Source organism: Colias philodice, chromosome 23, assembly GCF_061535455.1.
Source record: "Colias philodice isolate Cphi_HAF_F1 chromosome 23, ilColPhil1 Martin Lab GWU primary, whole genome shotgun sequence".
Classification (NCBI taxonomy): Eukaryota; Metazoa; Arthropoda; class Insecta; order Lepidoptera; family Pieridae; genus Colias; species Colias philodice.
The window spans coordinates 2,029,610-2,173,788 of NC_143108.1; the positions used below are offsets into that span (position 1 = coordinate 2,029,610).

The 144,179-nt window shown below is 33.7% G+C and overlaps 9 protein-coding genes and 1 long non-coding RNA gene across 12 annotated transcripts in view; 2 read left to right on the top strand and 8 right to left on the bottom strand.

Moving 5' to 3' along the window:
• Window positions 1-257: 257 nt before the first annotated feature.
• On the bottom strand, window positions 258-9,429 carry LOC149477879 (facilitated trehalose transporter Tret1-like). The gene is made up of 7 exons (XM_089709809.1): window positions 9,345-9,429; window positions 6,706-6,861; window positions 5,296-5,378; window positions 4,124-4,162; window positions 3,185-3,345; window positions 2,608-2,783; window positions 258-1,466 (listed from the first exon to the last, which is right to left on the bottom strand). Coding segments are annotated over exons 1-7 (1,551 nt in total). The 5' UTR covers window positions 9,346-9,429; the 3' UTR covers window positions 258-531.
• A 15,474-nt stretch (window positions 9,430-24,903) lies between these two features.
• Window positions 24,904-36,732, bottom strand: LOC149477880 (uncharacterized). The gene is made up of 5 exons (XM_089709710.1): window positions 36,521-36,732; window positions 34,708-35,490; window positions 32,503-32,638; window positions 26,462-26,670; window positions 24,904-25,477 (listed from the first exon to the last, which is right to left on the bottom strand). Exons 1-5 carry the CDS (start codon window positions 36,632-36,634, stop codon window positions 25,205-25,207), a joined length of 1,515 nt encoding a protein of 504 aa, XP_089565836.1. The 5' UTR covers window positions 36,635-36,732; the 3' UTR covers window positions 24,904-25,204.
• Window positions 36,733-40,426: 3,694 nt separating this feature from the next.
• LOC149477881 (pfs47 receptor-like) lies at window positions 40,427-41,505 on the bottom strand. The gene has a single exon (XM_089709744.1). It carries the CDS (start codon window positions 41,341-41,343, stop codon window positions 40,591-40,593), a length of 753 nt encoding a protein of 250 aa, XP_089565870.1. The 5' UTR covers window positions 41,344-41,505; the 3' UTR covers window positions 40,427-40,590.
• A 200-nt stretch (window positions 41,506-41,705) lies between these two features.
• LOC149477882 (uncharacterized) lies at window positions 41,706-72,098 on the bottom strand. 2 transcript variants are annotated; one of them, XM_089709771.1, is made up of 10 exons: window positions 71,877-72,098; window positions 63,442-63,736; window positions 58,222-58,424; window positions 56,470-56,597; window positions 55,997-56,247; window positions 48,901-49,062; window positions 48,539-48,671; window positions 45,766-45,951; window positions 44,797-44,935; window positions 41,706-42,403 (listed from the first exon to the last, which is right to left on the bottom strand). In XM_089709771.1, the coding sequence occupies exons 2-10, from the start codon at window positions 63,699-63,701 to the stop codon at window positions 42,273-42,275; spliced, it is 1,593 nt and encodes a 530-aa protein (XP_089565897.1). In that variant the 5' UTR covers window positions 63,702-63,736; window positions 71,877-72,098; the 3' UTR covers window positions 41,706-42,272. The 2 variants fall into 2 exon arrangements, with proteins under 2 accessions (XP_089565897.1, XP_089565896.1); XM_089709770.1 differs by lacking the exon at window positions 41,706-42,403 and having other exon boundaries at window positions 44,157-44,935.
• A 25,559-nt stretch (window positions 72,099-97,657) lies between these two features.
• VhaAC45RP (VhaAC45-related protein) lies at window positions 97,658-101,500 on the bottom strand. Its single transcript, XM_089709786.1, has 7 exons — window positions 101,158-101,500; window positions 100,836-100,941; window positions 99,590-99,745; window positions 99,029-99,201; window positions 98,379-98,588; window positions 98,018-98,094; window positions 97,658-97,804 (listed from the first exon to the last, which is right to left on the bottom strand). The coding sequence occupies exons 1-7, from the start codon at window positions 101,470-101,472 to the stop codon at window positions 97,672-97,674; spliced, it is 1,170 nt and encodes a 389-aa protein (XP_089565912.1). The 5' UTR covers window positions 101,473-101,500; the 3' UTR covers window positions 97,658-97,671.
• LOC149477884 (uncharacterized) overlaps window positions 100,397-144,179 on the bottom strand; it is a 48,106-nt gene continuing 4,323 nt past the window's right edge. Inside the window, exons 7-15 of one of the 2 annotated variants that reach the window (XR_016317476.1) lie at window positions 143,790-144,179; window positions 141,432-141,640; window positions 138,752-141,231; window positions 137,381-138,524; window positions 136,970-137,036; window positions 136,618-136,698; window positions 136,248-136,323; window positions 135,070-135,448; window positions 100,397-100,524 (exon numbers count right to left, since the gene is read on the bottom strand). The exon at window positions 143,790-144,179 is cut by the window's right edge and continues 245 nt beyond it. Coding sequence is in view for 1 of the 2 variants with exons in the window: in XM_089709753.1 (XP_089565879.1) it covers window positions 136,277-136,323; window positions 136,618-136,698; window positions 136,970-137,036; window positions 137,381-138,524; window positions 138,752-141,231; window positions 141,432-141,640; window positions 143,790-144,179 (4,418 nt within the window). In the remaining variant the exon portion in view is untranslated. Of the gene's footprint in view, window positions 100,525-134,077; window positions 135,449-136,247; window positions 136,324-136,617; window positions 136,699-136,969; window positions 137,037-137,380; window positions 138,525-138,751; window positions 141,232-141,431; window positions 141,641-143,789 lie in introns of those variants that run through there. The other variant, XM_089709753.1, reaches the window with a different exon arrangement.
• Window positions 102,131-116,683, bottom strand: Rsod (superoxide dismutase family protein Rsod). Its single transcript, XM_089709997.1, has 17 exons — window positions 116,524-116,683; window positions 114,511-115,402; window positions 114,031-114,296; window positions 110,435-110,621; window positions 109,567-109,744; window positions 108,931-109,148; window positions 108,258-108,431; window positions 107,522-107,696; window positions 106,896-107,001; window positions 106,557-106,717; window positions 105,928-106,140; window positions 105,414-105,548; window positions 104,520-104,604; window positions 103,897-104,086; window positions 103,393-103,554; window positions 102,757-102,884; window positions 102,131-102,264 (listed from the first exon to the last, which is right to left on the bottom strand). The coding sequence occupies exons 1-17, from the start codon at window positions 116,585-116,587 to the stop codon at window positions 102,170-102,172; spliced, it is 3,429 nt and encodes a 1,142-aa protein (XP_089566123.1). The 5' UTR covers window positions 116,588-116,683; the 3' UTR covers window positions 102,131-102,169.
• Window positions 119,416-122,660, top strand: Mlc2 (myosin regulatory light chain 2). The gene is made up of 3 exons (XM_089709716.1): window positions 119,416-119,571; window positions 120,649-120,828; window positions 121,912-122,660. Exons 1-3 carry the CDS (start codon window positions 119,431-119,433, stop codon window positions 122,329-122,331), a joined length of 741 nt encoding a protein of 246 aa, XP_089565842.1. The 5' UTR covers window positions 119,416-119,430; the 3' UTR covers window positions 122,332-122,660.
• Window positions 123,647-131,425, top strand: LOC149477887 (FERRY endosomal RAB5 effector complex subunit 3). Its single transcript, XM_089709776.1, has 8 exons — window positions 123,647-123,937; window positions 125,506-125,833; window positions 126,268-126,489; window positions 126,911-127,084; window positions 128,721-128,907; window positions 129,376-129,538; window positions 129,832-129,950; window positions 130,269-131,425. The coding sequence occupies exons 1-8, from the start codon at window positions 123,757-123,759 to the stop codon at window positions 130,479-130,481; spliced, it is 1,587 nt and encodes a 528-aa protein (XP_089565902.1). The 5' UTR covers window positions 123,647-123,756; the 3' UTR covers window positions 130,482-131,425.
• The window catches only part of LOC149477888 (uncharacterized), a 19,628-nt gene continuing 9,526 nt past the window's right edge, over window positions 134,078-144,179 (bottom strand). The window contains exon 2 of the long non-coding RNA XR_016317483.1: window positions 134,078-135,083. This is a non-coding gene — a long non-coding RNA (uncharacterized LOC149477888). The remainder of the gene's footprint in view (window positions 135,084-144,179) is intronic.

Here is a 144,179-nt window from a genome sequence, read left to right on the forward strand (position 1 = left end):
TAGCCCATTTATGAAGGCTATACATATATATTTATCATGACCAACAGGAGCGGAGCCAAGCGGGTGAAACCGCGAAGCGCAGCTAGTGTTTAATATAGTCCGTTAGGAGTCTAGAAACCATATATAAATACTACATACTATAACTACTAAGAGACTATTTGAATAGGGTCGAAATAAAAACACTATAATTTTTAAAAGTGTATTTATAAAATAATAAATAAATAAGTCACATTCTATAAAATTACGTATAAGTTATTCTATTAATATATTCTATAAGATATCATTTAAAATAAAATTTGAAATAGCTCCATACTCTTGCGTATGTAATTTTTGATATAATTCTTAAATAATAAATAAATTATTTATTTGTACGAAATCATGACACACCTTAAAATATATCCCCTATAATAATTCATATATATTCTAAGCGTATATACTATTTCTTAATATCAAAGCATTGAACATAAACCTCTACTAGTTCGAATTTTCACTCAAATACTGATACTACTTTTACCACGATTAACTTAAAATTCATTGTTCTACAACAGTTTCTACTTCTATAACATGTCTATGCCGTTTCCTCTTGTGTATTCCATCAAATTCATTTTGTATCTCCTCCAACGTTCTTCCTTGAGTTTCTGGGACGAAAAAATATACAAAAATAGTCCCTATTAGGCTAGTAACAGCGAAATGCCATAGCGCCCAACCGGGGCTGACTAATTGCACCAAATTTTGATACAATTTCGTCACACCAAACGCTAAGAACCAATGAAAACCAGCCGTGATGGCCGTGGCTCGCCGCCTCACATTTGGAGCAAAAATTTCTCGTAACATCAACCAGGGAATCGGTCCAACACCAACCGCATACACAGATACAAACATACATAATGCGAATAACGGCACCCAAGTGTTATTGGCTGAGAGATTCGATGCTTTCAAATGATAATACATCGCTAACGTACCTAAACTTAATGCCATTGCCGTAAACGAAATCAGTAATAAAACCCGCCGTCTAACCTTCTTTAGGAACATCGTCGAGAAATAAGTAGACGATACAAGACAGAAACCCAAAATTATAGCTGCACTAGGTGGGTTCAACGAAATTGCGAACGTTTTAAAGATCTTCTCGGCGTAAAATAATATAGGATATATCCCGCTCATCTGTTGAAATATCATCAGACCAAATGACACGACCAATGCTTTGATTGTAGTTCTGGTACTGAACAACTTCCTAAAGGTCACTTTATTCTTGCCGTAATTCCTTATATATTCCTTGAGCGACTTTATCTCTGCGTCGATATCATTATCAATGCCCCTGAAGTACCGTAAGGCGGTCTTGGCCTCGCCGAATTTGCCTTGCGACATGAGATACGCGGGTGACTCCGGGAGGAAGAGGAACGCGACGAAAAATCCCACAGGAATACTGGCGCAGAGGAATGATAGCCACGATGTGCTCTGGACCATACCTGAAAAGAAATTGGGTTTAGTTGTGTTTGGAATATTAATGTTTATATACTATACACATTATAATATTTACGTTGTTCGCCTTTTTATACAATCGGCTGAATTTGATTTGGCAAGGTTAGCTCATAGCTTTTGCTTTTGAGTTTTAGGTAAGTACTAAATATAAACTGTGTAATATTTATAAACTGTGAAATCTACTTAACGATTTATAAGAAAGGCATTGAATAGGACGATTTTATAGTTAAACTAGGTTTCCGCCCGCGGCTTCGCCCGCGCAGTCAAAGAAAAACCCGCATAGTTGCCGTTCCCGTGGGATTTCCAGGATTGCGTCATTTTCCCGGGATAAAAAGTAGCCTATGTCCTTTCTCGGGTATCAAAATATCTCCATACCAAATTTCATGAAAATTGGTTCAGTAGTTTAGGCGTGATTGAGTAACAGACAGACAGACAGAGTTACTTTCGCATTTATAATATTAGTATGGATAATTAACTAAAAGTGTATAAAAAGCAACCCAATGATTAAAATTAAATAATTTTCTCAAGCAATACATATGAATGTGATTATGTGACCCCAACCTTAAATCCAACAAAATGTCAATCTAAGAGAGGCAAACGGTACCATTAGGAAAATAATTAAACATGCAAATTACGTAACACATTTATGATTTAAACGAGAGGGTCCTCGTAAAGATGTCACGAACATTCGCACGCAAAATTTTATACAATTGTGTTTGAAATTTATGTGTGAATCGAGTCTTATTAGCGGTTTGACCACGTACAATTTGTTTATGACATCACAAATACGAGAATATTATATGAAGCCTGTGGCTTCATATAATCTATCTTTGTACTAAGTATAATACTGAAACGATTACTTTTCTTGTGAAGAAATGGCAAGTTTCGAGATTCAGTTGTTAATGTTGTGTTGTTGTTAAATAAGTGTTTTCGTTATACCTAAAGTTTATCTGAACCACTTAGAAATTTTTAATATTATTCGATAGATTTTATACTGTGTTAAACTTGCAGTAGAAATAACTCGATTATTCAATAAACTAATAATTTTTACTTCCTTCTAACGACTTTCTACACAAACTATTAAATATTGTAGAAAAAAAAATAACAGTATTATTCGTTTTTACTTACCAATAATATACCCAAACAGGATACCGCACGCAAAATGTACATGAAAGAAGTTAGCAAGCGCCGGTAGTATGTGCTTCTCAGATATATCCTCTACGTAGGGCGGTATTGCTACGCTGAACGCGCCGACCGCTACGCCGCTTACGAAACGGCCTACGTAGAGCCCGTAGACGTTTGGACTGTTAACAATAATAGAATATTTTAATAGGCATATATGTATTAGATATGACCTCTACGTAGGGCGGTATAGCTACGCTGAACGCGCCGACCGCTACGCCGCTTACGAAACGGCCTACGTAGAGCCCGTAGACGTTTGGACTGTTGACAATAATTATAATTAACGTGTCACAAAATAAATAATATTTTTTAATGATATTCAATAACATATACTATGGCCATCATATACGTATTAAACATAAGCATAATGATCATATTTGAACCCTAAGTAAACTTTTTATAATTACGGCAACGGCTTATACATATTAATAATTTCATATATTCGTATTTAGAATCAGCATTTCTATTCATTTTGTTTGTCTTTTGATGGTTTCAGAATGTTTTGAATAATAAATAATATTACCTGGAAGCTACAAGAATCCACGAAACAACCAAGGGCAAAGCAAGATATAACAACGTCTTCTTCCTCCCAAAATATTCTGATATGAGACCAGACGGAACTGCTCCGAATAATGCGCCCAAGCAGAGAAGAGAGGCTACCCAAGAGGCTTCTGATTCTGTTAACTGCAATAAAATAATTATATGCTAAATTACGTAATACATGTATTCTTACTCAATTTTCTTTGTCACATGTTTTTTTATAATAATTCTATTAATGGAATTTCTTTTCATTGACGTATTGTTCAATTATTATGTAATTATTGTAAGAATAGCTGTAAGGAATCAGAAATAAATAAATAAAGTAACCGAAAAAAGTATCTTATAATACTAGCATAAACTAATATTAGAACAGGCATTTAATTCGTTAATCATTTCTAAATGTACAACAATGGAGTTTCTAAAAACAACCTTATTTTTAAAGCAGTTTATATTTAGGTACCAAAATTAACATCCAGATTACTTGATAGAGAAGATATAAAAACATTATATTTTAAAGTTGTTAAATTAACAATAGTAAAATCAAATTTCATTATAACTTATAACCACATGTTTTAACTAAGCTAACACCTTTGGTATTTATTACAAAATTAGGTATGTGGTTTCGCCACGCTTCATTAAAATGTCGATGACACCAAATTCAAAGTTTCGACCCTACTTGATATCACTCAATATTAATATGTGAGGCTTTCCAGGATCCTAAAGATAGGATAATTAACATTAAGTATTAAATACTAATTTAATTATTGAAACGTCTCCTGGCTAATTGCTAAAGCTAATATAATAATTATGTATATTTAGACAATCATTTAGGGTATTAAAGTATTCAGAGCAACTAGTTAACACTAACAAATGATATTTAGACTACAATTATGGATATTAAACTATATTTAACTGTACTAACCGAAATTTTTGTATGGGTTCCATTGTTCGCTGGTTGAGTCTGAAAAGGAAAAGATGAGAGTATATTTATTAATCAGTAACAGTTATAAATTACAACATATTATAATGATACTTTCATTAACATACAAATATATTCAACATACATAACATACATAATACACTACTATAAATGTAATATATCAGTTAGTGTTTGTAATTGAAATCCTCCGAAAGGGATTAACTGATACTAATGAAAGTGTATCAATCGGGTAGGTCTGTGAATCGGTAAACGTCTGTTTTTCATAATTATTATATGATAAGACTAATGTTTGCCGGGACAGCTAGTAACTGTATATTACACTCTACTATAATTTTATTATACTCTCTAATTACATATAAAAATTCCCCATATAAAACTACATGTAACCTTAAAACAATATACATCACCATAAACTTATAACCAATCTAACACCCACAGAACGTACCATAGTTATTAACCACAAATCCAAGAGATTTCGTACCCCAAATAGTTGTTGCATAGTTTAATTAATACCAAAACACATTTCAACGGTTATACCAAGTTGGCAACCGTGGTTTTGACTGGATTATGAAGGATCTAAACTTTCCGACTTTAAGATGCTCGGGTTTCTATTAGATGTCTAGGTTTTGGTTAGATGGTTGATATATCTTGTAAAGGGGAAATAATAAGTACTTTTGCTATGTTACTGTTTTAAAGCAGAGACGCCTATATAGTCGTATGTTACTTATCTTCTATACAGCAAACAAGAAATATAATCAACTAGCGGTCCGCCCCGGCTTCGCCCGTGGTAGGTACCTACATGTTAAAACTATCCTATCTCTCAAGTTGGATCGAACTGCACATGGTGTGCGAATTTTATTATAATCGGTTAAGTGGTTTAGGAGTCCATTGAGGACAAACATTGTGACACGAGATTTATATATATTAAGATTTGAGACTTGTGTTCAATCATTAATAATAATAGAGTCATTTTGTACCCATAGGAAACTATTTTTAGTTTCCTATGGGTACTGCAAAATTCCATTATTACGTAAAATTTCATTGAAGAAACCCTTCAGTAAGAGTTCATGCTTCCAGTTTCAACTCAACCATAAACTTTCCTACTGATTTTATATGTGTAGAATTTTATTTTAGTAATAATTTATTTTCCTTACCTCAAACTGTCCAGATATCATCAAAGGCAAGGCAGATGAAGACCAGGCGACACACACTCCAGATGCGAAGGCACCAAGATTTACTGCAAATATTTTTTTCATTGTATTATTTTCGACATAGATTGTTTTTTTATTAAATGGTATGACGTTAAAACTGGCTGTTTTATTTTTTAACCAACTCTTTTACAATAAAAAATTTACACTGGTGAAGAAGGTTATTTATAAATAACACTATGAAAAGCAAAGTATAGATATATCTGTATCGATCGATATCTATAACGTAGATAGATTTAATACTAAAAATAGTTTTACAAATTTTGTCAGTGTAAAGTAGGTACTTTAATGAATCACCTAATGAAGAATTCTTATCCGTAAAATTAATAAATAAATAAAAATCTTTATTGATTTAAGAACATGGAACATACATATTAAAGGTTTAAAATTTAACATAGTACATATCACAGGTTCTTAATAGAATATAATTGTAAAATTCATTGGTTCACGCACTAGGCGAAGCTTATCCTGCGGGACCAAAAGGCGATTAACAATATAGAGCGACATAGGACCTTCCTAATGTATCTAATCAAGTTGTAGTTTCATTGTATCCACTAATCACTACATAGTATAAAACAAAGTCGCTTTCTCTGTCCCAATGTCCCTTTGTATGCTTAAATCTTTAAAACTACGGAACGGATTTTGATGCGGTTTTTTTTAATAGATAGAGTGATTCAAGAGGAAGGTTTTAGTATTTAATTTATTAGGTTTTAAACTAAGTGGGCGAAGCCGCGGGCGGTAAGCTAGTCTAGATAATATAATATTATGTTGATACATTAACCACGAGGCCCACTCAAAGGGTTGCGTGAAGAAACTTTCCGTTAGTTACACACAACACCACATCACTGCAATGTTGTTTGTCTTGTCTGTTTGTTAAACAACACTATTATAAAATTGTTTCTGTGAGACAAGACGAACCATTTAACTTTGTCTGCTGTTTAAGAGCTAAGAGGTTTATGCAATAATCTTCATTGCTACTCCTTTTATTCGTAGTGCGATGTTATGAAGCCTATAATCTGCCTCGATAAAATGAATATGAAATACAAAATATTCCAACTAAATTAGCGTGTTCAAACTACCTTTTAAGATCAATGGCAGCAGAGCATCAATGAAAAGCGTTACGCAGGAAAACCGCTCTTTTACAAAAGACAATTTAATTAACAATTATAATTTAGAAATTAAGATTATAAATTAAAATTTAAAAACACAATTTAAAAAACATTTTTTTATTCAACTAGGCTTCAATTTAATATTTCCCACCGACTAGGAAAGCAGTTTCGACATAAAAAGCCGCCATGAAACTGTAGTTGCTTGTTTAAAATCATGTCATACTACATCAATAAATATGGTACACACCTATCCCAGTAGCAATATATTGAGTAGTGATACCCGAAGTATCTCGCTTAATATCAGGAACTGTCTCCAGCCTCCGCAGTACTTTGGAGTGACCATTCTTATTGTCTTCTGTATGAGATACACCAGCTTCTGCGTCCAGGTTTGATGGTTCGTCCACTAGAAGAAGAAATAAGGTAAAGAAGCCAGTATTGCTAAAGCCTATGTTATCTGTATGTAATGGTGACAAAATTAATAAATTACAGAGGTCTATGCGACATAAAGTAGATCAAAAGAAACTTAGGTGGTAGTTAAAAACAGGAGCCTATGTAATTTCTGCAAGAAAAAAAAACAAGTTTATCTCGTTTCAAAAATATTCAGAATTAAGTCTAATTAGTTTCGATAAGTTAAAAAAAGCATCTATCATTTCTGCAATTTTTTAACACATTTATCTTTTACTCGTATCTATATAGTATTGAGTTTCTATTCCAACTTTAGCTGAGAGCGAAGTAATGCTCGACAAACAAGATTCTCAAAAAAACACAACCGCAGCCAATTCAGATGAGCCATTTAGAACTAATTGAAATAATGATTGCCTCAATTTCCATCATAAATTATTATAAACTTCAATGAAAGTGTACTAAGCCGTACTTTTCCTTATCTTTTAATAAATACATATTATATATTGTTTATACTTATTACTTTATAACCCATGACCTACCTTACATAATCAAATCGCATTAATAAACAAGTCTTAAACAAGTTATCTTTTGTTTATTTTGAAATAATTAAATAAAAATGTACCCAATTCAATTGCAACTGCAAGGGCAAGATAATTTTTATCATGTAGGTGTATAAAAAGTGAATTTGTTTATTAATTAGATATTGGGCGAATCTACTTTTTTTCTATATATTATTTTTTTTTTAAACCCTACTCATAGTTTTTGAAGTAAAACTTATTTAGGCGCGTTGAGAGTAAAATTTCAAGGTCGTGTCATGGCAATACCGTCACGTCATGGAGTAAGGCGAATTTTGGTTTCTTCCAATCTTAGCAAAAGTAGTTTCAATTCTGACACGTGTGCTCGGCACACTCGCTCTTTTTTATTAAACAAGATAGCAATTATTAATACATAGTAGGTAGGGCATTATATTGTATGCATGCAATGAAATTCAACATTGTTATGTTGGCTTTTCAGGGGCATATTAGATGAACCATACCAAAGGTTCGTCTGTCAAGCGAAATCTATGAAACAGATTTGTATGAAATTTTGTATTTTTAATATCGAATATTTGTATTTTGTATCGAATATTTGAAATTTTGTATTTTTAATATTCAATATTTGTAGGTATATTATTTTTTAGTGTTACATAATAACCAAAAATATAATAAACGTGTACAATGACCCTCAAATATCTATTTTATCTTCAAAACAAAGTCATGCGACATTATGTTCAATAAAAATAATTATATTATGTTTTCTAATCTTGATCTTTGAACTCTATGACGAAAGACAAGGTCTATCAATAAAAAATTGTCGACTTTCTTAATCATGAAACAATGTAATAGATACTTATTAAATTATAGAAAAATATGTTATTTTTGTTAAATATAAAAAATTGTGGTGTTGACTCGGTATCATATTATAGTTTAATTTACATGTAATGTCTGTAATAAAATAAATAAAACAAATTATTTTACAAAAAATGCAATTATCGCTAGATGTTTTATTCCGTTAAATTGTGTGTTCAGTGTTTGTACTCGTATATCACAAAAACTTATTCACGTACTAACACGTAATATAACAGTTATGTAACTTATAGTATAACTTAGATTTAGTCCAAGTTTCATGTTGATATGTCGCCTAGAAGTCTAGTTTTTGGGAGATAAAATCTTCTCGCGCGACGAAAACAAGAAACTGGTAATATTTATTTATTTATTTATTATTATTATTTATATTCACTGAACTATGTGTTTTGACGATAACATTTAATAATAAAAAATATTATCATATGTACGTACATTATATTCATATGTACGTACATCATATATCTTATGTAGTAGAAAAGCCAAAAACAAATTAAATAAAAATAACTATGTAGGTATATTGAAATAAAATGCCGAAATTATGAAGATTGGGTTGAATATTGTGAATAAGTTTTGTAACATCATAAAATACTTATTAACGACAAATATATAATAAGAAATCATCATAATTTTCAGCATGATAAATACTTGATAAACATTCAAAGACAACGTTCCGATTAAATAAATCTTCAAAAACACTAAGTTACTAGTTTTAAAATTATACAGTGAAATGATGTAATTTTATCCAATCGTCTCGGCTCTATTTCAAATTACAATCCCTAAGGATATCTGTAAAAAACAATTTATAGAAGAAATCGTTTTATTTAAATATAATTTTGTACCTCATTATAATTGTTTTACCTAATTTAATTTTTATTAGATCAATAATTAATGTACGTCCGATTTTAAAATATTTAAACAACACACGTTTTATATAATTTATTTTTATATAAATCTTATTATTTTATAATAGCGCGTAAGCTCTTTATATCACATAAGGTAAAAAGTAATTTCTACCAAAGATTGTTCCCAAAAAAACATCTGAACCACGTGTAAAAAAAACAAAATTGTTACATACTTTTCTCCTCACTGGCACAAAAAATAACCTATATGTTTGCCACTTAAAGAACTGTGATTAACTACACCATGTAATCATTTTATCTGCCTCTCAAGCAGTCAGGGGTTCTCAAATACGGTCCAAAGACTTAAATCTCTAATATATAATTCTCGTGTCACAATGTTAGTTACTCCGAAACAGCTTGTCTAATTCTCATGAAGTTTTGTGGGCCTATTGGGTAGGTCTGAGAATTGGTCAACATCTATTTTTCATATCCCTAAGTGTAAGGCAGAACAACTATTGCCGGGGCAGCTAGTATTAGGGTGGTTTTCCACCAGAGAAGTGAGAGCATACGTTGCAAGGAATGTTTTTTTAAAGAACCAATCATTTCGCTTTATTCACATCGCCCCTTTCAGCACAGCTCTGGTGGCGATACTATTGGTTCTTTACAAACACATCTCTCATCCTCGGATATCTCTGGTGGAAAGCCACCCTTAAGGTGAAATTTATGAGAGATAATGTGTTTGGGTGAGCTGAATTATAATAAGAAGGGATTTATTATTATGCATATCTTTACGCCTTATGAAACGTCGGATCTCGTGTGAATTGATGATTCGCTTTAGGGGTAAATTGCTTGTAACATGTTGAGATTTTGTTTTAGTTTCATTGTTCAGCTCTACGCTAATATTTGCACACTTTTTTGTATAAATCTTAGTCGATTGTTATTAATTATAAAGACTTAAATCCAATCATACTATCGGATTTTAAAAAAAGTGTCGTAAGTATACACTAAAAAGTAGGATACTTCAGTTTGATACCTTCATAATTCAAATTTAATTCAGCATTTTTTTGGGAGAGTCAAATAAAATATGAACATTAATCACAACATAGTATAAAACAAAGTCGCTTTCTCTGTCCCTATGTCCCTATGTGTGCTTAAATCTTTAAAACTACGCAACGGATTTTGATGCGGTTTTTTTTAATAGATAGAGTGATTCAAGAGGAAGGTTTTAGTATATAATTTATTATGTTTAGACATAGAATCCGCGGGTGGAAAGCTACTAAGAGATAAAACAAGCTTAAAAACATTTCATTGACCTGCGACAAATAAAAAACTTTAATTTTAAACTTCTTTTTCCATCAATATTCCATCAACAATACAAACACGTATCAAAATTTCGATTTAAAAATACTACAATAGAAATAGATAACGTTAGATGGAATAGTTAATCGAATTACAATCACAATCAACAAGTGATGGCTCTTGTTTGCTATTGGCTGACCTAAGGCAGAGTGTACATTTGATTTTAATAATAGGAGGGTAGAAATAAGAAACGTATTTGTTTGTGAAACTTTTAATTATTCCTCTTATATTAAAAAAGAGCAAGTGCCGAGCACACGTGTCAGAAGTTATTTTTTTGGCAAGATTCAAAGATACCATAATCGTCGCATTACTTGGACCGTTGACCTTGGAGTTTACAAAATGACGCGTCTAAAGAAGTTTTACTTGAAAAACTGTATTCTGTATCAGACAATTAACTTTTAGAATATAAATTTCTGAACCAAACGTCGTTCACTTAAAATAGAACTTAGTACTAGTAGTGGTAGTAAGTTAAAAAATGTATGACATAATTTTTCGACTCTTCGAGTTAAGGTTCTGTGTTACTATTTCATTCTATAATTAGTTTTTAAAAATTTGAGTAAAACTTACTGTTAAAACATTTTCATTTCATTTCCTTTTGACGCAAATGCTGTTATAGGTTACATTTTACTGCTTACAGCTGCTTGTTTTTCAACAACAAAATCTGGAATTTAAAATTATAATACGTCTTATACCAGTAATAACTGTTTTAATGAGTAGTTTTATATTTCTACTATCCTTCTGCCCGCGAATTCGCCCTGCTCAAAGCTAATAAATTATATATACCTTCCTCTTGAACTCTATTTAAAAAAATTCCATCAAAATCTGTTGCGTAATTTAAAAGATCTAAGCATACAGACACACAGGTGGCTGAAAGAGAATATTATTCGTTTTATAAAGAATAACGAATTTACGACACATAAGTTGAATAATACTATTTTTATTGATATAAGTACCGTGTTAGAATTACGGTTTTCATATGCAATTTTTATCACATGTTTAAAAGAGTTTAAAATATCCAGTCCGATGTACAACTAGCTTAAACTAACATCAAATACTTCGAACATAATCAATACAAGTATGCATGTTCTAGATTGTTTTGATATACATACATACATTTGTATTGTATTCTATATATATAGTAGGATTTGCTTTGAGCAATACTGCGTGGGCGTTACAATTAAGTGGTTGATAGAAAACTTATTTAAGTTGACGTAGTAATTATTTAATAAAGTGAGAGTGCCTATGCTTAGTATTTAATTATTATCGATGTCTATGGATAGAGTTTATTAAATATGCTGTTTTTTTCTCAAATCACAGGTAGAAAGGCTCGGAATTTTTTATTTTAATAGACTGTGTTTATATTCATCTATTTAAGAATTTAAAGATTTTTATTAGTTTCTTGATTTATATTCAATTTTCATAAATTAAATTATTGTAATACTAAAATAAGAACCCAGCTTGACAAACCCTGCATCAGATAACCTTTCAACCATGTCACAACCCTATTTGGCGCTAAGCTGACAAAAACAACCCACCATGCACACCCAGACGATAATTAATACACGCCATAATCACCACTATCTCTAACTAACATAGACTATAATCCCGTGAAGCAATAAATCTGTAATCAGCGGTATGTACAGACGTGATTGCTTGTATTTTTTATGTGACTGATAAGACTGTTTGTCTACTAGAGATTCATAGAATCTTCACTGCATTTAGATAAATAAATTACATGTTTAATATTTATCAATGACTACACCCTAATTTGATTGATTGATGCTTCCGCTTTGCGGCGTATTTAATAGACGGCGTAAATAAACAAAGTTTATTTTTTATAATTAGTTATTTTTTATTATTTTTTTTTGAGCTCCCATCTACTTTACCTACGCTTTTTCGTCTAGAATAAAAAAATGTATAACTTTTATGATAGAGGTTGACTCATAATATAATAGTATATGTCTGTCTGTCTGTAATGATATAACAAGTAAACTAGTGAATCAATTTGGATGATATTTAGTAATCCGAAAAAAAGCTGCTTCATGCTCTACACTAGCGCAGATCTAAGCTAAATCTAATGTTAATTAATAAATAAATAAACAATATACTTTACCCCACACTTCAAATTGTAACAAGCAACTTATAAGATCTTGTAGTAAGATTATTTCTATAAGAACCCACGAAGGAAACATTTTTTCGTCAGATATAGAACAAGGGTAGCACGATAAGGTAATGATGGATTATGAAGGCGGTATAGCTGATAAGAATTCGCTGATTTTACCAATATTTTTCAACATTGTTTGGCTTGTGGGAACATTTTTTGTTCCTGAAATATGTAGTATGAAAATTGAAACCAGACTTATCGATGAATTAATATTTGTCAGCTTGTACATGTTATAGGTGTGCATACACACACACACCTATAAACGTTTTAATGTTCATTTTAAATATATCATAATTTATAAGAATTATATTCTTGTCGTTTTACTCGAAAACGGTTGCATGAAAAAGGATTGAACTTTCACGTGGTGATCGTCACGTACACCATTGTAATTACGAGAAAGACACACGCCCACATATACACACACATCCACATACAATGGGTTGGTGATAAAAATTTGACTTTAAGTACTGTTAATTAAAGAAAATATGTAAACGTTAAAAAGTAGGTACGTTATTTAATTTACGTAAAGCTTTCTCTATTTACTGTTTCTATAAGTAACTTTTTTATGTACTGTGCATAGATTATTATTATTGTAATATTTTAAATATTCTACCAAGATCCCCTTGTTTTATTACCTATAATATAAGGTGTATGTATAGATCATCAGCCGTTGCATGAGTATTGCATACCATACAGGAACGGATTAATTTTTACCCGACTACGGCAAAGTAAAAGGAGGGAGGAGATAAATTTTCATGTTTGGAAAGGCGTAGTCACACGTTACATACATATATACCTATCTACCGTAGAACTTGGCAACGTGTGTCTGCGGTTTTCCAAACATGAAAATGTATCTCTACATAGTGGAATATTGCATACTTCAGAATCATACATCAGTATGACATTATTGTCAATTTACAACGAAGGCATCTTGGTAGAGTCTACTGGGTCCATTTACTTGCAACTACATTAGCAACTTTGTTCAAAAATTGTATTCTGAAAATCTTGTTTTATACTTTTTAAGCGGGTTTTGGGTTTTAGTTTTTTACTTTTTATTATACGTATTGAAGGAGATAGTAATTATGATTGTAATTCTTACAATAGAAATCATTAATTTACAATTTGCTTTTTCACAAAATAATATAACAGTAATAACAAAAAATTCATAAGGATAAAGGAAAATTTTAATAAAACGTTTTAATATCGATTATCCCGGAATTAGGGACGCTTGAGAAAATGATTGAAGAATGATTGTCGATAATTCTAATGATGTTTTAATATAAACTGAGATGAAAAGCTTTTTTATATTAGAAGGCTCTAGAGAAATGTACCTATTTTGGTGATATAAAAACTAAGAGATAAAGCTTGGTGTTTTCAAACAAAAATCTGTAAAAAAAGTTAAAAAGAAATAGTAGGTAATCAAATTAAATGGTTTCACGAAAATGGAAATTAAAATGAAACTTAAAATGTCTTCAAAAGGCGGAGATGCACCAGATTATAGTTTCAAGCTGCGTTGAATACTGTGTCAAAATATGAGCTTAATTTATGCAAAGCTTTTAGACTTTTTATAACGTTACGTAACATAAAGCTTAGCTTTTGTTCTAAAAAAGAAAATATATTTATTATTAGATATCCTGTTCATCTGCATATAATGCCTTCACGATTAAATGACGTGACCGATTTGGATGGATTTCGGAATGAATATAGTTGAAAATACACCCGGGATATTTAACTGCTTTCCATGTGATAAAACGGGCAACTAGAATATAAATCTACAAGTTAGATTTTTTAACAAAAACCCAATCCACCATTGCCAGAACTAGGCAAAATTTAAATGGAACCAACCGGAAGGCACTAGCTTACAAATAAAAATAGAATCATCAAAATCGGTTCACCCAGTCGAATGTTTTGACGAAACAAACCCAAAATGAAGTCGACTTAATTTTACACCACTTTTTTTAAGCCACTTGAAAATTAATCCCATCTTTCTTAAAGCATATAATATAAAGATTGTTCCATACCTCGCTTGTCACAAGTCCTTGGCCACCAACAAATCAGCACTTTCATGTTGACAGCACTACAGAACGACTAACAGTGGTTCGCTATCAACAATCAACATCCTTCCATGTGATAAATTATCGCCATTTTTTGTTTGGCTGTTTATTTTTGAGGAATAGATGAGTTGGGTATCGAAAGCAGACTATAGTATCTATACTAATATTATAAATGCGAAAGTAACACTGTCTGTCTGTTACTCAATCACGCCTAAACTACTCAACCAATTTTCATGAAATTTGGTATAGAGATATTTTGATACCCGAGAAAGGACATAGGCTACTTTTTATTCCGGGAAAATGACGCAATCCCGGAAATCCCATGGGAACGGGAACTATGTGGGTTTTTCTTTGACTGCGCGGGCGAAGCCGCGTGCGGAAACCTAGTTTGCTATAATTTTAAAATGATCAGTTTGTAACTTATTAATGTTTTAAGGAGAATCGATAACAGGATTAAATGTTTATTCTAAGTATTAGGTATATGGACAATTTTAAACTTCTCGGGCAAAATCGTAACGACTAAAGTTGTTCAATTTATCAATATTTACGCTAGGCCTATTTCTTTTTTCTATCTATACATTATTGAAACAAGAAAACACATTTATACCATATATCCTATAAACCCAGGAGTACTTGTGTATGATCTACTATCTACATGCGTTTGTGTGCGTGACGTTTAAGTTTTTATGTGTGTGCAGTTTGTTCGACGCATCACGCAACTATGTTAGAATTTGTAAATGCACATGTCTGTATGTACTTGCATTGTGTTATTTTTATACTTATTTAACAATTTGATCTTAAAATCACCTTCCACAATGAATGGCAGATACGATGTTAATCAAATGTTTAGTCTAATATCTGAGCCTTGGCCCCGAAGAGATAACGGCGCATTTCCGTTCTCAATAAACATACTAGAGATTATTATATAACAAACAGATTTAAAATCTAATATAATATACATTAAAATTATCAAAAAGTGTGTATTTATTACTGGTGAACAGTTCCTAAGTTATTTTGGTAAATAATAATGTCGAGGACAAATTAAAATATATAAAAATTGTGATTGTTACGTCAGGTATATTCTGTAATTTGTATTTTAATAAACACAAAAAATCATCGTACTTTAACTTATCATAACATTTATTTTATTTATCAATCATTTTATTGAAATGCATAATAATGTTTATATAAACTTAATATTTTATTAAATAAATAATGCCACTAAATATACATACCCCTGGTTTACAAAGTTTTTAACCAAAGAACTAATCAGATTTTTTCAGTGTCAGTTTTCAGCAGAGTCAGGAGATTTCTTAATAAAATGAATAAAAACAAATTCGCTTAATGATTCAGAGGGAATTGCAGCCGGTGCACTTTGGGAGGGCAATTAGGAGGAATATTTAATTTTCTTTTACAAATCTTTAGAATACTGAATAAGTAGACAGGAAATGATTCAATTATTATTTTTTTATCCGCAGTGCTCCGTTCCTGTTCAGTATCGTTCAGTTCGTATTTTCCGAACTTTCTTTTAAATATAGAACTAAACCTTTGGCCATAATAGAACAACATAATGTTACTACTTCCATCTTTTCTTGACTCTTTTTTAAAGACCGTAAGATCCTGTCATGTTCGATTTTCACCATTGACTCATGAAAGCCGAACAAAAAGATCAATTGGAAATTCGATCCGAAAAGCTAACAATAATGTAATCTCGGTCTGATAGGAAAGGTTGTTCTTTCATATGGATAATCGGATTATTCGCGTCTCATTCAAGACCAGTAAGAAGCTTACAATATTGACGAATATGTATATTCTTTTCGTTGATACAGGTATTTTGGATTATTGATATGCATAATTAAATAGATTACAGATTTGATTACTTTTCTTATTAAAGGTTAAATTTTGGTTGAGATATTTGATATGTGATTGAATTTATACCATAGATACTCAAACTCAAACTCAAACATTTATTTATTCAATTAGACTTCTTCTAGAAGCACTTTTGAAACGTCATTACATATTTTTAACAGTTACCACTGATTCGGAAAGCAGTATCTACATAAATTTCTGGATATTTTTGTTATTAATTCTGAAAAATCGTTTTTTGTATCCTATAGATATGTATTAAATATTGTAGAATATTGTATATTTATCTCTACATTTCAACAGTTTGAGTGATCTTAGTTCTGTAAAACAAAAGAAAACACTTGAAGCCATCCTGTAACGCATTATATTGCTAATATTCAATCAAAAATAGACACTACAGCTTTCTTGTTAAGGTTTCTTTTCTTACGTTCAGTGGCGAGCAATAAAAAACCCTTATCACCGATATCTCCAATACATTTAACTACTGAAAGTTAACGAGAGTCCTAAGCAATGTTTTTATGAGTTGAATACTCCCGGGAATCGAGGAAATGACGTAATAATGGTCGTGATAAGGCGATTCCGTTAAACCTATGTTAAGTGGAGATATTTATGGGTGTAGATAGGAGGGAATACACGGTTTATCAATGATATTGTTAATTGCGGTGCTGCTGCGGGAATAAATGTTGCAAGGTATATTTTAGTAGCTTTAGCATAGTAAATATAATACTTACTATGCTTTAGTAAAGGTTACTTAAAAGCATTAGTTAAATAGTCACAATATGGGGTTACATAAACAGTACGATAAACAGCGTATTGTATTAAAGAATCACAAAATATACAGGTGCATAAATCGGTTCAGTAGCTCCTGAGATTAGAGAGCTTTCAAACTTATAAACTACATTATTAGTTTAAATGTAGAGCACGTAATTGTGCATTCATTCATATTGGACCTTACATCCGATTGGGCGATAAGTGATAAAGTATAAAGTGTATATCTTCTCTTATATATAAAAATGAATCGCAAAATGTGTTGGTAAGCGCATAACTCGAGAACGGCTGAACCGATTTCGATAATTCTTTTTTTATTATATTCCTTGAAGTACGAGGATGGTTTTTATGTAGAGAAAACGTAAATATGTACCACGGGCGAAGCCGGGGCGGACCGCTAGTTTTTGATAGAATGAACTTTAGTTAATAATTCATCATCAGCCTATTGCACGCCTCATAAGCGAAGCGTTGAGGTGGGTACTACTGTCACTTCGCGCAAAACATTTTTGTACCTACTGCAGGGCACAGGGTTTCTATGAGCCATCTCCATGCTAGCCAAGTGTGGTTTGTTAGATATCATAATATGTCTGTCGAATTTTATTTTAGTAGTAACTAGCTTTCCTCGCGCGGCTTCGCCCGCTTTGTCCAAAACCTAATAAATTTTACACTAAAACCTTCCCCTTGATCTCTATCTATTCATCGCTATCTAAAAAAATCCACATCAAAATTTGTTGCGTAATTTTAAAGATATAAGCATACATAGGGTTAGGGACATAGGGACAGAGAAAGCGACTTTGTTATTATAGGTACTATGTAGTGATTTAATAGTTGTACCTGGCTTCCTGACGATGTTTTCTTTCATTGATTGAAGCAGTGGTGACATAGATTTAAGATTATATTAATAAAAAACATCGTATTTTTGTAAGCTTAAAAAAATAACATAATAAAATAAAAATACCTCTAAAACAATATTCAAACAAATCAAATGAATACCTTAGTATTTTATATGGTCCATAAAGTACAATTGAAACCCTATTCTCAGACAATAGCCATAAATCCACGCAACGACAAAATGGAAGTTGAGAAATATTTAGTTTTTGTACATAGAGTTAGATTTACTAGAGGGAATGTTATTTTGAGTATTATTGTTAAATTAAAATATTAAAAAAATATGTTTAAAACGTAGGTACGTTGTTTTCAGTAGGTACGTTCTATCCTGCCTCAAATTACTTTAATATTGTATTTTCAAAACACTTGATCAGAAATTACAAAAAGGTTACAATGTTTCTAATCAAATACACATACCTACATCTGCTTACTTCTTAATTAAGTGTATTTTTTTTTCTACCTTTAGTTAATTTTTCCCGGAAACATGACCACAAACATGAAGAGAAAAAACAGAATGCCAATTCTACATTTCGAAATCTTTATATTATATGTAGGTAATAAATAAATTGGTTCATCCTGCTCTTTATATCTTTGTTAAGCAAGGGAGTATTGCGTGTAAAAGAAGCTGAATAAAACAACTTCGCACCAGATAGCAATCAAACTTTATTGAAATTGGTTCGCTCAAAGAATATGACAGGGTATATACCAATAATATGAGTTTACCTTGGATCATAGTGATAGGAAAATATTCCTGAATTTTGTCTTCTATTTTGCGGATGAGTGAAAAATATTTTGTTTCAGAGAACATCTATATTTTCATTTATATAATATTTGTATAATATGTTATCTATAACATTTTTGATTGTGTGAGTGAGTTAGGATATTTCCGCACAAAATGTGAGAGGAAGGGCTTAAAGTACTCGGGAGAGCTACAGATAGTCTAAAGCCATAAGTGTCACCTATATATTATTATATGTATTTGTAGCGACGACAAGCCAATTTACGAGTTACCGAAATATTTCAAGTGTAGTACCTACTAAGAAAGTTCCCACCATAGGTTCACACGGTAACTCGTATATAAACAGTTCGTGCGCTATGCATGAACAGTGAAGGGCTTGTCGGGACGCGGGTTGGTCGCAATATTAATTACATACCGAATAAATATATGTAGTTAACGAAATATAACCTTTGCGTAGTTATTCATCTTTTATTACACCCGCACATGACAAGCCCCAACATTGGTGACCCCCGACGTTTAGTGAACATATTATAGTGAATTGCATAGATATCGTTTGTTTAAAATTTAATTCAAAATGAATCCGGCAGTTCCAGTTAGAGCAGTTTCGTCGGTACCGTTAAACCTCGAGCAGTTAGCACAACTAAAGCAGCGGATAAACCAGCTGGAATGTGCAGGCTCGAGAGGCAAATCGTTTAGCGGTCGAAAGTACGGAAATCGCACGCATCGCTCCGCATCCCGAAGTCGCGATCGTGCAGGAATATCAAAACAGAAAAACCCCAATTGGCTATGTTTTTTCATTACTGCTTTAAGCATATCGCCAGATTGTACTATCGTCAACCTTGTGCGTGGCAGAAGCAGCAGGAGAGCCGACTTTTAATAATTTTACCAGTGTCGAAAAATAACCAATCCGCGAGTGAGTGTACTGTGTAGTGATTATAAAGTGTAGTTTAGTGTAATTAAGACATTTGGTACTAAGTTAATGACTTTAGATCTTAGTTTACGGCGACCGTATAAATGGTCATTATTTTTTATCGCCGAGGTATTTCAAACTATGTTTTTGTTTATAAGGTGCAGATTTTTTTAGCACCCTAGGGCCGATGCATCGCTCGCACTTATGACGGACGCATCGGATACTCATGTAGGTTATTTTTCTAAGAATCTATCTAAGATTGAACGCAAGTATAGTACGTATATAGGGAGTTATTAGCAATTTACTTGGCTATTCGTCATTTTCGGAATATGGTCGAAGGACGACAGTTAGCGGTGTATACGGATCACAAACCGTTAATTTATGCATTTTCTAAAGTAAATAGCGAGAAAGAGTTACCCAGACGTACACGACACTTGATATTCATTAGTGAGTTCACAACGGATTTGAAACACGTTAGTGGGCAAGATAATGTCGTTGCAGATTTGTTATCACGAGTCGCAACAATAAGTTGACCCACTGTAATAGATTACGCAGAACTTGCTTAGAATCAACAACAAGATTCTTATACATATGTTACAATTATCTAATTCGAAAGACGCTAATAATAGGTCAAAGAAAATAATGTTACTTGAAAGCGGTACATTTATTTATTGTAATTTAGATAATGTTAAAATTAGACCCTATTTGACTGATAAATTTCGACGTATTGCCTTTGATAGTGTACATAATTTATGTCATCCCGGAATAAGGACTACACGCAAATTGATTCAAAATCGTTTTTATTGGCCAAATATGATTCGTCACGTTGGCCAATGGGTTAAAAGTTAAAACATGCATTGAGTGTCAACGATCGAAGGTTAATCGACATACAGTGTAAGGTTTAGGATCGTTTCTGCAGTGCGATAGGTTTGAACATATTCATGTTGATTTAATTGGACCTTTACCCACTTCACCCGAAGGTTTTAGGACGTATTGCCTAACCATAGTGACAGGGGGACGCGATGGCCAGAATGTTTTCCTACGAGATATATAACTGCCGAAACGATTTCGCGTGTAATATATGAAGGATGGATCTCTCGTTTTGGTTGTCCGAAAAAGCTAACAAGCGATCAAGGACGCCAATTCGAAAGCCAATTATTTGCTACACTAATGAAGTTATTAGGTATTAATAAATTACGTACAGAACAACTTTACGATTACCAGGTGATTATTACGATAAAAAATCGAGTTTAGAAATAAATAGCAGTCTTGAGTATGCAAGTAAATTACGAGACTCTATTAGGAAATATCAGTCAGTAGCTATTAGGCAAAATGGAAGACGGAACATATTTATTCACCCCGATTTAGAAAAGTGCGATTATGTTTTTGTAAGAAACGACGCAGTACGTAAGCCTTTATAACCAACATACGACGGTCCTTATCGTGTGTTGAGTCGAGAGGAAAAGGTATTTTACATTCAAATGACTGGCCGGAAAGTTAGAATATCTGTAGACCGTCTAAAACCTGCATATTATTTGAATGATGATAGTGATACGATATCTGGGGCAGATACTAAGGTTCCGTTACAAATTCCAAGCGAATTGCCTAATACACATACCACGCGTAGTGGAAGAGCTATACGATTACCGGTACGATTTAGGTAATAGTATTGTATTTGTAATTGTTTCAACTATTTTATATTTATTAGAATTACGATGATTATAAGTATTCATAAGACTTCATAGAAATGTATAATAAATACTTAGTAATCAACACATCGTATTTAATAAATAATAGAACTTAAGTAATTTTGAAACGAGTTCATTGTTTAACGTTTTAAGTATGGTATTTCAAATTTATGTTTGTGTTGAGATTTGATTGTAATGTTTACTACTTAGAAATTTAAGTACTTTTGATTTATGGCTTTTGAGTGTATAGTAATAGCCTTTGTAATATTAAACGATACAAGTGTAAAGAACGTATTGAGATTTGAAATGTTGATGTTACTAAGTGTTAATTGACGTGCAACAAAATATCGCACGCCACTTAGAAGAATCAACGCAAGTTTTTGTAATAACATAAATAGTTTAACGAAATTAGGTGTTAACTGTTAACCACTTGTATACGTTATGATTGATTTATATTGTGAACATTTTTTTATACTTTTTATTGTAAACATTTTGTACCTAACCTTATAGCGACATTTTATATACGGGGCATTTCACGCCAAGCGGACACAGATTTCAGGATCAGGTTTCAGATTTCGGTTATATTTTGGTATGTTGCACCTGTATATATCCTCGGTATGTATACCCTTTTTATTTTAAGGGGGGAATGATGTAGCGACGACAAGCCAATTTACGAGTTACCGAAATATTTCAAGTGTAGTACCTACTAAGAAAGTTCCCACCATAGGTTCACACGGTAACTCGTATATAAACAGTTCGTGCGCTATGCATGAACGGTTAAGGGCTTGTCGGGACGCGGGTTGGTCGCATTAGGTCGAATATTAATTACATACCGAATAAATATATGTAGTTAACGAAATATAACCTTTGCGTAGTTATTTCATCTTTTATTACACCCGCACATAGAAGCCCCAACATATTTGTTAAACAGATAATCAAAATTCATTCAGAATACGGTCGCCTTTAATTACAAATTCTTATTTATTTATGTTACCTACATCTTTTACATTAGGTAGTTACTAAATTTCTTCACATATAATATTTTGACATAGTTTATATTATGTGTACATATACTTTATAATCTCAATTAAACTAAAGAACAATTAAATTGCCGCAATCTTATAAACATAGTTCTCGAGGAAAGTATTAACAATCAAAATTCTTATTTCATTGAAATACAGTATTATGTTACAGATAAAATAAAAGTACATAAAATTCTAATTTTACCCTCCTTATTGGAAATCGGTTAAACTAGAGATACGTGTGATGCATCTTTTTTATAAATAATCTTTGAACTGATCCCATATTTATATCCCAAAGGTTTCTCAGCACTGCTGAGAAAAGATTGATTCCTATTGACATAGATTCTTTGTTCCATTTGTGTCTAATCCTAGGTTAAAAGTAGAGTATCTATTATTTTGCAAAAATCAAACTAATATCTTGCTAAAAATAAACATCTTTTTGCATAGTATTAGTGGGTGTAAACTTTTAATTATACTTTTCTGCTAACTCATGACGCAACCATCAGTCAAAAAATGGCGCGAAAGGCTTTTGTACTTTATAATTTGTATCAGATAGTCTGATTGATGCATTTTGTTAATGTTCCCTTTTATAATGTGCAAAATACATAGTAAAAATGTTGTTTTTATACTATGTATTTATATTATTAACTACAAACTATATAGAACGTATTAAAAAGGTCTTTGGCTCGCTATTTATAGATCATAATAGTAATAAACTGTAAACTATAATATGTATAGACAATACGTCGAATGTGAACTTTACTCGACATATTCTAGTAGGCGCTTCTAATAATCTATATATAGATACCTACATAAAAAAGAAACCCGTTTTCCTTGGTCAAGGCATGGGACGGGCGGACCGATTTCGACAAATCCTTTTTAAGCTATTGCATAGCTTCTATCGCGGGCCTTGAGCGCGGGGACCGAATCGTGCAATTCCGTAACGAAAAAACCTCACGCTCACCACTCCGACGACAGCAGATAAGTAATCAAACAATTACTTCAATGTCATACATATAAATACGATTAAAAGACCACATGTTACATACAATCACACGAAAATAAAGCTTCATACTGAACACAATGACAGAATCATTATCCACAGGCATCCACGCTAAATTAGTAATTAAAGTTAGGTCTTCAAACTTAGTTGAAAGGAACGAGGCTAATTGCCTTGTTGGGAGCATGGATTGTCGGCTTATTATCGCTAATTGCTCTTAATTCAGATGTGTAAGGGTAAGGATTGTGGTTGATTGTTATTTATGTTATACTAGAGGTCCGCCCCGGCTTCGCCCGTGGTACATATTTCGCAATAAAAGGTAGCCTATGTCCTTTCTCGGGTATCAAAATATCTCCATACCAAATTTCATGCAAATTGGTTCAGTAGTTTAGGCGTGATTGAGTAACAGATTACAGACAGACAGAGTTACTTTCGCATTTATAATATTAGTATGGATGTGATACCCTACTAATGATATACCAGAAAGTTTGATAGGGTTTCATGCCTTACTGAGTTTTGGTGAAATGTGAAACAGATATAGATTCAACATGAGATTCAACTTTAGAATTGGGTGAATATGTGTCATTCAATTTGTCAATGGACTCATAAGTACTATCAAAGATAAAAGATTTCATTATATTTTCTTTGTTTTCCTATTTAGCTTAAAAACTGCACGACTCATATAAAAATGTATGTTACATAAGCATTTTTATATCAAATAATAGAAACAAGCGTTTGTTTCAGATTTTTATTAACATCACAATTGAAGTTAATTATTATTTTACAATATTATTGCAACGATACATCTTATACAATATCTTAAAGCCAATTTAATTTACAAAGAAAGAACCTACAATTCATAGTATAGGAAATCGCAACAAAATTAAAAAAAATCTGTATCGAAATTTACGAGTCCAGTCTACTAGGTAGGTATTACGAGTATTTGAGTCTGGATCTATACAGACTTTTTCATTTTTTTTTCCTCATTATCTTGATACAATTTACAATTACGATATATAATATTTTTTTATTTATACAAGATTATGATCTCACATACGATTGATATCATATACTACATCACGATTACGATACATCTTGAATATTATTTGTATTACATATTCTAGCAAAATTGACATTATAATTTTACAATGGACCGATTAATCTTCTTTATATATAAAAATGAATCGCAAAATGTGTTGGTAAGCGCATAACTCGAGAACGGCTGAACCGATTTCGATAATTCTTTTTTTATTATATTCCTTGAAGTACGAGGATGGTTTTTATGTAGAGAAAACGTAAATATGTACCACGGGCGAAGCCGGGGCGGACCGCTAGTACAAAATAACAATAACACAACATAATAACGTGCCTCAAGGAACATCAACTTCACAAAAATTCAGCCTTGCAAAAAATATCTTAATGCATTTATACCTAGTAAAATATAAAAAGTTATGTTTCGATAAGAAGAATTTGATACATTAAATTTTTTACAAGTTTTGCCGAATGTTCATGAAAAAATATCTTAAATTGATTGATAAAAAATATCTTCGATTGTAGCGCCTAGTCTAGATTTTCTTTTTTTTTATTCTTTAATTAGATTTTCATATTTATTGCTTGTTCTGGACACGATAATACAAATCAAACACTTCTACACCCGACTATCGGTATATTCTTAGGCGTTGCGTAATACTGCGGACTCTCATTGAGCGTGGTTGCACCAATCAAATCGCCAGAAGCAACGAGCAACAAGCGGCGCTTCTTGTGATGTTGCAGCAACGAGGTGACTGTTGCGAAGCTCCTTTCGCCGCGACGAGCAAAACCTAGTGCTAGTCGACCATCTGGACGACGACGTACTCCAACGTTGTGTACTGCGTTGGTGCAAGCTACGCTGAGCGTGTAGGCATGGTTTGGCTGCAAAAATTAATTTATTTTTGTCAGATTAATCGCATTTACCTTGTGCAAACTATATTAAACAAATTTAATACAATAACATAGAAAGTAATAAGTAGTAATCAATGCAAATTAGCAATGAAAAGTGTGATAACTGTTCAATATTAAAAACAAATGACTAGCGAACAATAAAATAGTAATATATTTGGTGGTTGTGTTAACGTTTAGAAGATTATTAATTTAATATTAATTTATTTGATACCTGTACTTGCGAATAAAAATAAGTTCTGAAATTACTAACGGGTCGTTTGAAACACACTAAACTAAAATATTATTGCGTGTGTTACTATTTTTATTTTATTCCTAAATACGTTATTTGATAGCATATCTTTTTAGTTCCCCTTTACAGACTTGTTAAAAAGTTTATTCATGTGGAAAAAATAGCAGCTTAGTTATATATTAGTTTCTAATAAAAAGCTTACGTGATATAAATATAACCTATTTCGTAATTATTTCGGTATCTGATCGTGAAAGGAAATGTATTTGGAAACGAAAATAAGAATCATATCAAGATTTCTCACGAAATAGCGTAGCCTATTAGCTATTTTGGTTCAGAAATATATTAACACATAACAACACATTAATACTTGTATTATATACTTGTAATATGAAGTAATAAGACGAATAGAATAAGAAGAATATTATTTCAGTTAGGTACTTTATATTATAATATATGTAGGTACCTATAACAGTTAACAAATGCGAGTGTAATTTTGTATATGTAGGTACCTATCTGTGAAACCAAATAGATTCAGACAGGAATAAAAATGGACAAATGACATTTTTACGCGACTTTAAAGTTTAAAAGATACAACTTATAAAAGTATAGTATAAAAACACAAACAGAAGACAATCTCTTAACATTTATCAAGACGGCCAAATCTATGAGCACTCCAATACATTAGCTACATTAGAAACCACACACATTACCCCTATCACACTCACCTGACTAGACGGCCGTAAAATAAACGTCCCATCCGGTTGGCCCAGCAATAAATTCTCAGCCTCCTGTCTATCAATATTCATGTAAAACGGCTCGTTTTCCACAGGCACCGGAAGCGGCCGCGCGGCCATGTTGGGTTTTCGCTCCCATTTCGAGTCGTCACAAGATGGCTCCACTTCCGACTCGTCTGACTGCGCGATGTCACTTGTCTCTGGAATTAAATGTATGTTAATTAAGGCGTGAAAGTTAATTATTTGTTAAAATTTTCGTAAGTTTTGAAGTGAGTTACATTTTTATTGTTACTATAATTAAACCAATCTTTTACACGATTTTATTAGTTTCTCCTGTAGGTATGTTTTTATGTAGCTTTAGACATAATTTTGAGCCACTAAAAACGTGCATATATATTTTTAAGCTTGTAAACTAATCAAGAATCGGTGATAATACAATAATTCATGACTCTTAATAAAGCGTGATATTTGTTTTTTTACTATGTACTATACTAATATTATAAAGAGGAAAGGTTTGTAATTTATGTATGTATGTATGGTTTTCACGCATAAACTACTGTACCGATTTTGATGAAATTTGGCACAGACAATATTTAGACCCTGAGAAAGAACATAGGCTACCTACCTTTTATTGCGAAATATGTACCACGGGCGAAGTCGGGGCGGACCGCTATTTTTTAAATAAATAGAAACTCAAACTCAAATATACTTTCAACTTGTTATATGCTGAATTAATGAAATCTTAACGCTTTTATCAATTCAATAATACATTGATATCTAAACCTCTAAGTCATTACAGTTTCCCGGTTCAATGATCATTCAATTGAACTATAATTAAGGCCAATACATTCGAAATGACTTAATTATGTATTGGCTAATATTATGTACCTATAATATATGTCGCAGTCAAAATGTATCTGCATTCGATGTTATCAGTTTACAAACTGATGATTTATATAGCCTATGCCTTCCTCGATAAATGGGCTATCTGACACCGAAAGAATTTTTAAATTGAACCAGTAGCTGTGCCAGTACTTCCGTAGATTAGCACATTCAAACAAACAAACAAACTCTTCGAATCTTTATAATATTAGTATGGATTCTTACCTGCAATAACATCAGTAGTACAGTGTAGAGCTTTATAAAATACATCCAAAACTGCATTACCACCTCGTGCGGCAAGATTGTACACTAGTGGTACACTTAATTTTAGCCACCAACACATTTTTGTTTTGAACACTACATTTTTTTTGTTATTTTTCACTGAGAGAGTTTTTATACACATAAATAATGTCTTATTATGTGGTCCATATTATCCTTGTTATATAGTATAAACAGTAAATTTAAATATGTAACATAATTCACTATTAATCCTACTAGTATTTGTAAACTTGAAAGTTAGTACATCCTTCCTGGATATATGTTGTTACTCTTGAACTCAGAAGTCATAGTATTGGTATGAAATTCGACCCAGCTATACATTATAATATGTACAACACTTTATTGAACACACAAAGAGAAAGAAACATTGACCATGTTATAAATGCTTATAATATGTTTCGCTTATAAGCGATCTCTACCACGCAACTTTTCGATAGGATTATTTTACAAATTTGCCTTTTTTTCGACTATTAGGCTAGTGCAGTATCAAGCTGATTATTGAATATATTAAACTTTCTTCATCATAGTGAGAGAAACCGCGGGAATAAGCTAGTTATTCTTTATAGGTGTGAACTATCAGGGCCCATCAATTAGCAAGAGTCAGGACTGACTCACAATGACGCATCATATAATTAATATTAATTTAGTTACATTCGACACGCTCCAGTCGTTAAAAGAATGCCTTGTTGTACGTGATATTTCAGAGTTTTTAAAAAAGTCATATTTCTGATGGAATTTATAGCTTTTGCACAAGTCCACCACACAAGGAATTCTAGTGTGGAGATATTGAATCTTATTATAACATGTTTTGGTAACAATAAAGATTTTGGTATTTTTATTGGAATTTAATCGACTTATATATGTACTCTCAAACCGAATTTGTTTTAGCTTTACAACGTAGATGCTAATTATTTACTGATAAGTGTAGACGCGGGGCGAACATAGTATTTTATAAAACATAGCTCTATATTACAGCAAAAAAACAATTTCACAAGTTTATATACTTTTCACTATAATACTATTTTTATTACAGAACAAGTTCACTTTCACATAAAATGCACTGTATTTGTACTGTTTCAAGAATATTTGTATATAGTTAAAAAAATGTTTATTATTCACAAAACTAGTGTAAGAAAAACATTGTTTTCCTCACGTGTATAATATAAAGACTGAAAGTTATCATGTTACAGCTTCCCACTATTATTTTTTAATACAATAAAAATAAAACATTGATATTATAAACAGGGATGTCCTCATTTTATCGACATTTTATATGAAGTAAATTATCCATATGGAATTACATAAGTTTGAAATTATTGAACAAAATTATATTCTTATAGATGTATTAATTATTTAAGAAATTCTAAATATTAGACCGACATTTTATTTCATTATTTCATTTAAGCATATACGAATCACTTTTCATTTAAAATTTACAAATGTAAATCTACTTTTGAACAATCGTTGTGTATTAATTGATTTTGTAAATTGTTATTTTTCTGTACATTGTGCAATAAAATATTTTCATGTTGTTTCAGTGTTTCATTTCATATTACCTATTATTAAATGTCATAAAATAAAAAATTATAAATCTATCGATATCCGTATTCTGGCATCCCTATACACATGTTGCCCATGTGACACACGTTGGGCAAAAAAACAAAGAATCCTGAGAAAGTTATAACTGCATGTAACCAATCTATCACTTTTTTATTATTGGTTTGAAATGGTTCCTCTATTTTATTTGTTCAACATTTCCTTCCGAATGAGTTTTTTTTATTTATAATATAGAAATTAATTATTTATTATTACGTATTTTTAGTTAAATTTCTGTAGGTAAATGATCTGTGATTGCAGTACCTACTATTGAAGTGATCATAAGTACATACATATATAAATTATTATTCAATCGTTATCTTACTTACTTCAGTGTACCTACATTTTAATAATTAACATGTAAAAAATATAAAATTCAATATAAAATGAGTGCTTTTACATATCTACATCTACATTTTAACTAGAGATTTCCTTATTTATTTATAAAATATATATATATATATATATATAGGGTCAACCGGGGCAAATGCAACTATGGGGCTATGGCAACTAGTTATCATAACTAATTTATTAGAGTTGTTGTAATATATCGCCACCTATGATTCAATAACTCAACGACTAATAAATCTTACAAGTAATAGATGGTGCCACTACGATGAAAACTATTTGATTGATAGGCCATTGTGTCAAACCGCTATTTTGAAGTTGGTGTCCGTAAAAACAGGTGTCGAGTTTTACAGACAAAAAAATTGTTTAGGAGTGATTTTTTGCAGGTGTTTTTGATTGGACACGATTATCACAAGCCGTTAAGCATATTTCATTTATATTTTTAATGCGTTAGTTGACTCTATTTTGTGTTATTGATGCAGTTACAATTGCCTCATGAAAATTTCACTGTGGGGTTATTGCAACTGTGAGGTTAGTTACAATAGCCCCTTATATTTTTGTATGAAACTAAAAACACTAGTGATGTGACAGTGTCGATATTTTTATTATGTATCCTTCTTGGTAGTCAAAATATACTTTCTTTATGATTAATTAAAGAAGAACCATCGATTATTTCTTCGATATTATACCCAGAGACGGGTTCATAAGTAAAATTAAAATTAGATAAAGCGTGGTTAAAGACTATAAGTAACTAAAAACGATAGGTAGGATAGTTCTGTGATTGTTCAAGTAATTTTTAGTTAACGGTTGATTAACTAATAAACGTATTTTGTTTGGTTTACGTTTTTAACAATATTTAACACAAAGAATAAAGAATATTATTTGTTCTGACCAAAAACTAAAATTGACTTAGTAGGTAGTACACTGTAATTTTTTTTTTGTTGCGATTTAAAGTGGTAAATCAAAGTAGGTACATGAGATTTTCCTCTAAATAATGCGGCGCCATCTACGATCGCAACGTTATTGTATATATATATAGAATAATAAAAATATATCGATGAATAAGTTTTTTGCATTCCCCACACTAATTCTCTAACAAATAGTTGCATTTGCCCCACATTTAGAAAAATAAGATTTTTCCTGAAAACTCGTCCTTGCTACACGGTAATCCAGTTCAAAATCCTATGAATAACATGAAATCTCATAAATATATTCTATATTCGTTGTTTTATATGAAATAGAAGAAGAGCTATGGCAGTTAGTTGCATTTACCCCCGACTAGGGGTTAATGTAACTTTTTCTACCAATTTTAGGAAATATTCTCACTACCAGTTATTTATAAGACTACTGTATTGCTTGATTGGTTTAAAATAATCTTGAATAAATACAAAAAACAATAAATGGGTCAAATAAATGACCAAATATAAAAGGAGATAACTGCAACCGATCAAACTTGAGACTTGTTATTTTTTAGTTGCATTTGCCCCGGTTGACCCTATCTTATATATAAAATTCTCGTGTCACAATGTTAGTCTGCATACTCCTCCGAAACGGGTGGACCGATTCTCATGAAATTTTCTGTGCATATCGGGTAAGTCTGAGAATCGGCCAACATCTATTTTTCATATGTACCACGGGCGAAGCCGGGGCGGACCGCTAGTATAATATAATAATTATAATTCCTTTTACATTAGAATAGAATAAAGTCGTTAATAATTCAATATTAATTACTGAAAAGTAATTCCGAAGTTTAAAACAATGTAAAGTAATTACCGCGTGTATGTCAATCCCAATTTGCCTTGAAACTTATTGGGTTTGCTAATTTCGTTGAGCATTGAATGTATCTCACACCGAAGTTTACTGAGATTTAAATTTCAGGCCGCTAGATTTTTTTAATAAAACGTGCTGCTATTGCAAGCTGTCTATTGCCTGTATAATATATTACAAACAAAATGCGAAATTCTAAAACCGTGCTTAAAATATGTGACGGTATGTGAACTCTGAAGAAAATAGAGAAAATATTGAATAAAATAAAGTATTTTTTCCACCAGATGTTTTAAAACTAGAATCTAACAGTCTGCCAATAATTTCTAATAGTCTAGTCTACTGGAGGATATCAATTATTTTACTCAACGGTGTATAGGGCGGTAAATCCGCGGCCAAAATCTCGCTGAATCGGATTACCCGATATTATCGATGTTCGTTCTTTATCTGTTGCATGATAATTAGCTTATTGGTTATAGCTTCAATTTCGACTGTAATTGAAACACGTTGGCAATTCGCTTCCGAAAGTTGAATGTTTTATTGTGTTCTGGATATGATAGTTTGTATTTAGGTCAGTAGCTTCTGTTTTAGATTTGAGGGCTTAATGATTCTTAATTATATTCTGTTGATATTTATTTTAGCTTATAGTAGTATTTTATGTAATGAAATCATACACAAGATATTTTTTATGAAATTATTCGTAACAGGAATCTTTGAATTCTTTATATGAACCTATTATTTTAGGCTATTCGTATTCAATATACCATAAACTCAAACAAACTCAAACTCAAACATTTATTTATTCAATTAGACTTCTTCGAGAAGCACTTTTGAAACGTCAAGATACATATTTTTAAAATTTACCACCGATTCGGAAAGCAGTATCTATGGAGGGGAATCGGCAAGAAACTATAGTTATTATAGTTGCTCTTTTAAATCATTTCAGTATTACAATTTTAATTTTACAAAATATGTAAGTAACTGTACGTATATATTATCATAATATGACAAAGATATTTTAGTACACTATAGTTTTGAAATACATTTAACTTACCTACGATTCCTACGAAACCGTTTTCAAAGCATGTTACCTCTTGCTCTATATCTACATGAAAAACCATTCGTCATCGCCATTTCCATACAAATATAAAAATTATACACACCTCGTCTACCAAATCTTGTCTCCAAATAGTTCATAATAAAGCCCAATAGAGATTCTTCTCTCTGCTTCAAGCAAACATCACAATAATCTTTTTCTACACTCACTGGTACTAAATAATCTTCAACTGCAACTGTCGACTGGAAGCAAAAATTACATTAAAATTTAACTTCATCCATATTATTTTATTTATTTATCCACTACTAGTAGTCCGCCCCGGCTTCGCCCGTGGTACATATTTCGCAATAAAAGGTAGCCTATGTCCGTTCTCGGGTATCAAAATATCTCCATACCAATTTTCATGCAAATTGGTTCAGTGGTTTAGGCGTGACTGAGTAACAGACAGACAGAGTTACTTTCGCATTTACAATATTAGTATGGATTATAGAAAATCAAAGAAGGTAGGTACGTAATTAACGATTCATCCTATACCCTATTCGTATTAAATACTCTTTATCACGCTTTTATTAACTTCACCTGTATATTTGTATGTAACCGAATACTTTAGATCGGATTTTAACCCACTTTAAACGGATAGATTTAATTCAAACTTTGTACACTTTTCAAGGATCGGTGACAATACAATTTCATGAGTTTAGTTAGCCTTATATATTTATTTAAGTAATATTCTTTTTATATTTATTAAAGCAATATCTTTAACATTTTCATAAAAAATCACATCTACATGTATAATGCATCTGTAGACTTCATCTTCAGAAAGTTTTTAAGTAAAACGGCTGAATAATAACGCCATTTATCATAAAACTCAAGAGTTAATATTGAGGTGAATAAATGTTTACGAAAAATAGTCTAAAGTACCTATGTAATGTTTAAAATATTGCCGTATTCTAATAAGTCCAAATATTATATCTTGAACCTCCAAAAAACACAATCTAAAAATTATTTATACTATTTATACTACAGGAAAATATTGTTAAAGGTATCGTCTGTATAAAGCGCGTCACACACGGTGAAGATACTATAATATTTTATCTTAAGATACGGTAATATTTTATATTATAGTATCTTAAGGTATCCGGTATCAGCGTTCTGACCATCATTTTTCTTTTTGTCATTGCGTAATAAGACCCCTGTAGAACCGCCATCCTGTTACAAATGACCCACAAAATTTCGGATCAGTTGTAACAGGACCGCTAGTTTCATATAAAACAAAAACTTCCAATTCAAAAACATTCCGTATAAAAATGTATGATGCCTCACTACATCAAAAGATGACACCAGATAATACGTTATCTACATGAGCAATGCAAAAGACGAAATTAATTAAACGTGTAATTAGGGAGATCAAAGCGAGTCACAGGCCTCAGCCAGGTTAAGGGGAATTAATAAGTTTAATTGGCAACACTGAGAGGTTACATCTTGTTATTAATTTTGGATAAACGTGCTTCTTTTGATTTCCAAGAAGTGTTGATAACCTCGTGGATCGTTTACCCGAACTTTGGGGAATTTCTAAATCTGGCTAAACTTACAACGTTTTGGTAAGTAATAATTTGAAATAGCGGTGGCTCTTGCTAATTTGAGCATTATAATTTCGTTAGCTTTTAATAGACGTCTTTGTTTTAAATCAGAATTTAGTCTACTATTAGATTCGTCAATTTAAATTCTTTTGTTTGGCATAAAAGGCTTATCAACTACCTAACCGAAAAAGTCATGTCTTGATAAATGTATACCATAGGAAGACCATAGGGATATATTATGATATGTAAACATCATAATGTAAACAAGCTCATATGTCATGCATCGAAGAAGATTATTTGTGCAACCACTTTATATTATAGTCTGTGATTATAGTATATTCAAATGCCTGTATTACTTTTGATAAAACATTGCTAGTTGCATAGTACCTAAGTCACATACGAAAGTTTTTGCATTATAAGTAATATTCAGTAATTCTATTAAATAGAAATTCTTTATAAAGTTTCAGTTTATTTAATACTCAGGATTAGTATTAAAAAAAATGTTTTTTTTTTTAAATTCTATCTGTTAATAATTAATTACTTTGTAACACGTACCTTCAGATATTGTATATACTGTGACCTTTGTTGAATTATCCTTAAATAATTACTTTTTAAGGTTATCGTAAATCGTTTTCCTCTGCTATACGAATAATAAATAGATACGAATAGCCTAATCGTATACACTATACAAGTATTCTTTTTAAATATTGCGATCAAGGAAATAAACATACCTGATTTTTGGTAAAAGCTTCCTTTTGTACATGAACAGAATCATACATGTCGTTCATACTATCATTATTCTCATAAATGTTACAATCGTTTTCGATCTTTTTCTCCTTTTCAATATTTTCAACTTCGTCAGCCTTTTTGAAAAAGGGAAATTTGAACGATTGGAATAATTCTTGAATCTTCACCATACAAGGTTTTACAGTTTGAGATGATCTTGTTTTTTCTGGCTCCACCTCATTGTAACATAAATCTTCGTATAAATGATCGTCTGAAAATTTTTCGTTCATTTCTTCTGGAGTAGGCAACGACTTGTATTTGGATCTCGAATCTAGCTTTTTATTTTTCTGTCCGGGGTTATCCGTTTTAACCGAATAGTAACCTCGGTCGCAATTCTCGACCTTCGTGAACCGTGATTTAAGATCGAAAATCGGATAATCGTATGAACTGAGTCTGAAGAATTTCTTTGTCTTCTTCGTGCCGTCCATCGGTACATAGGAGGTCGTTTTATCCCTTTTGTTTCTGTACAAGAAACTCTTTGGTGCTACAATCCTTTTTAGAATATCCTCAACACTAGTGAAATTATTCGTTTCTTGTTGACTTATCTTTCTAACACTAACTGTTTGGTACTGGCTGTCGGTTCGTAAATTAGTCTCTTTAATTATTATATCGTCAGTTAAACATTTTAGATATTTATTAGGATCTTTTTTCATATTATCAATGAATGTTATAAAATCTTTGGCATTGGCTTTTGGACGCCATAGCTTCACCATCCCCTCCGTGATTTCCTGAAATGGATAAAATTACGACCATAACTGTCAAACTTCAGACGATATTTAAGCTTGCGACAAAATTTATAGTTGTGGAAGATATAAAATTAACCTTAATTACGTATATCTGATAAGCCTAATGGATTTACTTATAAATTATAGGAATACTAATTAGTAAATATAGTGGTTTCTGTCAGATTTATAGCTTTATTTAATTATTATAGGTATACAAAGTAAATGTAGAGCTGATAAAAATAGCATCTCTACCATCATCTATTAGGTATAAGAAATTCCAAATACCTAAAGTTTTAAGTTGAAATATTAAATAACAATTTTTTAAGTGAATTATCACACTTACAACACGCAGTAAGTATCTAATAAAAATAAACAAATAAATAATTGTTAACAAAATATGTATTACCTAAGTAGCTCTGTGTTTGATCATTTTGAGTAAATTGAGAAAATTACATAATATTTCTAAATAATTTGGAAAATCCAAAAGTGCACGCCTCATAATTTTTTTTTAATAAATATTTATTAATTATTATTTTTGTTTATTTAATAACAATTAAACCACATCGAATCAGACCCTGAAAAATGAAAGGGTTCTATTCCTGAGCATACTCAAGCGTAAGAGAAAAAAAAAGACTCGATTAGTAAAGTATTTCGGTCGCTATCGTGTTAACAAGAAAAAGGATCCGCACATACAGACACACGGACGTCCAAGACAGAACTTTTTTAAACTGTTTTTTAACTAGTTTAAATAACAAAAATGACATCAAAAATATCATGAACGTTAAAAATAGTGTTTTTTCTTAATATGTGTGTGTATGTATTATCTTACAAGTGCAATGTATGATACATAAAGACATTTTAAGTTTGAAAAATCAGATGTTTTGCGCGAAGTGACAGTAGTACCCACCTCAACGCTTCGCTTATGAGGCGTGCAATATTGAAAGTAGTTTTATGTATAAAATCGGAATCTATGTTTCCAAGCATTTTATATATTTTAAATAACCACACTTCTTCCTTGTATACCAATACTCACCATCAATTTTCTTCCATCCACATTTTTTTCCTTGACAAAATCAACGAATTCATTTTTATCCCAATTCTGCAATATTTTGACCACATCACTCACACTTAACTTTTCCACGCTCATTTAAACGACTTTTTAAACTAAATTATTAATTTATTTTAAATATAAAGAAGAAACTGCATTTGTTTTATTTTGTAATAATAGTATGAAGGATGCAAGCAAACGACCACTTTGTGACTAATACAAACATACTATAACGTACGTGTCTTGTTTAGTTAATTTGAATGTCTGGTGACTCGTACTATGGTTCTGTTTCTGTAGACCTTTAAATATTATGCCTTAAGTGTTATATTGTTGTATGAAAATTGCACAAAAAATAAAGATCTTCATTAGTTTGGTATTGAAAAATGTATAGGAATAGATGAATTTAGATAGGTTGCCGTTTAAAAAGATTATGAGAAATCGTTAAAACTAATAAGATACTTAAGTATAGTTTTAACTTTTAATGTGCAATGATAAAAAATATTATGTACCTATTGTTGCTTTTAGAGAACCTATTCTTCTGTACATAATAATATGTATGTAGTTTAGTATTTATATTTCTTATATTATTTTATTATTCTTATAAAAACTATTAGAAATACAGTTCAAATATTTAACTGAATGCAAATTTTCGTCTTCAGATTCACGCTTATGAACCCTATATAAAAACAATTGTCAATGTTATAAAACCTCACTTTTTATGTGCGGCGTGAATCGCTTAGCATTATTAGGTGATAATACAAACTCTCCGCTTTATATGATCGTAAATTTAAAACCTTCCCTTAATTAATAGTCTAAGTGATAAGTTGAAAATGGCGAAAAATAGAGATAAGTCTCTTAAAAATACGTGCTCATTTGATTCGGAATGACGTCTAGAAAAATATATCGGAAATGTGTATTAGCACACAAAAAATTGCAAAAGTTATAAACAAATTAAGTTGCAAAAAAAAAGGTATTTCGTTTATTAGACTATTAAGGCGATATAAAGCTAAAAAACATCATATTAATAATTATAGATATAAAACGATTTTTGGTATTTTGTGTAAAGAAGGAAAAAACACTAAAGGTACATAATATTATTCTCAACGTTATCATCTATTCTCAAAAGTTGAAAATAAATCGATTTACAATTTGAGGTATTGAATTAGCAAATCTATTAGGTACGGTTGGTGACGTCAAAGGTGTTTATTATATTATGTTTATTAAATTACGAGTGTGATTTTCAACTAAATATTTGTATTTAGTTATTGAGAATTGTTGGACAAACATTATGAACACGTTATTACACAATAATAAATATGTATTGCATTTAAATTTAAATTGTAATATCAAAATAAAAAAAAACTGTTTTACCATAAAAAGGCACCGAATTTTCCGACGTGACCTATAATGTGAATAATTGCAGAATAATGTATAAAACATAAATATTATGTTTTCCTCATCATGTTGAACGTTTTTGTCGATATCGAAGCTCATTTAAAAATTAGCCTGTAGATGTTTGAACTATAGGTACCAACCACACTTTAATTATTAATTAAACTCAAAAAAAAACTATCAGTTATATTGCAACATCCAATAACATAATATTATTAATTTTCAGTGAAATTAATACCAATTCATATTCCAAATGAATTAATAGGAACCGAGTCGAATGCTTTTCAAAGACAAACAACCAAAAGACGCTCGATTAATTAACTTGATTGCTTTGTGCTCTTTCATAATTATTTTTAGACTGATAATAAATAATAAATATAGTATTTATAAGATCAAAGGAACGGTATGTTTAATTTAACATAGAATGGCGATTGGTTTTAAATAGATTAAAAAACATCGACGTAGGTATGTATCTATACTTAATATTATAAAGCTGAAGAGTGTGTTTGTTTGTTTGAACGCGCTAATCTCGGCAACTACTGGTCCGATTTGAAAAATTATTTCGGAGTTAGATAACCTATTTATCGAGGAAGGCTATAGGCTATTATATCATCATGCTAAGGCCAACAGGAGCGGAGCAATGCGGGTGAAACCGCGGGGAACAGCTAGTCTGTTATATGAATAGAATTATTGTCCGCCAATTCGTAGCTATTGCACGCCTCATAAGCGAAGCGTTGAGGTGGGTACTACTGTCACTTCGCGCAAAACATCTGATTTTTCAAACTTAAAATGTCTTTATGTATCATACATTGCACTTGTAAGATAATACATACACACACATATTAAGAAAAAACACTATTTTTAACGTTCATGATATTTTTGATGTCATTTTTGTTATTTAAACTAGTTAAAAAACAGTTTAAAAAAGTTCTGTCTTGGACGTCCGTGTGTCTGTATGTGCGGATCCTTTTTCTTGTTAACACGATAGCGACCGAAATACTTTACTAATCGAGTCTTTTTTTTTCTCTTACGTTTGAGTATGCTCAGGAATAGAACCCTTTCATTTTTCAGGGTCTGATTCGATGTGGTTTAATTGTTATTAAATAAACAAAAATAATAATTAATAAATAATTATTAAAAAAAAATTATGAGGCGTGCACTTTTTGATTTTCCAAATTATTTCATAATCCAAACATAATCGAGACGAGTTGAGTTCTGTTTAATATTCAGTATTTAACTCGCAACTTTCCCGCCAATTATATTTAAATGAACGATGGAAATTCATTTGCATGAATTTGGGTTGTTTTCAGTGGAGATGAGAATCTGTGATAAATCTGTATTGACTCAACGTAATTGGCTGCAATTTGGTAATTATGTTAGATCGGAATTTTGATTTTGTTTTGTATGTGATAGTGTTTATGATGATAATAGATATCTATTTTAATAATTTAAAAATCGGCTATAAGAATCAAGATGCGTCGATGAGGTGTTTAATTATAGAATAATATTGTTTATTTATTAACTGTGCCGCGCCTTCACCCGATAGGCGAACCCGCAAGCAAAATAAGTATGTCCAAGTACCATCAAAAAGCGTTCAGTGCTTTCTGCGTGAAAGAGTATCAAGCATAGATACATACCTATATTTTTCACTTGTAATAGAGATTCACCTCATCCACAGACATAATATATGTCTGTGACCTCATCGTATAATTAATTGTACGGAACAATACTTTTAATCTCAGTTCAATATGCGAGAGAAGAAACTTTCTGGCTAAAAAAGAATAATGTTAAAGTTAATGATTAAAGTTCTCCTTATTTACATTTTGCACGAGTATTATACATTAAGAAATGAAAAATTTATCTACTAAAAGGTCTTTAAATTCTGTTAAAAGATCGATTCAGCTTATATTTATTAATACAAATTGAAATGAAAATCAACTAAGTGTTCCATGAATTAATACAGGAAAATCGTATTTAGTACCCAATATCTTAGGTATATAATAACCGCAAATATCTCTTTTGAAGCTCGCTTGTAAGTGACTCAATTGAAAGTGATGTCATTCATTGAAACCAAGACGTTAATTTGTCGTAGTGTTGACTAATTCAAAGAATCGCGAGTTATTAAGTTACATGTATATACATATACATATATACATATATATACATATATGTATATTTTATTCCTCTATTGTACCAAAGGTTGTCTGGAAGAAATCGCTCTAAAGCGATAAGATAGAGCGATAAGACCACCAAGTTCTTAGTTTAAGCTATCTGTTAGTTGTTTGTATTTTATTTTCTCTCTTGTATAAGTGCAAAAAGTGTGAGACAATATTTTATAATATTCACATTAACTACAAAAGTTTGCGCCTGATAAAAAGTTCTACTCATTTTTCCGCTGTAAATGTAAGTATTACAACAATATTAGGGGCACAGAGTTTACCGATTTAAATTGGACTTTCTTAAGATAAAAGGAAAATAAACTCTGTTATGTGTTTATATTTATTTTATTTTCTTACACAAATAAAAACTGTTTATATTTTTGAGTATATTTGAGCTAATCAGTTTCACATTGTTCCCTTATCGTTAATCGTTATCAATTCAAGATAAGTAATAAAAATATTTCTCAACATTTTCTAGAACAAATAGATCTAAATATCACAATTTCAGCTTATTCGGCACAATACGTCGTACATTTTATGCGATAATTCGGCACCAGCAAATCCAATATAACAGCAATTGTGACTTGGATGTACTTTGCCAGGAGTGACTGATAGTTGATGTCTTGCTCTACCAACATAAAGCACTTCTCCTGTGTTTGTTTTGCCTCCAGGAATCGCTCCTGGTGGAACACTACCATTAGACGCTGGGACCCATCTTAAACTATCAGGCTTAGCACACAAAACTTCAATATTCTGCACTGGTACTTCTTTCCCATTATACATAACAGACGCTGCCTGGTGTCGAACAGAAAGTTTTCCTGGCAACAATTCCCCGTTATGCCGAGCTCTAATCACCCATAGAGCACTTCCATCCCAACCTTCATGACCTCCTAGTACCGCTTTTCCAGATAAATGGCCGGCTGTAGTAGCAGTTGTAGGTATCCAATTAAAATCTCCACTTAATTCTGCTACCTGCACTTTGTCAGTTTGATTATTTTGTTGGTTCGAGGATTCTCCGTGATAAATATAGTTGGTTATATATGTGGGTTGGCCGGATTCTGGAGGCGGTGGTCCAGGCATCATTGGCACAGGGACCATTACTGTTCCTGGCACGTAGTATGGGTAGCCTGGTTGATGGCCTTGGTATGGTGGTGGTTGGTGGCCATGGTCTGGGGGTGGGTATGGCCAAGGGGCTCCAGGGGGTGGTCCCCAACCTGGTGGACCATAGGAAGGTGGGCCGTGGGGTGGATAACTCATTTTACATAAAGATTTAACTGTATTATTTTGAAACTTTTTCAATAAAACTTTTTCTATTTCTATTTCTATTAAGGACTTTTGAATGTCTGATGCAATTGGAGATAGTAAACACTGGGAAGACACTATTTTTATTTTTTATATTAATACTCTTTGACTTAGCTCTCTTTTTCGAATACTACGGAATAGAAATGGGGCTGGGTATATATTGATGTGAGTTATCTAATCATGTTGATAACATTATATCGGTTATAGAAAGTGAATCATGTATTGAAAATGATTCAATCGTCGAAACTTGTATTAATCATGTTGTTTTGCGAATAGTTAAGAAACAGGATGTAAAGAAAACAAAATCAATATTTTGCATAATTTATTGTATTGAATATGTATAAATAATGATTAAAACTAACTTAAATTTAACTTAACTAAGGATCATAGCAAAAACTAGCTTTGTACAATATTACTGGATAAATAATTAAATAAAATTATACATAATTATATTTTAAAACGTAAATAGAGATAAATACGTAATTCTAACGTAACATAATATATAACATAAATATTTTAAATTAATATTTATTTTGTTAACATTGTCATTTTCCACTAGTATTACTGGATTACTATTAGCATTTTATTAAGTACATATAGTTACATACTTATATTATTTTTCAACTGAACATTGATCCAAATATTACAATATTTACAATCTCATATCCAATTATTACTATTCACTTATTTTATCTTTTCTATTGTTTATTGTATGTATACGTAATATTTTCTCGTATAAGTTCAACCATTTTGGTTCACATCAACCGTTGACCGTTTGGCCGTAGGCTATTTTGTATCAAGTTTTTTTTTGGGATGTTTTTCTTCTTCTTATTCTCTTTTTCCTGTTCTCTATGTCTTATATAATATATGTCGTATAGGTATATTTAAGTGAGCACTACGGCTCTAAACACGCAATGCTTGGAATCCAGCAGCGCAGGCCATACGAATGACTTGATGAGGTCGGAGCGACGATCCGCTCCGCTGTAACGCACGTGCTTCTCTGGGTTCATTACCACTGTAATGGAGAATAGAGTGTTATAAATGTGTTATTATAAATAGCAGATGCTTCTCATCTATTAAATTTCAATAAACATTAAAACACAAATTGATTTTATTATTATTTTTGAAGTGAAAACTTCTTTAGCGGCGTTGAGCACTTTTTCTGTAATGGGTATAAAATCTTAAACTCGCGTCAGGACACGTGACCTGATCGAAAAAGCGTAAGACGGATACCATTCCAAAATATCAAACATGCTCAACGTTAATAATCAAGTTTTCACTTCTGCCGGCACTCCCCCAGTGCAACCCGTCTTTTTTTTATTAGAAATAGCCAGGCATTTGACTGCACCATTACCTGATGGTAAGTAGTGAATAGTGATGCAGTCTATGAAAGGGCATGCCTGCCTAGATAAAGACTATTCACTATGTGTTTGAATTTGTCTCCCTATCCGCTCGTGTGCATGTATTTGTGGTTTGTGTCTATGCGCCTGTATGTCTATAATAACTAATCGTCCTGTCAATGTGTGCATGTGTGTGTTTAATCATTGTTTTATGCACAGCGGTACTTATAACCTCACTATCGGTATCTCATTCGTCTGTGTATCTGTCTGTCAGCTTCCCTGTCCATCAGTGTACGGGCTCTTTCAATTTATGCGTTTCGTATCGGACCGCTGCCGCACGTTTTCCGTGCCGCTAGTACGCAGTACGGTAGCAGTCCGTTACCAAACGCTTAAATTGAAAGCGTATCTGACTGCCGTGCGTTTGTATGCTAGTGCTGTTTTAAATTTATTTGACACCAGTTAAGCCATGGACTCTGACGAAGAAACATTACTGTTAGTGCACGACTGACTTTTATATTATAACCTCAAAACGCGCGTATTTCTGTACTTGAGTACCCGTAGAAATGTAAGATGATTGAATTAGATTAGACCAAAAACATAATTTTTAGAGCACGAATATTCTATGTCAAATCATACCGATATATCAATATATCGATATTTTTTTATTTCAAAAAACATCGATACTATATAATATATCGATACTTTATTGCATTTCCGACGTCCCTAAGGCGCTGACTCCACGAGCGAGAGAATCGCGACGAGTCCGCCCTTATATCGTCGGATAATCTCCACGAACGAGCGATAATTCCGCCGCGTATCGTCGCGAGTCGTAACGGAATCGCAGCGTTTCCGCGGCGACTCGTAACGGTATCGCCACGTTTCCTTGAAGAGAACTACGAGAAGACCAGAGGCAACGCTGAAATGCCGCTGCGTTTGACAGCGCGCCCGCTGCGCGATCGTCGCGAGCGCGCGGCGGGCCCGTTGCTAGTCGCGGCGGGCTAGCGACGATGTAATGACATTTCGCACGCTCATTGCCACTCGTCGCATCGCGGCGATAATATCGCCGTGTGGAGACGGTTCCATAGAGAGTGTATAGAAATGCGTGGCACGACGATAATATCGCCGCGATTCTCTCGCTCGTGGAGTCAGCGCCTATGAGACAAGTCCCGTCGTAAGCGACGTTGCCGTCCTGCTGTCGAGCGTTCGCGGTACGGACGCCGCGCTGTTGCCGCACCGTGCATTTTGTATGAAAAAAAACGACCGGCCGTGCGCCGTACGACAAACGCACCGCTACTGCACTGTAGCGGTCCGATACGAAACGCATAAATTGAAAGAGCCCTATAAGTGTGTCTATTAATGTGTGTGTGTGTGTGTGTTTGTAAGTAAATATGACTGTATGTATGTTTCTGTGTGTGTGTACACACTCACCGGGTGTGAAGTCGGTATCGATCCGCAGCGGCGGTGCGTGCAGGGAGAGTGTCCAGGCGGCCCGCGCCGCGCGCGCGACCAGCGCGTGTAGCGCGCCGCATGAACTGTGTGTGTGTGTGTACACTCACCGGGTGTGAAGTCGGTATCGATCCGCAGCGGCGGTGCGTGCAGGGAGAGTGTCCAGGCGGCCCGCGCCGCGCGCGCGACCAGCGCGTGTAGCGCGCCGCATGAACTGTGTGTGTGTGTGTACACTCACCGGGTGTGAAGTCGGTATCGATCCGCAGCGGCGGTGCGTGCAGGGAGAGTGTCCAGGCGGCCCGCGCCGCGCGCGCGACCAGCGCGTGTAGCGCGCCGCATGAACTGTGTGTGTGTGTGTACACTCACCGGGTGTGAAGTCGGTATCGATCCGCAGCGGCGGTGCGTGCAGGGAGAGTGTCCAGGCGGCCCGCGCCGCGCGCGCGACCAGCGCGTGTAGCGCGCCGCATGAACTGTGTGTGTGTGTGTACACTCACCGGGTGTGAAGTCGGTATCGATCCGCAGCGGCGGTGCGTGCAGGGAGAGTGTCCAGGCGGCCCGCGCCGCGCGCGCGACCAGCGCGTGTAGCGCGCCGCATGAACTGTGTGTGTGTGTGTACACTCACCGGGTGTGAAGTCGGTATCGATCCGCAGCGGCGGTGCGTGCAGGGAGAGTGTCCAGGCGGCCCGCGCCGCGCGCGCGACCAGCGCGTGTAGCGCGCCGCATGAACTTAGACTGCGGTATTCGCTGAGGGTTTTTACCACCTGTAGTGTAATAAAGTAAAATAATAAAATAAAAAAGACGGGTTGCACTCCGGGAGTACCGGCAGAAGTAAAAACTTGATTATTAACGTTGAGCATGTTTGATATCCATCCGTCTTACGCTTTTTCGATCAGGTCACGTGTCCTGACGCGATTTTAAGATTTTATACCCATAACCCAACGCCGCTAAAGAAGTTTTCACTTCAACAAAATCTAATTCATTTTGTACGCCACCATATTGAATTTGAAGATAAATCTACTTTGACTATAGTCGAAGGCACCTTCGCGGCACGCGGAGTCGTAAAACGCGCCAGTGACTGTCATTAGGGTTGCGCGTGCGTTTGAAATGAATGATCGATAACCGGGTTTCTCAATCTCGGACGTTCAAAAAACTGATTAAAATTATTAAATAGTTTACCTAGGTAAAGTAATCGATATAAAAAAAAATTAAAAATACAATGATAATTAATATAGACAAAAAAAAGTACATATAACGATCATACTTAAATCCTTTACGAAATACACCACTTTTAAACAATACACGATATCTTTAAAAATCAAATAAATGGCGTTATTTTATTTAAGAAATAAAATATACCTTACTAAACATCGATAGGAAAATGTACATGACTATGCCTGCCCATAAGGCCCGTAAGTAGTAAGTGCGAGGCCCGCGCGCCGCGAAGGATCTCGTCGACTATAAGTCAAACTCTTTCATTTGATACATCGAAAGAATTGTGCAAACTGTGTAATCCGACATTTTGTTGCAGTATTTGTATGTCTATAATTAGTGTTAACAATTGTGAAATAATTAATAAATAAAAAACACTAACCTGATTAACAACAGTTCTCTCCGCGTCTCCCAACGGGAAGCTGTGTGCCGTGGACCGCAATAATCTCATGGCAGCTGACACGAAACCAGATACGGACTCACTCTCACTCTCACTCTCACAGCCGAGGAGAGATTTCACTTCCGCTATGCGACGGTCGCGGAGACTTATCGCTGCGCGGAAAGAGAGCTGGAAGAGAGTTGGTTTATAATGGTATGGCTAATAGAGCCTAAGACGTTTGCTTCTGTAAGAAAACTTGCGCAAGAAATGTCCGACAGTCTGTCTGACAGCAGCTTGCAAGTCTACTTGCAGGTGGAAACGCGGAATTGCAAGCTACTGTCAGACAGACTGTCGGACATTTCTTGCGGAAGTTTTCAAAGGCGGCCTAAGACGTTTGCTTCTGTAAAATAGTACGTCACTAATACCTCTGCGCATTTTTGCTGACCTAGTACATGCTATGACGAAATGAATATTTTCATATGAACATTAAGAGGGCTTCACGTTCTACCAGGACAGCATGATAATGAAGTAACAACGTCCCAGAAGTTGACGGGAAAATATAATGTCATTCAATTATGAGGGCTTTGGCGCGTTCTACTAAATGTACAAAGGGACGAATGAAAGCATGGCGTTACAGAAGATGGCGGGAAAAAAAATATATTATATTACCTTATAATATCGTCATACGATTCTCTAAATTTTGATGTCAATAAAACAATAAAAACTTACGGTCGCTTCTTATAATCGTATTTGGCAACATAACTTTTTGTTGAAAATTTAAATATTTCTCAACCGTTACTTTAATAAAACACGGCTATTCTTCGTTAATAAATCGTAAAATGTAAAATGAAATGTAAAATGAAACACAATTTAATTATAACAGAAGGTTTAAAGTTTGCTAATTAACTGGCGCCAAAATTGAGCAAAGATAATGAAAAATGTAACATTATAAGTGGGTCAAGGTTTATCGAGTCCCTATGGAATATTTCTTAATTCCTTTTAAAAGCTATGGTTAAAGTACTTTACCGATTGCAGCTTTATTATTGTAAATTGAGCTTTTTGGTGGTTAGTTTAAAATTTTTATATTATTTGAATTTGACCAAATTGATGTTAAGTAACTCTATCCTTTATTTTTACATAATTATTTTATTTACGTACTTACATAATTCCTTCCTACTACCTAAGTTTTTCAGTTCATATTAATATGTCTCGTCATTACTCATTACATAATATTATGTCTCGTTATATTTTTAATTGACATGCGTTTTGTATAAACAATTTAATATTACTCAGATTTTATACAACACATATTTTAAAATAACAAAAATTAACGTTATAGCGTTAGCTACTATCAAGTATTCTGTGCCTATAGAGACGCCTGCAACTTCCCGATAAAAAAATTTTCAATTTCACAAACTTTTTCGTTTATACTGTTGTGAATATTATTGAAAAGACATTATCTTATACCACTCTCGAAATTTCCCATTCTACGGATTACAATGATTTTCTTGAGGTAAATTAGTAGTACATAGTTAGTACCTATATTATTAACATTAAAATTGAACCATAAAAAGTAGTAAAGTATTATATTATCTGTGATGATACCAACTCAACAAAATTCTAAAATTCCTTAATATTTCAATTATCGTAATAAATTTATCAACTTTAATAAACTCCTAATTCGCTGAAATATAACGTCTTAACGTTTTTCATGATAACGAGAGGTTTTATAACCTATTTGATAAAATTGGCCATAAAACCTTCAGTCCATTGTATCTTGCTTAAACTTGAAAGGAATAAAATTAAGGATTTCCTTCAAAGGGAGTAATAAAAGTCGGAATCTATCAATGTTATCCATCTTTACTAGTATGCAGAATATATCCTGTAGGCTCTATTATTTGTTTCACAAAAAGTTTGTTTGAATATATTTTATGATTTTGTCATCAGAAAACTCTAAAATCATGAGTGATAAGGCCAAATATTGGCCAAACATATTCCTTCTTTTTATAATTTGTTATAAGGTTTCCTCTGTGTATGTATAATTTTACTGAAAAGTCACATACATCAATCGTAAATTTAATATTGTATAGTAGAGCCAATTTAATAGGCAACATTTGACGTCTATCAATTTTATCTTCATAGGGTGGTAACCTGCTTAAAAACATCGATTAAAGTGAATTAATCGATACGGACTTGAAACATTTGTCAATCGAACTTGAAACACATGTCAATAATTTATGATAATTTTTATTCCCAAGTAATCAATGCATTCGATTCTAGATGTCAGATTTCGATTTTTAGAGTAACGTCTCTGGTATTTAAAAAGATAAAAGGTTTATTGACACAAAATTGTAGCGACGTCAGTTCTTTAAATCAGAAATTGTTCATTATGTTTAGAATGGTTTATCAGTAAAATCAAGTCCTAAAATTACTTCTATCGGTCATTATTATTATAAATATGTAATCGTAATTGAAAAAAGTTAAACAAATGTGCAGTTCTAACAAAACGAAATATCATGTTATTCTATGTCGTGGTTACTAGGTTACGTTGTTGAATTTTGTTGAACTGTCAAATGTTGCCTATTAAAATGGCTCTACAATAATAAGGTTACAACCATGTTACAACGTTAACTAAAGTGACATTCATATGAAATTTCATTTCTTATTGTTGGATTGGTATGCAAAATTTCATACCAACCCAACAATAAGAAAACCATCCTTTAAAAAAACATGTTTATCACATATTTAGGAAAAAATACCCATTATTTTTACTCACCACAACAACAGAGAAGACAATCTTGTATTTCAATTGTGGAGTCTGTTTCAATTCCTCCAAAGCAGACAGCGCTGGTAGAGTCTCTTCCATCGCGAACGACCAAACCGCCGCGTATTGGGATACTAGCTTGTTTCTAAAAATAAGCAATAGAATATCTATATAAATTTATAAAGAATAGAAAAAATTCGATCACTAAGCGGGACTCGAACCCGCATCCAAAAATATCAATTTCAACAATAGAATATCTTTTAATTTTAATGAAGTTTTTTTTAAATGAAGCTGAATAAGCACTACACAGTTCTAATGAAGAACTGTGTAGTGCTGTGTTCCCATTGAATTCCCCACTTCCCCTATAAACTCACCTATCAGGATGATGGCTAGTATCATCGCTATCAGAGTGATACCCATCACTGGCGGAGTCGGTGGGCGATCGCGGCGCGTCCGGGGGCGGCGGCGGGGCGCTCATCTGTGAGAGCACCGCCGCGCACCCCCGGGAGTAGCTCATTAGCACCCCGGCTACTGGTCTGTAAGGTTGTATGAGAAAATACATTTTTAACATTGAGATATACATATGGAGACGACACCGCCTACATCACTTATGTTCCGCTCATCATACGCCATATGGCGTAACTGCACGCTCATTTTTTATTTGTTTTAAAGTGAAACGCATCAAATATGCCTTCGTGTGTGTTACGATATTGCACAAATAATAAAAATAATACGGAAAAGTGCAAAAGAATAACTTTCATCGGTAAGTACCTAACTAGATAATAATTTTTAAAACTTAGTTAGCGCAAAAAAATGTCGCACAGATTTTGTTCGTGGTGTCTCCTCCATACGTAGTAATATTATCTCAATGATTTTTAAGCTATTGCATAGCTTCTATCGCGGGCCTTGAGCGCGGGGACCGAATCGAGAAATCCCGTAACGAAAATACCTCATGCTCCCCACTCCGACGGGCTCGGAGGTGTGGCTTGAAGGCATGCCATGCAATAGCTTTATCGCGGCAGTCCTCGAGTGCCACACGTCTTTTTTTTTTATTAGGCTGGTCTACACAGAGCAAGCAGCCTCGTGGAATCGACGCGAGGTAGCTCTGTGTGGACGAAGGAAGCGTCTGCACACGTGCGCTTTCCGTCCTAGACGACATAGACCGAGCTGCTTCAGACAGCAGTTACTTCACGAGGCTGCTTGCTGTGTAGATCCGCCTAATGACGTATATTAAAATATAAAAAGATTTTATGATTCATCAGACAAATACTATTGGACCTGGATCACAACCTGGATATATGACTTCTTGGCATGGCTTCTTGGACTTATGATAACACCTGCTACTATTTTAATAATGCCGTCTAATATAATAAATTGTAAATATGCAATTAGACCTCGATTATACATAATAATATAATAAAAGACGGATTCACTTTTACGTAACTTTAATAACTCAGGCCCCGGAATCACAGACACAATAGAAAATCTATTGTGTCGTGGACCGATCGGGCCGTTCGGGGTGGTTCGGGGCTCAATGGTTTAATACCTATATATTTAGCACAAAAACAGTGAGTTATGAAAATCTTATCACTACGAATAGTAAATTTAATGTATCTAGACTTTATTGTTGTAACAATATTATAAAACTTAAGTAAAAATATATAAAAATAATAATCACACGAGATTCCTAAAATAGAAAGAAAAATAAAGACTAACACACTAGCTCTTCTAATCCGAAGCAATTACTCAATTAGTGTTTCTAATCTAATCTGTATTTTACTAGATTTAAAAAGTTAGAACACAAGCTCAGCAGTAATTAAATAACGTAACGAAGAGGCACAATCGTATAAAATTCTCATCAAATATGACATAATAACTTTCATTCAGAATTTGGTAAACGGGAAAAGTGAGATAACATCAATTATACAAATTATAGTCGAATTTATTAGATACCCATTGTTTTACACTTTATGGCTGTTTCACACTTGTTGAAATATTTTATATATGACTTGATAATTAATACTATGATAGATTACACAATTGCCAATTATTTTATCTTTATCGTTATGCAAAATAAATTTTAATATTTCATTCATAATAAATCGTAAACCTGCTAGTATCTAATTTATAGCTTTTTCTATTAAAGCACTATCGACATTATTATTCGAAAATAATTTTATTATTATAAGCATTCATAATAATAAAATTAAGCAAGGAAGGAAGGAATACGAAAAAATCAAGAGCTACAGGAAATAAAGAGCGTGTTTGCCGAGCAAAAGTCATGACAGAAGTCAAATTTCTTTCACGATTCAAAGATCAAAGATACCAAATTCGTCGTCTTACTCCATGACGTGACGGAATTGCCATGACGCGACTTTGAAATTTTAAACGAACGCGCCTAAAGTTTCACTTCAAAAAACTTTATTGTATATACTTAAAGCCTCCTCGAAGTCCGGATAGAAATCATGTTCACAAAACAAACATACGCGGAAGGCTCTCGAAGTAATTACCTTTTTCCTATTGCCTAAGATATATCTGTTGCGTGAACAAATGTATTGTCACTCATTTCTATGATTACATGACAGCTAAATAAGTACACACTTAGTGCGTTGACAGCACTTTCTCACGATATTTTTCGTTCTAAGAAAAGTGTATATTTCTTAGATGTTATAACATTTTTTATATGAAAGTGGGTATAAAGTAATTTCTTCATAAAACCATCAGTAGGTAGGTATATATCAGACAGTATAGTCCTATTTCTACTGTCCGGTCCGTCTGATAATTCATACATGTCTTAAATAAGAAAAATATAATTTTATTACAATTGTCTTATTTATATAGCACAAACGTTTACTTTGAAACTATATAGATGGCGCTTTCTGAAATGTTCCAGATGGTTCCAGATTACGTGAACACCCACAATAAAATAAATTGATTGGAAATTTTTAACTTAACTTTTTACATTAATTTTACGTATTCAAGTTGTATTTGCTTATTTTTAATCATATATGACAATAAATTTACTGATACATAATCTTATATATAAAATTCTCGTGTCACAAATCACAATGTTAGTCTGCATACTCCTCCGAAACGGGTGGACCGATTCTCATGAAATTTTCTGTGCATATCGGGTAAGTCTGAGAATCGGCCAACATCTATTTATCATATGTACCACGGGCGAAGCCGGGGCGGACCGCTAGTATACATATATAAAATTCATATAAATTTTTCACTCCTGCCTAATTTAGGCCTTTTCCAGTACATGAAACATATCCTTATTTTAATACTAAAATATAGGCTAGAACATAACGTCTGTAAAACGCTCAATTAGTAAGCATTTTCTCTAGAGAAATTCCGTTATTTAATACAATAACAATAAACACTTTACGAGCTTGTGAATAGGAAACATTTGAATGCTAACTGTATTAACCATTGTTGCGAATTGAGGATTACGTCAAAGCAAGTTAGTATGAACTTTTAAATGAAGTACTTTAGTGAATTTATTCACAGGTACATCCTATACGACCGCCTCCTCGGTACAGTGGTTGATGCGTGAGCGTAACACCAAGGGGTCCTGGGTTCGATTCCCGATGGAGACGAAGAAAAAAAAATGTCTCGGTCTGGTAGGACACAGAAGGCTGATCACCTACTTGTCCCTAAAGAAAATCGATCAGTGAAACAGATGTATAATGCATCTGACCCTTACCCCACTAGGGGACATGAGACTTCACATCCTATACGAAGATGTAATTAAAACTATCAGGATTTTCTTTGAAAAACCTTGTATTCAACTTGTTTTTCTTATGTGTAATTTTTTGGCTTTTTTTATCCACAAACTCTTATTTACATAAAAAATATATTATGTTTAGGAATCTTGATAAGTTTAAAAAGCACAAACTGCTAAGCAAGAGAATTGAAAGCGTTATACAAAATCTACATTTATAACTATTTATTATTAATTATATTTTATGAATATAAACAGACATCGAATGTTTATGTAAATTTTTAAATTTGTAAATATAAATAACACACAAAGCTTTAAAACTCTAAAAGAAATAAGAACACTATAAAATCTTGTTTTCTGATTTTAGAGCGAACTAAAGTGTTTGTCGGTAAAGAAATGGCCAATAAATAAGAAACGCTATAAATCAAGTGTCGTCCCAAATAACATATGAATTGCTAATGTTTTCTAAATTACAAAACCGCGAAAGTACTTTTATATAGATGAAACGCTGATGTTATATAATATTCGAAATAAGGTGAGTTCACCGCATTAATGAACTGTTTTGTGGAATAATTTAGGTTTTTTGGACTAAAAGGATGTGAGAAAGATCCCACCGATATTTGCCTGGTAGAAGACACAGTGCTAGTCACAGGTGCTAGTAATATCTATATCTTCTTATAATATAAAAATGAATCGCAAAATGTGTTGGTAAGCGCATAACTCGAGAACGGGTGGACCGATTTCGATAATTCTTTTGCACGCCTCATAAGCGAAGCGTTGAGGTGGGTATATACTACTGTCACTTCGCGCAAAACATCTGATTTTTCAAACTTAAAATGTCTTTATGTATCATACATTGCACTTGTAAGATAATACATACACACACATATTAAGAAAAAACACTATTTTTAACGTTCATGATATTTTTGATGTCATTTTTGTTATTTAAACTAGTTAAAAAACAGTTTAAAAAAGTTCTGTCTTGGACGCCCGTGTGTATGTGCGGATCCTTTTTAGGGTTCCGTAGCCAAAATGGCAAAAACGGAACCCTTATAGTTTCGTCATGTCCGTCTGTCCGTCTGTCCGTCTGTCCGTCTGTCACAGCCGATTTACTCGGAAACTATAAGTACTACAGTGATGAAATTTGATGGGAATATGTGTTGTATGAACCGCTACAAAAATATGACACTAAATAGTAAAAAAAAGAATTGGGGGTGGGGCCCCCCATACATGTAACTGAGGGATGAAATTTTTTTTTTCGATGTACATACCCGTGTGGGGTATCAATGGAAAGGTCTTTTAAAATGATATAAAGTTTTCTAAAAAACATTTTTCTTAAAGTGAACGGTTTTTGAGATATCAGCTCTCAAAGTCGTAAAAAGTATGTCCCCCCCCCTCTATTTTTATAACTACGGGGTATAAAATTCTAAAAAAAATAGAGGTGATGCATGCTAATTAACTCTTTCAACGATTTTTGGTTTGATCAAAGTATCTCTTATAGTTTTTGAGATAGGTTGATTTAACTGTAATTTATTATATTTGCTGCTACGGAACCCTTTGTGCGCGAGCCCGACTCGCACTTGGCCGGTTTTATTCTTGTTAACACGATAGCGACCGAAATACTTTACTAATCGAGTCTTTTTTTTTCTCTTACGCTTGAGTATGCTCAGGAATAGAACCCTTTCATTTTTCAGGGTCTGATTCGATGTGGTTTAATTGTTATTAAATAAACAAAAATAATAATTAATAAATATTTATTAAAAAAAAATTATGAGGCGTGCACTTTTGGATTTTCCAAATTATTTTTATTTTTATTATATTCCTTGAAGTACGAGGATGGTTCTTATGTAGAGAAAACGTAAATATGTACCACGGGCGAAGCCGGGGCGGACCGCTAGTACATATATAAAACTCAAAGGTGACTGATATAGTGATCTATCAACGCACAGCCCAAACCACTGGACGTATCGGGCTGAAATTTGTCATACAGGTAGATGTTAGGACGTAGGCATCCGCTAAGAAAGGATTTCCCGAAATTCTTGCGGGAACGGGGAAAAACGGGGGTGCACGTACAAAGTCATGGGCGGAAGCTAGTTGGTTATATAATACGGAGTAGAAATTAATAAGTTGACCATTATGGTGTTACAAGTAATAACTAACTGGTAAGTAAAAGTCGATCAGTGTAACAAACGTAGAATATATTCACATGACCGTTACGGACTAAGGTATTTTATAAAATATTCCGAGTGCAAGATAGTATTTTATAGTAACAAACAGGATGGTTTTGGTAAAACTTTTGATAAAGGTAAGATTTATTATTGAATTTAATAATATCCGTAGGCAATATTTTATCTTCCGTTTTAATTAAAGAAAGTGTGTTGTGAAGAATTTCATAAAAAAAACATTAGGTAGGTATTACCGATACATCAATGTAGTGTAAAATTTAATACAACGAACATGTTAATCCATATTAAAGTACGAACTGCATTGCGTGACATTAATAACAATTTCTCGTATAAGTGTAAAATACTACTTATACTTGCGTACTGTATTTAGTTCATACGTAACGACTACGATACGATCCACTGCTTCCCATTCTTCATTCTTCATCTTTTTTAAATTTAATATTGCTTTTCATCGTGTTTTTTTCATAATCGATACTCAATATACATTAATCATATAATTGTGAAAGTAATTTTGTCTGCTGCTTGTTATGTTTTTTCGTGGTGAACGGATATGTAGGTACCTGCCTGTAGATTTTGATTTATAGATAGTTGAAATCTTGGCAAAGAATATTTTTGGTGCGAAACTTGAAGTCAGAGCAGTGATCTTTATAATGTGGTTATACTCTTTGTAATAATTAAGAGCATTCAAGCCACGATATGCTTATTTTGTATATTGATTAATTAATACAATATATTTACAGTGTCTCAAATCGCACACAAAATTATTAATTTTATTGATGTATATTTCTTTTACATATTCGACAATGACAATTCATAATATGTTGTATATATGTATATGTTTTTATATCATAAGTTAATTTATTCATAAGTTATCTCAACCATGTAACAAACTGTATTTCTGTGTATGTCCAATAAATAGTATTCATTCATTCATTCATAATATATCTTCCAACAAACACTACTATGTTTTTACTCACACGATATGTAATATCGTGTCGTATCCGTACGATATAAGCGGCTTTAAACGCAAACGCGTGAAAATTTCCCGTTCCTCAATAGATGGTATCATTTACATCCCGCGATCTAAGAAACGAGATCGCGAGACTGTAGGTATGAATTTTCACGCCCTATCTAACACTGCATCGTAATTATTTGCATTATTTGATTGTAGTTAAAAGGTTTTTAATGTTGGAGTTTTTGTTTTGACTTCCTTGTAATGCTAATGTTATATAAATTTGGTGTAATTAATAGAAGTAGGTTGTTTGGTAAATCGTGGTTTACTTTCTAAGATTATTTGTACATACAATCTTCTTATTATGATGTAAGTACTTTGATAAAATGTAAGAATCATCATCCATTTTTTTTTATTGTTTCTATTTATATAGAATAAACTAAATAAAAATATTCTAAAGTGTACAATGCATAAAATATTATCCAATTGTCTCAGGTGTTATCATGAGTAGCGGTCCAAAAGTATGATAAATACGTAAGATAAGAAAAATAACACAAAAAATCAATAACATTTAGGTAATAAGCATAATTAATTGTATCACTTACCTCGTATCACTCAAATCCAAGGTGGGGTCGCTCCTCTTAATCTGTCCCACACAGGCCAGCACCGCCTTATCGCTCTCCACCCTCGCCGCTAGTGATGCGACGAGGGTCGGTAGCTGTCGAAGCGCGGGCTTATCGACAATAGTGAGGAGCGACTTGTTGTCGATAAGGCGCCGCTCGACGTCCGCGTGCGAGAGCGCGAGCAGCCGCTGGTGGGACGAGGATGCGGGCTCTTGGTTGATGGTTATTGGTGACTGGAAGGTATTGAGGTGTTTAAGCTTATCGTGTCGTGTCCTATCTATATCCTATCTATATATACTAATATTATAAAGAGGAAAGGTTTGTAATTATGTATGTATGTATGTTTGGTTTTCACGCATAAACTACAGGACCGATTTCAAAAATTCTTTCACCATTAGAAAGCTACATCTTCACTGAGCAACATAGGCTATATTGTGTTCTATTATCATTCTTACCAGCTCCTCCAGTTTATGCAGTGCCTGTTTGTACACGTCGACATGCCGCTGTAGTTCGTTCTTCATGGCCACGTGCAGAGAAATCAGGGTGCCTGATGAGTCCGCAGTCAAGCCGTGTGTGCCTAGACCTGTATAAGTGTAATATAAATCTATCGTAAAGTATAAATCTATAGTAAAGTAATATAAATGTTTAAATCAATCAAAAGAAACATAAAGATGAGTTGACTGAAAATTTGATTAATTCAATTTAATTTCAATATTTATATTCAATATGTATTTATATTTCTTATTAATTTAACTTTTATTTTCATTTACGGTGGGTTTACGATGTCGATATATTAATCTTGGAAATATTGACAACTATTATGTAGGTATTACAAAATACAAAAAGAATTGAAAATATTATTTTTTATTGTTTTCCTTTTAATTCTTCGAGATTTAAGTGCAGTCGTTAAATTCGTCAAATCATTATTATTATATTATAATGTATTTGTAGAAATATCCAAATTATAAAATATAATAATACTGATCCATCTCTGTGGCTCCATCAAAACCAGAACTAATAAAATTTGATAAACGTTTAGATTATAACCAAATTTCCTGCCAAACATTTCCCTCTCATTAGAATGCGAAGAGATTATCTAAAGGAAATCATGCTTATTACATCCTTGCTCATTCGCATCCTGTTGTTGAGGAAATTACAAATTAAATACACTTCCACATTCACCATATAATTGTTATCTAACATCTGCTACTGTTATCAATTCTATGACATTGTGAATACTTCTACTTTCTTCTGAGCAGTGAGCACTAAAACTATCGTCAATTTGTATGGGAATTTTAAAAGCGCCCCTGTCGTGCGTAAAAGGAACTAATTTTGTATATGAAATAATGACGTCATACTCTCTATGACTATACGAATACTGTTAGTACCCGCGCTTCTTTATCTTTCTCTTTTTCAGTTTTTACGAAATCTGAACGTATTTAGAATGCAGTTCATTTATTACTATTTGTTTCTCTTGATTGTTAAATAAGATTGTATCTTTACCAATATTCACTATGTAGAAATATCTGGTCAAATCTTCAATGACATTAAACAATAAACGAATATTAAATTCACATCAAATGCACAATTGTACGAAAAACTTCGGTTTCATAACAAAAAATTCTTCAACTAAAGATTACAATTGCATATGTGAACTAATTATTTTATCATTTGGTAATTCAAGGTGAAGACATTACTTCACAGCTCTTGGTTTTGTTGATTTTACTGTTTCGTTTTTTTTAATTGTTTTCCAAAACATTAGCGATTGTTTATATTTAGTAACAACATTTGTTTTGAAATACTATTACATTAATTTTCATAATCTTCTCTCAATTTAATCAAATCTATACTAATATAATAGCTGAAGAGTTTGTTTGTTTGTTTGTTTGAACGCGCCAATCTCAGGAACTACTGGTCCTATTTGAAATATTCTTTCGGTGTTAGATAGCCCATTTATCGAGGAAGGCTATAGGCTATATATCATCACGCTAAGACCAACAGGAGCGGAGCCACGCGGATGATACCGCGCGCAGCTAGTACCTAATAAGCTAAAAGTAATAATCGACTAGGTCTATCTTGTTTTTCACAATATTCAAAATTTTCATCAACTGTAACTCTCTTCCCAGCTTCGTACTTATATGAATTTCTAGCCACCTTATATTTTACAGAAATAAACATACTATCAAATACACCATTCCTTTCCTTACCTTGCACAGCAGCATCCAACTGTCGCCGTCTACTATCCACAGTGTCTCTCGCCTCAGGCGAGTATTGTACCAGTGCTGACGCCAGTCGACTGGTCCTGCCTCGGAGGCCAGTGCCTTGCTCCCCTCCGAGCAGACCAACTAGCCTCCAGGCCACTGAGTCGCATTGTAGCTCTGGACGGGGTGATATTTCTAGGGATATGAGCCTAGAAAGACGTTATATTATGTATCAATATGTTGTTGAAAGTAAGAATTTGATTGAGTGGAACAGTTAATGTTATTCTGACAGGAAGTAACAATATAAATATTGGTACATTTAAATAAAATGCAAGTTTCAGACTATGATATCAAGAAAATTGACAAGATTTTTTTATCAGGTTTCTAAAACACCAATAAAATTTGCTCAATCTTTCGCCATCTATATGTTCATTATGACTTTTTGACTATGTAGCTAAGCTAAAATGTGCAATAATCTCTGGAATGCCAAACTGACTCCTTATAATATAGTGGGTAATATTTTATTATTTTTACAACAGCACCATAATACACGACATTTCTATGGACTTCCGAATGAACTTCTCAAGGGAACCAAAGCGAGGCGAGGGCTTGGTCGCTAAAATTAAAAGTTACATAATGCAACTATTCATCACAAGTTCATTTGCTCCCATGCTCACAATAGGATATAAAAAGTTTCATAACCTAGCGTTTTAGTTTCATTATCGCTCTTGGAAAATGTGTGAACTCCGATACAATTGTCGCGTTACCTTTGTTTTAGATGCGCAGATTTTTTATTAGATACCGTTGTGGTATTCAAATGATACATGATGTTCATGGTGTGCGAACATCGGTTGCTTTTTATCTTTTTAATCTTTACTTATGTTATTACAAAAAAACAAATACTTGATTTATGTTAACATGTTGTTGAATTACCATTGAGGCAACCCTAAGATCTTCTAACGGTTTGCCAAGCTATGTACGCCGTACGTTATTTTTATCATCACTTAAAAATTGAAGCTAAATGATTCATCAATATTAAAAATGTCTGATATGTTATTAAGAATATTGCAGATTATATTACACAGTAGGTACTTGTCACGAATAAAACATCAAAGAAATTAAAGATGCCGGAAGATACAAGTTAAAGTATAGGCTATAATTTAACAAACATGATACATTGCATTTTATTGCCAAAACATTCACCAAATAATGATTTACGTGGTAAAAGTATTACGTATACAAAAACAGGTTTTGGACAAACCGGGCGAAGTTTTGAGTCAAGTGGTCCAACCCACTGATAGTTGTCGTAAAAGTAAAACTTTTTTATTGACATGTCATAATGCAATCGAGAAAGTTCGTCTTCAATTTCATTTTGCCTACCGTATGTCGTAATTGTCAATAATAAAATATATTACCTAACAGTCTATACAACTATACAACTATACAAACATAACATGCCAATTTAAATGTCAAAATATCAAATACTAGCTTTCCGCCTGCGGCTTCGCCCGCGTTTTCAAAGAAAAACCTGCATAGTTCCCGTTCCCGTGGGATTTCCGGGATAAAACCTAGCCTATGTTACTCGTGGATAATGTAGCTTTCGAATGGTGAAAGAATTTTTAAAATCGGTCCAGTAGTTTATGAGCCTATTCATTACAATCAAACAAACAAACAAACAAACAAAGTTTTCCTCTTTATAATATTAGTGTAGATTAAACTTTTACCGATTTGAAAGTCACGTGTAAACATTCAAATACGTGGGCATGCTCATATTTTTTAATTTCTATCTGTTTGTTCCAACTAATTCCCTAAACTATCGGAACGATATAGGGAACTTTCTCTAGCTAAACTTTGACAACAACAACGTAAACAATAACTAAATTCGGCACAGCTATACATAAATGATACGGCCAGTCAGACGTTCAAAAAGACGAACTAGTACAAGAATAAACACCGTCAATATCAATACATACTATAAAAATAGAATCAAAACTTGTTATAAGAAAGTTCTTCTTTATACTTCAGTGACAAAAAATCCTATATTATTCATAAGCTTTGAACTTTGCCCCTAACAATACTTTCTTACATAACTATGCATTTGAATTAGATTAGTTGCTTCCGACGAAATTATACAACTTTCCTATTGTTACACTCAGAAATGCGGGAACATTTTTAATTTAGTGCGTACGGTATAAAATTATAGTTATTTTGTGATTATAAACTAATTTATGTCGTTCATGATAGTACAGATAATATAATACTACACTAATGATAGTTAACTTTCATACTTAATTTCAATAATGCTGTTTCCCATATACCTATTAAAAAAAACTATTATATAGCCTTTAGATCCGGGTCTACTCTTGTTAATTCAGGAAAAAGGTTATTGTATTTTTTTCTTTATTGAAACGAAATATCTAATTTTGCCGATCAAATCAATAAATGATTGATTTTCAAAGAGACTATAAAATACCGTCTTATTAAGTCTTGTTTTTTAAGGCATAAAATGATTAAAAAGTGAATTTATTTGATGGCGATTACATGAGTGACCTACTAAATGTGAAATGTATTTTAATACCTGGTTTTACAAGTTTAATTCTAATTAAAAACAAACTAGATTGAAGCGTGAAATCTACATCCATACTAATATTATAAATGCGAAAGTAACTCTGTCTGTCTGTCTGTCTGTTACTCAATCACGCCTAAACTACTGAACCAATTTGCCTGAAATTTGGTATGGAGATATTTTGATACCCGAGAAAGGACATAGGCTACCTTTTATTGCGAAATATGTACCACGGGCGAAGCCGGGGCGGACCTCTAGTATAAATATAAATTAATAATTAAAAAATATTTTAAACTAGTTTTCAGTCTAAAACTTTCATTGTCTTAACTTTATTTACTTACCTACCAAACTTTCAAGAACTGTTTCTATTAAAATGGCGCATCAAAATCCGTTGCGTATTTCTAAAGATCTAATCATACGCAAGGACAAACAGACAACTGGGAATGACTCTTTTATATAGAGAAGCACAAAAAAACAGATTTTTCTACACCTATTTTTGGAAAGACGGTAAATAGAGCTCTTAGAAATGTGTAAATTCACAAGGCGCAAGAACAGTTGTACCTGACAATATTAAATGGAATACTTCCTAAAAACACAATTTTTATTACCATCAAGAAACATTATTTGCCTCTATAACATGTAAAGCCTTTAAGTGTTTCTTTCGTCAATTTTTCTCGAGGTTGATTTTTCTTTATAGCTATTGATGGTACCAACGTACAATACATTTTTCGTATTTTATGAACGTTTTATAATACTATTATTATTCTATAGATAAAATCATTTTTAACCAACTTCTAAAAAAGGAGGAGGTTATCAATTCGGCCGGTATATTTTATTTTCAAGTCAAGAAGTTTTAGTAGAAAAGAGCAATTAAATCTTCAAATCCAAACAAATTTTAAGTGAAATATCATTAGTACAATGCAATAAAATATAATTGTAATCGCTCTAAAAAAAAACTTACCTTCACGAACTTAACGATGCATAACAATGATTCACTTTCGACCTCAAATAAATTTAAAATTAATTTTAAGTTTATAATATCAAATAAAATTTCAAATATTAGTGTAGTAAAAAAGAATTAATTTTTTTGCCCAAAATCTAGAAAATTCTACGATAAACTTAGTATTATAAATACGTAATAATAAATACTAGAAAAATAACCTAATCATAATAAATTTTAACCGCCAACAGACTTTAAATAATAACGCTGTTAATTTTATTCAAACTTATTAAAATGTTGAGTTAAATCAACTCCGTTTTAGAAATCTTTTAATAATACTACAGCCAAATCAAACATAAAAAAAATATAATTATGCAATTGTAATATCATATTTGCATATTTGCATTGTTTTAAGCTATTGCATAGCTTCTATCGCGGGCCTTGAGTGCGGCGACCGTATGTAAAAATTCCATACCGTAACGAAAAAACCTAACACCGGGGGGGTGTCCCAACCGGCACAGCGATGCGATGTTATGCAATAGCTCTACCACGGCAGTCCTCGAGTGCCACACGTATTTTTTTTTCTTTATAAAGTTTGACAAGTAAAAGCAAAACATATTGTATTGGCTACCATAGTCCATACGCTTCACTTCCGACCGATACTAGGTACATATATAGGTAGGATACCTAGGTTCCTCATAAATATTTTACTAGGCTAAGGCTTGTGCATAATTTACATCTATTTAACATACTGTCCGTGTGTTTATACGCGATTCAAATGAGTCAGATTTTACTAGAGTCATCTTAATGCGAATATTATAATGTTATATTTATTAACGATTATAAATGTTATATTTATTAACGACTAGCGGTCCGCCCCAGCTTCGCCCGTGGTACATGTTTACGTTTTCTCTACATAAGAACCATCCTCGTACTTCAAGGAATATAATAAAAAAAGAATTATCGAAATCGGTTCAGCCGTTCTCGAGTTATGCGCTTACCAACACATTTTGCGATTCATTTTTATATATAAGAAGAAGAAGATTATCAATTGTGAATATTGTTTTTAGGTAAAGTAAAATTTAAGCGCTGTTTATGAAAATTAACCTTAAATGTAAAATCCATACTAATATTATAAATGCGAAAGTAACTCTGTCTGTCTGTCTGTTACTCAATCACGCCTTAATTACCTACTGAAATTTGGTATAGAGATATTTTGATACCCGAGAAAGGACATAGGCTACTTTTTATCCCGGGAAATGAAATCCCACGGAAACGGGAACTATGCGGGTTTTTCTTTGACTGCGCGGGCGAAGCTGCGGGTGGAAAGCTAGTATTCTATAAATATTGAAACAAAATTCGTAAACCTTATCCCATCTCCCAGAGGCTCCCTTTACAAAGTTGTTATAGTAGGTATTACATGACAGACGTAGATGACAAAGTCGTAAAATGTAGACGATTATTATCTGGCCAAATTGAGTTGCCCACATCATGAAATGAGAACATTTCATGAACTCGAGCATTTTATGAAGTGAGCAAATCTACGATAGGGCCACGAAATTTATAAGGAGATCTATTCTTACAATATACGTATTTTGTAAAAATATAAAACTTAGCTAGTTATATTTGGAAATAATAGAATTTATGACCAAAGATGCGACGCAGTATGGTTAGAAAATGCTTTTTTTTTATTCTATAATTATCAAATTATAACACTCACCTATTTAAAAGAGTTTCAATAAGATGCGCTGAATGTGGCAAAGCTTCTATTAACAAATCAATCGGTAATTCAGAAGCTACACTTTGCAATACTCCCGGGCCGAGTCTCGACAAGATGGCGGCCGCTTCCCGGAACTGCCGGCCTTCAGCCAATAGCAACACTCGACGGAGCGCTAGACGGGGAGAGGTGTATGTGTTCTTCTCTCTTTCCCTCTCCCGTCGAATTCTCTCGCGACTTTCGTTCATGCTGATCGAGTTCATGTTCTAGCCCATTATTTGAAATTAGTTGCGGGTACCTGCAAAAAACGAGGAGGAGTTGAAACATCGAGATGTGTAAATTACTGTTATAAGGTAAGATTTTTTTTCCATATAATATGTACCTATTATGTTGATGAATTTTTAAACGTAACCTTCATACATCTATGTACAAAATGGAAATAGGTTACCATCATAATTCATAACAGTCGATCTTCAAAAACAGCACACTAACGCACACACGATCAGCCGTCAAAGTAAGATTGCCAGATTCAACCACAGATAATATAATACACATTCAACTGTCGTGAACGAAAAGTGACAAAGAAGAGATTGAAGTAAATTGTGACTAAACACAGCTAAACACATTTCAATGCCCTACTTTGAGAGCACTAATAGTAATAACCTATCTACACCATTTTACTTATTAAAAGTCTATTTTTCTATTAAACTAATTAAAACTAATCAGCCATATACGTTGAATCTCAAGTGAATACTTTGCAGCACAATGATCTTGACAAAAACTGAACAGTTACCACCGTTAGGCTCCCATGCCACACTTATGGATAGCGGATTCTTATAATTCGAGTCATCATGATAAGTTTTAACATTGGTTTTTTCAATTGTAATTTTATAAAGTCTCAAAAAGGCGAGAGAGTTGGTGATAAGATGCTGCACTATAATTGTGACCTAACAAGCTCAACAACCAATTTTTGGTTACAGATTAACAGATAGCAAATATTTATTAAATTAAAATACTTTTATCGCCTTCGTGTTGATGATGTATTGTAAAAATCATGATCTGTGTCTATTATTAATTTATATTTATGTCAATGTTGTTTTAATAATCTAAATGGTATGCAGCAGTAACAATAAAACCTTTAAATATTTGTAAACGAACTGTATCAGGTTAGTTCCAAGATGTTAATAGTAATAGGTATATGTAAACATTGTAAACAATATCATATTATAATCAAAACAATAATATCATAATTTGTTCAAAAGTTAATATTTAAACTTCTAAATTTGAAGTTAAAACTTGATTTACAAAATTAACATTAGCAACGTTATATCAATAAAACCAGCTCATTTTCAACAATCGTATTGAGATCATAAAACTCATAAAAATTTAGCTTAACCCAATTGTAATAACCGCTAAGTAAACTCGGACATTTTAAGAGGTTTGGTTTTGAGAAGTTCTTGTATGGCAGTTATAATATACCGTTTGCTACAATTTTTGCACGCCTCATAAGCGAAGCGTTGAGGTGGGTACTACTGTCACTTCGCCCAAAACATCTGATTTTTCAAACTTAAAATGTCTTTATGTATCATACATTGCACTTGTAAGATAATACATACACACACATATTAAGAAAAAACACTATTTTTAACGTTCATGATATTTTTGATGTCATTTTTGTTATTTAAACTAGTTAAAAAACAGTTTAAAAAAGTTCTGTCTTGGACGTCCGTGTGTCTGTATGTGCGGATCCTTTTTCTTGTTAACACGATAGCGACCGAAATACTTTACTAATCGAGTCTTTTTTTTTCTCTTACGCTTGAGTATGCTCAGGAATAGAACCCTTTCATTTTTCAGGGTCTGATTCGATGTGGTTTAATTGTTATTAAATAAACAAAAATAATAATTAATAAATATTTATTAAAAAAAATTATGAGGCGTGCACTTTTGGATTTTCCAAATTATTTTATATTATTTATGAAATTTTTACTAATTAGTAATAAACGTAAACGAATACTGATTTTGTTAACGATACTATAAAAAATTTCATAAATAATATAAAAAAGTTGAGGGTAGATGTTCAAACTTGTAAGTGATCGAAGACCATATTATAGATAATTATGGTAAGTGATATAAAAATAATTTAATTTATTTAAAATTTAAATGTTTATATAATATTTAATAAACATATAGGGCTAGGTAATTTTATTTTACTTAGGGCCGATTTTTCAATGCTTGGATAAAACTTATCCGTCCAATAAAGTATTACCTACACGATAATATTAAAATGTCATGTAAAGTGTCAAATAGGGGCAATTATTCGACGAATTATTTTATACATTATTCCACGAATAAGTTTTAACCAAGCATTGAAAAATCGGCCCTTATAAATAATTATGTATCTACTTTTGGAGACAAAGTACCCTAGAAGTCAGTTATGAAATTTAGCATCGGAACTGGGAAAAAGTTAGCGTGTTGTAAAACTAAAAATTAAAATTTGTACTTCGTGTATATACAGTATATAAGTATACTTCTTTTTATAATTATTTTTTTATTATCGCACTTATTTTTCAAAACTAGTGATAAAATTTAATTAGGTTGGTTCTAAATTGGAATACAAACCCTTAAAAGTATAATATCACACACAGTTCACAGCATTTATTAAACTAATCTTATATATATAAAATTCTCGTGTCACAATGTTAGTCTGCATACTCCTCCGAAACGGGTGGACCGATTCTCATGTCTGTGCATATCGGGTAAGTCTGAGAATCGGCCAACATCTATTTTTCATATGTACCACGGGCGAAGCCGGGGCGGACCGCTAGTATATTAATAAGATTTTTTATCATAAATTGCATAAAATATTTTAGATATCCACGAGACCATTTACAAATTAATAAAACAAATATCAATATCATATCAGAAATCACATCAAAACTATAATTAAAGGCCACTTAGTAACGTTTTTACTCGTTTTTACGTGTTTTAACTTTAACTATTACCACAGACTACACTCGCTTCTATAAATTTCCCGGCATTTCCCGCCATTTTCCGCCGATCCACAGATAAATAATTTTAATTTTAAAGATCGTCATAGTCTGTTGATTTTCATATTTTATAAACCATGCACTGCCCATTTAAAAACAACATCACAGATTAAAAATATATACTGTGGCATTAACGTTGGTTCGTCTTATTTAATGCATTTTTAATTTGACGCATTCCAATTGAAACATAATTTTCATAACGGTAATTTCTTTCTATTATAATAACGACTTTGTCGTGTGTTGTATAATAACAGCTTAGCGTTCGACAAAGAACACAGCTTGGCTTTTGAAAGGAAAAATAAACCGTAAAACAGATTTATGTAAAAACTAGCTTTCCGCCCGCGGCTTCGCCCGCTTTGTCTTAAACATAATAAATTATATACTAAAACCTTTCTCTTGAATCTATTAAAAAAAACGCATCAAAATCCGTTGCGTAGTTTTAAAGATTTAAGCATACATAGGGACATAGGGACAGAGAAAGCGACTTTGTTTTATACTATGTAGTGATGCGAATAATTTTTCCGATTCCGAAGCATTTTTTGGGCTTTTTACGAATAAAGTTGTAAAGAACTATACCGTCTTGATCATACAAGTTTGTGTCTTATCAAATGAACATTATTTTCATCATAACTACTCAGATAAAGCTACATAACCGCATTGTTTCATTAGAAAACATGACGATTAACTAGACTCATATGACTAAATATATGATAGCTAAGAAACTCGACTTGACCGACGAGTTTGCTCGTGCAAATTTCACTTCTCTCTCGGTATATCTGGAAGTTTAGAAATTTTAGATCATCTGAATATTATACTTGTACTGTTAGATTTTTAGATTGGCCTTATTTTGGATCAAATCATTACATCTGTGAATTATCATGTTCTACGTTCTATAAGGTACTTGGCTCTCACATTTCTGTTTAGCGCTAGTTATTCCTGTAATAAGTTTATTTGAATCCTATTTACTAAACTTTGTTTCATATTATAGAAGACTAGCTGCTCCGCGCGGTTTCACCCCCGTGGCTCCACCCCTGTTGGTCGTAGCGTGATGATATATAGCCTATTACCTTCCTCGATAAATGGGCTATCTAACACCGAAAGAATTTTTCAAATCGGACCAGTAGTTCCCGAGATTAGCGCGTTCAAACAAACAAACAAACAAACTCTTCAGCTTTATAATATTAGTATAGATAACAATAGGGTTACTATTTAGAAGGTTTAAATGCTCTAAGTGTGGAACAGTGCAACTAAAACAGTAACTATGTGGATTGTGGGTATGTATGGATAAGAAAATATTTCTTCTTTAGATGAAAAATCTCCAGATTCGGTTTCTTCGATAGACAAAAACCTACGGCTTATTAAAATGCATATAAATTATGGCTTAAAACTGTTCTTAAAACAATATAATTAACCCAAAACTAGTAGAATAATCAACGGGGCTGATAATATATTTTCCATGGACTACAAAGATAATGTTTTAGTGTGTGAAATAGGTACAATTATTCATAGTAGCTTAATAGTTTTCTTAATGAGTAATAATTAACTAAGTTATTGTATTCACTTTTGTGCTTATTAAGTCAATCAGAACGACAGAGTAGAGTGCTTTTGAAATAACTTAATACTGATATTATGATAGGTACTTATAGGCTATATGTACCTTTCGCCCATTTTGGCCTACCATGGCCCATTTTCGACTATAAGTTATAGCCGAAAATGTGCCATCAGCGGAAATAATTCGTGTAGTTTTGAAAATCGCTAGTTATTCCTTGATGTTTCCAATGATCATATCGAAAGTCCTATAGCGTGGAGGGTGAGCTAAGGGTTTAGGGGGAGTTCAAAGGATCCTTTTTTGATTTTGCTAATAAGTCTAAAACCTGCACTGTTAAAGTTAAAGTTACATACCTAGGTATAGGAAATATTCTACATAAAATTTCCGAAATTATGTTCTTTTATTTTTTCGTACGGTCGATACTTCAGGAATTAGTTGTATTTGATTTTATAGATTGAATCAAGATTGAATCTTTAGACATCATAGAATTGCGGATAACCTAAAGAGTTTCAAGCTTACAATTGTTTATCCCATCAAAAACATCCTGTAAAAAACCCAAGTCTCGCAGCTCAGTCTTTCTACCGTCAAAAGTTGTGAGATCCATGTAATACCAAGTCGGTTAATCTATTTAGTGTCTACTTGAAGGACCTTCTGTCTTAAGTTATTACATAAGTTATTATCATGCCAATATTAAAAATATTTAACGTTTTAAACAAATAGATCGACTTGGACATCGCTTGATTTGATTATTAGTATGTATCACACTACACAGCACGACGGGCCAGCGACCAACAGGAACGAGAGTTTCAATCGCGTGAGGCGCGAGAGACTAAAGAATCTAATATAATATTGTAATATTCATTTTGTTTTCATGCGATGTCCAAGTCGATCTATTTGTTTAAAACGTTAAATATTTTTAATATTGGCATGATAATAACTTATGTAATAACTTAAGACAGAAGGTCCTTCAAGTAGACACTAAATAGATTAACCGACTTGGTATTACATGGATCTCACAACTTTTGACGGTAGAAAGACTGAGCTGCGAGACTTGGGTTTTTTACAGGATGTTTTTGATGGGATCTCACTTCTTTTTGTAGAGCCTTTCTTTTTGATACCATCTACTTCTAACGAATTTTGTTAAAGGTCTTATGATATTTTCTTATTTTTATATGTAGTCTTCCTCTTTTTCTTTTCCGGTACTACTTCTTGAGCTTCAGCCACAGTTTTTCTCAAAGCCCACTCCCTGTCTCTATGGGCTTTTCTCGGAGGCTTTGATGTCTCAATTTTTGACAAGTCTGGACGGTAAATACTTCTTAATCTGTTGTATTCACAAATTGATGATTCCTGCGCTTTAATACTTCCAAAGTCGAACTTTGGTCTCGTTATCCCATATATTTATATGGGATTACAAAGTTATTGATGCAGTTGGTGTATTTGGAAAACTGGACCGAAATTACAAAATATTTAAGTTTTCCCATGATTAAGACACTAAACTCTATATGTATTCCAAATATGAAGCTTCTAAGTCTGCTAGAAGTGCCTTGGACTTTTGATGATCGGTGAGTCAGTGAGTGACAAAATTTAGAAACTTTAACAAGTTGTCATTCTTAAACTACTGGTTCAAATTGACTGAAATTTTAAATATTCCGTGTTTATACAATGCCGGATTAGTTACTGAAGATTCAGGTTTCTTGCTTTATCCACAACCGAATTATAGGGGGTCGAAAAAGGCCCGAATTGCTTCGAGAAAAGGATGGTACGGCCGTGCCGCTTTTTTTTTTGCTCGACTTGGCGGGGGCACTGCCGTGCCCCCAGATTGACCCGCTGTAAAAGCTAAGTAAGTCCATAAAACTTTGAGAATCTCTTAAACCGACGAATACCTACTTTTCGTTGTAAATGTCTTTATTAAGTGAAATTATCTAATATAATAAATAAAGTAGGGACACAGAAGTACTAACTTTTAATATAAAAAAATCTATATCTAACAAACATATATATACATAGTATATCCAAAAGTTCACTAAAGTTCCATACATTAATGAATGAGAATTTATCTGTTTGTTATTATACGTAGTTAATCTATCATAAGTTTCATCCTAAGAAATACATATTCCCAGACCTTTCACATAGTCTAGCTTAATGCTAAGCGAAACGAGAATATCGTTTAATTTTATCTAAAGTGTACTGACAACTGTAACTGTAATGAAACATCTCTGCATATACTGAAAGGTACCTATTTTTAAATTATTAATTACTATCGGTGCGCCCCGGCTGCGCTCGTGGTACATGTACATCCGAAAACATCATTGAGTTACGTAGTACATAGTAACTCAATGCAGGGATCACGTACTTATCCAAAGGTGAAATAATTTTTGAAGTAGTTTCGGATATTAGCGCGTAACAACACAAACTCTTTATCTAGGTATTAGTATGGTATTGTATTATCTGTTTCAATAAAGTACCTATTCACTGATAATGAATAATTTTAAAATACCTTGGTATATACCTAGAGATATCTACACTAATATTATTATATTGAAACAGTGTAGTACAACAAGGCAATGAACTTGGCATCGCTTTTCATGCATAAATCCGGTCATTTCAAAGTTCTATAACCCTGCGATTAACTTTTTAGGCAAATAACCATCAAATAACATTACTAATAGGACAATGTTTATTAAATTTGTTATGTAGGTAAACATAATATTGTGTTATTCCGATGTTCTAGAACGAAATGTTAATCATTTGCGATTAAACAGCAATTTAACATAAATAAATAAATAAATATATAAATTTAACATGTACTCTGCGCATACGCTTAGTGTTGTAAATAAAAAAGTAATTTTCAATTTACCTGTAAGTTCACATTGTAATAGTTAACATCAATGTAAATATTATTATACAGGGTGTCCCACTATTGGTATACTAAGCGCGAAGGGACTTGTAGTTTTGTATGCACTGATCACGTAAAAAATACTTAAACAACAAAATTACGTAAAAAAAATTATGCTTAATTTTTCCTGAAAATCCATGTTTTCGTCTCTAGCTTGGTGCAGCCGGCATATACCGCTTCGCTAATGTGAGCATTTTGTCTATGAAAACATAATCTTAAACGATAGCTCACGTGAAGAAAAAAGTAACCAAGAGGAGGACTGAGTTTTTTTTTAACAGAAAGCGACATTCCGAAACGTACTTACTACTTAGATCGAAAAAATGTAAAAGTTGTTTGTTTACTTCAGTAACAAAGTTGTAGGTGTCCCTACTCTTTAAAATAACTCGAATCTAATCATATATTTCTTTAACAATTTTATATATGAATAAAAGTGATACCTTAAATACTAGTACTTATATTTTTTACGCATGGGAGTGAATGACTTCCGTAAAAGGTTCCAACCGGTCTTATTACTTTCTAGTCAGGTCAGGCTTGATTTAAAGCTTTATGAGAGGTTAATTATAGTTTAATATATGTATGTTTTTAATTGAATTCTATCGAACATTGAATTTAAGTGATATCTTGAAAATGATAAAACCGCTGTAAAGACTAGCCACTTGTCCCGGCTCCGTTCGGCCGGGGATAAAATCAAAATAAATATAGCCTCTTTGGCTCAGGGAAAGTGTAGTTCTCTGCTGGTGAAAGAGTTTTTGCAATTGGTCCAGCAGTTTTTATGTGAAAATAATACAATCATCATACATACATAGACACAAAAATTCCCTCTTTAGTTTAGATGGAATCTTAAATTCTAATGTTTTAATTATATTTATTTAATTTAACGTTATAATATTATGTACTTACATGTACTCTAAATTTAATTTTTAACGAAATAAATGTAAAAACTTACCAAAAATAGTGTGTAATCCGAAATTAAAGCACCAATCACCAATGAAACAAAACACTATTCCAGCGAGTTCGAAATTTGAAATTAGAATTCTCTTTTACTTTTTTGTTTCTTTTTTTTTCTTACTGGCTAAGGTCAAAGTCAATAGAGTATGAGGTTTTTTTTTTATTTATGGTCGTGGTATACACGAGTAACGCGCGCGTTAACTTATTGATGAGTGTAGAGGCTTTTGCTTGGAGCGTAAAACGCGCGTGAAAGCTTCCGGATGATGTTATGCAGTATGAAACAGGTTTTTTGCGAGATATAAATACTGCTTCATATGTACTTTATAAGAGCATGTATTAAATAGTATTTTATTGCATTACAAGTATATGAAGTAAACAGTTTTCCATAAATATATGTAATTTCAATTTTTCTTATCTAATAAATAATTATTGTATTTGGATTTTATAACATAATTAAAATGAAATCTTTTATATACTTTGCCATCATAACTAACTAGCTAAGATACATTCACATTACCTTGAATGAAATACATTTAGGCTAAAGTAAATTCTCATATAGAATGTTATTTGATTCGCTTTCCAATTTACAAAAACTGTATTACTAAGAAAAGAAATGTACATATATGTCGATCTAATAAACTTTTTGAAATAGATTTTTCAATTCTCAGAAAAAGTAATTGCTAGTTTTTAAATATTTAATGTATTGACTATTTAATTATATAATATATTTTACTAGCAGAGAAATCAATACATAATGTAATTATTAGAATTCCCTATACTTCCTTTCATTTTATGATAACAATAAGCTATATTTTGTGAGTTGATTATCGATAGTAAGTTCAACATTCATTTACGTTTTTAAAAAATATAATTTTATTTAAAAAAATAAATAATTGAATGTATTGTCACACGTTTGCATAAAGCTGTCATCATACAACAGGTGCTAATCCACGACATACCAATCGGACTTCATTTCGGCCATTCCTAAACGTTTGTTATTAAATTTCTTGATTGGATGATTTGATTCTTAATTTGCTATTTTAAAGTTTCTTTGACGTGTATTAGATACTTAAAATTATTTAAGTGTGTGTTTTTAAAAGTTTGAATATTAAAAGACGCGTCAAAATATTGTATAAAATATGAAATTAACATTAAAAAAAAACATTTTTTCTTTGTTTGAAAAGGTTTTCTAATACTTTTTTTCCTAACAGACCAAGACCAAGTAGGTGGTAGATTTTTCATTAAGATTGCTTAATGAAAAATCTACTACCTACTACTAATATTTTAGAGCTGAAGAGTTTGTTTGTTTGTTTGAATACGCTCAGGAACTACTGGTCCGATTTGAAAAATTCTTTCGGTGTTAGATAGCCCATTTATCGAGAAAGGCTATATCATCGCGCTAAGACCAACAGGAGCGGAGCACATCAAAGCTAGTTCAGGATATAAAATAATGCGTAGTGTCCACTAGTAGGTACGTCATTAGGTACTGTTTGTTCTTATTATAATATTCCATTTCCTTGTAAAACTACAATAAAATTGAGGTCATTAATAACTCTTTGTTACTAAACAAATAAAAACGCGTCCTCACATGAAGGTTAATAAAAGCGATCTGATAAATTAAATTGCTTTTAAACATTTCGTATGATTCCTCCATCCGTTTGTAATTTGAGGTCGTTTTTTACTATTTGTTTATACTTTGTTAATACAGATATTAGATTAAATAAAAACTACGGAAATTTTTAATCGAGTGGTATTTATAATCTATGGAAGTGGTTTCTTATTCTTCTTAAGAATGCTTCTGTATGTCTGTTAATTTTAATATCTAAACCATATCATCACCGGTTATATTAATAGTTACTTATGTAACATACGGACAGTTATTTATAAATAATAGCTCGGTGTATTAAATTAAATAGCTTTGAATAGAAACTTTTTTGATTACTCCTTGTCAGAATTAACTACAAAATTGGTGTGTTCTGAACGTGTCAAAAGTAATTAGATGATTGAACCTAAATTATATACCAGCTACCTTCCAGCTACATCTCAAAGTTACCTATAAGATACGTATATAAACGTCAATATATTCCATAGTAATTTTAACTTTAATTTATCCTAATTTACGCAGCTCGTTTATTTTTATTTACTTATTTATAATACTAACCACCATTCGCATAGTTATACATAAATTAGATAATTCACAGAAACTAATTTACATCTAACTCTAATTTAAGAACTAAATATAATAACAATAAATCATTTCAGTTGGACGAATTCTACATAATTTAAAGAATAATTAATTAAATCCATAATCAGCGCAGCTTTCTAATTTTACAACAAAATCAAAGCTCAAACAGAATAAGGTTATTTCAGGTCAGATTATAATAACACTAGCTGCGCCCCGCGGTTTCACCCACAGTGCTCCGCTCCTGTTGGTCTTAGCAAGATGATATATAGGCCTTCCTCGATAAATGGGCTATCTAAAACCGAAAGAATTTTTCAAATCGGTCCAGTAGTTCCTTACTAAGTGCGTTCAAACAAACAAACAAACTTTTCAGCTTTATAATATTAGTATAGATAATAATTTATTTCTAAAATATTTATCACAAAGATATTCCACATGAAAACGAGTGAAATCTCGTAAATCTGTCATTATAATTACGCAGAACATATCTGCGTCGGATAAATAAATATTTTGAAACAATTGAAGCGTAAAGAAGGATTTTAATATTCATTTGCTGAGCAATTATTGCTAATGAGATTATGTCAATGACCTGCTAGTATAGGAGATGCTGAATTATTTGTAATGAAATATTTGCAGTATTTTCACTATCGAAATAATAAATATGTAATGAAACCTTATGTAATTTCTTAAAGTTTATATTTAAGTACATAATATCTGAATTATTCCAGATATCCGTATCAATACCTACTTACAAGTGAATAGAAATGTGTACGTTTTACTTCCTATCCTATGGGTTTTTAATGAAATTTTACAAACATTATCGTGGGGAGTAATAGCCAGACCTCATCCGTATACTTAACACCTTCATATTATCTACTTAAAGAGTACATACCAAAATATATAAATCATGTATTGGCAAAATTAAAATTATGTATTATAAGCAAAAATATCTCCAACTCTTAGACTACAGGCATCTAACATGATATCCACGCTACACCGGCTCCAATGATTATAATCTCTTTGATGCGATTGACATCTTGACTTCCACTTGCTAAATATTTTGGTTTGTTTTAGTATTATATAACCATAGTGGGTGTACAAATATACTAACTTTAAATTCCATTCTACAGGTCATCTGTATCCGTATGGTCTAATTACTAATAAATTTATGTTATCACTACATAGTATAAAGCAAAGTCACTTTCTCTGTCCCTATGTATATATGGTCCATATGGTCAATGTATTCATCCTTCAACCGCGAGTCACCATAAAACTTAACAAGAATTACCATGGTTTTCATCAATTCCCAATATGGGTGCATTCCCTTTCACCCAACTCTGATCATTATTATAATTAATTGCATGCACTTTCACTGTTGTCCGTAACCCGTTATCAAAACTTGTCTCTCGTGAGTGACATACGATATTTATAGTGCTGATATATGAAAGCTCATTGATTTAAAGTTTGCAGATGCGTTGACGGCTGAATAGAGAATAATCGTATATTCTAATGCGGGCTACTCACCTACCTGCAGGGCAATTTTGGAATTGCACCCTTAATTGGCTCCTTACTTGTGAAAGTTGTGATGTGTATAGGCAAGCAAGAGCAATTTAGAGAACAGATGAAATTATTCCGACCAATCTGTGACTGAGATTGTGCCTGCAGCAGGTGTGTGAGTAGCCCGCTTAATAAAGCATAGTCACGTCAGAGTATAATATCATCTTACTTTTGGTCTAACAAGGCAATTATCCCAGGCCGAAAAATCTATCGGATTTTATGTTATATATTTCAACTGTCTACTGCCTAGGTACAAACGTTGGCATATGCCTTATAGAGCATGGGGCAGATTCTCGATATAGTTCTGTGGGGCAGATGGACAGTGTAATATAAGCTGTAAATAATCGATTTTATTGTTCTGAGACTTCACTAAACATAAGAAAACCATCAGATTATAATTAGTTGTAAGTTGTGATATAAGAGTGACTATAACGTGTAAAATTTAGGTTAATTCCTGCCAAGTATATAGGTGTTGTTTTTTACTAACTCAAAACTTATTTCGAATATTCGTATGTTTCTTATTACTACTTATTTTCCACTTAACACTATACCAAGAAATAAATGAAATACAATAACGAGGACAATCAAATTACAATACATGACATCTTCCGATATTATAATATGACATGGCATACTTCCACACCAATTAGTAAATCAACCAGCTATTTTATACTATTCATAGACCAGTTAAATTTCATCTACATACAAGGCATGATGATTCCATAAATCCATAGATAGTTGACTGCTTAGTTGTAGTAGATACCTAAGACCTTTATTTACCGTTTTAGAAATCACCGAAGAATAAGTCACAACTCACAACTACTTAGGTAACTACTATAATTGAAGAACGTAATTTAATACATATTTCGAAGTCTTGAGTATAAAATGATAATAACGTGGACCACTAGGAAATATTGAAAATAAATTGGACTACAGCTAAACGTCAAACTGAAGACTTTTAGTCTTAAGAAATTCATTTCAAATCTATACAGGAACATCCGCCAAAACCAGTTAAGATAAAGCATAAATTAAACGTAACATAAAATATATTAATGCGTCCACCAGTAGGTCAATACTTAATGTTTTTATTAGAAGAATGGTATGTTAACTGGTTCATATATGATTGTCACCCACTTTCTATAATTGTCCTCTTATTGAATCGTCATCTTAAGATAACAATATAGCGTGAATTATGGTTTAAGGACGCATATACAAATTGACGCGCATCAATTTTACGTTTTGAGTCTTACTACTACACGTGCACGGCTCACACACACAGCGAAATGCGAGAAACGACGAAATTATGACTAAACTGACACGACTTGATAATTGAACTTATTTTTATTGACATGTTTTTTTTTTTTAATTTACTTTGATTTGTTTGTAACGTTGAATGGTCACAAAAGTAGATACCATTTACCTAATTTCATTGGACAGTGATTGATTGGTAAACAAGTACTTGCCAAAGTGTACTTCGAAGACGGCTACTGGAACTAATAGATGATTAGAGCTACGTGTACCAAGTTTGGGCTCATTTTGTTAGTTATGTTGAGACCTTACCTCCGGACTTGATGGAGTGACCTGAAGGTGTACTTCGAAGACGGCTACTGGAACTAATAGACGAGTAGAGCTAGGTATGCCGAGTTTGGGCTCGTTTTGTTAGTTACGTTGAGACCTTACCTCCGGACTTGATGGAGTGACCTGAAGGTGTACTTCGAAGACTGCTACTGGAACTAATAGACGAGTAGAGCTAGGTATGCCGAGTTTGGGCTCGTTTTGTTAGTTACGTTGAGACCTTACCTCCGGACTTGATGGAGTGACCTGAAGGTGTACTTCGAAGACGGCTACTGGAACTAATAGACGAGTAGAGCTAGGTATGCCGAGTTTGGGCTCGTTTTGTTAGTTATGTTGAGACCTTACCTCCGGACTTGATGGAGTGACCTGAAGGTGTACTTCGAAGACGGCTACTGGAACTAATAGACGAGTAGAGCTAGGTATGCCGAGTTTGGGCTCGTTTTGTTAGTTATGTTGAGACCTTACCTCCGGACTTGATGGAGTAACCTGAAGGTGTACTTCGAAGACGGCTACTGGAACTAATAGACGAGTAGAGCTAGGTATGCCGAGTTTGGGCTCGTTTTGTTAGTTACGTTGAGACCTTACCTCCGGACTTGATGGAGTGACCTGAAGGTGTACTTCGAAGACTGCTACTGGAACTAATAGACGAGTAGAGCTAGGTATGCCGAGTTTGGGCTCGTTTTGTTAGTTACGTTGAGACCTTACCTCCGGACTTGATGGAGTGACCTGAAGGTGTACTTCGAAGACGGCTACTGGAACTAATAGACGAGTAGAGCTAGGTATGCCGAGTTTGGGCTCGTTTTGTTAGTTATGTTGAGACCTTACCTCCGGACTTGATGGAGTAACCTGAAGGTGTACTTCGAAGACGGCTACTGGAACTAATAGACGAGTAGAGCTAGGTATGCCGAGTTTGGGCTCGTTTTGTTAGTTACGTTGAGACCTTACCTCCGGACTTGATGGAGTGACCTGAAGGTGTACTTCGAAGACTGCTACTGGAACTAATAGACGAGTAGAGCTAGGTATGCCGAGTTTGGGCTCGTTTTGTTAGTTACGTTGAGACCTTACCTCCGGACTTGATGGAGTGACCTGAAGGTGTACTTCGAAGACGGCTACTGGAACTAATAGACGAGTAGAGCTAGGTATGCCGAGTTTGGGCTCGTTTTGTTAGTTATGTTGAGACCTTACCTCCGGACTTGATGGAGTGACCTGAAGGTGTACTTCGAAGACGGCTACTGGAACTAATAGACGAGTAGAGCTAGGTATGCCGAGTTTGGGCTCGTTTTGTTAGTTACGTTGAGACCTTACCTCCGGACTTGATGGAGTGACCTGAAGGTGTACTTCGAAGACGGCTACTGGAACTAATAGACGAGTAGAGCTAGGTATGCCAAGTTTGGGCTCGTTTTGTTAGTTACGTTGAGACCTTACCTCCGGACTTGATGGAGTGACCTGAAGGTGTACTTCGAAGACTGCTACTGGAACTAATAGACGAGTAGAGCTAGGTATGCCGAGTTTGGGCTCGTTTTGTTAGTTACGTTGAGACCTTACCTCCGGACTTGATGGAGTGACCTGAAGGTGTACTTCGAAGACGGCTACTGGAACTAATAGACGAGTAGAGCTAGGTATGCCGAGTTTGGGCTCGTTTTGTTAGTTATGTTGAGACCTTACCTCCGGACTTGATGGAGTAACCTGAAGGTGTACTTCGAAGACGGCTACTGGAACTAATAGACGAGTAGAGCTAGGTATGCCGAGTTTGGGCTCGTTTTGTTAGTTATGTTGAGACCTTACCTCCGGACTTGATGGAGTGACCTGAAGGTGTACTTCGAAGACGGCTACTGGAACTAATAGACGAGTAGAGCTAGGTATGCCGAGTTTGGGCTCGTTTTGTTAGTTACGTTGAGACCTTACCTCCGGACTTGATGGAGTGACCTGAAAGTGTACTTCGAAGACGGCTACTGGGACTAATAGACGATTAGAGCTACGTGAAGGTAGTCGTGATGATACACCCGAAGGGCAACTGGAAAGATATGACGATCAATTTTTGAAGGAGAACATGAAGACACATTTAATTCCATTTTATAAGAACAGCCTCCTTCCAGAATTGACCGATCCAAGATTCAAAAGAAATATACAACTACAGGAACATTCATCAAATTGCCATAGTAATATAATGAAAACTAAGAATTAATTAAAAAGAATTGTTTTTCGTGAGTTTTATCCATTTTTTTATCTTTTAACCTACATAACCCTACCCTATCTATCCTACCCTACACTACTCTACTCTACACATTGATTATAAATAGATAGATACATTATATTACCACTATCATCGTATCGTATATTAGTCCCAGTAGCCGTCTTCGAAGTACACTTTCAGGTCACTCCATCAAGTCCGGAGGTAAGGTCTCAACGTAACTAACAAAACGAGCCCAAACTCGGCATACCTAGCTCTACTCGTCTATTAGTTCCAGTAGCCGTCTTCGAAGTACACCTTCAGGTCACTCCATCAAGTCCGGAGGTAAGGTCTCAACATAACTAACAAAACGAGCCCAATCTCGGCATACCTAGCTCTACTCGTCTATTAGTTCCAGTAGCAGTCTTCGAAGTACACCTTCAGGTCACTCCATCAAGTCCGGAGGTAAGGTCTCAACGTAACTAACAAAACGAGCCCAAACTCGGCATACCTAGCTCTACTCGTTTATTAGTTCCAGTAGCCGTCTTCGAAGTACACCTTCAGGTCACTCCATCAAGTCCGGAGGTAAGGTCTCAACATAACTAACAAAACGAGCCCAAACTCGGCATACCTAGCTCTACTCGTCTATTAGTTCCAGTAGCCGTCTTCGAAGTACACCTTCAGGTCACTCCATCAAGTCCGGAGGTAAGGTCTCAACGTAACTAACAAAACGAGCCCAAACTCGGCATACCTAGCTCTACTCGTCTATTAGTTCCAGTAGCAGTCTTCGAAGTACACCTTCAGGTCACTCCATCAAGTCCGGAGGTAAGGTCTCAACGTAACTAACAAAACGAGCCCAAACTCGGCATACCTAGCTCTACTCGTCTATTAGTTCCAGTAGCCGTCTTCGAAGTACACCTTCAGGTTACTCCATCAAGTCCGGAGGTAAGGTCTCAACATAACTAACAAAACGAGCCCAAACTCGGCATACCTAGCTCTACTCGTCTATTAGTTCCAGTAGCCGTCTTCGAAGTACACCTTCAGGTCACTCCATCAAGTCCGGAGGTAAGGTCTCAACGTAACTAACAAAACGAGCCCAAACTCGCCATACCTAGCTCTACTTGTCTATTAGTTCCAGTAGCAGTCTTCGAAGTACACCTTCAGGTCACTCCATCAAGTCCGGAGGTAAGGTCTCAACGTAACTAACAAAACGAGCCCAAACTCGGCATACCTAGCTCTACTCGTCTATTAGTTCCAGTAGCCGTCTTCGAAGTACACCTTCAGGTCACTCCATCAAGTCCGGAGGTAAGGTCTCAACGTAACTAACAAAACGAGCCCAAACTCGGCATACCTAGCTCTACTCGTTTATTAGTTCCAGTAGCCGTCTTCGAAGTACACCTTCAGGTCACTCCATCAAGTCCGGAGGTAAGGTCTCAACATAACTAACAAAACGAGCCCAAACTCGGCATACCTAGCTCTACTCGTCTATTAGTTCCAGTAGCCGTCTTCGAAGTACACCTTCAGGTCACTCCATCAAGTCCGGAGGTAAGGTCTCAACGTAACTAACAAAACGAGCCCAAACTCGGCATACCTAGCTCTACTCGTCTATTAGTTCCAGTAGCAGTCTTCGAAGTACACCTTCAGGTCACTCCATCAAGTCCGGAGGTAAGGTCTCAACGTAACTAACAAAACGAGCCCAAACTCGGCATACCTAGCTCTACTCGTCTATTAGTTCCAGTAGCCGTCTTCGAAGTACACCTTCAGGTCACTCCATCAAGTCCGGAGGTAAGGTCTCAACGTAACTAACAAAACGAGCCCAAACTCGGCATACCTAGCTCTACTCGTCTATTAGTTCCAGTAGCCGTCTTCGAAGTACACCTTCAGGTCACTCCATCAAGTCCGGAGGTAAGGTCTCAACATAACTAACAAAACGAGCCCAAACTCGGCATACCTAGCTCTACTCGTCTATAAGTTCCAGTAGCCGTCTTCGAAGTACACCTTCAGGTCACTCCATCAAGTCCGGAGGTAAGGTCTCAACATAACTAACAAAACGAGCCCAAACTCGGCATACCTAGCTCTACTCGTCTATTAGTTCCAGTAGCCGTCTTCGAAGTACACCTTCAGGTCACTCCATCAAGTCCGGAGGTAAGGTCTCAACATAACTAACAAAACGAGCCCAAACTCGGCATACCTAGCTCTACTCGTCTATTAGTTCCAGTAGCCGTCTTCGAAGTACACCTTCAGGTCACTCCATCAAGTCCGGAGGTAAGGTCTCAACATAACTAACAAAACGAGCCCAAACTCGGCATACCTAGCTCTACTCGTCTATTAGTTCCAGTAGCCGTCTTCGAAGTACACCTTCAGGTCACTCCATCAAGTCCGGAGGTAAGGTCTCAACGTAACTAACAAAACGAGCCCAAACTCGCCATACCTAGCTCTACTCGTCTATTAGTTCCAGTAGCAGTCTTCGAAGTATACGTTCAGGTCACTCCATCAAGTCAGAAACTAAATATGAAATTTATAATCCCATAAGTATAAAATCTATAAATAAAATAAATGCGTGAAGGATCAAGTTTATTAGGTGAAATATTTTGTATTCGTACAGTGATCTTTTCGTAAACGAGGAGCTGCTTACAAGCGTCACAGTGTCCACTCACAACGGCGGCCGAGCGCAGACTAAAATATTTCATTACAAATTTTTGTGCAATAAATCAAGATGCGCCGGTAAAATAACCCTTATTTCAATCCAATAAGTATCACGCGTTACAACTAAATATGTGAAAAAATAAGGTTTCATTTTCATTTTTTTCTCAGCCTATTTGTAACATTTTGATAGTTTTATCTAGTACCTTTTTGAGTTAGACATGTCTACTTACTTAAAATATTTTTAAATAAATCAATTTGTTTTATTAAATACAAGAAAAATGTTCGTTTATTCAGCACGATATTGTCAATTTTGGGTGAAGAGGCAACGGAAATTATTTTTTTCAATATTATAAACCAAAATTTTCGACTTAAAATATAGTACCATTTAAAGATTAAGGAGTAATCTATTTATGGTAATTATTAGTTATATTTGGTTTTGTACTATTTCGCCGCAAAATGCACTGAAAAACTGCGTATTTTTGTCAGATTCGTAAACGCGTCCTTAATGAGTTTTATTACAGTTCTAATTCAAACGGCTTTGTTTTCTTACGTTCCACATAATGTAGAAATCACAGATAATATAATACTGTTAGAAACTTTGCGTTATTGAGACGCCATACTGGCCAGTAGTAGCAATTTAGCAAAGCATGTACACTCAAAACTTAAAATATTACTTTGTTCAGCCAGTGTTTTTAAGGAATCACGCACATATCCAACCGCAAAAGATTTTTGTAAAAAACATTTAAAAAAAACGATTTTTTGAAGAAAAACAAAACTATAGAAGAATGAAACTTCATTGATGAATAAGTAGACTACCACGACTGCAGTTCAATAAATTATCATTTTTTTATTCTGAAAGATAAATTACGCATAATTTCAAATGCGCATAACTAAATCAAACGCATGATAAAGCACAGTAAAAACTTAAGGTATCAGGATATAAAGGATCAGTTTACTGACATTACTTGAAATACAACTTTAACTTCAATAGTAGTTACTGTATCTTTATTAGAAACAAAAATCAAATCATTCCGTGCGTGTAAATCAATAAACCACATTTCATCATCGTTTATTTGTTCCCCGCCAAAACCTACAAAAGTTACGACTTACAAACACGCGTTCAGCCCAACTGCGTCATCTAAACTTTCTTTTTCATTCAATAAAATTGTTCAACAATTAAGTTCTCACAATAAATTTGGTGGATCTTCGCCGAAAGTGATAAGTATTGCTACGCGTGCCGTCTGCGCTAATCAGTGAAAGCTATTCAGTTATAAACAAGTGTCTGGTGTAAGTGATGAATGAAATGAGTTTTATTATAAGTAAAAAGGTATAATCGGTTCGATACAACATTCGGATAAGCCCGGTAAAGCTGTAGAAGCTCTCCTGGGCTTACAGTGATCCTCCATAAAATATTCAATACAACATTCGATTATAACGCACACACTAATAGCACAGCTAATAGACGTAAGATGTCCATTGTGGCTAATTACATTTAAATATGCCGCTCCCGGAGCGATTTTAGCCTATTTAGATAGATCCTAATCTTAATACTATTATAAAGGCGAAAGTTTGTAAGTATGATGTATGGATGTATGGATGTATGGATGTTTGTTACTCTTTCACGTAAAAACTACTGAACCGATTACAATGAAATTTAGCACACATATAGAGGGTAACTTGGATTAACACATAGGTTAGGTTTTATCCCGGAAATCCCACGGGAACGGGAACTATGCGGGTTTTCCTTTGAAAAAGCGGGCGAAGCCGCGGGCGGAAATCTAGTACTATTATAAAGGCGAAAGTTTGTATGCATGGATGTTTGTTACTCTTTCACGCAAATACTACTGAACCGATTACAATGAAATAAGGCACACATATAGAAGGTAACTTGGATTAACACATAGGATAGGTTTTATCCCGGAAATCCCACGGGAACGGGTTTTTCTTTGAAAACGCGGGCGAAGCCGCGGGCGGAAAGCTAGTATATAATATTTTACCTAGTCTTACCTACACTGATAATATACTACAATATTATAATATCATTGGCGACAATAGGTACATTAAATACAGATATAGATACGCTTTTCGCGTAAACATTAACCCACTCCCCAATCAATAAACTTGACTATACAAATCGTATGACAAACACATTAGAGACTTTCTGCGTCTCCAAACCGGCTGGCAAAGTTTACCAAAGTTACGTGTAACCACTCATATAATGGCAATGTATTTACGTAATATTATATTATGATAGTCAATAGCGATAGCTCATGTTTGTATTGCGTTTAAGTACATAATTTAAAGAGAACGTAATTCGAAAACATAATCTTATCTATTTCTTTATGAGAAATAAGTTCCGAAATTATGGAACCATTTTTAAGTTATCTGTGAGTAAGACGAATTCCTGAGGCACAGGCAGCGTGTAGGTAGGTAGTTAAAATAAAAGTAGTTAAAATTATTATTGATTTTCTAACTAAAAGTGCTTCCTACTAATATTATACACTTTTATACATGCAAAAGTTTGTGAGGATGTGTGTGTGTTTGTTTGTTACTCTTTCACGCAAATACTACTATACCGATTACAATGAAATTTAGCACACATTTTAGAGGGTAACTTGGATAAGCACATAGGATAGGTTTTCCCGGAAATACCTCGGGAACGGGAACTATGCGAGTTTTTCTTTGAGAACGCGGGCGAAGCCGCGGTCGGAAATCTAGTTATTGTATAATATTTTAATGGCTATTTTTCTCAAAGGAATTATGAAATAAATATTTTTAACATAGTCCCGATTTATTCGTTATTAAACGTACTAGTTACTAGTACGTAGTACAGAGTACTCTTAGGTAGTATTTATATTCTGTGGTAATACATAGTATAATTTTATTACTAAGCTGTGGCAAGGCTTTAGCAAGGCTTCCAACTTTCCAAGTTCCGACTACAATCAAATTTGGCGGCAATTTGGAGGGTGGTGGCGGGTTCGAAACAAAACGTTTTATGAATGGAAAAAATTAGAATACTCGCGTCTATGTACTTTATATTATGCTATGGATTTAGTGACACAGCCATGACACAGTGGTGATCCTGTTTACAACTGTCTGAATTCGTAATTGGTAAGTTTTTATTCCTTAGTAAATAGTACCTACTGTAAGGGCGGCAAAATGCAGTTTTAATAAAAAAGACAACATCTACGATCTACGAGCCATTGAATGATTTGATGCACTTAGATTTTTGTTTAATAATATATTTTTTATTTATCTATTTGTTTTATCTGGTATTATAATCTCCAGTATCAATGTTATTACATAATATTATGTAATTTAACATTGATACTATATAGTATATACATATACAATATGTATGTCATAATAATACAAGAACTTAATAAAAATCTTTCCATACAACTACCAGAAACAGAAATAAAAGTCTGTATTTTATTGTAGCTTTTTTCACATGGGTACACACTACACAATTCTTTTTCATGAAACATTAAATTGAACACTTAGAAGTTACAATTATACAGCCATACAAAAACTCATTAGAAATGAAAATACATAAATAATGAACTTTACCTTGCTTTTATCAACTCCACTATAACTAATAAAAATTACATAAACTACTTTTAACATATTAATTTAAGGTTGCAAATAAATTATAAGAACATCTATAATCTACAAAAGTTATTTTAAATTATCTGCACCCGCATAATTAACAGTAGATGTTAATTATTTCTGTCTTCACTGGAGATTGATTCATACTTTCTATAATATAAAAAATGCATCACAAAATGTGTTGGTAAGCGCATAACTCAGTAATGGCTGAACCGATTCCGTTAATTCTTTTTTAATAATATTCCTTGAAGGACGAGGGTGGTTCTTATGGAGAGAAAATGTAAACATTTAGGCCTACCACGAGCGAGGTCGGAGCAGACCGCTTGTAGTATTATAAATCTTCCCTTCTCTGTATTTCTGTGAAACTGCTTTCCAAACTGGTGGTAATTGGTAAAACTGTGTTATGACGATTCAAAAGTCCTTGTATAAGAAGCCTTCAAATGTTTTAATTTGTTGTCTACACTATCTTATAAAAACTAGCTTTCCGCCTGCGGCTTCGCCCGCGTTTTCAAAAAAAAACCCGCATAGTTCCCGTTCCCGTGGGATTTCCGGGATAAAACCTAGCCTATGTCACTCAGAAATGATGTAGCTTTCCAACAGTGAAAGAATTTTTCAAATCTGCCAAGTAGTTTCGGAGCCTATTCAATTCATACAAACAAACAAACAAAAAATCAAACCTTTCCTCTTTATAATATTTTATAAAAAACAATACTATTGTTTAGACTTAAGCAACCCAATCGCATTCAACTCAAATAAAAAGTTCATTGGAAATTGTCTATAGATGGTGAATTAGTTCTTTCTACTAGCAAGGGGTCCTCACTGATCTCAATCTCATCTTTAATCTCAGACTTAACCAGTACTTCACATTCATCGTTTAAATGTTCATTGCACCCAGTCATTTCATCTGCTGTGTGACATGCAACACACTGCTCACTGTCACCAGCTAATCGTTTGTCACATAGTGTAGGGGATTCTTTAGCGAGGTTTTCGGCTCTTTTCTGACATATTTTTTTAGAACGCTGCTTTGCTAGCCTTGTTTGTCGTTGCTCTTCTGTTTCTTGCGATCGTTGACGCCTCTTTCTTTTAGCCTCTCTTGTTCTTTTAGAAATATTCGACTTAGATTTCATATTAATATTAATTATTGCATGTTTTATAGTTGCTCCTTTATACAAATTTCACCATTATGAGTATTTGCTTTCTTAACACTCTTCTTTTGCCTTTTTATGGTAATTTATAAATATTTTTTGTGTTGTTTTAGGTTGTTTTAATAACATTGATTGAAATTTGAAATGTCATGTGTCAAAAATGTAAGGCCCTTCTCCCATTACGATACGCACAGGCGATTAAAGTATCCTGCAAGTCTCGGAGACTAGTCGCCGCGGAGTATCTCACATACAATGTAATTCAATGTACGTAGGTTCGCACACTTCGCTACCGGTATCCTACACGTCCGCGACAGTATCGCACGACTCACCGTGTTGGTCGCTTTTGCGTCGCGTCTCGCGCGTATCTCTTCGGTAGAAAGATAAAAATTTCTAAAAGACGTGTGGCACTCGGGGACTGCATGCCGCGGTAAAGCTATTGCATAGCATGCCTTCAAGCCACACCTCCGTGTCCGTCGGAGTGGGGAGCGTGAGGTTTTTTCGTTACGGAATTTCTGGATTCGGTCCCCGCGCTCATGGCCCGCGATAGAAGCTGTGCGATAGCTTAGCTGCAAGAGCTTCTTCGTCACTGGAATCACTGATTACTCGACATAACGACATAACTGTTGTTACACTAAATAAATGAATTATTATGTATCTCAATTCCATAATACTCGGGTACCATCATAAGGAAGGTACCCGGTCCTTTGGAAGGCTGACGTGGGGACACGGATCCAACACGCAGAGGCCCTTTAGAGAACTTTACTGTGTTGTGGGACACCAGCCGCAGCCTGCCCATAACTGCACTATAGAGATACAGTCCTAGGCAGTCCGCGGCCGATGTAGGACTATTGCAAGATAAGGGAATAAAATAAATTGGGCTATGGAATGGGATGTTAATGGACCGGAATTAAGGACTATGGAAGACTATGGCACCTGCCTTTCTACTAAGATATAGCAAAAAATTGTTGGCAGTTGGTGACTCGCCCTCTCACTGTATGGGCCCCCGAAATAAGTCGCTGCAATAGTGCGACAAGGGGGCAACATATTGTGAGCAGCTAAGGGTGGAGAGGCGTCCCTGGACTTTAAACTACGATCACGCGCTCCCTGAGGGTCCAGCATCACGTGCCCACTCGCCACTTACGCTTCGCATCCACCCTTCGAGCTAAAAGCTCTCGCGACTCCACTCTGGCCGGCCGGTTAAGGCAAGCCAGAGGTGGGGGTCCTGTCCTCGTCAGGCTTCACTCCGACCGGCCGGTGAAGGCGAGCCGGAGATGAAGACAGGGGCCTCCCCCGGGAGCACTCGGTTCCCGCGGGGTCGCTACTCCCCGACACCCCGCCACAAGGTGTCCTGCGGGTTGACTGACTGCACGGGTGGAATATCTTTTATCACGTAAACAATAGATATCCCAACCGTGGGCGATGGGGTCGTCACATCCCTACGCCCGAATTATTATTATTATTATAACGTCCGTCCACAAAAACGAGGCACAATAATGATGAATTTAGTCATTTTTCAGTCGCATAATATGGGAGCATCGGGTAGCGAGCAAATATCTAACTAGTATTCTACTCGAGTATCGTATTCTAGAAGTATCGTAATGGGAGAAGGGCCTAAATTGTAATCCGCAACAGCAAGTCAACGTTTATTGGAAGATTGGAACTTTTGGAAGATTGGCACCGTAGGGCGATTGGCACGGACAACGGATTATAGTCCGGGATACATCGCCCATTTTTGCAAGTGATTACTATCAAGCTAATTTTTCGTGAGTAGCTTTATTTTGATGAGATGCCCAATAATTTCATGTACAAAACTCTCGATTGTGGTAGCTACCAGAGGAAACAAGGATAAAATATTTTGATTTGATGGTTCTCAAATATTAATTACTAACTGAATGTTTTTTTTTGTTCAATCTCAAGATAATTATCTAAATTATTCGAAAAAATATTTGTCCTACAAAATCTATGGTTTGATCAAAGAGTCCCCCTTTCCAATGTGTATCGATAACGAAGTCATCATAAATCATTACTAACCAGCTGATTTTTTTATTTTCACTTATTTAATACTAATATAATTCAACAGACATATTGTCCTACAAATTGCGTAATAAATATTTGAGAACCGTCAAATCAAAAATTTTTTACCTTGTTACCTCTGTAAGCTACCACAATCGAGAGTTTCGTACATGAAATTATTGGACATCTCATCAAAATAAAGCTACTCACGAAAAATTAGCTTGATAGTAATCACTTGCAAAAATGGGCGATGTATCCCGGACTATTACGGAAATCTATAGATACCTTCCATGAGACACTCTATGTTAATAGGATTAAAATATGTAGTAGCATGTCTGGTTCACTACATACAAAAGACGATTAATGCCATCCGTCTACCAATAGATGCCGCTAAGTGTATCATTTTAACCAGCAAAAAATAAAATTAGATTTAATTGCAATTTCATTGCTTTTTATAATTTTTTACATACTTTTGTAAATGGAACCTACCTATTTAATTTAATTTTCACTCGATTTTAACTAATTTTACAGAAAAGTTTATATTCAAAACAACGCCATCTCATGAAACTACTATAAACAAGTTATTCTCCTCCGATTTGGCGATGCTAAACGAATACTAGATGGCACTAAGACGTTTTTACGTTACTTTTCACGTTTTTAACACAGACTAATAATAATATCACAGACCACAGACTAATAATAATATACTACGTTTTTAATACATAACCTCATTGCCTTTGCAGTACCTATAAAAAATATTGTAAATGGGTTAAAGCCGTTATTAATTATTACTAACTGCGTTCCTGTAGCGGCTTATATTAGGTAGGTACCTAGTGTATTGATCGTTTTCATACGAAAAATGAATTGTCGGAAAACTTGCGAGATTGTGTGAATATTTGATTGCAAGATCTCATTACAAAATAATATACATAATACAACCTATACTTAAACCGTAGTAAGTATATTATTTCTAGTCACATTTAATTATAAGTATATAAATTATAAATAAATATTAAAGGACAATATTACACAAATCGACCTAGTCCCACAGTAATCTCAATTAAGGCTTATGTTGTGGGTACTAGACGACGATAAATATAATTTAATATTTTATAAATACATATATAGATAACACCCAGACCCAAAAAAAAAATAATCAAGTTCATCACACAAATATTTGCCCTGACCGGGGATCGAACCCGGGACCGTCAGCACAGTAGGCAGTTACTTTACCCCTGCGCTAACCGCGTCGTTAAGAATATCAAGAAATCATCATAATGATAATAAATCGAAACTAAAGTTAAATACCTACCTACGTCATCTTGTTTTATTTTCTAAATAATCCTATCAGATTACCTTTATATGAAGTATGAACCAAAAAGTTTTGAGATTTAAACCGTAGAAAAGGTTTTGAATGATCCTTTGCGTTTTTTTTCTTTATGCGCCTAAAATTAAATATTTCGACATCGATTCCCATAAGAATGAAGTATTTTCCCGTTATAAAAAGTAGCCTATGTTCATCAGGTAGGTATAATTTTTGCTTCGAATGGTGAAATAATTTTTCAAATCAATCCAGTAGTTTCGGATCCTATTCAATACAAACAAACAAACAATCAAATCATTTCTGTTTTGTAGATAAATACGAAAGTTACTCCGTCATAGTAGGACAAAATAGAAAATAGTGGGACCACGAGAAAATAGGTATTCCCGCACGCGTCTGAACCGATTTTGACGGAAATTTCGATATACATACACGGTACATACCTACGTTGAAAAAGGACATCTCAATTTTGTTGCATAAATAGGATTCAAGGTGTAGGAACAGGGATTAAATAAGGCACACGGTTGAAGCCGTAGAATGAAAGTTGGTAATTTATAAGATTAATTTATTGTAAAATAAACTACTTCATTTTACTTAAACATATTCTATTTATCATTCATTGACTTATCATAAACTTTTGAGTCTAGTTAGGTACTAGTACTTACCTATTATGTGAAAATTTTGAAAAAAATGTTTTCTTTAGGAAATTATTAGCATTAATTACCTTGTCTTGTCATTAATTTATTTACCTACTTGGTAATAATCGTTCGAACACTTGTTTAAAGTTTATTTTCCTTGTCTTTTCCAGGTAATCTAAATTATTTAATTTTTGCAGTAGGTAATTAATTCATTTCGGCTTGAACAGACAAGGCCATTAGGTGAAGCGAGATTGCCAAATATGGGTGATCTGTAGATTGCCGTCCTGCTGTCGAGCGTTCGCGGTACGGACGCCGCGCTGTTGCCGCACCGTGCATTTTGTATGAAAACAAACGACCGGCCGTGCGCCGTACGACAAACGCACAGCTTCGGCACTGTAGCGACTAGCGGTCCGATACGAAACGCATAAATTGAAAGAGCCATAAGTGTTGGAACAACATTCCACCACCATTTAACCAGTTTGACAAATATTAATAATTTTCGTTTCCAATACCGGAGACATATTTTAAAATCCTGTTCTAACCCTGCATTTGTATCGAATTACAGTTTACACATAAACTTTAATTAAATATTTATTTTATTTACTGGTTATAATATAACATAACATTATATAGACCGTTATTTTCTGCCTATTTATCATTATAATTATAAACATTGTAAGTATATGTTAACGGAAATGTATGTAATCCGTCATTGTATAAAATTCCCAGGAAATGTATGTAGGTAATTCCTAAAATCACATGGAAATGTGTGAAATAAATTATTTTATAGTACACATTTCCTAGGAAATCCATACATTTCCTAACAGTCGGAAATGTAAAACATCTAAGATATTGGAAGGTACGCGGGACGAGGGGTATGTATGTCGCAATCGGATTGTATAATCCGCCGAATTACAAACGGCCGGCATTTTGTAATATGCCGAAAATTCGTAATCAGAATTTTTTGGTTTGGATAAGGGGGTGGGTTAGGTTAGGTTCGTGTTTTTTAGAACTATACAGAACTGGGAACTTTAAAAAATTCATTTTGTTACTTTTATTAGTAGGTACGATCCTTATAAGTATTTTAGTGTATTCAACCAACTTAAAAAAGTGGGACTATTTTACAACAATTTGAATATGAATTGTATTATTGTATACAATATCGAAGCTTTTTAAGAAATGTATAAAATACTTTTTTAAGAATTATTATCATACATAATATTATGTTACCGGCAATATATTAAACCCGGCATTGTATGCAATTCTTAGTAAATGTAGGTATGTTATTCCGAGAAACAGTCGGAATTATGTATATCATGTTTTAACTGATGTATTTATTTATTAGTATTTATCATATTAATAGAAATATATCTTTCACATAATATACTCATGTTAAATTATCATTATATACAATTCTAGACTGAAACTCCAATAGTCACTTGGGGATGGGGTCACTGAAAATCAGTGGTGATGAGGTATTAATCACCTTGCCATCATATACTGAGTTGGCTCCATTTGTCAGGTCACTCACTGCCACATTACAGTTCTTAGGAATAAGATTATTTTTATTTAATTATTTTTCTTTTTATTTCTTTTTGTTTTTCCTTCGTTTATAAATGTATCTCGTGTTGTGATCTTGACAATAAATATGTTTTATTTATTTATTTATTTAATGTCCCTTACTGCATGCTTTTCATGCAGTTGTCCGCACAATATGTATTGTGGTCTTTGTCCATACACACTTTCTCCAAAGCCCTGCTTTGGTCTTGTTTGATGTATAAGCTCCTGTATATTAGTAAAAGTTAATCAAATATTTAATTCTTATTTCTTGAAATTTGGTATAGTATTCTTTGTGTGATACAAATCAAAACCAACAGTCAGGTTAGGTAGACTACAATTTACAAAACTGGCAGGGTTGCCATGCAATGGTTGGTGGTTAATGAAACACTTGACTCGACTGTAAGCTTGTATTGAACTGCTTAAACTGTAGAACAACAGGACTATATATTCTAGACGCACACATACAATAGATTACACACTACACTGTAAACTGTAGAATTAATATTAAAGACATAGTTCATTATATATTTTGTAGTCTTTGATTATTTATACAACAGACTAGAAATAAATACTATGTATGCGATTATACCTATTCTCGCCATCCATTTTCGTGTTCCTAAAAATTAAGTACATCTTAGTCAAAGGGCAACTTATTGTGCCCTTGCCCGTAATGCACTCATAATAATTTTAAGTTGAATGTTTGTCATTCTTTATGTACCAAACACAGTCACGGCCACGGCGCTCATTCCATTTTACTGGTATTAAAACAGATGAAATCCTTCATGATCCCATATCCTTCTTAGTAGCAAATGTAGAAATCCATAATCCATAAATCCATTATTGTGTCTACAATGTTTTTGTGGAGAATCGTATTTACATTTGGGATGGATTAATTCTTCTCCTCTCTTGAACAAATTTGTTATTGCGAACGTAAGCAATAAGTCTGTAATAAAACAATCTTATATTGGGTTACATAAACCAATCATTAAAAATCATGTTTGTAAAAATTTATGTTCAGAGAAAATATCAGTTTACCATATAAAACTTATTTTCTGCCTGTAGATTCTACATAACCTCACAGTCCATCAATCATATTTAGCACTTATTTTTAAAATATTAGTCAACAATGAAAAACGAAAACAAACAAAGCTTCTCGTTTTGGTTTTGACAGAATCTCGTAAATAAACTGAACTAAATACCAGTCATAATAAATAATGTAGGTACTCTGTGAGTCAGCTTTGTCTAATTGAAAATCCGAGTAGGTACAAAATCAGTGTTGCCAACTTTTTTTTTCGAACCCACATATTGGAGCCTCGTGGCCCACCAGAAATCCACTAAAGTAATCGGTCTTTAAAACCACCAGAAAAAACACTAAAAAATATCCAGAGACATGTAAATATTGAATGCCCGTTGGCGAATTTTTTGCGAGTTATTTGTAAATAACATCTATTTTGAACTAAGTAATTTTTATTTTTGTTACAATATATGTATTTAAAGATCATCTTCAGAAGAATCTTCTTCTAGAGTTTCAGTATGTGAAGAATAAATTTCTATGAAAGAAATTTTTGTGTGGTTTCGGCATATTTAATGTAAAACCCTTTTAAGGTAAAACCATATTACTTCACAAAATTAATTAAAATACGACAAGCTAGAGGCTACCGCGCGGCCGCGGCATTACCAATACCGACTGATTGTTTATACAGATTGTTTTTGTACACAAATATAGAATGTACAATGTACATATAACCTTTTGAATCGAATCATACTTTAGATCAATAGTTATAAAGTCTATAATCAAAAATATTCAAGCAATAGACAAACAACTTTCGGGGAATTCCCGTATGTTCGTTCTGTTACCAACATGACACAAAATCATACCCTTGTTTCACATAGTTCAAGTCGTTCTTTTTGAGTATTTATGTAAATCTTTCTAGTGGTTGAAACTCGTACCTTACCACTAATTGAACTCATCTAAACCACTAGGAAAATCCACCAGCCACTAAAACCAATATTTGTCCGCTAAATGGGGGAGCTAAACCACCAGATGTAGTGGAAATTCCACTGAGTTGGCAACACTGTACAAAATATTATGTTGACCTCAATGTTGACAGTTGACAGTTGTCAAGTGTGACGCCAAAGACTTGAAAATAAAAGGTACGTGTACATATATTTACATTAGTGCCATCTAGTGGCTCTGGAAGGAAAAGAACATCAAGTCTGTGTTTAACGTGCCATCTAGTGTGTTAAAAGCAAAATACCAAGAGATATAATCGAACATGTAGTACGTTTATTCCCCACTGGCGCTTTAATTGCGTAAATTCATAGTGCATATTTTTTTGTATGGAGTGAACCGTCTGTTGTATACGTAGTATATTATTATTAGTCTGTGGTAGTAGGTATACATATTTGTTCAGAAACTGTGATCGTTAGCTGATTGCTTCTGGTTGTTTCAAATTTGTCCATGTGATGGAGATAGACAAACCCAGAAGCATGATGAACGACACCATCAAGCCAGACCTGGAATCGCTATGCCTCGCGGTTTTACCCACATTGCTCCGCTCTTGTTGGTCTTAGCGTGTTGATATAATAGCCAATAGCCTACTTCGAAAAATGGGCTAACATCGAAATAATTTTTCAAATCGGACCAGTAGTTCCTGAGATTAACGCGTTCAAGCAAACAAACTCTCAGCTTTATAATATTAGTCTGGTATTACAATCTTTATACCCTAGTATCAATGTTATTATAAATATCATAATAACACAAGAGCAACTTTCCATACAACAACCAAGAAACAGAAATAAAAGTCAAACTTTTGATATGTATTTTATTGTAGCATTTTCCACATAGATACACACTACACAATTCTATTTCATGAAACATTAAATTGAACACTTAATAGTTACAATTACAACAAAGTTACAATTATACAGCCATATTAAAACTCATTAGAAATGAAAATTCAATATATTGAACTTTACCTTCCTCTTATCAACTCCACTAACTAATAAAAAAATGTTGTGTGGTTTTATGAAACCACGGTAAAAGTGAAACTGTTCGAACGGTTCCGAACACTGCTTTGTGTAGCGCATGTCGCGTTTCGGTCGGCTGCCGAGTGCCGATACACGCGACATGCGCTACACAGACCAAAAAGTTTGAGACGATGTAATAAAAGTTTCACTTTAAAAGTTATAATTACATATGAGTTGCATTAAATTCTCAAAACAAAATGCACTCTTATAACCCTATTGATTGTTTTCATTTAAACCTCACAGGCAAGAACATTAATTTAAGGTTACAAATAATTAAGGCTAATATTCGAACATCTATAAACTAAGGAAGTATTTTAAACTATCTGTACCCACATTCTCTACTGTTAATTAATAGTGACTTCACTGGAGATTGATTCATACTTATATCTATCATATAAAAAATGCATCACAAAATGTGTTGGTAAGCGCATAACTCAATAATGGCTGAACCGATTCTGTTAATTATTTTTTTATAATATTCCTTGAAGGACGAGGGTGGTTCTTATGGAGAGAAAATGTAAACATTTAGGCCTACCACGAGCGAGGTCGGAGCAGACCACTTGTAGTATTATAAATCTTCCCTTCTCTGTATATCTGTGATACTGTTTTCAAAACTGGTGGTAATTGGTAAAACTGTGTTATGACCATTCAAAAATGCCTGTATAAGATGCCTTCAAATGTTTGAATTTGTTCTCTACACTATCTTATAAAAAAACAATACTATTGTTTGGACTTAAGCAACCCAATCGCATTCAACTCAAATAAAAAGTTCATTGGAAATTGTCTATAGATGGTGTATTAGTTATTTCTTCTAGCAAGGGGTCCTCACTGATCTCAATCTCATCTTTAATCTCATATTTAACTAGTACTTCACATTCATTGTTTAAATTGATATCTTTAGGAGCTTCATATTCAGCATCATGGTCACTTCCATGACAGCTTCTACCATTATGCTTACTTTCAACAGTTAAATGCTCATTGCACCCAGTCATTTCATCTCTTGCCTGACGTCCAACACACAGCTCACTGTCATCAGCTAATTGTTTGTTACAGAGTGTAGGGGATTCTTTAGCGAGGTTTTCGGCTCTTTTCTGACATATTTTATTAGAACGCCGGTATGCGATATGCTCTCGCAGCTTTGCTAGCCTTGTCTTGCGTTGCTCTTCAGTTTCTAGCGATCGATAACGCCTCATTCTTTTAGCATTTTTTGTTATTTGAGAAATATTCGACTTAGATTTCATATTAATATTAAGTCAGATTAAAATATATATGTACATTTACAACAGAATCACACTAAAAGAGTGAAACTATAAAATTTAAAAAGATCTACGTAAAATAAGTACGTCTGTAGATACACTTAATATTATATTGGTAATAGTAAAATAATCAGTTGCCTGCCTATCGCGTGTTCTAAAGTTGCTCTTTTACACAAATTTCACCATTATTATTTGCTTTAATATCATTTTCTTCTTTTAAATTGTACATATTCTTGTGTACTTTTTATGTTGTTTACGAATTTACGAAATACGATTACTATTGAAATGTCATGTGTCAAACTGTCAAATGTAAACCGCAACCGCCAGCGCCAGTCGCAATGTCTATTGGCGTTGACAGTTATTATGAAACATTCCGTTTCACGTAAATTCGGTTATAACTATTTTATTAATTTTATTTATATGAAATTTTGTATTGATACAGTGCATGTATATTGCATTTAACTTGTGATACTTCGCATATTCCTGAAGCCTGGATACTGAAAAAATATATTAGGATTCCGCGTCTATCTCTGTATTTGATAGTTTAAGAATTACTTCATTATAATACTAGAAACGTTTTGGCTCCATCTTTGCGAATAGATTTCCAAAATTAATAAAAAAACATTTAAAGTAATTTCCATTTAACGTTCCTTTCGAAAATCTTGAAAAACAGTTTGATAAACAATTCCGTGTTTACTTGAACAAAAATAATTTATTGAACCTCCCTGGCTTTCGTTGTAGTGTTGTAGTCAACAAAGAGAATACAAATACAACGTAGTCAATTATTGACGTCCTGCTCTCGCTAAAATCCCGTTGCTATTCGATTAAGTATAGAGAAGAAACAACCTTCAATCGAAATTTTGATTTCAGCACCGCTAAAATTTCCTTAACCCGTAGAGAAATATTGGTTTAATCCCAGCAAAGTAGGTACGGGTCAGCTAGTTATAAATAACAATTGAAAACTATAACAATAAACTCTTTCATTTGATTATTTACATATTTATACAGTAGAAGCTTAAGAAGATACAAAACAGCGAATAACAACATTTATACTTTTTGGTCTATAAATAAAATTAATTAGAATTATATATTTATTCAGAAACTGTGATCGTTAGCTGTTTGCTTCTGGTCGTTTCAAATTTGTCCATTGTCTTGATATCCATAATCATTGTGATGGAGATAGACAAACCCAGAAGCATGATGAACGACACCATCAAGCCAGACCTGGAATCAAGCATGTAATATAAGAGAGCAATATATATTATAATATAAGCTACAGTCATAATTTACTGATTAGGTTTATAGAATAAAATTGAAAAGTATTAGGCCAACGATTTTTTCACAAAGAAACGCGATAAAATTTTATTTTTTTACATAACCAATTCTTACTTCGCTGCAAAATTTGGAATCGCTTAAATATCTTAAAGAAATTCTCACCATATAGGAACAGATGTAAATCCAATGCAGTCAAAAGCATCCGAAAATTTCTCCGTACTCTCCATAAATGGTTGCATCTGTAAATTATCAAGACAAAGTTCTTTTTACTGTGATCCGCAATTGCTTTATTTGTAATGTTTTATAAACAATTTATAGTAAACGCTTTTTAAAAATAAAAAATGCAATGTGTTTAAATACTTCTGCGACGTGTTTTAAAGACGAAATAATTTATGGTAATTGAAGGGTGTACTTATAATACGAACAATTGTCAATTATTTGTTGATTACAGAAAATAACTACTATTGTCTCATAAATTTTATTACAATGCCAATAAGAATAAAAAAAAGAAAAAAACCTTTACCTGTATATTAGGGAAAGTCAAAGACGCTTCTTCTGAAGAATAGACCAAAGGCAAGGAACAGTGGTATGCTTTGCCTAGTACAGCAGATGGTGCGTCAGGTGGCGCAGGGGCTTGCAAATTCAGACCAATGGTGGCAAGTCCTCGCTTTACTTCCACACCTACTGCGGTCCACCAACCTCCAGATTGCTTGAAACTGAATTCTAGAGTGATCTAGAACATTTGGAACTTGTCAATATGGACGTATTAGAAATGTGGTAAAGAATTTGTAATGTTGATTAGGATTACGTTCAAATAATAAAATACACCGCTATACGCGAATTAATAACCGTCCCTACAAATTATTATTAAATAAAATACAATTATTATCTCACGCAGAAGTTAATTAAAATATAGAAATAAAAAATATGAACCATTACAAATAATTATACAAATTGGTTGATAGATATTTCAACTCTGGTGTAGATATCCTTAAAATAGACTATTTTCTGGCAATCGAATCGAGAATAAGCGGAAGAAAACATCATATTTGTTGCCAAATAAAATTAAATTCCTCAACTATTAGAACATTTTGCTTTTCCACGTTCCCATATCATTTTGTTTTTGTGTATTTTCTTGTCTATGTTCTAAAAAGAAACGCGTGATCGTCTTACTTTATCCCTCGTATTGTCACCATCAGCAAATCGCACCACCAGTATGGTATACAACCTGGTGGGTTTCACAGTGGGTTCTCCAACTGGTGTATCCAGGACAGTAGTGGTACCATCTTCCCAGCGGAGTTCTGGCCAGCCAGTAGAGTAGAGTAGAGCAGCTTTTCCAGGTGGTCCTAGATTTGAGAAAAATATTATAAAAGTACTTAGAATGTGGAAAAAATAAAGTTCACTTTAAAAGAACGGATACATCGCCAAATTGTTGCTTTTTCATATTATTCATTTGTTGACGGGCTTTTAAAGATTGTGACGTTTAATTGTTATATTATATAATCGTTTACTTTAGATAGCCTTACAATGTTGGAAAGTAAATAGAAATAGAAAGATAGATTTATAATTATGTACTAACAAAAGTAGTAAGTAGGGTCGTATACGAAAAGATCTGAGAACGTAATAAGGTATAAAAGGTGTTTGAAAGCATTATTGTCGTTTTAATGTGAAGACATATGTTTTAAATATAGGTATTAAAACTAACTGACATATCAACATTTATTTAGTATTTACCAGTAGCATTATACAGTGCATATTTGGGTAGATTTTTAGCAGGTTTTTCGTCTTCAGTAGTAGCTGTAACTGTAGTAGAAGCATCTTCAGCCTGACGTCGAACTCTGGACCATTCGCTGTCGTAGTCTACTGGTTGAGACTGAGATACGGAATTACCTGTAGTATTAAAATAAAAAATAATCATAACGAAGGATTTTCGAATTATAATTAAGTGTACAGCTTACGGTTTTTTTTTAAGTATTTGTTAATAAATGTGGAAAAGTGTGGAAATTCAGTTATAATTGTCAGGTTAAATATTCAATACAAAAAAGTCACTGTAGTAACATAATTTTGTTTTGATTCATGTTTGAGTCGAGACCGCAATTTTATGTTCATTATTTGAATTGTAAAATATTATTGAAAACTCTAAGAGCTAGCGCGCACGAGCAACTTTGTCTCCGCAACTATTATGTCTCCGCAACTATTTTGTCTCTCCACCCATGGGCTAGTATGAAAGTGCGCGCACGTAGCGACGCAACTCCCCATACAATTGATGGGAGAGACAAAATAGTTGCGGAGACAAAGTTGCTCGTGCGCGCTAGCTCTTAGACAGTGCGCGCACGAGCAACTTTGTCTCCGCAACTATTTTGTCTCTCCCACCTATGGGCTAGTATGAAAGTGCGCGCACGTAGCGACGCAACTCCCCATACAAATTGGTAGGAGAGACAAAATAGTTGCGGAGACAAAGTTGCTCGTGCGCGCTAGCTCTAAGAGCTAGCGCGCACGAGCAACTTTGTCTCCGCAACTATTTTGTCTCCGCAACTATTTTGTCTCTTCACCCATGGGCTAGTATGAAAGTGCGCGCACGTAGCGACGCAACTCCCCATACAAACTGATGGGAGAGACAAAATAGTTGCGGAGACAAAGTTGCTCGTGCGCGCTCGCTCTAAACAAAACTAGATTTATCAGAAACGAAAATCATTGCAGTCACCATTGCTATTAAATTTTTGCTAGGCGCTAAATTATTACAAATTTGAAAATTTATAAAAATTGCGCATCTATTGCTGGTATTGAAATTTACATTATACTAGCGGTCCGCCCCGGCTTCGCCCGTGGTACATATGAAAAATAGATGTTGGCCGATTCTCAGACTTACCCGATATGCACAGAAAATTTCATGAGAATCGGTCCACCCGTTTCGGAGGAGTATGCAGACTAACATTGGGACACGAGAATTTTATATATAAGATTTAATTGATTGTTTTACCTAGCACACCCAAAACCCGTCCTTCGCCGTAGATATCTTGTAATCTGTCAAAAGTTTCTGTCATTTGGGCATCTCTTTCCGACCAAGGTCCTTGCAAAGTAAGCACCTAGAATATTTATTTTTAATGATAATATTTGTGTATTTAATACAATTATTATTAATTTATACAAAACAGGCTTTTGGTTGGTTAAATGGTTCTTTTTAAACAGATATAAGTAATTTGATTCGAGCCACTCTTTTTACGTTAAGGGCCTACAACTTAAGGCCTACAATTTACGTATTAATCAGTGCTATAACTACATAGTATAAACCTTTGACCTACCTGCGTTTCATTACTTATATAATCAGGGTGCACATCCAAAAAGTCTTGAGGTAAAACCAGCACAGTCTGACCTTCCAGCATCTTCCGAAGTCTTGGGAAGTTACCACTAGAGAGGGTCGAGGAATCCTGGTTATTGAAGACCACTATTGCCGCTTGCTCACTGTATATCTTCATCAACTCATCTTGATCCAGGAATTTCAATGCGGGTCTCTTAAACTTTTCTAAAGACTTCGGGCCAAAGAAAAGGAAAGGTCCTTCCAAATTCGCGCTACAAACATAGCTTAAGGATAGAAATAGTAAGATTTGGGACAACATTTTTAATGTTTGTGCCGACTGAATGGGTTCGAAGGGTGGATATTGACTAAATTTCGCGCATGCGTTTTGTAGAGGTTAGGCTTCGAAGAGCTTTTGCGAACTTGAGTATACTTTTGATAATTAACACAGTTTAAAAAATCAATAACGTAGGTTTTTCTTATTTTTGTGCCATTATAATATAAGTAGTGGATTATGAATATAGATTTAGTGGTGCTATTGCGAAAGGGGTGGTAAAATGTAAATCTAATAATATAAATTAATACTTCAATAAGAGATGATCCTTGCTTAAAAATATAATACTCTTATACGTATAAATATGAATATCTATATAATTATCACAATAACGCTTAAGTAATAGATATGTACCTACCTATCTAAACTCTGCATATGAAATATTCCAAAATCATTCTGATAGATATCTCAGTACTCAATGTTAGACCTATGTGAAGAATATTTTATTACACTCATTATTACACCTCGTTGATAGAAAATAATTCTCTTAAATGATTATTTAATTTAGTAATTAGTAGGTATAAAGTAATTTATTTTAATGGCGTCCACAAAAACGAAAAATGAAATGTCCCTTTATACTCTATAAAAAGTCAGGTAGACCTATTAGTTTGATTTCGGAAGTCAAGTTTAAAATAAAACACACACAATAAAATCATAGTTTATTTACATAAATATCTTAAAATAACTATAACAATAACCAGACCGAGATCATGAGGAATGTTGTAATAATACTTCTCACAGGGGATGATGATGATGATTTCGTGAAGAAGAATGACTTTTCTGTAACAAAATATCGAATGTTAAAAATATACCAAACTAACTAGCGGTCCGCCCCGGCTTCGCCCGTGGTACATGTCTATTGTCTACGTTTTCGCTCCATAAGAACTATACTCGTACTTCAAGGAATATAATAAATAAAGAATTAACGAAATCTGTTTGGCCGTTCTTTGTTTGTTCTCGAGTTTTGCGCATACCAACACACTAAGCAATTAATTTTTATTATATAAAAGATCACATATTTTTAATTTACATAAGTTAATTTAACATTTACTAGTGATAAAATGAATGGTTTATTCAAATAGCAATGCATTATGCACGCATCAAACTCAAAATTTAAAACATTTTTTTTAAGAATAGTATTTTTCCTGAAGATACCAAGAAGTAACAAACTCAACTTTCTTATTCATCGTAAACTTTAACCATTGCTTTATTTTTAAACGACCGACAATAATACTATAATTTTACAATCATAAATAGTCAAACAATACTTACTCTGCTTCTGTTTTTCATTAGGATCCGTGACGCCACACTGTCGGTAGGAGACGGTTCTCTTTCTCTTGGTGTCTATAAAGCCCGGTATGAATATACTGGGAGAGTCCAATCGACCGGACGCTAACAACCTGCGTTTGTAAAAATTATTTTAATTAATACTTTTATATGATTAAAACATATTCCTGGAAAAAGTTGAACTTTCATATTAAAACTAGGTTCAGCTCAAACTTTAGATACTTTGAAAATTTGCATTATCTGTTTTTGATACTCCTATAGCCTGTAATTTTTATGTGAAAAGGCTCAACAGTTAAAAATACTTTCGCGTCGAATCAATTCTAATCGAACACTCGAATTAAACGAACAACGAATATAATAAAATTTCTACCAGGGTACTTACTTTCCCAGTATCGTTAATGAATCGAATCTAAATCATAACAACTTTGACATCGACTTAGTGATTTTTTAAAGTGAAACTTTTATTACATCGTCTCAAACTTTTTGGTTTGTGTAGGGCATGTCGCGTGACGGTCGGCTGCCGAGTAGGTATAAAGCAGTGTTCGGAACCGTTCGAACAGTTTCACTTTTACCGTGGTTTCATAAAACCACACAACATTTTTTTAATCTATACCACTTTACCTGGTAAAATCCAGTTCCAATCTATTAGCGTCAGGCCCCTGGAAGTGCAGTAATATCTGTATACACGCGCCGCCATGTAGGATCCTCGTCTTGCGCGAGTCGACGCCAACCATCCACTCAGGCACACCCATTACTCTTCGGACCTCTTGTAGGAACTGTCCCCTGGTGGTAAAGTTATAATTAATTAGAAACAAGTCAGAGGACTGGACTGTTACTAATGAACAATCTACGCCTATATTACTTGCTCTGTGATCTACGCTGTTACGGTTTACAAGTTATTTATTTCGACTTTGTTGAAGGACAGATAAGTTAGAAGAGAAGTAGACAGGAAACTGATTTAAATATTTTTAAACATTTAATTGTTGTTTTTTTCATAATCGGATATTCCTTTCACGATATAATATCTCCTCTGAGTTAAAAAAAAAAACTAAACTATTTTGAGTAAATAACTGCTGTTCTATCAGCACAGCACTACCAATACAGAGTTGCAAAACAGTTACTTACAGAACAAATCTGGGCGGCTTCATAATATTCACATATTTGATGATATCCTTGTCTGGCTGTATGTTAGCACACGCAAATTTCTCGCTACTTCTCTCTGGACCGAGTATGACGATAGATCTGCCCATCGCTGATACTGTGCCTTCTAGGGGAAAGTTACTGTCCACGAACATTTGTCGGTCACCGCCAATACCTAAATATTAATATAACTTGTAACATACGAATGTGAAAATAACAAAAAAGTTGATGAAATCTAACTCCAAATATCACTACCGCAGTACTCAAGTTCGATAGGTTTGGATGAGGTTGAATAACACTAAAAAGTAAATGAAAATGTATAGAAAGTTGTCGCGTAATAACCACAGGACAGTTCTTTGGCATCATTATTATGATGTTGTATGTCCATATTGTGTAAAATTATAATGTAATATTGAGATTATTTAAAAAGAGCATTTTGCCGTTTCTTCTCCGCAGAAACTTCTTTCCGAATCAGGGGTAAATGGTAAAACTATGTTATAATGATTTAAGTGTATTTAGAAGTAGATTGAATGAATAAATGTTTGAGTTTCAGTTTAAACTGAATATTAACAGGAAAAAAACGGTGATATAACATTAACATTACTTACTGATAGTCCCAAGTCTCGCGGTCAAGTCCCCAACATCGCATCGCAGTGGATTGTCTGCGCCACACTCTTGACTATATAAATCGTGCTGAAAATAAACACTAAAATGAAAACGTATACGTATTATTAATTTAAATAAATATTAATTAAGAAAAATACCAATCATTTCTATAAGAAACTTACTTTATGTAGCAAAGAAAACGGAACCGAATTTCAAAATCGAAAATTCTAACCTTCCCAAATAATATTCTATTATAACTGTGAAAGTTAATGTCATCCTGTCTATTCTCTTCTTCATGCCTCAAATTTACCGATTTGGATAAAAAAATTTGCAGTAAAAAGACTGCTTTTATCCCGGAAGTCCCACGGGAACTAGACGGGTTTTTCTTAAGCATACGATGCTGGAGGAAAACTAGTTAATCGTATATAACATTAAATAAATTAGCTCGCTTTTCATTACAAGAGACCCGACGCGTTTGCGCATGCCTTTGTGTAGAACTGCGCTCCTTAACAGCAATAGCTATGCAATGGCTAACAAAATTTTTAACCATCTTCCGAAGGAGTTAAGATCACTGCCACTTAATAAATTAAAATGGCAACTAGTTAAATCCCTCGCAGAGCGTTCCTTTTACACAATGGCAGAATACTTCAAATATAAATTTTGACTTTGATTGATTGACTTTGTTAATAATAATTGTAGAATGTGAAATGTAATGATAATGAAAATAATAAATGAAATTTTGATTTATAATTAAGTGACATAATTTGCATGCTGTTAATAACGGCTGAACATGCTGGAACTCAATTGTTAACATCTATGTATACCATGTTTTTTAGCAAATAAATTAATTTGAATTTGAATTTGAATAAAATAGTAATAACTATAATTGTACTTACATTTAGCGGATCAGCAAGCTGCGTAAAATACGGGTTCCACCGATACCCGCCGGCCACACAGCGCGTGTTGGTCACCTTCACGGCTGCGTCCACACCTACTGGGTTCACGAATATCTCCCAGCGATGGTGGTGCGTCTAAAAACGTAAAGAAAACTGTCCAGATTGAGAATAGTGATAGATTTTTTGTAGTGATATAGTTTCACCGTATCACGTTGATTTGTTGTTTAGTTTCTTGCTTGCGCCGTTTTAATTACAATTTACAGCTATTAAAGTATCATTGTTCAAAAGTGGAGATGGATATGATATTTAGAGTCTTTTTTTACATTTGCGACGTTCTTACGCATTTCTATTCCTTCTATGTACGGACCTCCCCAATTGGTAGCGTATTTTTCAAACTTTGCTTTAAAATCAAGATAAACTTCATCCAAGAGGCGTTTACCCGTGCGTGAACCTGCCCGGGTTGAAGGACGCTATGGTATTTTTTTTTTAATAGATATACATATAATTAACTCACCAAATTCCGGTCATACAGTCCAGGATGTCGCAGCTTCACCTCCACAGTAGTGTCACTAGTACTGCCATCATTATGTATCAACTGTGTTAGTCGGATGTATCCATGTGCGAATCCGCCCGGGTGATGGAACGATGCGATAGCTCGAATTTCACGCGCTTCTGAAGGACTGTAGCCGCGTTCTATGGAAGAGCAAGCCCAGCGGCGGTCGCGGGTCTAAACGATATAAAACATCATATATCTCGATGTATAAAATTATAATTGAAACATTGTCAGGTATAAATATGGACGAAGAAAAAGCTTAGAATAAAATCTTCTTTTTTGGAACAAACAACGTGTTCGTAAATAAAACACAAAGACTGACTCATTAGCTAAGAAAATTACACAGAAAACTGACTTCAACATCGCGTTCTGCAATACGGAACAACAAACATATTTATGTTGAGTTCAAATTAAATTAAGTACCTATTGACATCCATGAGGTATCCAAATGTAATCTGTATTTAAAATGTATTTGTTTGAAATGAACCAATTCTTCTTTCATCTAACGAGGATCTTATTATATACGAATGTAAGAAAAAGTACATTTATAATACAACTTCTACTTAAATACAATATCTTTATTCACTTACGTGACTAACGGTTTTGTGAATAGCAACAGAGCGTCCCAAAATACTGTAAGCTCCATACAAGGATAACTGGGTTTCATTGTAAACAGCCGTGAATTTGTTTACATCTTCCATCAAACCATATTTAGTACCTAAATCACCTAACTCGTATTGATCAGCGGTACCTAGAAATAAAAACATATAATAAACTAGAGAGATATTTTAAATTGGATATTTGAAATTAAACTCGTGGTGTAAACAATTTTATATTAAACGATCGATACGTTTACGTTTACATTTTTTTACATTTACGTCCATTTTCTGTCTACTTACTGTCTATTAAAGTTTTTATAAAAACATTACCTTTAGTAGGAGGCGGACTCAGCGATTTATCAACATTGAAGGGATTATAAGTATCGTAAATAGTTGTCTTCTCACAAGGAAATTCAAGCTCTTTTTCGATTGGAGTCTGAAAAAAACAAATGTATTTTCACAATTTTATTCATTTTCTTTCATGTGATAAGATAATTATATCAATAGGGTAGGATAGGATATCATTGCATTGTTGTAATGAAATCATCAGGCCTGGTAGTTTAATACGATGTATAATTTACTAGATTTCCGCCCGCGGCTTCGCCCGCGTTTGCAAAGGAAATCCCGCATAGTTCCCGTTCCCGTGGGATTTCCGGGATAAAAACTATCCTATGTGTTAATCCAAGTTACCCTCTATATGTGTGCTAAATTTCATTGTAATCGGTTCAGTAGTTTTTACGTGAAAGAGTAACAAACATCCATACATCCATACATCCTTACAAACTTTCGCCTTTATAATATATTATATTAGATATTAGATGTTGTGAATCAGCAGTATCATAATAGCCTAGTCTCTTTATTAAACTGCGTTATCTTCTCAAACGATACGTCGTCAGATATTTAATTAATGGACGCCATTGAACCTTCAAAGTCAAACAACACTTGCCCATACTTACAAGATGTATCTTATAATTATTGACGTCATCAGGCAGGTTTTCCAACGAGAGCTGAACATTGGTAATATCGTATTCCGACTGCTGGGTTAATTCGAACTTCCCAGTGAGTGAGATTGTGTTTCCATTACCGAACCAGTCACGGATCACAGCTTTGCGGCGGTGGAGACCGTTCACCCTAGATGGAAATATAATTTAATTGTTATAATCAGTACTAAGTATATAAAAATAAGTCGGGTTTTCCTTCCTGACGCTATAACTCCAGAACGCACGAACCGATTTCCACGGTTTTGCATTCGTTGGAAAGGTCTCGGGCTCCGTGAGGTTTATAGCAAAGAAAAGGTGTCTCTGGTGGCGAAACGGAGTTCGCCCGGTTTGCTAGTTTGTTATAAAAACAGACAGACAGAAGGACAGCAAAGTCAGATCCGCTAATAAAAAATGATGAAAATTATACAGAAGAGTTAATTATTGTAAAAACTGGAAGCTTCAAATATGATCATTTCTTGTTGTACTTCTAGACAAAACATTTTGGACCAGTGAATCATTTTCTTACAGGAATAGTTTTTTTGCTTACTTCGTATTCATGAAGAAGCCTGTACTTCTTTTTTTTTAATGGCGATTTAAGATGTTACAAATATTCCCGATAGAATTATGCAGTAACCAAGCCACATACATATTACTGAAGAATTTTTTAAGGAAATTTTCGTTCCACTTTTGTTCTCATACAGTAAATACTAACATAGCACACGCCATTCTTTCTCCTCTAGCCACCGGTCCATGGTCATCATATATAACTAAAGACTTCCTCATAATGGAGAACTTCCCCGCCAATCCTACCACAGTATCAGTGAATAGCCTTCTAGTGAGTCTTTCGCTGTCTCGTTTACGACCAGCTACGGACAGTAACCCATGCCTGAAATAAAATTGATTGTTATATACTTACAGAAGTCACAACTAATAAAAGAAATTACGGAAGAACATAGCTTGTATTTATTTATCAGTTTTTATTCGAATCTGATCACGATTGCACTGGTTAGTGTGCTCAAACGAATCTTTATTAAACTAGCAAAATTTGATTAGATTATTGTAATTAAACATAGTATAAAAAATATTTACAAACTTAAAACAAATAGTTAACTATATTGGTTTATACCTCTCTTAACTTTATGAAACTAGAATTACCAGACTGGCTAGAATATAAGTGTTTATATTTGCATGTCAGATACCAATAAGTGGCGTATGAGTTGTACGAATTAGCTTATTATATTATGAACTTGTAAGAACAACATTTATGCAAATAATGATTATTATTTAAGCTCTAGCTTGTCACCATGAAAATCGGTTAAGCCGTTTTACGCGAAGGACAACAAACATACAAACTTTCTCATTTTTATAATATTAGTAGGATTTACCTGGTCGTAAAGTCTCCCAATCTGCACAGTCCTTCCATCCCCACTTTACAGTACTGTTCCGGGTGCCTGGTGTCCGTATCCACGCCATGAGGATCGTACATCTTACCAGCGCTTAGGCACCTTGCAGTCCAGTTGTAGTAATCCTTACCAGGAGGGTGTTCGTGGATCGCCCAACGGTGTTCATGCGTGTTGTTCACATTTGCACCGTCAGCGTGGATCTGGTTATAAGAGAATGAATTTAGCAGGATTTTGCGTCACGACAATAATTGGAATAAAATTATAAATAAGTATTAGGGCTTACGTCATCTAAGTGGAGTTTCAACATATGAGACGTAAGACGTACAAAATATAGTTAAGCTTAATCCCCAAATAGAAAGATGTAAAGCTTGTAAAGAGACGATATTTTTTCAAAGGAAGAAAATACGATTTATCAACAACTAATTGCATGCAATGCATTGATAAAAATCAACATATTGAATGCCAATTAGCTGCACTAGTAGAAACAAATTTTAATAAATGCCAACATGCCTTTCATGTATAATGTAACTGTTACATTATACATGAAAGGCATGTTGGCATAACTAAACCTTTAAGAAAATTATTCTCTATGAATCGAAAAGGCAACAAAACACTTACCATACTCTCAACAATAACAGTGGTATCTTCCCATGGCATTTCAAGCGGCTGCCTGAAGATGACCCTGCTAACTATAGGATACCGGAACACCACTTGAGCTGAACTCATCTGTGTCTGATAGTCAGTACCATATTCATACGAGTGAATGGTGGCGCAGAGCTCTCGTTTTGGTGGTCGTCTATAATTCGAAGATATTTTTAAACTCAAACTCAAACATTTATTTATTCAATTAGACTTCTTCTAGAAGAACTTTTGAATCGTCATTACATATTTTTTACATTTACCACCGATTCAGAAAGCAGTATCTACGTACGTAAGAACGTATCTACACGTAGTTTAAAATTTAATTAAAATGATTATAATCAACCCAACTTACGAAAAGATTAAGGAAGTACTATAGATAGGTAAATGTACGAATTGTTTGACATAAAGGCTAAAGCTTGAACTTTAGTTTCAATAATTACAGTTAGCAATCCACTCACTTAAATTCACATTATTTTCTTTTTTGTATTCTTTCTCTGCACCCGTTGCATTCATCCGTTTCGATCGATTTTTCCTCACAACATACAACAACCGTAAAAATAGTTACTTTTCGCTCCCCATACAATTAAATCCAGGAACTCCTACTATGCGTAAACCACCACCAAGGAGAACAAAACAATCCAATCTATTCTATCATACTTATAACACACTAAAAAACCGCGCGAACTCCGTTTCGCCACCAGAGACATCTTTTCTTTGCTATAAACCTCACGGAGCCCGAGACCTTTCCAACGAATGCAAAACCGTGGAAATCGGTTCGTGCGCTGGAGTTATAGCGTCAGGAAGGAAAACCCGACTTATTTTTATATAGTAGACAAATACCAACCTAGTAACCACAAGGGCTCGATGCATCACACTATTCTTCCCACTCAGAGGCAGGAACACATCCCAGTACGAACCACTAAGCTCATTCGCCAGACCAGGAAGTAGATATTTGTGATTCAAGTACTCAGTTCTGTCTTTATATTTGCCTAGCAGATCACCGATAGCGTAGTGGTCTTGGGTGCTTAAACCTGTGGAAATAAATAAATATGTACAAGATAAATTATTATTGATGTTGACGATAGAATATTCTAAATTTAATATCTCCGATTTGTTTTCCTAGTATATTGGCTTCTTCTTTTATTAAAACAAAATAAGAAGCCATTATCAACACAGCTAAAATGTAAAATACATATATTACTTAGGTGGTAGGTATGGTAATGTATGCTGTCTTATGCACCTTTTTTTTTTTTATAGTGGAGAATGCATTTAGGCATACCCAGGGCACTCGGGGGAAGAGCCCTGGGTTATGTCGGACTCACCCTGCTGAGTGCAGGGTCCTACCGACTAAACTCCACTGTGTTCCGCCGTGCCGCTTTATTGACGGGACCGCGGGTATTCGGTAGAACCGCGTCCGCAGACTGTCTTATGCACCTAATCTAATTACCTCTAATTGTGTCTATTTAACTACCTAAATAAAGAGTTCAAAGATCCCAAATATATTATATCATCCTCATCCTGTCATAAGATAAAACTGTTTACCAACAGTATCAATTTATATTAATTTTAAAGCTCATTTAAATTTCACGCGCAATTTATTTAGCACAATTGCTTGGCAATCACATCATTATTTATACATATTATAAACATCCAAATCATTGAAATCCTTGTAGAAAGATAAGAACGCTAAACAGTACCTACGGTATTAATAACATCGGAATACCAACAATACTCGCTGCCGTAACATCCGAAACTCAAACGCCGTTGTGACGTAAGCAGCTGGCAAAATACCAAGTAATAGATACTGACCGACATTACTCGTTCACGTAAATAGATCTACCATTACAATTACTGGATTTAGCCTACTGAGGTACTGAACCATAGAATGCGTAAAATAGAAGTAATGAAGCCGTTTGTACTTTGTTAGGTTACTGGAAGATTTTAGAGATACAGCGATCGAAATAAATACTATGCAGTATGATGATGTTTGTAGGAAACAGAGCTGTATACCTACTGTAATAAATTTTATGATATTACATTTTCTACTATTCTGCCCATGGCTTTCCTAAATGTCGCGTTATCATTTATTTGGCCCTCGATCTTTATATGACCCTCTAGAAGTCTAGAAGCTTTATTTTCGATACAAAAAAATAGTCTATATATCCATATCCAAGGTCTAAATTTAATCTATCTATATTCTTAACCTATTAATTTCTTGTGATTCACCCTGAAAACGGAACATACACACATTGTCACGTTAAAATTTATAAAAGTAGGCATAACGAATAACGATCTATTTAAAATGCCATTATAGATTTCCGGATAAGGAAAAATATTCTACAAGAAACTGTCATGTCATAATCGCATGTCCATTAGCGCATCGTTTATACTTTATCCTCATTGAAAGTTAATCTTTAGACTTTATTTTTGTATTGTTTTTGAAGCGAAACTTCCTTAGCGCGTTGAGAGTAAAATTTCAAAACAGTGGAGTAAAGCAACAATTTTATATTTATATTTTTTTAATTTTGCCAAAAAAGTTTTACTTCTGACAGTTATGCTCGGCACACACGATATTTTTTTGTTACTTAGCTGCATTGGTCTTATTTCAAATTCAAAAAAATGTAATAATATTTCTAGTTGTGATATATTATTTCAGAGAAGACAAAAATTTGCTACTAATGACTAGATTTTTTCTATGTCCTTTGCAATTTTTTCTTGTCGATACAATCGGTCATTTGTTCCCAACGAGTAACACCCTCAAATGTCACACTGTTACTCGATGGGATTTTTTTCTGAAAAAATTCCCAACCGGTCACACTACCAGTCACACTGTTACTCGATGGGAATTTCTTCAGAAAAAAATCCCAACCAGTCACACTGTTACTCGATGGGAACACACTGTTGAACTTAATGAAAATAAGAATTTAATCGGTTTTTTACATTTTTATTAAAATCAACAAAATAACAACATTGGTAAATACAGTTACTTAATTACGGACGTTACACGTTAACATTCGTCATATTGCTAGTAATTCTCATTTTAATGTTTTAGTCATAGTAACAATATCTAAACACAATCGGCCTTATATAATATAACAGAGTAAATCATCACATTTTACAATAATTAACAGTCCTTATTTCTAATATTAATTTGAACCTTTAAAGAAGAATTTTCTAAATATAATCAGCCTTATGTTTGTACCTATATGCATGTAACATTAGAAATTAGAACTGATAATTGTTGTAAAATGTGATGATTTACTCTGATATATTATATAAAGCTGATTGTATTTAGGTACCTCCCCCCCCTTATTACGTGGGACTTAAATATAGATGGCGAGATGTGGGTGTAATATTACACCTCTGCCTACCCCTTCGGGGATACAGGCGTGAGTCTATGTATGTATGTATGTATTTAGGTATTGTAATTTTATTTAATTATTTAAGAATAAAACGTTCAAAGGAGAATCACCAGCAATATGACGAATAAATGTTTTTAAAGTAAAAACCGATTTAATTCTTCTTTTCATTAACTACTGTAATATTGTGACTGGTTGGGAAATTACTAATAAGAAGTTCCCATCGAGTAACAGTGTGACTGGTTGGGAAATTAGTAATAAAAAGTTCCCATCGAGTAACAGTGTGACTGGTTGGGAATTTTTTCTTAAAAACATTCCCATCGAGTAACAGTGTGACATTTGAGGTGTTACTCGTTGGGAACAAATGCAATCGGTCAACAAAAATAATTATCAACAAAGTGCGAAACTTATCTTAAACAGATTCGAAAGGCACAAAGGTGCAAGGACAAAATATGTAGACCAATAACCGCAAAACTATGTAAATTTATAAAAAGGGCGTGTACCAAATACAATTTAAATTTTTCGTCTGATATCTTGAACCTATAACGTGAATTTACTTATCTAAAAGTTTTTCCTTTGAAACTAGGTACCTTTTCATTGTTCGTATACTTTTATTGGTAAAACCCTATACTAGTATTATACGATAAAAACAATGTAATTGTTCTTCTTACAACTGTCATGTAGGATAAACAAGTATCTGTGAATCAATTAAATCTCACTATTAGTAAATAGATGTATTGTACTCCGTAGTAATTGTAATGATACCTACCTACATTTAGAAGCTAATAGTAGATTAATTATAGAACTTCTAGAAAAGTGATCACAGTAACGAGAATACAATTTTTGAAGAATATCACAACGAAATATTTCGGTAAATTAACGAATTTTTCAACGAAATATTGCATTTTAGGTCCGAATAATGTAACGTATCTGAAAATATTATGAATCTTGATATATCATGAATAGAATAAGACAGACATTTTTGTAGCAGCACATTATGGTTTTGTATTAACATACGAGCAAAGTCTCGAACTGAATGTAGTCATCAAACTTATAAATTACGTAATATGAAAAATATTACCTGCAGGTGGAACACTCTTCATATCCACATTATTCGGGTTATAAACTCCTCCAGTAGTATTGCACATAGTTTCCCAATATTTGGCTTCATATAACTTCGGAGGCAGTTCCCTGACACTATATTGTGTTATGGAGCTGACGAAACGAAGGTTAGATTCGTATTCTTGATCTGAGGCTCCTAATTGGAAGTTGGCCCAAGTAGGATCGAATGGAGATCTTTGAGTGAACTCTACAACGCCTCTGATACCGTCCATGTTTATTATTGCCCTGGACATAGTAAATATTTTAGAAAGTTATCAAAATTCAATAGAACGGTTTGCTAAATAAATATACAGAGTTAAGCGGTTAAAATTTTAGCAATCAGATTTCACTAATTACTTTATCGTAATTACATATTAAGAAATTAAGAATTACGTCCTTTCTCGCTAGTTAAAGCATTCTAAATGACATCGTTAGCTAAATAAATTTTAAATTGACTTACTTAGTACTCTTAGGAAGCATAGTCCTCAATTTAGCGCACGCTAAAAAGCTCTCAGTGTGTCGATTATCATATATCACTACATACAAACTCCGTTTCGTTACTTCCATATCACTTCTCAGAATATTCAACACTTCATCCTTATATAGCTTCTTTGTCCTTTGCACATTAGGATCAGATGAAACTTTGATTAACCCCAATCTGCTATCCAAGTCACCGACAGTCATTCCATCTCCACTATTCTCGGGATCGAAAACAGCTTGTAAAACATCACAATTGTCTTCATGATTACCTTTGTCTGCATCGAATATATCAGTCACAAATAACTTCCATTTATGCTTAGTGTACTCCTTTTCGTTTATAGCTTTCGCATGATACAAGTCAGCGTGGATATATGAATCAGTGTCATCATAATCTTTAGAAGAGATCCATCTAAAATGCAACGTTCCAGCTATGGGTGCAGTGAATTTTGCAAACGCGTGTTGTTCATACAAATTTTCAGTGCTAAATATTGAAGCACATATTACTCTGTCTTTTTCCGCAGTTTCTAATACAAGACTTTTTCCCCATAGCCCATTGGGACCAATAAGGGAATTTTTACTTTCAAATTCAGCATGATCTTTACCAGGTATCACAAGATATCCAAGTTCTTCTGTTAGATCGATAAGTTCCTTTCCTAAATTTGTTTCTGAGCATCTTTCATTGGATATATCTCTATAATCTACTGGAAATTCGTGTATGGTCCATCTCCACACTCCGTCTGGATATTGTAGAGTTGGTTTTAGGTTAGTTCTAATACTGATGAGACTCTCGTTTTTCTGGGAGAACTCAATCTCTCCGTGAAGACCGTGCTGTGAAATGTATGCTCGGAGTACGAAGGCATTTGTTCCTAAAACTGAAGCAAAATAAATTAAATTACAATAAATGGAAATGCAACGTAGGCGTTACCTTCTGTGTTTACTTTTTATTGTTACCTATTTTATATTTTATTTTCATAAACGCTACTAATGCCTAATTGAATTTTAGTCGCCTTGGCTGTCGCTTTTACACGGATTGCCTTGTTCTTTAACGAATTTTATTTCAATGCCGACAAAGAATAAGATATCTTTGTAGTTTAGCTATACAATAAGGTTACATTGTATAATGCCAGATGAAATAAAAGTCGCGCCTAAATATTTGTGTATCCTACTAGTAATACATATTATAAATGCGAAAGTTTGTGAGGATATGTGTGTGTGTGTTTGATACTCTTTCACGCAAATACTAATGAACAGCTTTCAATGAAATTTCACACACATATAGTAGAGGGTGACTTGGATTAACACATAGGATAGGTTTTATCGCGGAACTCCCACGGGAACGGGAAATATACCTATGGGTTTCCTTTGAAATGCGGGCGAAGCCGCAGGTGGAAATCTAGTAGAGCATAAGTAAAAGTTTTGAACTGTCCCAAATATAAGAAGTATCGTAATGCATGTTACATAAATGAAGTAACTACTAACAGTTGATTGATTTTACGTTGTTAATTAGGTCACTATCATTTGCTCTTATAACTCGCAATCATAATGATAGCTAATTATGTTATATCCAGCTAACTAGGTAATAATTAAATCTATCGGAAGTAAAATGAAATTCGTAAGTGTGCGTGTGTGTTATTTTTTATTTATTTTTTTAATTCCTTGTTTATTTATGTATAGGACCAAGTGTGTCAAAAGTTCAAAACTAATAAACAATTACAAAATCTTCTCGTTATCACTTAAGTCCTTCTCCTTCATTTTTCAGTTTTCTATTGCTTTATAACTTTAAATAAGTTTAAGTATCAAGTAGGTATTAAACAATAAATAATTTATAGAAATTGATTGTATCCAGCTAATCCAGCCTTAGAATCCAGCTGATTTTATATTAGGTATAAGAAAACGAACACTCATTTTTTAATCAATGCTATTCAACAAGGATATAAGTATAGAGATCTATCTAATCGAATCCCGCGCCAAAATTTTTAAACAAAAAACTTACCGTTCAATAAACTTAAATATACACACAAAAACTTTGGTATAAAAGGACTATATTTGTTACACATTGTTAATTTTATTACACATTTTACACAATATACACACTGCTGTATAACATTTTAGACAACTGATTCAGAGAGCATGATATTTAAGTGAAAGGCGGTTCTACAAGTTGGTTAACTTAACGAGTGAGACGGGTGTATGGTTAGACAGAGATATCTGTGACGTCACAGTCTCCTAAGAAGTATAGTAACGTAGTACGCATAGTAATGTTTGTTTGAATGGAACGCATGAAATGCGTAAACATTAACCTGAGATTAAGGTTCGGAGAAAGGTAATCAAAGATACTAGATAGATAATAGATAGGTCTTAACATTAAAACTGAAATCAAAACAAAAAAGATATTATAGATACAAGTAGTTACTGGAATCCTATAAGAACGGCCTCCCTTATTACTGGAACAAAATCTAGAATACTATTTTATGTTTAAAACTTCATGGAGTTAGAGTTAATGTCTTATACAGTATCTACCTATTTCTAAGTTATGAGATTTAAGATTATGAATTGCAAAGATAAAATAAAAAATTAATTACCTTTCCACTGCTGGCTGCTATTAAAAAAAAAAATAGTTTATGTTGGTGGCCAATTGTAGGTCACCAATGGGTAAGATATACGTTCCATTTCTTTGTATATTTCGGCGTTTCAATTGTTAGGTAAGGTTACATAAAATAATAATCTCGAACTATTTTATATTTCTTTGTGATAAAATAAGTCTGTCGAGTAACCTTTACTTTTACACAAGTAATGTTCTGAAACGAAGTTAAATTTCGTTCAATATAAACTTTGGCATTTACGAATTGCATGATGTACTTTTTAAAAAGTTGTAAGGGAATCTTAAATTTGGTACATGTTTCATTTTCATTACTTACCAGCTTAAGGTTACCTTATTACAAGTGGGTTAAAGAACAAATGCCCTTTGAATAAATTTGAACCAAATCCATTCAGACCACTGTACAGTAATTTGCGATATAAACTTCACAGTATCATATTATTTACTTACCTTACCTTACTTACCTCACCATCTTTAAAGAAATAGTGTTTATTGAAAATATCTAGCTCAAGGTTTTACCAGAAGGCATATGAAATTAAAATATAATTAAGATCTTAAAGGTACGACAGGTAGAGTACGATAGTCTGCGTATAAACGTCATTCACCTTACAACCCATAAAGAGTATCCGCGTGAACTTTTGCGGAAGCTCTAGCTTTATTTCTGCTTAGTTTAAAATCGAATAAATTGTCTAAATGAAAAAAAATCGCTTCGAAATCCGTTGCGTAGTTTTAAAGAGAGAAAGATGTAAGCAATAAGCATACAAAGGGACAGACAGACAACGACATACTTTTTTATACTAGTTATGTAGTGATGATGTGTTTCAGAATTCAGTTTACCAGTAAACAGTAGAGCTTTTATATTACTTACATGAAATAAATCGACCAATGGAACTTATCAGAATCTAAAACTAATTTCACATCTGCCCCATAGCCCATAAAGGAATAACCAACTTGAAAGATGGTGATTAGTATTTGTAATTTTCCTGAAAACACCTGAACAGTTAGCGCGTCTATTCGGGTCGGGATGCGCTGGGCGGGCGACGGTATTTATAAATTATTAGTCACCATCACAGAAATAGCCTTATTGTAATCAACACCATCGCTTTTCGATACTTTGTCAATATCAAATTGTGAATCTTACAAAATAACAATACTTTTTGCATCCGAATTTCATCAAATAGTTGATGTATTTGAACGTTCGGATCTAAAGAACATCGTGTAGCAGAACTTTAAATAAACAGAAGTTAAATTCCTAATCAAACAGCATCTCTACGTTAGACATATAAAAAAAAACTTAAATAGAATGTAAGGAATAAAATCTTACAACCTATGTTGCAGGTATTATTTATTATAGCATAGCAACTACAAACAAATGAGAATGTCTCAACTCATCATCTTGTTAAAAACCAATAATTTACTTAGGTATATACCCTCTACATTAAATAAGTTTTTATGAATGGAGCATCAATAGGTATCATAATTAAATACAGTTTTTATTTATTTAATTATGAAGGATATAAAAGAAGGTATCATGAAAAATATTTACATAAACATAGTAGATAATGATCTTATTGTTCATTTCAATTTAAACAATAGGTTGTAAATTATTAAATAAAAGAGTGTTAAATGCACATTAAACAACTCTTTCTGATATTGTAAGATTAGTCAGAAGCAATTTATAAATAGTTCGTTATGGATTCTATACATTTGTTATTCTTGATATTTATGATTCTTCTAGAAATAAATGAACTGGAATGTTGATGAAACATAACATAGTAATTATTTTAATGCATAAAAATGATCAACATAGTAAAAGTCATAAAACAGTGCAATCATAACTTCATCTACCTACGAAGAGCGAAAATTTGAGGATCAAATTGAAAACAAAACAATTATTTTTGTTTGTTTCTGTGGCATGGGTATTGCTCCATAATCTGATAAAATAATATCTAATAAACACTTTCGACTTCCCCTTGAAAATTATTGAAATAAATTTTCACTTATATAATACCACAAGAGCTTAAGAGCCGCAAGAGCGTTAATCAGAATAATATTTCAAAAGTTGATTTGAAAATCTTACTTTCAAAGTCCGATCATTAAAAAAGTAAACAAATAAATCTAGAGATATTTTAATTACATATCGAACGCGTAGCAACACGCTATCGAAATGCACATTTATAACAATTGAGTGGTTCAACCGAATAGCAATGGGACAGAATTATTTTCGTAACATACGGCCGGCCGGGTCAGCAAACGGAACCACTCTGATACTCCAATACCTATCGTTTTGGCGAACTATATATGGAATGGAGAGTTTGTGGGAGTCGGGAGGAGGGGGGGCCGAGACTCTTGGTAAATCCAACGGGTACGGGATCTCGGAGTCAGGGTGGGACTGCCGAACGGTACAGTCTCTCTTCCGTCGAACTAACAAACAACACAATGGTAAGTGAGTGACACAGTGACATGTAGTGGAACACAGTGATAATATAGTGGTGTGAAGGGAACAGTGCGATCATGATAATACAGATAATGCCTAACGGAGGTAAATAGCAACTTGGTGCACGGTGCAAAGCTATCAAGCCCTTTGAAGCTATCAATCATCAAGTTGATCAATTCGGTTAAATTTTTGAAGCATTTTGAAAACTTACGTGGTTTTCCAATGGGATAAATAACAAAATAACAGTTCGCATAACAGCAGTTTCAAATACCTAATAGTATCTTGTATAATGCTTCCTAAAAATACAATCCGCAAACGTTACAATTATTTTTTCTGCTCTATCTGTCGCAAAGCATACCAAATCCCGATGATCTTCTTAAAAATATTTTATTCGGATTTCAGTCTTCCGGCTTTACAGAATAAAAATAGAAAAGCCCGGGCTTACAGTATGAACTGTAACTGAAAGTAGACAGGTTTCTATTTTGGGAAGCCGAACGTTATGAAATGATTTAGGCGTGTAAGATGATGCCGGCTTCGTGCTAAATATAAAGACGCGAAGAATGCGATTACTAAACATCGATTTTTGATACAAAAGTAAAAGTTTATCAATATTTAAAGCTTATTTTTGATAATTGGAGATAGTTAAAAGAGCATAATGATTAATAATATGAATCAATACGTCGGGAATAGTAAATGGAAATTACGTCGGTTTATGATGTTCAACAACTTAATTAAGTTCATTCTGATTTACTCAATAGGTAATAATTTACTTAATAGTTTGCGTTGGTAAATAATTTCTAGATAGCCTTTCTAGACATGACTTCATTCTTAGAAGAACTACGTAAATTCAATTCCAAAACAACAAACAATCAATACTTAAACAATCTTTCAGCTTTAAATAGTTTACAGTCTATCCCACTTATTAGTTTCAACATAATAAAACACGAGTTATAATACTTAAATTATAAAAGACAAATTAAATATTCACTAAATAGGACCACTTTCCACAAATCCTAATAAAAATACTTCATCCACTCCTTTATTTCGACCTCAAAGCTTCTACTACAAATTCCCCTCCACAGGCGGACAAGGAAAAGAAGATCAAGAAGAAGAAGACCAAAGAAGAAGCGCCCGCTGAGGAGGCCCCTGCTGCTGATGCCCCCGCTGAGAGACAATCCTCCCGCGGAAGCCGCAAGGCCAAGCGCACCGGTTCCAATGTCTTCTCTATGTTCACACAGAAGCAGGTCGCTGAGTTCAAAGAAGTAAGTGTAAACTCGTTATTAAGTTGACCGTATCATCCATCGATCGTCGAGGCGCACAGATTCTAGGCATCGCCATATGGTGGACGTTCCATGTACCCGGACTAAGCGGTTCGGATCCACATTACACATACGAACCGCGAGGGACTGGAACATGCTTCCTGAATCTGTGTTCCCCGACGAGTACAACATGGGGGTCTTCGAGCGTAGAGTAAACAGGTACCTTCTAGGGAAGCGCGTTCCATCTTAGACCATATCTCAGCTTAACATCAGGCGAGATTGTGGTCAAGCGCTTCCTTATTACCAATTAAAAAAAAATCTGCTGTTAAATGGACCATAAGTATTGGCAATATGCAAAGGCTCTGTAGCAGATTATTAGCTCGTAAAATGCTGATCGTAAAGTTTAACATTGGGGCACCATTACTTCTAGAACCTTTTGGTTCAAATGGTCAGATAAAATGGTAGGTTTTAATGTTTTAGTAAATAGTGATAACGATAATCTTTAGATTGCGACCTTGGGGAGGGAGAATTACATTTAATTATTTCCTGAAACATTAAGTTCAACCATCAATATTGTAGCTAATAACTTTAAACTCAAGGTATATTTCCTGTCCAAAAAACAGAACAATCGTCTTCCAATTCCGATATCTAAATTCCAAAATCATCATCACGTTATCTCGTGCGTGAGACAATTTGTTTAATAAACAAATTACATCGCTATTGTTTGAGCTTTTCTGAATATTCTATCCTTATTATGACTAACATTAAAGAGATAGGTACTTAAAAATAATAAAAAATAGAAAGAACAAACGGTCGATATTTTACTTCACAACATCAATATAATATTAATACTAGCTGCTCCGCGCGGTTTCACCCCCGTGGCTCCTCTCCTGTTGGTCGTAGCGTGATGATATATAGCCTATAGCCTTCCTCGATAAATGAGCTATCTAACACCGAAAGAATTTTTCAAATCGGACCAGTAGTTCCCTAGATTAGCGCGTTCAAACAAACAAACAAACTCTTCAGCTTTATAATATTAGTATAGATTAATGGCACATTAAGTAACAAACGTTTCTCTTGTTCCAGGCCTTCCAGCTAATGGACCACGACAAGGACGGTATCATCGGCAAGAGCGACCTCCGCGCCACTTTCGACTCCCTCGGCAGGCTCGCCTCCGAGAAGGAGCTCGACGACATGGTCGGCGAAGCCTCCGGCCCCATCAGCTTCACCCAGCTCCTCACCCTCTTCGCGAACCGCATGTCCGGCGGCTCCGACGAAGACGACGTAGTCATCAACGCCTTCAAGACCTTCGACAAGGACGGCAAGATCGACTCCGAGAACCTCAGACACGCCCTCATGACCTGGGGCGACAAGTTCTCCCCCGACGAGGTCGACGAGGCCTACGACCAGATGGAGATCGACGACAAAGGCTACATTGACACCCAGAAGCTCATCACCATGCTGACCGCCAGCGCTGAAGACGAGGAGGGCGGTGAAGCCGCGTAATTATATTCCAAGCGATGAAGAGTTAAGAACTTATAGAGTGGCTACCACCCGGCCCGCGGTTCGAAGATTAAACGCGTTGCGAACCAAATTATTTTTTATTTATATCACTATGTAATTTATTGTTTCCATTTTTTAATTTATATATAATGAAAATATAGTTCTACTATACAAAATGGCGTGTACAACTGTCCCTACCACGGGTGTTTGTGCGAACAAACGGCGGGAGACGAGGGATGCAAGGAATACTATGTATTCATTTTTGTTTAGTTTCAAATAAAGTTTTTCACAAGTCTGACTAAAATAGGGCTCTAAGCCTAGTTTTGTAGTAACCTGGTCTTTATCATTACACACCTACACACCAATTTCTAGTTCATACATTTGTACAAGCTTAACTCATAAATGACCAAAACATAGGCATTAGGCACTCAATAGTAAATTAGTGATTGCTTTACCTTCCTGAAATTCTTGGCACTTTGACAATCAATAAATTCCTAGAATTTCTTTGTCTAAACTTAAATGAGACATAAACTTCTTGAATTTCCCCTCAGTTACGCAATACCCTATGTCTTCTATATTATTTGAATGTTGCGCAATAAAAACAGTTTCTGAGAAAATATCTCCGAAGAAATATGTCCTACACATTTTTGGGAATCAAATATCAGCTATCAAAATTTGCCTAAAAATAACATTCAGCAGTCCACTGAAAGTAGGACAATGCCTAAAATACAAAAAAAAATAAACGAGTCAAATATGTATTTGGCTCTCTTAATTCCTTCTATATTAATAGAAACCATTTTATAGCTGTTTACAGATGAGCCATAGAACGTGCCATAGAAAGTGTTTTCTATATTCATTTTTATTTTCATAATCAATATTCAACATATTTTTGTTGATGCAGACGTTTCTCTCCTTACATTATTACAATTACATATATTATTTACTAGATTTCCGCCCGCGGCTTCGCCCGCGTTTTCAAAGAATAACTTGAATAGTTCCCATTCCTGTTCGATTTCCGGGATAAAACCTATCCTATGTGTTAATCCAAGTTACCCTCTATATGTGTGCTAAATTTCATTGTAATCGGTTCAGTAGTATTTGCGTGAAAGAGTAACAAACACACACAACTTTCGCATTTAGGTAAGAGCTCTTTCAATCAAACAAACAGCTTTAAATAATTAGTATTATAGAAGTATACATTATAAACACATTATATAAATTACCGACACATAAGAACAAGCGTTTTCGGAATTCTGCGTCAAACAGAACACGAACAATTGACATTGTCACGAACTAATGAATTCTAAATGTTCTGACAGCTGACAACTGAACAAAATAAATAAAGAAAATATTCCCATCCTCTAGAGACTAGAAGTCTTAAAACTTAATTTATTTTTGTACTAATAAGTAAATTGTCATATAAACACAATGGCTACAGAAACTGTGCTAAACGTGACAAAAACATTTAAGTTTTCATTTCCAACATGCACTAATGAAGAAATACTTTTTAAATTGGAAGTGCCGGTGGAGATTCCTTATGAAGGTTCATCTCGGGAGCTAGTTCAGAGAGTTATAAAGATGTTTCACATACCAGTATACTTGGAAGATGGTAAGTCATTTTAAATTTGGAATTAAAAGTAAACATGGCCGAAATAGATTCGAAATTTAAATATTGCTTTATAAATAATAATAAGTAGTCTGTAGACGCCCCTTATTATTTACTGCGATCTTATTGTTAGTAAATGAATTCAGCAGAAAATTTTGTTACTTTTTGTAATAACTTGGGTATAACATAGCAAGCTTCATTTAAGTGATAGGTAAGCATATCAATCTTTGTAATCTTAAATACACAAATAGCTTTTAGGGGTTGACTTTAGAAACGTGCGGCACGAATTTCGGCGCGATTTTAATTTTTATCGATCGATAATGATGCCCCGAAACATACATTAGCGGCTTTTCGTGCGGAAACGTGTAATTACAGAGAAATCTTTTTTTTAATTTTTGAGATTATGTTCAAAATTGTTTGAGTTACATTGACAAAACTACAAGAATTGTGTTTGAAAGAGATAACAAATGTCTTAATGTACATATTAAAAACCATAGTTCATTCAAAAGCATGTTGCTGAGGGGACAACAATTCATACGGGTTATTGGCGAGCATAGCATATGATTGTTTGGGGCAATATGGGTATGTTCATAAAAAAGTTAATCACTCAGACCCAGAAAACCCATTTGTTGCCTCTGACCCATTTGAGTCCCAGTGGCATGTTGTAAAAAGATTTTTTAAAAAAGATAACTATAACCACCCAGCAAACTTCGGTGATAATATTATAGAATATGTGGAGACGATGGGTGGAAATAAATAAAATGGATCCATTCATTGCCATTGTAAATTGTATCAAACATGTATACAAGATTTGAAAAATAATTATTTAAAAAAAATGTTTTTATTGTATGTAAGTATATTGCACACAAATTGTTAATCACAGAACCGAATCTGTCCACCCCGATTCCACGTGGTACTTGTCTGTCATACACTAGAGTGTATTTAAAAAGTCGGAGGCGCGGAGGAGCGTGGCGCCCGCGTGTGCTGAGGAGCAGGCAGAGTCAAGCGAGCCGGAGTGGCTGAGGCTGGTCGCCAAAGGCGACCAAAAAGCCGAAGCTACGAAGGCGAGTGAAGACTCCTGCCTGCAACGAGGTACACGGGGGCAAGCGCCACGTTCTGCAGCGCCGGAGCAGTCAAGAAAGCCCATAATCTTCGTTATATTTCTAACTACATCACTACATAGTATAAAACAAAGTCACTTTCTCTATCCCTATGTCCCTTTGTATGCTTAAATCTTTCAAACTACGCAACGGATTTTGATGCGGTTTTTTTTAATAAATAGAGTGATTCAAGAGGAAGGTTTTAGTATATAATTTATTAGGTTTAAGTCAAAGCGGGCGAAGCCGCGGGCGGTAAGCTAGTATAAATATAATCTCAAAAAAAATTAAAAAAAAAATAGAAGGGGGGGTTTCCTCACCCCCCCACTTTATAGGGGGTCTCCTCTTACCTCCCCCCTCCCTTTCCCTCCCCTCCCCCCCTTAATTCGTGCCGCAAATTTCTAAAGAAATACCGCTTTTAGATTTGAATACAAAGATAAAAAAAATATATTGTAACATAAAGTCTGCTTTCAGAATTAAATGAAAAGCTAGCCAACTTCATAGCCGAAGAAACAAAAAACTTTCACAATGAAAGAGATGAAAAACTCCTCAATCAATTAAAAAATGGTGAACTCAATATAGAAGGTATTATAAAGGGCTGGGAGAAATCTTTTAAAGAGAATGTATTGGAATTTGCTGAACAGAAAGGTTCGTCAGATGAAGAAGTGTTTGCTGCAGCTTATCATAAGTTGGTACATTCACCGGCGTTAGAAACAATATTACAAGTGGAGAGTTCTTATGCTAAAACTGTTATGAATATGATTCAGAATAGAGATGATGATGTTAAAAAACTTACTGAGAGGTATGCTTCATTATATTTTTATGATTTAAGTAGTTTGTTATGTACTTACATACAAAATTAGAGATTTCAACTGTGGTCTTAATAAATGAAATGAAATAAACATAAACATTATGTTAATTTTAAAAGAGAGTGAAACGGATAATGGGGATGCATATGAAATATTATGTACATAATACATATTTTATATTGTTGTATTTATTGCAAGTTTACTATTATTTTGGTTATCATAACATTCTGAATTGTAGAATAATTATTATTCTAAAAAGTTAACAATTAAAATTAAAAATTTAAATGCACTTTATATATATAAATTAAAAAAAAGACAAAATTAAAATCACAAATATTTATTCAAACAAAATATACAGTTAAAAAGACTTGTAAACTCTGATTATCAATATTTATTTTATCTACAATAAACAACATCCACATAACAGACAAACAGAAGAAATGGAGCAAAAGATACGCCTCCTCAACGTCTCAAGCACAGAGGAGGAAATCAATGCGCTCGCGGCCAAACATTTTGAGGAACAAAGTGTAGCGTCAGGTCGATGGGAGTCGCAGTTGGACGCGTTACGTCACGCGCAGCGAGCGGCGCATAGAGCGTGGTTGATGGCCGCTATTGATGATTATCAGTTGAACGAAAATGCTACTCCGAGGTATTATACTTTGTTTTCATAATGTAATAAATCCAAGTATGTCACACAATCAATAATTCAACACTGCTATGGATCACATCGTTTTCAATTATTTCAAAGTTATAACAATTTTACTTAGATCACACATTATATTAAATTTCACTTTCAATTTATAATTATTAAACACGCACACTGACAGAAATAAAACTTTTATCAAAATATAATTTATATGCCTATAAAATACAACTTATACCACTACAAAGTACCAAACTAAAGCGTAACTTGAAAAATGAAAATATAACTCTCAATGGAAGGGCATTGCTACCAGTAATACAGAAAACTTTAATAAAATACGGAACCACAGTTTATTTATAGTATGATTGTATGTTTGAATATAAAGTTATTTACAAAAGTACACTACAAAATATATTTTATATTTCAGTAACTCCCCGCTATGTTCGTTCCCGCCCGAACTACCGGGGCCTTTACAACCAGCTCCTCCTCGTCTAGAAGAAAGCTTCACTATACACTTGGGTTCACAGCTCAAACAGACACACAATATACGATTGGTCGCTGTAGATATTATGGATCTGTGCTCTGTTAATAGAGGGGATAGGTGAGTTTTATTTATTTTTATTTATTTATAATTATTTGAGTTATATAAATACATAGTTATCTATACTAGTTCAGCTCCCGTCTTTGTTCGTTTTCGATAGTTAGATATTATGGATCTGTGCTCTGTTAATAGAGGGGATAGGTGAATAGGCATGACGACAGTATCCATAAATGTTCGAATTAGTGTTTTTAAGGGAATATGTATAATATATAAATTAAAAATAGTGACTTAGAAATATTAAAAACATTAAGATTAATGAGATTATCAATAAAATAAAACATTGAAATTCTGCAGTCGGCCATTTTGACTAAAACACGCGTGACGTCACGTCTACGTAAACAGCTCACAACAACTTCGCGGCAGGTGTATTTTGTTGTTATGAATATGCTGAGAATACGCATTTTTATTTATTTTCAATTTTTTCACGTATGCTTTATCGACTCAGAACAGAAATATAATTGCGAATTCACGAATATGTGGTTCGGGTTTCTCTGCGTCAAATTTATACAATCATTTCATATTATTTTCTCACTTTAAACAATTACTAACACTTTTTTTGGGTATTATTTTTATGTAGATTCACTTTGCATTACTGCACACCACTTATAAACTTTGAAATTAGATTCTATAACACTTTATAATTAAATATTTGTTTAATTTTACTTCGCTATGCATACAGATAATTACGTATTTACGTAAGAGTGACGTCACGCCTACGCCATGACACTTGTGAGCTGTTTTAGCACAGTTAATAAATATTTTTTGAAAAATGGCTTTTATCTTCGTTAAATTTAAGTATATTAACGAAATATAGGATTTTTCTTGTTTAATAAACGTATACACACATTATGGAAGAGGTTTTGAAAATCTTTCGTCATGCCTATTATATAAATAGTTATACTAGTTTAGCTTCCGTCTTTGTTCGTTATCGCTGGAACGCCTCGTCTAGAGGAGAGCTTCACTATACACTTGGGATCGCAGCTCAAACAGACGCACAATATACGCCTGGTCGCTGTAGATATTATGGATCTGTGCTCTGTTAATAGGTACATGCTATTTATTGATATTTATCTATTCTAATACTTACTATAAACAACTGGACTCATAATCGACTTTTATAATGACAAAAGTATTTTAAACATTCATTGAAATTAACACCTTATTATGTTGCAGTAATGTCCAAACTTTATTGTGTCGCTCATTAAAAACTCTGCCTAAATACGCATTGGCAGAGTTTTGATTCGGACACTTTTAGAGCGCGATTGTGAGCTGTTGTTTATTAAAATGTGAAAACCTGTGTGTATCTATTGTTTTCATGTCTTTACTACTGAACCGATTTTGATGACATTTTGTATATGGTTAGACTGGATCGTGGATAAAGAGACAGGGCAGTTTGTTTTTTGACATGATAACGTTTTTAAAATCGTTTTAGTCGGGTGACATGTTCAGAAACTTGTGTCACACCAAAACCTCACGAGCGCGATCGCAGGTATAACGAGAGAGAGACGGACCGATCTCCCGTCTCATCTCGAGCGCTGCCACCAATAACACGTTATCACGTAAACATCTCGATCGTAAACCTACTTTACAAACAACCAATTTTTTTTTTAATATCTAACTAATTATAACTTTTCAGTGGTACATGGAATCGAGTACAGCCCGCACTAGCGTTATATTCAAACGACTTGAGTGCAGTGGTATTGCTTGCAGACCACAAACCAACCAGATCTCCTCTAGTTAAATTGGCTAGAGAAGCCACGGAACACCATTTTGATGATGTAGAAATACAGTTGAGGGATATTAGTGAAAAAGTGCTGGAACCGGTAAGTTGTCTTGTCCGTAACCTTATCTGATAATTAATTTAATTTATACTTGCTCAAAAGATAATTGGGGCTGACGTTTTATTAAGTGTTTCATGTTATTGGGTTTGGAAATTTAATTATAATGAAACAAAATCATGTGCATAGATACATAAACATGTCAATTTTTATATAGCCACGTAGGTATATAACGTTGAAATCCATTTTTAATTATTTTTTAATTATTATTATTAACCATATATTATGTAGATTATTAGGTCTTACTAATAAAATGTTACCCATTCGCTATGCAATGGATTATTTATTGCAATAACCTGTCTTGTTTTTATGGTTGACGTTTCATGTGAGCAAGAGCAGGACACAGCTATGGTAGAAAATGGTTGAAATTTATCCATTGTTTAACTTTTTATTAGTAAGACCGTAAGTTTAAAAACTTATTTTTTAGTCTAATTATATAATTTTAACAAACAGGCGGAGAAACGCAACACAGAGCGCGTAAACAACAACGATGCGCGAACTAACAAATGCAAGCACTCTCTACAGCCCGGTGATGTGTATCTCACGCGACACAGTAACCTCGCTGAAGCACATCTTGTTTATCACCTCGTGGTTGATGATGAACAGATGAGAGCAGGTCTAAAATACATTATATGGACAAAACCGCAAAAAAGTCTAAAAAAATTAGAGGGGGAAATTTAGGGGTCCTGATAAGGCAGAACAGATTAACAACAGTTGTGTTGTGTTCATTTGTAAAAAGAAGGAAAAAATTGGGGTCTGGAATCTGGATAGAGCAGAGATTTGTTTATTTGTGGAAAATATGCAAAAAATCTAACCTAATCCATGACACAGTATTTGTAAATAATTGAATTTGAATTAATTATTTTATTTATCTATACTATCGTTATTTACTAACTTAACAATTTACAGGTGACATAACATCCCGGCACCCGGCGATACTCGCTCTCCGCAACATATTGAAGTCGGCGTGTTGTAATGACGTCACGAGTATCACTATACCACTGTTATTGAGACACGATCTTACTGAGGTATTAATATTAAGTTTATCTTTTATATTGTTACTTTTTATAACTGCTTATAGTCGATTTAAGACTTCATCGGTTTACTTTTAAAGTTGTGAACCAATATAAGTAGGCTAATTTTCATTTTCTAGTCGTGTGTAGCTATACAAAGCAAAGTTTTGTTTAAATTGTAAAGCTGTAGCTTAACTATTAACTGTGTATTCAATATTCTAATCATAATATTTGCTGTGGCTTAAGCTTTAGTACCTACTCAACTATCCCATAAGCGTACTTTCCCACAATTATCCCATAAGATTTATCATTACCCTGCCTTTTTATTTCCAGGAAATGACGATGTCGTGGTGCATGCGCCGTGCAGAATTAGTACTCAAATGCGTCAAAGGTTTTGTTCTAGAGTCTAGCGGAGGTGGTGGGGCAGAATTGAGAACATTAACCGCCGCTTTACCGCCTTCTACTGGACCGGCTTTATTCGCATCTTTGGCTGATTTGTTAGCCGCTACGTTTAGATTAGCGGGGCCTGTTAGGCAGCTTAAGTGAGGAACGGACTATGGGAAGTGTACAGGGGACTGATTAAGTGTGATTTGAAGTACTAGTGGATTAGGCAGGGGAATGAGTTCTGGCTGGTTGAGTGGCAGGGGACTGACTCAGTGTACTTTTACGGCAAGTGGCAGGGGAATGTAAATACATAGTTGTAAAAGTGGCAAAGAACTGATTTAAAGTACTATGAAACAATAATGTAACTGATAATATTTAATTTGTAATTAAAATAGTAGTATAATAATATATTGTTAGTTATTCCTCGATATACTTGAATAATTGTTATGATATTGTTATTAATTATAATATCGATATTGTAAAAAAAGATCTTGTGGATCTTAATTTAAGGAATCGTTATGATAAATAATTACATTACAATTATTTTTTCTGTATAGAATCTGTAAATAAATAGTTATTAAATTATTACTTTATTAAACATTCCTATTAAAGTTAAATGTATTAAAAAACAGTTTGATTTACTCTCTAAGACATACATACAGACAAAATTTATAATAACTATATAGTTTGGCTTCAATATCGATTGTAGATCATGCCCCAAGTATTATTAAAAAAGTGCGGTGACTTTTACAGTGACAGCGAAATGGGTTGCACCATCGTATTTTTAGCATAGTTAAAGTTATCACAGTCTCAAGATAAAATTCATCTCATCTATTGTATTTGACGCCTCTGACAATTATTTAACGTTAACAATAGCTTTAACGGGTGAAACACGAGCGGTTATAGAGTGTTAAAATTAAAACGTCCTCTATAAAAGTGTCAAATGTTGCACTAACATTTTCCCTAACCGTAACTTAAAAATACAATTCGTTATTGCTAAAGTAACATGTTGCAACCCAGCCTTAATAAACATTCTTCTTTCGAATATAATCTTATTTTTCGTAATTAAATCTGTACTCTATACTGTATTGTGTATGTAATGTACAAAATATTTGATGTATTAATATCTGAATGTATCTCAAACAATAAATATGCAATTAAATTTATTTTTAGTTTTATTTCATACAACTCTATTCACCCAATAGCAACAGTTTTAAGCTCACTTAAAACTGCAAACTCAAACTCAAACATTCATTTATTCAATTAGACTACTATTTAGTAGCACTTTCGTATCGTCATTACATAAGTATTTTTAACATTTACCACTTGCACTTGTTTAATGCAACGTTTTATGTTATGGCAAGTCGTAGAATTAATAAACTAACATACTCCAATAGAACACCGACTATCCGTTTTGAATATCTCTAAAGGGACTTATTAAAGGACTAAGTGACATATCACACTAGCGGATTGCGAGCGGTTTCAAAGCGGAGCGGGTGCGCAACGAATACGTTGCGGGCGCGCAACGAACACGCCGCGGTTGCGCAGCGAATTCGTTGCGGACGCGTCATTTTGTATACTCTCGCACAAAAGCCAGCCCTTCCGCCTTGCCTAACTTCCATTCAATATTTCCATCGTTTCTGTAGCACTCAATTTTTTAACCGTACTGTGGAAATGCACTTACTTAACAGTTAACTAAAGATGTAATAACAACTGGAGTTGTTAAAAAAAGGTGCTATAAAATTGAATTACTAGGACTTTTAGAATGTACCATACATTCCAAAAGTATGTAACGACTGACCAGTATAATCTCTCCCATAGCAACGTATGTTATAAAGAGATTTTGTGAACCTAATTATGAGCAAAGTGATAGTGAGTTGCTGGTTGCTTGATAAAATTTTCTATTCACTGCTATTTATCTAATAATAAGATAGCCCTGTTTTAGTTAAGGAGCTTTAACATTTATTTCACTAATGAACTTTCTTAATGAGCAATTAAGTTATCTGATTGCATTTCGACCAAGATTTAATAGATAAAACAATACCCTAAACATTAACATGTTATGAAACTCGTAAAAAATAATGATCTCATAATTATTATACTATCACAAGTTATAAGTAACAACCAGCACGGATTCCATTTTGTTAATGAGTGTACATGACTGCGACGTAAACGTTGCGCATCTGCCACGCGTCCGCAACGAATTCGCTGCGCAACCGCAACGTATTCGTTGCGCACCCGCTCCGCTTTGAAACCGCTCGCAATCCGCTAGTGTGATATGTCACTAAAGGTATGTCGCCACGTAAGCCTGCAAAAATAAACAGAGCAGGTTTTTTTGCAAGGGAAGTCAGATTAAAATTTTAATTGGATAAACCTAGAGCGTGATGGCATTTACGATTCACTCCCATACCTATGGAAACTAATTTTCTTGTAGGAACTAGTAAGGACTTACAAAGATGTGTCTGAACATTCCGATTTTTTTCATAAAATTATGTGTTGGTATCTGGTATGTGTCTAGTAGGTATTAGCTACATAAACTAGTTTCATCAAAGAACGTAAATTTCAAAATGTGTTATAGCATCTAGAAATTGTAACTAAACGTCTCCAAAAGCCAAATCAACTTGGTAGGAACTTTTCCCATCAGGTATCATCATATACTAATTAAAATATGTCACCTATACCTACACTGCGCGGATTTAGACTAAGGAATGATTAACGCTACACCATGTCGTCGCGACTAGGCCGTGCCCCTTCGTCTGCATTATCAAACATTAATGTTTAATTTTTGTATGAAACGGACTGTTTTGAAATGTCGGTGGCGGTTGGATTTTGTTTCATATGTTTCCCGGCTCCGACACGGCCCGTCTCCGGCAACATGGAATCATTCTTAACACGAACATACTGTACTTGCCAAGAAGCTTATATCTAATACACATGTCTAATACACTGGTCTCTATACTGAAATAGTATGAACATTAACTTGTAACAAGAAAATATGACGTTGAATGACGCCTGTATATTTTTTTATCCCTTTCACACCTAACTTGGCAAGTTGGTGTGAAAGGGATAAAAAAACATACAGGCGTCATTCAAGGTCATATTTTCTTTTTACAAGTCATAGTGCAATCTCCAGTGTATTAGATATAAGCTTCTTGGTACTTGCGAATATGTGAACAGTGAAATGCGTTGCGTGTCAACACTCACGAATATTTCGGCGTGTAACCGAAAAAGTTCATACCTATGGTTCATACAATGTATGAACGTGCCCGCAAATAGCTTTTCGCTTGATTGAAATAACACTAGATTGACTTTTTTCAAAATATTTTTATAGCAGCAAGCTGACTACATAATGTACAAAATTCATGAGATATTTTTAATAGAAAAAATGCGATCGCGAATCGGGTTTTGATCGAATTTTTTCTTAAAAAAACATTGTTCAAACGCTTAATTCGTGTTTTTACAAATGTTTTTAGCTCAGTTTCGTAGTTATTAATATCAGACGATGTAGATTGATTCTTTACGGTCCGTCCAGCAATGGTACCCACTACCCAGTACTAATTTTAAAGACGATTCACATCATAAATTTGAAACTTAGGCTGGGACCTGGGTTGCACCATGTATTTACTTTAGCAATAACAAACATTAGAAATTCAGAACATAGTTAAAAATAATTATTGTGCTCTTGAGTCTTGGACCGTAATTAGACGATCCATATAATAATATGTGGGATATAGAATAAAAGGAATAAAACAAAAAAGTAATAATTATCGATTTATTTCAAAATTAACAATATTATAATAGCAATTATCTCACTAAATTTACTTTAACTAACACACTGTTACAACTCTTTTACATCCAAATGTTAAGTCCACAGATGTCATGATTTAAAGTGTTTTTATTCGAGCTTTTTAAAATAAATTCAAACAACTTAGTCTACAATCCACAATGTCTTTTGCAAAATTAAACAGTTTCCGAAAATTATTTTGATTACCAATAAAAATTTTCTAGTTTTTTGTACGATGAAAAATTACCTAAAAATATGTGTCTAATTGACTATTTAACTACATATATTGCCAAAGATATTATTAAAAACATTATTTTAACATGTCAATTTCTATAAAAATAGTCAAAGAACAGTACAGTAACATTGAATCACTGCACGCACCTACATATACAAATATAATTTTCTATAGAATTGGCAACTGGGAATTATAAAAATACAATTTTTTTCGTATACAAACAATTTAAAATACTTTATGAATGCAATATTGTACTTTAATAATTATTGCTAAATGTTTCTTTATTGAAATGTTTCATTCCGTTTGTTAAAATTACTTATAGCAATTATTTTAGTAGTAAAAGCCTACTTGAGATTTAGAAAAATTATTGCATAAAGGTCACAAATTCTATGATAAAGCACATAGACGTTACATTTTTATTTATTTTTGTGTACACCAAATATATCTTAATTTCTGAATTTAATCAAGTTGTAAATCAGTTAGAGAACCATGCAATATTTTAGTTTTACAAATTATAACAGCGAAAATTACAATCACAATTATACAATTTTCATTTCCCTTTACATACATTTTTATTTTCGTAGACATAATTTAAAAGCACGTTAAAACTTGACATAATATTAATAGCACACACAAATTTGGATTTATTGATTACATTGATCAAATATAAATGCACCATTTAAAAGAATACATAATCAAATTGAAAGCTTTCATTTCATTTCTAAACATACGGTATAATATATTACTAAAAATGTCTCCATAATTCTAAAATTAAAAGCAATAATGTACAGTCAACATAAAATTGTCTTCTTATGAATGTTACTTATTCAATTATAAACGAATCGATAATTTAAGAAAAATAAAATGAATAATATCTAGTAAAGAAATGAAAAGAAAAAATATTGTAGTTAATAATATAAAATTAGAATGAAACAGTAAAATACTTATTATGAAAAGTAATACATATTATATATAAAAACAATACCGATATGTATGCTGACTGTACTTAGCATGTTACATCAAAGAACTTAAAACACAACTATTAAATAAAATAAAAACTAAAACGTAATTGTCTTAACTCTTCACACATACACGGTCATCCATCTGCACCTGGAAATATGTACAAAGAAATATAATTAATATCATTATTCACATAGCATACTAGCTTTCCGCCTGCGGCTTCGCCCGCGTTTTCAAAGAAAAACCCGCATAGTTCCCGTTCCCGTGGGATTTCCTGGATAAAATCTAGCCTATATTACTCGTGGATAATGTAGCTTTCGAATGGTGAAAGAATTTTTATAATCGGTCCAGTAGTTTATGAGCCTATTCATTACAATCAAACAAACAAACAAACAAAGTTTTCCTCTTTATAATATTAGTGTAGATTTATAAGTGACTATTTTTGAAGTGAACCTTCTTTAGGCGCATTGACATTGGTCGCGGAAGAATTCTAACAAATACCCGCGGCCCCATCATTAAAGCGGCTCGACGGAACACAGTGGGGTTTTAGTCGGAAAGAATCCGACATAACCCACGGCTCCTTCCCCGGGGGCCGCGGGTATCTTTGGAAGATTTCCCCACTTAAAAAAAAGGCACATTGACAGTAAAATTTAAATTTCGCGTCATGGCAATACCGTCGCGTCATGGAGTAAGGCGACGATTTTGGTATCTTTGAATTTGCCGAAGAAGTTTCACTTCTGATACGTGTGCTCGGCACACACGCTCTTTTCTTTAATCAGAATTTGTGAATTGTATTATTAATAATTATATAAAGAATAAATTTCGTTCTATTTTTTCTAAATACGCGGTCATGATCACTATTGTTACGAAAAAATAAACTATTAAAACAATCGTTATTATAAAGAAACCACATTATTTGTAAATACATGCGTTAATAATAATACAATACCTTAAATAATAAATTTGTACTTTTCGAGGTCAAGAACAAACGCCCCGTCTGCGAGTGCGCGTGTTCTGTTGAGAATCTGAAATATAAAGTTTTTAAAACATTATACACATTTTTTGTAAAGTAAGTAATAACAAAATTATCTTTAAATTTTTGAATAATTTGATAAGTTAGAATGTCATTTATTAAAAAAGGAAGTAAAAATTGTACACATTATTGTACATATTATACCGTTTGTACACATTATTTCCTATTAGCTGTACTTTGTGTGTCTCTATTTCTTTTGTGTGTGCAATAAATAATTAAATAAATAAATAAATAAAAATGTCTTTTCAATCACTTGTATATTTTGATGATTTATAATATACGATACCTTGAACAACTTTTTTTCTTGTCTGTCGCTTGGCTGGACTGTTCACTGTTACTTTTAACTTCTTAGTCTGGCCTCCTGTTTCTGAAATATAAAATGTTAAATTAAATTATTACTTACTTTTTCCAAAACTTAACAGTATGCCAATATTTTTAACTCCACTAAGTATAAGAATAGAATATAGTCTGAGTAAATCCATAAAAAAGAGCATGTGAGCACAAGTGTCAGAAGTGAAACTTCTTCGGCAAGATTCAAAAAACCAAAATCGTCGCCTTATTCCATGACGCGACCTTGAAATTTTACTCTCAACGCGCTTAAAGACGTTTCACTTAAATAAATACAAATAATATTGAACCTTTAGATGGCGACGCGATTGATTTTCTCTTACGGCCTTCTGTAGGTGGAATACTTTCAGCTTGAGCCTGTAGAATACAGAAAAATATTATAATTTACAGTACATATTTATAAGAAAATAAAAGAAAAATGTTCGATTGTACTCAAAAATTGTCATGAATATAAAAATAGTCCCATAGGGAGCTTATAAATATTGCTACAACTGGTTAACATTTCTGTTAAAACTAGATTATTTTTAAAACAATTGGTATAACCACAAAATAATTGAAACACAGTTTAACTTTTAACCAGGGATCTGTCACTTTAATAGTTGTCTATGTGAAATACGACAAAACCAGATTAAAGAGAACCCGCGCTTAAAGTTAAACCCTGTCTAAAGTTTTTAGTGGTAAGACAGAATATATTTTATTACCTTCTTTCCTCTCGTAGTTTTCTTTACAACCGGTTCTTCTATTTTCTCCTCACTTTTATTAGCTTGATTTCTTCGAGTCCTTTTTGGCACTTCATCTGCACTTTGACTTTTCGCTAACATTTTCCCTTTAGCCTTAACATTTTCTACAGCAGGTATTACGGTTGTATTATTCCTACGCGATCTTTTAGGCTCAACGACTGTTTCTTCTGCTTTTACATCTGTTTCTTCTGCCTTTTTATTAATTTTTTTCTCTGTTATATTTGATTTATTAGCTGCTCTACCGCGCTTTGGTTTTTCTTCGATAATAGCTTCTATTTGTACATTTTTGCGTCCACGTTTTACAGGTTCTGCCGTTTTATTAACTTCAATTTCAGCTTGTTTCTTACCACGTTTCGGTTTTATTTCTATTTCGTCAACTTTAGCACCTCGTCTAGTTCGTTTTGTAGTTTCTACTTCTGGAAGCTCTTGTGTTTTATTTGCTTTTGCGTTTTTAGCTTCTTTCGGTTCTTCAATTTGTACTTTCTTTCCTCGTTTTGGTTTCTCTTCAACTATTTCAACCACTTTACGACCCCTCTTTGGTTTTTCTTCGATTACAACTTCATCAGCTTTACGCCTAGTGCGTCTTACTGGAGAAGCTTTAGGTATAACTATTGCAATTGTAGATTTTTGTCTTCTTGTATTTTTAGATTCTACGGCATCTGAATCCTGTTTAGTCTTGTTTCTAGTTTGTGCTTTTGGTTTGGCAATTGGTGCTTTTTTAGTGATTACAAGTGATTGTCTTCGATTTATCGTATTTGGGATAGACTGCCTAGCTTTAGAAGCCTTTGCTTTTACTGGAGTTAATTTAGCTTTGCCTCTCGTTCTTCTTGGTGGTAATTTTGTTTCAGGCGTTTCTTTAGTTGGTGAAGGTTGAACATGTTCTACCTCAGTATCTTGAATATTTGTTTGTTGAGTTATTTTTTCCTTGACTATTTTTGATTTAGGTTCTTTTCTAATTTTCGATAAAGCTTGCAATTTACTGCTGCGAGCTTTTCTAGGAGAGAGCTTTATAGGACTTGCAATTTTGGTATTATTGGCTTTGGTTCTTCGTTTCTTTGGCTGTGGTTGAGCCACTACTGTCGTTGCTTCTGCCATTTGGGATGTACTGTAAAATACAAGAAATCATATAAAAGAGCTTTTATTATTTATGTTGCATCTTGAAAATAACTGTTACATAATATGTTTTAAGATAAATTAGAATGCATTTGTAAAAGTTACAATTGATTAATTATAAAGAGATTGAGTTTATTTTAATTTTATATTAATACGCTATGATGAGTAGAATTATATTATTTATGAAGTTTTGCAATCAATTTTATAGAATTTACTTACCCGGCAGTAGCGTCAGCAAGTAGAGCTATCGGAGAAACGCGTCCCAACTCTGACGCATTCATAGTTGCGTTCTGTCCCTTCATCGGAGTCGAATGCACGACCCTTTTCTTTATCGGCAACCTTGCTTTACTCTCATTATTACTCTTATTCACTAGAGATCGCTTTTTAATCGGTAATGTATGTTCACTGTATACTTGTACTTGTTTAGGTTTCTGATTTTCCAACCATTCTTCAACATTCGTCGTAATCAACTCTATTGAATCGTGCAAGGATTTCGCTTTACGCGTATTTGCCTTCGGCTTTGGCTTTTGACCGCTAGCCGCTTTATTATATGTACGTAATGGCGGTTTACCCATTAACAAATCGAATGTAGTATCCAAGTTACTTTCATGGAATAATTGTTCTATTCCACTGACGTCGCTCTGATACTTCTGTTTCTCAAGCCTAAACATTCTTTTAACACCCCGTACGTCTGTTAAGTCGTTTTTAGGTGAATGTATTTGTAAAGCATCCTTCACGCCAGAAGCGTTCCGTAAATCGTTGCGAGGACTGCTTTTGAACAGATTTTTAATTCCACCCACGTCTTCTAATGTGTTCTTTGGCGATCTTTGCTTTCTAGTTGATTTGAACACAGTTTTTACCGCGGACACTCGTCGTAAGTCATTTCTGGGTGATTGCATGAATAATTCTTTAATTCTAACGTCGCTCAGGCTATTTCTTGGCGATTTAGCAAATGTAGCTTTTACCCCCGATACATTTGTCAAATCGTTCTTAACAGATCTTCTGTTTCGCGGTGTTCGGAGCAACCCTTTAACGCCGCGAACGTTACGCAAGTCATTTTCTGGGGTATTTTTAGCGAATAATCGCTTGATGCCTTCTAAATTAGGGCTACTACTTGGTGTCGTTAGGGGACTGACAAAAACATCGGCTGTGACATTCTGTGTTTGGTTCATAATAGAGTTATCTGGAGTCCTGCCAGTTAACGCCGTGGTTTGTCTTGTCTGTTTTCTCGGTATATCGTAGTCATCATCGAACAACTGACGTCTCGAAAACTCTGTCATGCTCTGTGACAGTTTCCTTTTCACTGGACTGTTGAATAATTGTTTAACTATGTCCGAATCGTTCAAATTATCTATTATAGAGCGTTTAGATAGTGGTTTCTTTGCAGTTGAATGCTTATTCTTCACTCCTTCCGGTACAGGTATGAAGGCACTTGTCGGTGTGACTATTCCACTTTCGTCTTGATTTCTTCTTGCAGTTCTTCTTATGGTAAATGATTTTGATTTCACATCGCTCTGCTTACGTTTAGAACGAATTACGCCTATAGTTTTTCTCTTGACGTTGATTTTAATTCCTTTTTTACTATATGACTGGGAAGCAATCGATTCTTGACTGGAATCTAAAAGACTCTGAATGCTCAATACAGGAGTAGTACATTCTTCATTGTTTGGCACATTTTCTGGTGTGATTGTCCCGTCTTGATTCGACGATATATTGACGGACAAACTTTTAGGCACAAAAGGACTAGCCGTTGTTTTCGACGTCCTTCTAGATGTTCTTGGGGAATCATCATCATCCAATAATAATAAGTCACTATCATTAATTCTAGATCGACTGCGAGATGCTCTAGATTTTCGCGTGCTATTAAACGGTCTAAAGTTTTCGTCATTTTCAGGAGTAATCATAGATGCAGATTGTACTGAGACTTTAGAATCGGATAGAGGCGTTTTCGTTGGAGGCGCTCTATTATATGGCGTGCTAGACGTCATAGTGGGGTCTATAGATTTGGAAATTCTACTACTGCTGCGCGGAGTACCAAAGGTTGGTGTGGATGCTACAGAATTATATTCGGAAACTCCATTCGAATCAACCGACACTAAATCCACTATAGAATAAGATTCAACATTCGACGCGCGCGGGCTCAAAGTTTTTGTCTGATTGGCCACTGTGGTACTCCAACTCTGTTCCGAAACAGTCTTAGTGAATCTTCGCGATAATCTCGACACATTCGATTGTTCTAACGCTTTCTGCATTATAAGAGAACTTCTTGACGAATTTCTTGAGCGCGGCGATTGAGGAGTTATTGTTTCATCGTTCTGTTCAATAGATTGGTTCATTGGACTGCCCACTGCGTTCTCAATGATACGACTACTTCTAGAATGGATTGATCTTCGCGGCGACGGCGACGGCGATGTTATACTCGTATCTGAGTAATGCAAACTAACATCGGAAACGCTGTCGTGCGACATATTAGTCGTGTCGATCGTGACGATGTCGGACTGTCGTGTCTCGTTTTCCAAATTGCTCAAGTCAAATTTGATGGATTCAGTCTTTCTGTGATGGTTCTTTGGGTTTTTCAGCGCCGATTTCTTTGGGCTCGGTAGCGGTGGAGATTTCTCAGATATTGACGCTTTGGAACGACGCGACGAACTCCTTCTTGGCGTGGATACGTCCGAGTCGTTTATTTCTAAAACGGAAACCTGAAAATACAAAAAATAACTCTTACACATGGAAATAATTCACAAAAATAAAACTATTATGCCTAAATCAATGTTTTATAAACTTTAACTAATCAGTAATTACGAAAAGGACATAATCATCACGAAATACGTAGAATCGATCATTAAAAAAAATGACTAACATTAATTACACAAACAATATAAAAACAAAAATTACTCACGCTAGAGTTCCGATTACTGCTTTTCCTTGAGCCCTGCGAATAACTACTAGATCTCTTCGGCGTGATACCAATCTTACTGCCTCTACTACTACGGGGTGTTTTCTTCACGGGAGTCAGTTTCGTCTCGACAATCGTCACTTTACTCGTGTTAGGCGTTTTAGATTTCGTGTGACGGGTCATGAGCATAATCGCCGCTTGCTTCGTGTGATCTAGCGATGAGAGAACATAGTGTTTTAGCGTGCGGAACATTGTGAGTATCATGTTGAAGGTGTTAATTGTTAAATACAGATAAAATAATTTATAATAGGTAATAAAAAAATTTGGAAGTATTGTTTAAAAAGTTATAAATAAATACAATAAAATCTAATAATGCAATAGATGTGTAGTACTTGGAGTTTTGGAGATGTGTAGTAATCTTACAAAATTGTAAAATATAATATTTTATTTTTAAATAAGTATAAGAAAATTATAGTCATGTAATAAATATATTATAAATTAAATGCACTTTTATTAATGTTAGTGTTAGCATCGACGAAAGATGACTGAAAATTTTAGAGTATTGCAAAATAAACGAGGTGCATGACCGAAACTTGATGCATGAATAGTTTTATATTAGTCATCGCTTTCTTTTTGTACTTTTCACGGAATAAACTTGTATTTATTGTTATCGAGAACGGCGTCTGTCGCGACGCTTAGGCACGGTCCATACTACAGTTAATTTTCTACTTAAATAAGATTATTATTAAAACCATCGTAACAGAAACTCTTTTCGTTTATTAAAGACCCTTGATTCCATTAAAAATGTTTTTGATTGATATTTCGAGATATTACTAAACGCCACTTATAAAAGTTTTGTTAACATGGGTAGCGATTACGAATAATCCACCTACATAGAACATACACTACGTAATATATGATTACATAATATTCGTCGAAAAAATGTAACAATGATATTGAAGTTTATTTGTAGGGCATAATATGGGTTAAACTAATCCAATATGAAAAAACAAAGACGATAAAAATGTTACAAAATGACTTAAGAAATATTATATTATGGAAATTCAATAAAACACTGAAAATTCTTAAATCGGAACCTATTTTTATAATCATCATTGTAAATATTAATTTGAGATGACAAAACAGTTACGTATTAGATAAGTTACAAGATCCATTGTAAATCCTATAAAAATTGCTAAAAAATAAAATATATATGTAGTTATAAAAAGTTTCTCTTTATATTCTTTAAAAAATAATCGATCTGTATGACAATGCCTTAAAGGAAAAATAAAAACGCACAAAAGACAATGTTAAGGCTAATTTATGCCAAAACAAGTTCATTTCATGATAACCAAACTGTAATTAATGTATTTTCCGATTTTTTTTTCTATAAAAATCACAAAAAAAATATCGTGTTTCCATTTAAAAAGTAGGTCATATTACGAAGTATAGAAAAAACTATTACATTTAGTTAATTGACTTAGAATTATTTTATTTACGCGGGATAAAAATAAAATTAATTTTAATATGAAAGTGTTGTAAACATATCCATATTTAAAAATGAAGAGTATCAATTCATATAACTTCGTTAATATTCGATTGTTTTCATTACTTATTCTCATAATTATATACCAAAGGTTATTTATATTAGTAGATGACTCATGAATATAAAAACGTACTCTAGAGGACATATAAAGTGCATAAAATAGCAATAAATTAAATAATTATAAATACTATTATCCATACATATTAAAAATCAATATAAGCTTATATATTTTATTAGGCTTTATAAATTATTATAACCTCAGTCTTCAGCTTGCGAGATTTCTTTCAACTAATCTACTGTCTAGTTGGCGCGCCAATTTTTTTCCACTGTGATGTCATTTAAAAATGACAGCTGTCAAGTGTTGTTTATTTTTTTGTGACATTTGTTTTTAATTGGTGTTGCCAGTTAATATATTTTGCAATAATTTGGGAAATTGTAATTAATATAATTTTTATATGTAAAAAAAATGTTTTGTTTGTTGTGTAGGAGTGTAAATGTGTGCATTTATAATGGGAATAAATTATGTATATTCTATCAATATTAATTATTGATAGGTTTTAGAATAGTTTTTTTTACAGAAAACAGGGTCTTTTTATTAATGGAATCGATAATATGGTGTGCATAAAGTATGTTATAAATTTGAGATAATAACAAACATATTATTACTTTCAGCTATACATATCCATGATATTCTCGATTTTTAATTATAATTCATCTTTTCATTTTTTTGTATAGTATTGTTGTTATGCTTGTGTGATTTCGAGTAAACTTTATCTTTGGCCTTTAAAAAATTAATAATAATAAAAAAATCTTACCTATAGATGTAGGAGCTTCAATTTTAACCGGTCGATTGTGTGTCTTCCTTAACACAGTCAGTCTCAACGATGTGTTTTTACGTTCATTCGCTCGCGACGGTGTGAGCGACGGCCGCGTAACTCGCAACGACCTACTCTGTATCGGTGTGAGAGACGGCCGGGTGTTTCTTACGGAACGATACTGCGGTATGAGCGATGGTCGGGTCCTCACTGAACGGTTTTGCGGTGTGAGTGTCCCCCGTCGAGGGGTTATCGTTTCTCGTTTGTTCGACTGTGTGACCGACGACCTTGCACTCTGCGGTGTGACAGTCTCTTGGCTTGTATCAATCTGTGTGATCGTTGCTCTTGTACGCGCCGGTGTGATAGACGCCCTGGCACTTTGCGGCTTCG

Bases quoted from the DNA above. Each gene is read 5' to 3' on its own strand.
- LOC149477881 (XM_089709744.1), bottom strand. From the start codon at position 41,343: ATGAGTTATCCACCCCACGGCCCACCTTCCTATGGTCCACCAGGTTGG.
- LOC149477880 (XM_089709710.1), bottom strand. From the start codon at position 36,634: ATGAGCGTGGAAAAGTTAAGTGTGAGTGATGTGGTCAAAATATTGCAG. The intron at 26,671-32,502 runs GTGTGTATAATT...ATTTAATTCCAG, and splicing joins GACAAGATTTGGTAGACGAG to AGACAAGTGACATCGCGCAG. The intron at 25,478-26,461 runs GTGAGTGTGATA...TAATTTTTGCAG, and splicing joins TTTTACGGCCGTCTAGTCAG to CCAAACCATGCCTACACGCT.
- Rsod (XM_089709997.1), bottom strand. From the start codon at position 116,587: ATGTGTAACAAATATAGTCCTTTTATACCAAAGTTTTTGTGTGTATAT. The intron at 107,697-108,257 runs GTTAGTATTTAC...ATTTCCATCTAG, and splicing joins GAAAGAATGGCGTGTGCTAT to GGTGAACGGTCTCCACCGCC. The intron at 105,549-105,927 runs GTGAGTTAATTA...TTACGTTTTTAG, and splicing joins GACTGTATGACCGGAATTTG to ACGCACCACCATCGCTGGGA.
- Mlc2 (XM_089709716.1), top strand. From the start codon at position 119,431: ATGGAATGGAGAGTTTGTGGGAGTCGGGAGGAGGGGGGGCCGAGACTC. The intron at 119,572-120,648 runs GTAAGTGAGTGA...TCCCCTCCACAG, and splicing joins AACTAACAAACAACACAATG to GCGGACAAGGAAAAGAAGAT. The intron at 120,829-121,911 runs GTAAGTGTAAAC...CTCTTGTTCCAG, and splicing joins AGGTCGCTGAGTTCAAAGAA to GCCTTCCAGCTAATGGACCA.
- LOC149477887 (XM_089709776.1), top strand. From the start codon at position 123,757: ATGGCTACAGAAACTGTGCTAAACGTGACAAAAACATTTAAGTTTTCA. The intron at 126,490-126,910 runs GTATTATACTTT...TTTATATTTCAG, and splicing joins AACGAAAATGCTACTCCGAG to TAACTCCCCGCTATGTTCGT. The intron at 129,539-129,831 runs GTCTAAAATACA...AACAATTTACAG, and splicing joins TGATGAACAGATGAGAGCAG to GTGACATAACATCCCGGCAC.
- LOC149477879 (XM_089709809.1), bottom strand. The intron at 3,346-4,123 runs GTTAGTACAGTT...ATTTTATTGCAG, and splicing joins GAACCCATACAAAAATTTCG to TTAACAGAATCAGAAGCCTC. The intron at 1,467-2,607 runs GTAAGTAAAAAC...ATTTCTTTTCAG, and splicing joins CCTGTTTGGGTATATTATTG to GTATGGTCCAGAGCACATCG.
- LOC149477882 (XM_089709770.1), bottom strand. From the start codon at position 63,701: ATGAACTCGATCAGCATGAACGAAAGTCGCGAGAGAATTCGACGGGAG. The intron at 56,248-56,469 runs GTAAGAATGATA...AATACCTTCCAG, and splicing joins TGCATAAACTGGAGGAGCTG to TCACCAATAACCATCAACCA. The intron at 44,936-45,765 runs GTTAGTGTTTTT...ATTACACTACAG, and splicing joins AGAGAACTGTTGTTAATCAG to GTGGTAAAAACCCTCAGCGA.
- VhaAC45RP (XM_089709786.1), bottom strand. From the start codon at position 101,472: ATGTTGTCCCAAATCTTACTATTTCTATCCTTAAGCTATGTTTGTAGC. The intron at 100,942-101,157 runs GTAGGTCAAAGG...TAAATATTCTAG, and splicing joins ATATAAGTAATGAAACGCAG to GTGCTTACTTTGCAAGGACC. The intron at 98,589-99,028 runs GTAAGACGATCA...CAAATGTTCTAG, and splicing joins GTGACAATACGAGGGATAAA to ATCACTCTAGAATTCAGTTT.